The 125478-nt window shown below is 53.6% G+C and overlaps 44 protein-coding genes and 2 non-coding genes across 46 annotated transcripts in view; 21 read left to right on the top strand and 25 right to left on the bottom strand.

Annotated features, from left to right (window-relative positions):
- The window catches only part of BDW47DRAFT_109802 (uncharacterized protein), a 410-nt gene extending 194 nt beyond the window's left edge, over positions 1–216 (top strand). The window contains exon 1 of the mRNA XM_024813559.1: positions 1–216. This exon is cut by the window's left edge and continues 194 nt beyond it. Coding sequence (XP_024669795.1) covers positions 1–212 — 212 coding nt within the window. The 3' untranslated portion in view covers positions 213–216.
- A 2972-nt stretch (positions 217–3188) lies between these two features.
- Positions 3189–6370, bottom strand: BDW47DRAFT_59237 (uncharacterized protein). The gene is made up of 3 exons (XM_024819382.1): positions 5763–6370; positions 3452–5699; positions 3189–3370 (listed from the first exon to the last, which is right to left on the bottom strand). Exons 1-3 carry the CDS (start codon positions 6305–6307, stop codon positions 3332–3334), a joined length of 2832 nt encoding a protein of 943 aa, XP_024669794.1. The 5' UTR covers positions 6308–6370; the 3' UTR covers positions 3189–3331.
- A 1193-nt stretch (positions 6371–7563) lies between these two features.
- BDW47DRAFT_127829 (transmembrane amino acid transporter protein-domain-containing protein) lies at positions 7564–11277 on the top strand (the record flags this gene model as incomplete). Its single annotated transcript, XM_024816771.1, has 7 exons — positions 7564–7615; positions 7668–7906; positions 7983–8638; positions 9664–9746; positions 9801–10155; positions 10211–10439; positions 10492–11277. 7 exons carry the CDS (start codon positions 7564–7566, stop codon positions 11275–11277), a joined length of 2400 nt encoding a protein of 799 aa, XP_024669793.1.
- Positions 11278–12082: 805 nt separating this feature from the next.
- BDW47DRAFT_109796 (Bax inhibitor-1 family protein) lies at positions 12083–13238 on the bottom strand. Its single transcript, XM_024813558.1, has 3 exons — positions 13012–13238; positions 12866–12936; positions 12083–12742 (listed from the first exon to the last, which is right to left on the bottom strand). Exons 1-3 carry the CDS (start codon positions 13162–13164, stop codon positions 12148–12150), a joined length of 819 nt encoding a protein of 272 aa, XP_024669792.1. The 5' UTR covers positions 13165–13238; the 3' UTR covers positions 12083–12147.
- Positions 13239–14909: 1671 nt separating this feature from the next.
- Positions 14910–16455, bottom strand: BDW47DRAFT_59184 (SPX domain-containing protein). Its single transcript, XM_024819381.1, has one exon. It carries the CDS (start codon positions 16363–16365, stop codon positions 14959–14961), a length of 1407 nt encoding a protein of 468 aa, XP_024669791.1. The 5' UTR covers positions 16366–16455; the 3' UTR covers positions 14910–14958.
- A 1146-nt stretch (positions 16456–17601) lies between these two features.
- On the bottom strand, positions 17602–18218 carry BDW47DRAFT_109792 (uncharacterized protein). Its single transcript, XM_024813557.1, has one exon. It carries the CDS (start codon positions 18083–18085, stop codon positions 17882–17884), a length of 204 nt encoding a protein of 67 aa, XP_024669790.1. The 5' UTR covers positions 18086–18218; the 3' UTR covers positions 17602–17881.
- Positions 18219–20093: 1875 nt separating this feature from the next.
- BDW47DRAFT_109789 (uncharacterized protein) lies at positions 20094–21025 on the top strand. The gene has a single exon (XM_024813555.1). The coding sequence runs from the start codon at positions 20392–20394 to the stop codon at positions 20905–20907; it is 516 nt and encodes a 171-aa protein (XP_024669789.1). The 5' UTR covers positions 20094–20391; the 3' UTR covers positions 20908–21025.
- Positions 21026–21080: 55 nt separating this feature from the next.
- BDW47DRAFT_133272 (uncharacterized protein) lies at positions 21081–23152 on the bottom strand (the record flags this gene model as incomplete). Its single annotated transcript, XM_024817799.1, has 3 exons — positions 21081–22475; positions 22580–22715; positions 22777–23152. 3 exons carry the CDS (start codon positions 23150–23152, stop codon positions 21086–21088), a joined length of 1902 nt encoding a protein of 633 aa, XP_024669788.1. The 3' UTR covers positions 21081–21085.
- Positions 23153–23402: 250 nt separating this feature from the next.
- BDW47DRAFT_109786 (serine/threonine-protein phosphatase 2B catalytic subunit) lies at positions 23403–26124 on the bottom strand. Its single transcript, XM_024813554.1, has 5 exons — positions 25500–26124; positions 25094–25425; positions 24765–25022; positions 23790–24694; positions 23403–23734 (listed from the first exon to the last, which is right to left on the bottom strand). Exons 1-5 carry the CDS (start codon positions 25615–25617, stop codon positions 23680–23682), a joined length of 1668 nt encoding a protein of 555 aa, XP_024669787.1. The 5' UTR covers positions 25618–26124; the 3' UTR covers positions 23403–23679.
- Positions 26125–26554: 430 nt separating this feature from the next.
- On the top strand, positions 26555–27709 carry BDW47DRAFT_109785 (uncharacterized protein). The gene is made up of 2 exons (XM_024813553.1): positions 26555–26588; positions 26638–27709. The coding sequence occupies exons 1-2, from the start codon at positions 26573–26575 to the stop codon at positions 27177–27179; spliced, it is 558 nt and encodes a 185-aa protein (XP_024669786.1). The 5' UTR covers positions 26555–26572; the 3' UTR covers positions 27180–27709.
- A 267-nt stretch (positions 27710–27976) lies between these two features.
- Positions 27977–29003, top strand: BDW47DRAFT_127822 (Voldacs domain-containing protein; the record flags this gene model as incomplete). Its single annotated transcript, XM_024816770.1, has 2 exons — positions 27977–28254; positions 28325–29003. The coding sequence occupies 2 exons, from the start codon at positions 27977–27979 to the stop codon at positions 29001–29003; spliced, it is 957 nt and encodes a 318-aa protein (XP_024669785.1).
- A 468-nt stretch (positions 29004–29471) lies between these two features.
- On the bottom strand, positions 29472–32140 carry BDW47DRAFT_133270 (uncharacterized protein). The gene has a single exon (XM_024817798.1). The coding sequence runs from the start codon at positions 32126–32128 to the stop codon at positions 29504–29506; it is 2625 nt and encodes an 874-aa protein (XP_024669784.1). The 5' UTR covers positions 32129–32140; the 3' UTR covers positions 29472–29503.
- A 2840-nt stretch (positions 32141–34980) lies between these two features.
- On the bottom strand, positions 34981–35052 carry BDW47DRAFT_t111. The gene has a single exon. It is a non-coding gene; the product is annotated as a tRNA-Met (tRNA).
- A 1544-nt stretch (positions 35053–36596) lies between these two features.
- BDW47DRAFT_109779 (putative clock controled protein (Ccg-8)) lies at positions 36597–38614 on the top strand. The gene is made up of 2 exons (XM_024813552.1): positions 36597–37067; positions 37144–38614. The coding sequence occupies exons 1-2, from the start codon at positions 36746–36748 to the stop codon at positions 38331–38333; spliced, it is 1512 nt and encodes a 503-aa protein (XP_024669783.1). The 5' UTR covers positions 36597–36745; the 3' UTR covers positions 38334–38614.
- Positions 38615–39357: 743 nt separating this feature from the next.
- BDW47DRAFT_t112 lies at positions 39358–39429 on the top strand. The gene has a single exon. It is a non-coding gene; the product is annotated as a tRNA-Met (tRNA).
- A 243-nt stretch (positions 39430–39672) lies between these two features.
- On the bottom strand, positions 39673–43593 carry BDW47DRAFT_127819 (RNA dependent RNA polymerase; the record flags this gene model as incomplete). Its single annotated transcript, XM_024816769.1, has 1 exon — positions 39673–43593. The coding sequence occupies one exon, from the start codon at positions 43591–43593 to the stop codon at positions 39673–39675; it is 3921 nt and encodes a 1306-aa protein (XP_024669782.1).
- Positions 43594–44390: 797 nt separating this feature from the next.
- BDW47DRAFT_127818 (putative amino acid permease) lies at positions 44391–46297 on the bottom strand (the record flags this gene model as incomplete). Its single annotated transcript, XM_024816768.1, has 3 exons — positions 44391–45708; positions 46037–46094; positions 46150–46297. 3 exons carry the CDS (start codon positions 46295–46297, stop codon positions 44391–44393), a joined length of 1524 nt encoding a protein of 507 aa, XP_024669781.1.
- Positions 46298–46493: 196 nt separating this feature from the next.
- On the bottom strand, positions 46494–48344 carry BDW47DRAFT_59070 (aromatic alcohol reductase). Its single transcript, XM_024819380.1, has 4 exons — positions 48121–48344; positions 47762–48046; positions 47364–47690; positions 46494–47299 (listed from the first exon to the last, which is right to left on the bottom strand). Exons 1-4 carry the CDS (start codon positions 48205–48207, stop codon positions 46919–46921), a joined length of 1080 nt encoding a protein of 359 aa, XP_024669780.1. The 5' UTR covers positions 48208–48344; the 3' UTR covers positions 46494–46918.
- Positions 48345–51093: 2749 nt separating this feature from the next.
- BDW47DRAFT_109769 (uncharacterized protein) lies at positions 51094–51839 on the top strand. The gene has a single exon (XM_024813551.1). It carries the CDS (start codon positions 51389–51391, stop codon positions 51623–51625), a length of 237 nt encoding a protein of 78 aa, XP_024669779.1. The 5' UTR covers positions 51094–51388; the 3' UTR covers positions 51626–51839.
- A 79-nt stretch (positions 51840–51918) lies between these two features.
- BDW47DRAFT_59061 (putative ABC transporter) lies at positions 51919–56830 on the top strand. Its single transcript, XM_024819379.1, has 3 exons — positions 51919–52519; positions 52575–56599; positions 56651–56830. The coding sequence occupies exons 1-3, from the start codon at positions 52141–52143 to the stop codon at positions 56678–56680; spliced, it is 4434 nt and encodes a 1477-aa protein (XP_024669778.1). The 5' UTR covers positions 51919–52140; the 3' UTR covers positions 56681–56830.
- A 1024-nt stretch (positions 56831–57854) lies between these two features.
- BDW47DRAFT_119258 (putative MFS allantoate transporter) lies at positions 57855–59915 on the top strand (the record flags this gene model as incomplete). Its single annotated transcript, XM_024815331.1, has 9 exons — positions 57855–58236; positions 58284–58314; positions 58376–58642; positions 58695–58912; positions 58961–59049; positions 59109–59349; positions 59415–59508; positions 59592–59789; positions 59897–59915. 9 exons carry the CDS (start codon positions 57855–57857, stop codon positions 59913–59915), a joined length of 1539 nt encoding a protein of 512 aa, XP_024669777.1.
- Positions 59916–60208: 293 nt separating this feature from the next.
- Positions 60209–65133, bottom strand: BDW47DRAFT_127814 (putative ABC transporter; the record flags this gene model as incomplete). The annotated part of the gene is made up of 3 exons (XM_024816767.1): positions 60209–64414; positions 64463–64949; positions 65009–65133. 3 exons carry the CDS (start codon positions 65131–65133, stop codon positions 60209–60211), a joined length of 4818 nt encoding a protein of 1605 aa, XP_024669776.1.
- Positions 65134–65736: 603 nt separating this feature from the next.
- BDW47DRAFT_109761 (mitochondrial 54S ribosomal protein bL19m) lies at positions 65737–67048 on the bottom strand. Its single transcript, XM_024813550.1, has 3 exons — positions 66719–67048; positions 66275–66656; positions 65737–66190 (listed from the first exon to the last, which is right to left on the bottom strand). Exons 1-3 carry the CDS (start codon positions 66912–66914, stop codon positions 66079–66081), a joined length of 690 nt encoding a protein of 229 aa, XP_024669775.1. The 5' UTR covers positions 66915–67048; the 3' UTR covers positions 65737–66078.
- On the top strand, positions 67022–68496 carry BDW47DRAFT_59051 (uncharacterized protein). The gene is made up of 2 exons (XM_024819378.1): positions 67022–67350; positions 67418–68496. The coding sequence occupies exons 1-2, from the start codon at positions 67257–67259 to the stop codon at positions 68398–68400; spliced, it is 1077 nt and encodes a 358-aa protein (XP_024669774.1). The 5' UTR covers positions 67022–67256; the 3' UTR covers positions 68401–68496.
- A 22-nt stretch (positions 68497–68518) lies between these two features.
- Positions 68519–70780, bottom strand: BDW47DRAFT_109758 (uncharacterized protein). Its single transcript, XM_024813549.1, has 4 exons — positions 70073–70780; positions 69627–70015; positions 68900–69565; positions 68519–68839 (listed from the first exon to the last, which is right to left on the bottom strand). The coding sequence occupies exons 1-4, from the start codon at positions 70611–70613 to the stop codon at positions 68744–68746; spliced, it is 1692 nt and encodes a 563-aa protein (XP_024669773.1). The 5' UTR covers positions 70614–70780; the 3' UTR covers positions 68519–68743.
- A 104-nt stretch (positions 70781–70884) lies between these two features.
- Positions 70885–72302, top strand: BDW47DRAFT_109757 (nuclear pore complex component-domain-containing protein). The gene is made up of 3 exons (XM_024813548.1): positions 70885–71152; positions 71213–71501; positions 71563–72302. Exons 2-3 carry the CDS (start codon positions 71281–71283, stop codon positions 72146–72148), a joined length of 807 nt encoding a protein of 268 aa, XP_024669772.1. The 5' UTR covers positions 70885–71152; positions 71213–71280; the 3' UTR covers positions 72149–72302.
- Positions 72303–72486: 184 nt separating this feature from the next.
- On the top strand, positions 72487–75791 carry BDW47DRAFT_109756 (Hid1 family protein). Its single transcript, XM_024813547.1, has 8 exons — positions 72487–72735; positions 72800–73421; positions 73487–73584; positions 73640–73882; positions 73935–74288; positions 74343–74586; positions 74641–75149; positions 75206–75791. Exons 1-8 carry the CDS (start codon positions 72640–72642, stop codon positions 75716–75718), a joined length of 2679 nt encoding a protein of 892 aa, XP_024669771.1. The 5' UTR covers positions 72487–72639; the 3' UTR covers positions 75719–75791.
- Positions 75792–75876: 85 nt separating this feature from the next.
- BDW47DRAFT_109754 (putative ceramide glucosyltransferase) lies at positions 75877–77963 on the top strand. Its single transcript, XM_024813546.1, has 2 exons — positions 75877–76292; positions 76379–77963. The coding sequence occupies exons 1-2, from the start codon at positions 76147–76149 to the stop codon at positions 77865–77867; spliced, it is 1635 nt and encodes a 544-aa protein (XP_024669770.1). The 5' UTR covers positions 75877–76146; the 3' UTR covers positions 77868–77963.
- A 32-nt stretch (positions 77964–77995) lies between these two features.
- Positions 77996–79195, bottom strand: BDW47DRAFT_109753 (ankyrin repeat domain-containing protein). Its single transcript, XM_024813545.1, has 3 exons — positions 79161–79195; positions 78656–78957; positions 77996–78546 (listed from the first exon to the last, which is right to left on the bottom strand). The coding sequence occupies exons 2-3, from the start codon at positions 78864–78866 to the stop codon at positions 78098–78100; spliced, it is 660 nt and encodes a 219-aa protein (XP_024669769.1). The 5' UTR covers positions 78867–78957; positions 79161–79195; the 3' UTR covers positions 77996–78097.
- Positions 79196–79407: 212 nt separating this feature from the next.
- BDW47DRAFT_58993 (WW domain-containing protein) lies at positions 79408–80660 on the bottom strand. The gene has a single exon (XM_024819375.1). The coding sequence runs from the start codon at positions 80435–80437 to the stop codon at positions 79490–79492; it is 948 nt and encodes a 315-aa protein (XP_024669768.1). The 5' UTR covers positions 80438–80660; the 3' UTR covers positions 79408–79489.
- A 2474-nt stretch (positions 80661–83134) lies between these two features.
- Positions 83135–84084, top strand: BDW47DRAFT_109750 (hydrophobin family protein). Its single transcript, XM_024813544.1, has 2 exons — positions 83135–83672; positions 83728–84084. Exons 1-2 carry the CDS (start codon positions 83327–83329, stop codon positions 83871–83873), a joined length of 492 nt encoding a protein of 163 aa, XP_024669767.1. The 5' UTR covers positions 83135–83326; the 3' UTR covers positions 83874–84084.
- A 310-nt stretch (positions 84085–84394) lies between these two features.
- Positions 84395–85648, bottom strand: BDW47DRAFT_127805 (uncharacterized protein; the record flags this gene model as incomplete). The annotated part of the gene is made up of 1 exon (XM_024816766.1): positions 84395–85648. The coding sequence occupies one exon, from the start codon at positions 85646–85648 to the stop codon at positions 84395–84397; it is 1254 nt and encodes a 417-aa protein (XP_024669766.1).
- Positions 85649–86464: 816 nt separating this feature from the next.
- BDW47DRAFT_109747 (NAD(P)H-dependent flavin oxidoreductase) lies at positions 86465–87945 on the bottom strand. The gene is made up of 4 exons (XM_024813543.1): positions 87622–87945; positions 87479–87561; positions 86675–87403; positions 86465–86607 (listed from the first exon to the last, which is right to left on the bottom strand). The coding sequence occupies exons 1-4, from the start codon at positions 87662–87664 to the stop codon at positions 86470–86472; spliced, it is 993 nt and encodes a 330-aa protein (XP_024669765.1). The 5' UTR covers positions 87665–87945; the 3' UTR covers positions 86465–86469.
- BDW47DRAFT_58981 (uncharacterized protein) lies at positions 87665–88149 on the bottom strand. Its single transcript, XM_024819374.1, has one exon. The coding sequence runs from the start codon at positions 88054–88056 to the stop codon at positions 87748–87750; it is 309 nt and encodes a 102-aa protein (XP_024669764.1). The 5' UTR covers positions 88057–88149; the 3' UTR covers positions 87665–87747.
- On the bottom strand, positions 88044–90955 carry BDW47DRAFT_109746 (cysteine--tRNA ligase). The gene is made up of 3 exons (XM_024813542.1): positions 90601–90955; positions 90419–90544; positions 88044–90358 (listed from the first exon to the last, which is right to left on the bottom strand). The coding sequence occupies exons 1-3, from the start codon at positions 90886–90888 to the stop codon at positions 88244–88246; spliced, it is 2529 nt and encodes an 842-aa protein (XP_024669763.1). The 5' UTR covers positions 90889–90955; the 3' UTR covers positions 88044–88243.
- A 349-nt stretch (positions 90956–91304) lies between these two features.
- trm61 (tRNA 1-methyladenosine methyltransferase subunit GCD14) lies at positions 91305–92873 on the top strand (the record flags this gene model as incomplete). The annotated part of the gene is made up of 2 exons (XM_024815330.1): positions 91305–91523; positions 91671–92873. The coding sequence occupies 2 exons, from the start codon at positions 91305–91307 to the stop codon at positions 92871–92873; spliced, it is 1422 nt and encodes a 473-aa protein (XP_024669762.1).
- Positions 92874–93000: 127 nt separating this feature from the next.
- On the bottom strand, positions 93001–96236 carry BDW47DRAFT_133264 (UBA/TS-N domain protein). The gene is made up of 2 exons (XM_024817797.1): positions 93367–96236; positions 93001–93303 (listed from the first exon to the last, which is right to left on the bottom strand). The coding sequence occupies exons 1-2, from the start codon at positions 96019–96021 to the stop codon at positions 93202–93204; spliced, it is 2757 nt and encodes a 918-aa protein (XP_024669761.1). The 5' UTR covers positions 96022–96236; the 3' UTR covers positions 93001–93201.
- Positions 96237–99199: 2963 nt separating this feature from the next.
- On the top strand, positions 99200–101615 carry BDW47DRAFT_109738 (URC4/urg3 family protein). Its single transcript, XM_024813541.1, has 4 exons — positions 99200–99855; positions 99928–100417; positions 100498–101090; positions 101153–101615. Exons 1-4 carry the CDS (start codon positions 99517–99519, stop codon positions 101234–101236), a joined length of 1506 nt encoding a protein of 501 aa, XP_024669760.1. The 5' UTR covers positions 99200–99516; the 3' UTR covers positions 101237–101615.
- A 172-nt stretch (positions 101616–101787) lies between these two features.
- BDW47DRAFT_109733 (Rag GTPase GTR1) lies at positions 101788–103667 on the top strand. The gene is made up of 2 exons (XM_024813540.1): positions 101788–102177; positions 102282–103667. The coding sequence occupies exons 1-2, from the start codon at positions 101984–101986 to the stop codon at positions 103108–103110; spliced, it is 1023 nt and encodes a 340-aa protein (XP_024669759.1). The 5' UTR covers positions 101788–101983; the 3' UTR covers positions 103111–103667.
- Positions 103668–104326: 659 nt separating this feature from the next.
- On the bottom strand, positions 104327–106394 carry BDW47DRAFT_109732 (AP-1 complex subunit mu). The gene is made up of 6 exons (XM_024813539.1): positions 106133–106394; positions 105942–106070; positions 105557–105786; positions 105014–105503; positions 104587–104961; positions 104327–104515 (listed from the first exon to the last, which is right to left on the bottom strand). Exons 1-6 carry the CDS (start codon positions 106169–106171, stop codon positions 104435–104437), a joined length of 1344 nt encoding a protein of 447 aa, XP_024669758.1. The 5' UTR covers positions 106172–106394; the 3' UTR covers positions 104327–104434.
- Positions 106395–106983: 589 nt separating this feature from the next.
- On the bottom strand, positions 106984–108221 carry BDW47DRAFT_109729 (mitochondrial 54S ribosomal protein mL57). The gene is made up of 3 exons (XM_024813538.1): positions 107755–108221; positions 107423–107655; positions 106984–107344 (listed from the first exon to the last, which is right to left on the bottom strand). Exons 1-3 carry the CDS (start codon positions 108143–108145, stop codon positions 107189–107191), a joined length of 780 nt encoding a protein of 259 aa, XP_024669757.1. The 5' UTR covers positions 108146–108221; the 3' UTR covers positions 106984–107188.
- A 2950-nt stretch (positions 108222–111171) lies between these two features.
- BDW47DRAFT_109725 (succinate dehydrogenase cytochrome b560 subunit) lies at positions 111172–112371 on the bottom strand. Its single transcript, XM_024813537.1, has 3 exons — positions 112262–112371; positions 112114–112204; positions 111172–111941 (listed from the first exon to the last, which is right to left on the bottom strand). Exons 1-3 carry the CDS (start codon positions 112299–112301, stop codon positions 111503–111505), a joined length of 570 nt encoding a protein of 189 aa, XP_024669756.1. The 5' UTR covers positions 112302–112371; the 3' UTR covers positions 111172–111502.
- A 1757-nt stretch (positions 112372–114128) lies between these two features.
- On the top strand, positions 114129–116330 carry BDW47DRAFT_109724 (cation diffusion facilitator family transporter). The gene is made up of 2 exons (XM_024813536.1): positions 114129–115309; positions 115382–116330. Exons 1-2 carry the CDS (start codon positions 114442–114444, stop codon positions 116026–116028), a joined length of 1515 nt encoding a protein of 504 aa, XP_024669755.1. The 5' UTR covers positions 114129–114441; the 3' UTR covers positions 116029–116330.
- A 392-nt stretch (positions 116331–116722) lies between these two features.
- On the top strand, positions 116723–118876 carry BDW47DRAFT_109723 (xylulokinase). The gene is made up of 2 exons (XM_024813535.1): positions 116723–117464; positions 117537–118876. The coding sequence occupies exons 1-2, from the start codon at positions 116967–116969 to the stop codon at positions 118755–118757; spliced, it is 1719 nt and encodes a 572-aa protein (XP_024669754.1). The 5' UTR covers positions 116723–116966; the 3' UTR covers positions 118758–118876.
- Positions 118877–119178: 302 nt separating this feature from the next.
- Positions 119179–123270, top strand: BDW47DRAFT_109722 (Ran GTPase-binding protein LOS1). Its single transcript, XM_024813534.1, has 5 exons — positions 119179–119357; positions 119575–121147; positions 121205–122230; positions 122290–122744; positions 122803–123270. Exons 1-5 carry the CDS (start codon positions 119346–119348, stop codon positions 122827–122829), a joined length of 3093 nt encoding a protein of 1030 aa, XP_024669753.1. The 5' UTR covers positions 119179–119345; the 3' UTR covers positions 122830–123270.
- Positions 123271–124242: 972 nt separating this feature from the next.
- Positions 124243–125450, bottom strand: BDW47DRAFT_127791 (SEC14 family lipid-binding protein; the record flags this gene model as incomplete). The annotated part of the gene is made up of 4 exons (XM_024816765.1): positions 124243–124734; positions 124793–125170; positions 125247–125388; positions 125446–125450. The coding sequence occupies 4 exons, from the start codon at positions 125448–125450 to the stop codon at positions 124243–124245; spliced, it is 1017 nt and encodes a 338-aa protein (XP_024669752.1).
- Positions 125451–125478: the final 28 nt, after the last annotated feature.

The raw sequence follows: 125478 nt of genomic DNA, 5'->3' as shown, positions 1-125478 counted from the left end.
CCGCGGATTTGGCTGAAGCTGCAGCCAAAGCTGATGACCACGACATCCATGGTGATATCAATGTCGGCCCTCAATATGACTATGACCACAATTTCGATGTTGATGTTGATGTTGATATCAATGGAACCGACAACGACGAGAAGTACGAAGACCAACTCGAAGGCGGAATTCGAGAACAACTCGAAGCTGCAGCCTCAGCTGGAACCTATTAAATATGTGAGTTTGCAGCTTTCGCATCTTGAACGCTTTTGTCTTGCAGATTGAGAATCATCTGACCACTTTGTCAGATGCATGGTAGCCTGCATATTGACAAGACCTTTCTGTCAAACCTCTAGTGATGGAAACTAGCAGAGGAAGTCACCGTGTTAGACATGGGGATTTCTTGTAGTTATTGGTCTACGGTCTTGAGTTATCTTCCTGTCCCTCGTTTATCTCTGTTTTGGTGTTTGTATGCTAGTTGTGCAATATAGCTTGCATGATCAGAGTCTGCCTTACTATTAAGTATCGTCTGTGAGACTACGCTGCATTCAATGTCCCACTTAGATTCATGTTACTAGTGAAGCTTTTCTGCAGTTCTGGTGATCTTTTAGTTCTCCGTAGACACCTAACTAGGAAGTCCCTGGCAGGATTGTATACGTAGTTTTCTCTTGCAGAAGAGCCGGTGCAGATATGACTATCTAATTGCCCAGCACTCCACATCATAGCCAGTAGTGATTGTTCAATGAAAATATGAAACGTGAGAAAGTAGACAAAGGATATCACCCAACTCATAAAGTAACAAACAGTCACTACAATCACCTATCCACTAGTTTCAACAAATGATTATAAACATACTTTCATCTCCAGCTTATAACCCAAGTCTTCTCCCCTCCCTCATCCACCAACCTACCTCTGCTCCACGGTGTGGCCAACTATCCAACATACGTACCATCCCCCATATAAAAATCATCATCGCCAGACCTCGAAATCTAAAGCAGTTGATCGAAACCAAAATCTACTATCCTTCTTATATATATCTTTACGGTTTCGCCGGCTCAGCTAGATCTCTTATTGATATATCAAAGTCTAGCTATTCAAGCCGATCACATAAAGATCAAAAGGCCAGACAGCGCATGTACTGTGTTACTGCTGTGTTCGACACCGTTGAATATAAAGATGAAGCCGAAAGAGAAGGCTCCGAAAGATGAGCTTCCAAATATCTGGCAAGCCTGACCCCCTTGGCGTCCATTCCTTTGGAGAAAAGACCGAAATACGAGTGGTCTTTTGGACTATTACGGCAGTGCCACGCTTGGCCTTCATTTTCCAAAAAGAAAAGATGCTTAAGACAACATCCGTTACCAATAAGCCAGTGTGGCTTGTCTATATCGGATATACGAGTTCGCAAGTCCAGCTGGTCCGCTCTACCGCAGACATGATCAATCTTGGAGCAAAACAGGAAGCCGGCGAGTTTTATAATTGCTAGTCAATTGTGACCATGGATTGGGACAATGCCTCGAGGACACAGATTGGAAAGTCGACACGAAGAAGGTGGTTCAGGAACCCGTAGTTCCCCCCAGGACCCAACTGACCTGCTGTTCGATTATTGTGCTATACTTGTCTTCTGATGCCGTTTCGCTCCAACAGCTCGACAAGTGGTCCTCCGAGCCGGAATTCATTCTGTCTGTCGTGATGAAGATAGGGCTACTTACGAACCCCAAAACGTCATAATATCATTGATGGCACAGTTAGATACTCCGTCTTCTATTGCGTTATCGCCTGTGTGGGAAAAGAGTCGTTAGGATGTTATCGAAGATGTCTACACCTACCCCAAAACATAACTGATATCGCTTCTGCTCATGGTGCTTATCAACGACAAAACACACAGCATTTGCTTGCGTTCAGACTACTCAAAAGCAATTTTTGCTCCTGCGTAGTTTGGAGCCCGCTCCAATTTACACCAATATATCGACGATATACAAGGCACGACGGAAGCAGGGTCGATCAGCGTAATGAGCGCGAGGACTACATGAGCCTAGAAAGGCAAGTGGCTGCGTGTGATTCACTCAAAGAATAAAGCTTTCTCAGTCCATCCTATGGACTTCTCTATTGATAGTATGCGACATCCTAAATCTCCGAAGGATATCCTACCTCTCAGAATTGAGATAAGGGACATATTGAACCTTCACATATTATTCAGCTTGACTAACTCCCTGGTTCAACAGACAAGCGGGGCTGGAATACTACTTCTAAAAGACCCCGGTAGTCTTGTTTTCTCGCTCTGGAGCCTCATGGTCGACTTTCACTTGCACAAGAGGCTAAACGACTACAAGTCGACGTTCGAGTCCGTATGTGATACGATACGCAACGCGTGTCGCTCGCAGCTAATGCCTTGGTGGTCCAGTGCACTCCAATCCACCAGGAACCCAATTTCGGAACAGACACATGTCGCGGACACTCATATTGGTATACTTGGCCTCGATAGACCGGAACAGGGGTACATAATGCTCCCAATTCTGCGTCGATCCTTGAGTACTTCGTGCACTTCCAATTACGTCCGTTTCCCACTGGAAAGCTAGCGGCGAATACAGCAGGGCAAACAGCAGGAAGAACGGCAATAAAACGAACCTACTCATATCTCCCCTGAGAAGGACCTGTTGGATATCGTGTACGAAATGGAACCATTGTCACCGACACAAGAGAAAACGAGTAACCCACCGCATGGTGGTAATAAACACGATGTGTTTATTCTCTGGCAATATCAGGTTAGATGGAAGACGAAATATGCGTGTGCTGTGTCAGCCTGGCTGTGCCCAGCAGAACAACGGCAGCGACATTGCTGCCCTCGCCTTGTCAGGATTATATTTATATTATATTCCCGCGTGCCCTTTTGGATAACACGAGAAATCCCCCCTGAATTTCGCTGAAACCAGGAAGGCCAAGGAAATGTTCAATGCGGACAACTGTCTGCTGGATAATGTGGAAGGCTCTGCTGGTCTTGTTCTTTCGTAGCTAATACACTTAGCCTACCTGGCAATGCATTGAGGGGATGGAATCATGCACTGAGCTTATGGTATGGTTCAAGGAAGTGGTTTGGGAGTACCCAAGACATGGAGAAAACGACAATACAAATACCTTATCTGTTTTGGCCCATAAGACCAGTCAACTGCCTACTTCATGGCTTTTGCAACTGAGTACAGAAGAAAGAACAAAGATAATCAAATCTCATTCAATACAATAAATACATGGGTAGAAAAAGGGCAACCGTGAGGCTAACTATCATATTATACTTCTTTTCAAGCGTATTCCACTCCCAACTCCAATAAATTTCTTCCTCGTGTCTGCGTTTGGAAGTCTAAGAATTCCAGATCGTATTGACTTGTTTCCGGCGGACCTGGAGAGACATATCAGTTAGCAATTGGCATTCGTCTACACTAAGGGTATATGGATGATAGAAGGAAATGTGAAAACGTACCATTGGTGCCAAAAAGACCACTCCCACGCCCAATGCCACAACAGTCGCCAACAGCTGCAGCTTCGAGAATCCCTTGCCCAGAATGTCGAATGCTTGGCTGGGCGTCGCGCGCGTGCCGAAGATGTCCCACCCAAAGGCGAAGACCAGGCTCGTGCTTTCAAGCAGCGTCGGGCTGGAAAGGATGTTGCTGATGCCGATGACGTCCCGCACGTGCGAAAGGTACCACTTGCCGTCAAACTCGAGATACGGGCTGTACCGCATCAGGCCCTCTTCAGCCTCATTTGCTGTCGGGTCGCGGTCCACAGGCCGGCGGGGATCCAGGAACGGGCGAGGGATGCCGACCAGGGAGTTGGTGGAGGGGAGGTAGCAGAGAAGTTGGCGGATTGTGATTCCCTGGCGGGTCTCGGTAACCCCCATGTGGGAGATCGGTTCGGGAATGACGAAGGCCTGGGAGATGACGTGCGGAAGGGGAAGAAGGTCGTGGATGCTGGAGAAGTTGGCTGCGGAGCCGAGGGACCCGCGGTCGTTGGGGATCGGGGATTCGTAGAGCTCGGAGATCACGAGCTGGTAGCCCATGGCATCGGAGGGGTGGACGGGGTGGGCCAAGAAGGAGTAGGCGAACCAGTTCTCAGAGATGGTGGAGGCGATGGGCTGGGTGGTATCAACGCCTTCTTGGGTAGTGGTGTAAAGAAGGTTTCCGGAGACGGCGTCGAGGAGGTAAAAGGTGGCGGAACTATCCCCGACGGCAGTCACGAGAACCAGGTTGGGGTTCAAGTACTTGTAGAGGACCGATCGATTACCCAGGACCTTGCCGATGGACGCCACCGGGTCGTGGGAGGGACGTGCAACGGCGCGCACGATCTTTTGCCCGGGGGCCGGGGCGAACTCCCAGACAGGCACCTTGTTGTTCGAGGCGACCCATCCGAGGACGCGACCATCGTCACTCGAAGTGACAAAGAACCCAGGTCCGCTCAATGGTTCCAGGGGAGCGCCCTTTTCGTTGATACCAATCGTGGACGGAGTGTCATCATTGCTGACAACAGCAACGGAGCGGATTTTGGTCGTAGCGGAGGTACGCTTGACAATGCCACCAGAAGTGACATTGAAAGTCACCGAGCTGCCATCGTCAGGGTAGACAGTAGCATAGCCTGGCTGGGTGATGATCGCTTTCACGTTCCACGTCTCTCCTTGCGAGGCCTTCACGCTCCAAGATACGGCTCCGTGGTTGCCAGTGTCAAGGGCATAGACCCGTCCATTTCGCGTAGCAACGACCACAGTCTTGGAGACCCCAAAGCCATCAAGGTTGGAAATCTCATCACTCAGAATACTGGTGAGGATTCGTTTGGGGAGTTCCTTCAGCCACTCTGGTAGGTGCTCGAGGTCTTTCACATGTCGCTTGACGCGGTGCAGGTAAGCACCGTAGATACTTTCATGGCCTTCGACCTGGAGTTGATGGGCCAGTTCCTCCTGCGTGTCTGCCTCGGCCCAGCTCGCAGCCTGAGCACCAGCCAAAGCTTCGTATCTGGTCCACTCGTTCTGTCCATTTCGGATTAGCTGCCAGTCCCCAGACTCCAGAACAGCAGCCGATCGGACAGCTACAGACTCGCCCTTGGCAACGACCTCGGCGACAGCGTGCAAAAAGCGCCCCTGCGGAGGGGTTTGAAGGGGCCACCTTCCAAGGATGCCGTGAGAAGCGGACGAAACCACGGTAAGTTCTGCTTCGGTGATGCGGGTAAAGAAAACGTTGGCGTCCTTGTTGCTAGTTGCGAAAGCTGACCATCCCTGCACGCGGGGTAGGCTGTAAGCCTTGCTGACAGCTTCGGTCTTCAGATCAACATGGTAGACATCGGCCCAAGAGCTCGACTCGGTTTGGTAGTGAACCAGGAAATGCGGTAGCGAGTTGAGCTGGTGGGGGGCGTGAACGACGATGGAGCGGATCTCCTGGCCGCTGGTGTTTTCGATGTTGACTGAGCTGACCTTCTTGGACCCAATCACATTGACTTTGAGCGTCTTCTGCGATTTGTCTGCCCAGACGATCAACGGGGAAGCAGTGTTTGCGCCCACGAAGAGGATGGACTCGGGACCGGACACGTCGCTTTCCGAGTTCAGGGTCACCTGGCGAGTTTGTCGGCCGGTCACGGGGTCCAGCGAGGTGACTTTCACTTTAGTACCCTTGAGAAGGCCCGACTGGAGCGAAATGTAGAAGACCTCGGTGGAAGAGGACGACACTTGAAAGGGAGTTTCACCACTAAATCCAACCAGTTGACAGTCAGCCTAGGTCCTATCTCCACTCAATAATTGAGACACCAACCTCTCATCCCTGTATTCCCACTTAACATCTCCGGACTCGCCATCCACTCGTCTCACAACACCGGTCTTGCCCGCGAACAGAGCAACCGTGTCTTTGCTAGATGGGGCCGCATGAGGGTCCGCCAGGTGGAGCAACTCCAAGTCCACCAGCGACTCGTCCACGAACCAGTTTTCCCAGACCAATTTACCATCCAGAGCACTCCAAGATGACACATAGTCACCCACAGCGCTCACAATGGAGCTGACCCCATCCGAGGCCCGCAAGAGGCCGGGCCCATGATCGGGTTGCGACGATCGCGAAACGTTCTGCCTCCAGAGCGGCGATCCATCTCTGGGATTGATCGCACCGACGAGGGAGTCTTCCGACAGAGTGTAAAGTAAGGAAGCGTTTGAGGATGACGGGGGTCTAAGGAAGAAGGTCGACTCGGCGGTGGGGACACCTAAGAGGGCGTGGTGGAAATCGACATGGTTGACCTCATCCGGGTAGATGGCGACCGTGAAGGGAACGCAGGAGGCGAGCCAAAGAAGCGTCGCCTGGAGCCGCATTATTATGACCTCGGGTGGAAACTGGTCATTTGAGGATGCGGGGGGATTGGCGGAGAAAGCAAGGATGGGGAAGAATGGAGAGAGATCCAACTGTTGTGATGTCGAGCTGGAGGGCGGCAGTATACTGGCACTACTGGAGGCGGTGATACCGATGATGCACCGGATTGGTTGACACGGAGTAGCTTATATGCAAACACCTCAGCTTGAGGTTCTATATTCGTCTCCTCTTGGCTACAACTCATCCAGCAGCCTGTTTATTGAGAATCTATCCTCAAGTTCGACTTTGGGTGTTTGTGGTGCCAACTGCCACCTGTCACGACCATAATGGCCCATGTCGATTACAAAAGCCAGGACCTGATGTGACACTATCCTTCTTGTAGCTGTGACTAATGCCTAGTATGAGAAGATAAAGGTACCATAAGCTAAAGCAGGTCTTCTGCATGGCTCCAATAACAGCTGTTCCCCTTCAAGCCGTGTGTGACACATGTCGTTGGTTGCATTAGACAACAACAAGATGAGAATCCTGGCGATGACGATGGCTCTGACTGGTCCTCACTGCCAATGCAGTGATACGAAAATACACCAGAGGAAGGAATCTCTGGGATCTGGAGGTACAGGAGGTGCATCTCATCTGCATACAACCAATGAATTGAAAGTGAATCGGCCTGGACGCCCATAGATCGCACGTCCGCCGATCGATGGCTGTCTTGGCGACGAACAGAATTGTTGGCAATGGTGACACCAGATCGTGGACCGCATCATTTTCGTCAGATTGTCAACAATGCTGCCAGCTACGAGACCAATCGTGTCTCCTAGTGGGCAAGCTGTCTTGGTGTGGGGGTTCCACAGATCAAACTTTGGTTCGATTGGCACCGTACGCGCTTCTCTGGTTCGTGGTTTACTCGACCGGGATTACCCCAATGAATCATCGTCAATGCTGCGATACCATCAATGTTTTACGACACGTGTAAAAGCCATTAAAAACGTTATCAGGAGCAAGAACATAGAATTGGCTGGACTGTACTACTCTACAAATCGAAGGATATACGTTTCCACATCGTCGTAACCTCCAACCCCGCTCCAGTGACCCCCACGGACTCCCTCAATATTGATTGGGTGTGCAGCCCCAGTTGGCACATCAATGGAGAATGAGGGGCTCGAAGCTCCTCGTGAGGGGATATAAACCCGTGGATCTGTCAAAGATTGAGAACACAACTTTCCTCTAGACCTCTACCAAACCGAAGCTCTCAGCCAGCATGTCCTTTTCCGTCCAGGGACGAACTGCTATCGTGACTGGGGCAGGCTCTGGTGCGTATATACCGACTAGAACATCCATGCGAACCATCACTAAGTTACGTAGGTATCAACCTGAGCTTCGCCAAACTCCTCTTGGAAAAAGGGTGCAACGTCCTGATCGCTGACCTGGCACTTCGGCCTGAGGCGCAGGCGGTTGTTGATACTTATAACAAGAGCCCTCGGGCGGTCTTCCAAAAAACCGATGTCACCGATTGGAAGCAGCTGGAGAGATCGTTTGAAGTGGCGGAGAAAGAGTTTGGGGAAATTGACATTGTATGCCCCGGGGCTGGGGTCTATGAACCGGTATGTCTTTTTCCACTGCCTCGTGGTCAAATGAACGTCTGTTCCCTGCTGTTGACACAATCTGACGCCGTGACAGCACTGGAGCAACTTCTGGCGTCCCCCTGGCACAGCGGACAGCCGCGATCCGCCCGACGGGGGCCGATATGCTTTGGTGGATATCAACTTGACGCACCCAATCCGTGTGACCCAGCTCGCTATCGCCCACTTTCTTCGCCATCGCGCTAGCCAGCGACCCAGGCACATTCTCCACATCTCCAGTATCGCTGGTCAGAGCCCTGCCTTGGGCACTCCGATCTACGTAGCTACCAAACACGCCATCAGTGGCCTGGTCCGGTCGCTCGCCCAGCTGGACACGGCAGTTGGGATCCGCGTGACTGCGGTGGCACCAGGTGTGATCAAGACTCCTCTGTGGACGGACCATCCCGAAAAGCTTAAGATGGTGGACCCGGCCGCCGATGAGTGGGTAACTTCCGAGGAGGTCGCCGAGGTCATGCTGGCCTTAATCCAACAAGACCAGGTCAGCGAGATCATTGGCGACACCAAGGGCCAAGGGCCACAATTTCCCGTCAGCGGAGGAACCACTCTAGAGGTTTCAAAGAAGGTGCGACCGGTCACCGCGTACAATGACCCGGGGCCCCACGGCCGAGCAGGAAATACTGCATCAGACAAAGGAAAGCTGGATGACGAGGTTTTCGGACTGCTGTCTAACCCAAGATGGGGGGATTCGAAACTGTGAGGTTACGACCATGATGATCATGTCTTGCGTGATATTGTAAATCTCGAGGAATATAGATTGAACACTGCATTGCAAGCTCAAGTTTCCTGCGGGGTTCCAGTATATTTTCCGGTTTAAAAATATCTCCCAATATTAGAATCTCCTGTCGTAGTGAAAGTGATGACACTTTAGAACAGCATCAAGGGGAAGGAGCTCTTGGCCTCATCTCCACCGTTCTTGGAGTCTCCAGCGCGACGCGACGCAGTGGATCATGACGGGAAGGAACCCGGCACACGCATGGAAAAGGTTATGACCAATCCAGCCCGAATGCGCCAATGGGTCGATCTCAGGAGTAACCAGGAAATCCCCGGTTCTCCCGGCCTTTGGGTGCAGTTGCGACTGCGTTATTGGCATCTAAGATTTCCAGAGGTTCCATCGGAACACGGTTCGCCACAGCGTCTATTGTCTTCCCCAGGAATTCGCATGATTCCTGGACCTTTCACATTTTGTTGTTCAGTTACATTCCAGTAAACTGAAGAGATGCGACAGAAGATGAATTGAGTGGACGAAAACAACGGTGGATTTGCACCGTTCGAAACGGACAGAAGTACAGGATTCTTAGTTAAGCCCGTGACCGCCTTTGTTTGCTGGTCATTCTTATCATCTCCTCTCTCCCCTCTCCCCTTCTTCCCTTCTCCTCTCTCTCTTTTTTATTTTATTTCCATATTTCTTCGGGATCGTCTCTTTCCCACCCCATTCGACCCCCCTTCCTCTCACCGAGTAGCTCGTGTGGCTATTATGCCGAATGCCTTCGTCGCGTTCTCGATGATAAGGTAGCCCAACTTTTCTGCCTTCGTGGTCAAACACCCTTATCGGCGTCTTTTACTCCGCACATTTAAATCATGTTGGATGACGAAACAACTGTCGGCGTTGGTCCGGTCAGTGCCTCGCGACATGCTTCACGAAGGTAAATTATGCGTCGTGGATAGAAACCCCCTCTTCTGATCGAGTGGTGGCTGACGGAAGCAACCGTGGTCTCTAGAAATGGAGTACGAGGGAAACGTGATGCCGGGTTTCACGGCCAGGCCAGCTTTCTTAGCTGTGTGATTAATCTGGTCAACACGAGTAAGTGTTTGAGTGATGGTCAAGTTGGTAGATGATTCCCTAATCGTGTCCTAGTCGTTGGCGCCGGTGTTCTTGCCATGCCCCTTGCCATGTCGCATATGGGAATCGTCCTCGGCGTTGTGGTGGTCTTGTGGTCGGCGACAACAGCAGGGTTCGGACTATATCTCCAGTCGCGGTGTGCGCGGTACCTGGAGCGAGGGACCGCCTCGTTCTTCGCCCTCTCACAGATCACGTACCCGAATGCCGCTGTCATTTTCGACGCTGCGATCGCCATCAAATGCTTCGGCGTTGGCGTCAGCTACCTCATCATCATCGGAGACCTGATGCCCGGTGTGGTCCAAGGATTCATTGGAGGGGAACCGGAATATGATTTCTTGCTGGACCGGCATTTCTGGGTAACCGCTTTTATGTACGTGCTTGGAGGCTGCATGTTGGACGTCGGGTTTATACTGATAGTGTCGCAGGCTGGTTGTCATCCCCCTCTCGTATCTTCGGCGATTGGACTCCCTCAAGTACACGAGCATTGCGGCTTTGGTCTCGATGGCATACCTGGTGGTTTTGGTGGTTTATAACTTCGTGGCGGGAGATATGGTGGCCGGTCGAGGCCCGATTCGTGTGATCCACTGGGCTGGCCCGGTTCCCATGTTGAGCAGTCTCCCGGTCATTGTTTTTGCGTTTACATGCCATCAGAATGTAGGATCTCCGGTCTTCGGTTGTCAGTTTGATTTTTCTAACGTTTGAGCAGATGTTTTCAATCTTGAACGAAATCGAGAACAACAGCCACTTCAGAACAACCGGCGTGGTTCTCACCAGTATCGGAAGTTCTGCTGCGACATACATTCTGGTCGCGATCACCGGTTATCTCACGTTTGGCAACAACGTTGGCGGCAACATCGTGGGGATGTATCCACCAGGCGTATGGGCCACGATCGGACGTGCGGCCATTGTCATTCTCGTCATGTTCTCCTATCCCCTGCAGTGCCACCCCTGTCGAGCCTCGGTCGACGCCGTCTCGCGCTGGCGACCGAAGTCTACGAATAGCAACGATAACTCCACCAACCGACACCCGCTCCTGGGGGCCAAGAGCAACCGACCGGTTGAGCCGATGAGCGACCTCCGGTTCTCAGTGATCACCACCTCCATCCTTATCCTCAGCTACATTGTCGCCATGACCGTCTCATCGCTGGAAGCAGTGCTTGCCTACGTTGGTAGCACAGGAAGCACGAGCATCAGTTTCATCCTCCCGGGACTGTTCTACTACAAGATCTCGTCCCCCGACTCCCTCCACCACCAGCGTCTGATGAAAGAAGACGACGAAGCGGCAGAAACCATGGTCTCCGACGACGACCTCAGCGACGACGACTTCGAGAGCGCTCAGGTCCCACTCACGGACGGCGGTTTCTTCGGCCGCAACTCCCGCCACTGGCGCCGGGGCTTACTGCGGAAACTGAGTCTAGCGCTCGTGGTGTACGGGGTAGTTGTCATGGTCGTGTGTCTGGTTACGAACTCGCTCTTTATCGCGTCACATTGATGGTTTAAAATTAGACCTTGACGGTATCCTTCATCTACAATGTGTTATCACGAACTATTATCAGAGCCAGATCGAAAGTAGCAGATACATAGCTTAGCGCCTCGGGGGTGACGACTCGATCCTTGGCCTTTATTTCTCCTCTCCCTTTTTTTTTTCTTTTTTTTTTTTTTTTTATCCTCTCTGTTTTAACAATCTACAGTCTATTTATTCATTCAGAGCAAGCAAAACGCATTGGGCTATGCAGATTCAGGTTCAGGTTACGTTATATTCAAGTCCAATACCACTATACCATTGCGTTACGTACACAAGGCGTTTAAACGGGAGGGAAGAGGGTCTGTTTTTGTTTTATTGAGATCATCAAGCCAAGCAATATTATAGCAATCCATTACGTTCAAATTAGTATTCCTACTTGACTTATTACTTAAGAATTATTATGCGTCCGTTCTAGGGTTGAGATTATTATTGGTTACTGTCTAGCGTGCTCGCTACCTTTTCAAGTATTATATTGTTTCATAGTCGGTTGCTGCTGGCTATAGGTTATATAGTATTGAACTTGCAGGATTAGATAGCTAGTCAAGGTACGGAGTGGATTCGTCCTGTGAGACGGAATGGAATTGAGAAACGGTACATGGATAGTGCTTGTGAAGAAAAGGGTCAGTGAACAGAACAGAGGAGAGGATTAGTTTTTCAGTAAATTTGATAGTGGAATGAGCAAATCGATAGAAACAAACTCATACAGATCCCATAGAATAAGATAGGGAGTAATCAATCAATCAATCGCAATCTGGGGACGATGGATGGATGGATGGATGGATGGATGGATGGATGGGGGTAAAAGTCCAGACTGGTTCTGCTGGCGATGGTGGCAAACTAGTTATTGCTCTGGTTATTCAGAATCCTCAGAATAGCCAAGAACAAATTGAGAATATCCAGGTAAAGCGCGATCGAAGCAGCAATCTCCTCCTCAACATGATAATGGCGCATGATCATCTGCGTATCAACAAGGATATAACCACAGAAGATGATCGCAATCAGTCCACTATAAACCAGCTGCACAGTTCCGCTAGCGGGGAAAAACATGGCCACGAATCCGAACAGGATCGCGAACCACAGCGCCCCAAACAGATAAGGCATCCAGTTGGTGAAGTCGTAGCGCGTCTGGCACGCGAAGAGCGTCAGCGCGACGAACATGCCGAGCGTGAGGACGAGCGCCTGCACGACGATGCGCGCGTCGTAGAAGGAGACCGCCACGCTGATGGAGTAGGCTTCGAGGATGGTGAAGCCGGAGAGGAAGAGCAGGTTCGCCGGGTAGCTTTTGCGCTTCCAGTAGGTGACGAGCATCATGCCGAGGGCGCCGAAGACGGAGACGATCATGAGCCAGAAGTTGGACTGAATCCAGGAGCGATAGGTGTCGCTGAAGAAGGAGATGGAGCTCATGAAGGTCGTGAGGAGGAGTTGCATTGTTCTGGGGGAGTTAGTTTCTTTCTTTTTTTCTTTTGTTCTTTTCTTTTCTCTTTTCTTCTACCCCGGTAGAGAAACGGTAGATGCATTTATACCGGACCTAGCGGAGGATGGGATGGAGACATACAGAATTGCATAAACCTTCCGCACGAACTGCATCCGAACGGGCAGCGTGCCCTCCGCAACCATTCCCCCAAACTAGACGCAAGTCAGTCAAGTCGCCTTATCACCCTGCACACACATCACAGCAGCACACCCCCATAGAAAACCGACCTTAAAATCATCCGGAACATTATCATCCTCGCTGCGCGGGGCCGGCTCATGACCAACGTCGGTTGCCTGATAAGACGGCGGCGGCTGAGTGTAGTGGTCGTCCTCGAAGGAGTCCCGCTGGGGAGCCGCCTCGTATCTGGTGTTCGCAGCCATGTTGCTACGTGTTAAAGCTGATCGTCGTTAATCCGAGAGGTTCTCGAGATGGAAGAGATGCATGAAGGGTTGATCGGTGGTGAGACGGGGTGATAAGCAAGAGAGGGAGGCGCCTGGGGCAGGTGACGTCGGATAAGGTCACGTGGTGGTTCTTGTCTTGGCCTTAAGGCAGATTTCCATCTCTTTTGTCAACCTTGTGAGGCCGACTACTTCGGAAGCACTTCTTCGGTATAGCAATGCCTACAGTGGCTACCACGATTCATCCATTATAATTAAACCCATTGATCAATTCTCTGCACCGGGTCATGGTCATGGTCATGTCTAAATCTAGATAGTGTCTAAATGATTAGTAACTGCTACTATGTACTGAGAAGATATTGCTACGGTAAATCATCAAGTAGCCGTCCAACGTCCATCACCCCACCTCCGCATTTCGAAAAGGGAGCTCTTCGGCGATCGCACGGTCAGTGTCTATGAATGCTCCCGATACAATTGAGCCGTCATCATCGTCACTCGTATCGTCAGGCGTATCCGCCGCTTCAACCCCAGCCGCAACGGCAGGGGACGCGGCGCCGGCCGGATTTCTCCGCTGGAAATCCTGCGTGTGTGCGTAGGTGATCAAACTGCCCACGCGGGAGATGTTGCGCGCGCGCATTGACGCACCGGGGGTGGGCGGGGCGCCCTGCTCCGGATCGGCAGGAGAGACGACCACCGCGGGGGGTTGCTCCTCCAGCTGCATATCTCCGGAGAGGAAGTTCGGCGGAGCGTGCGCGGACGGAATTTTATATGGAAGGGGTACGTCGCGCGACGCACGGAACAGGAGGACGTTGGAGCAGTGCTCATTCTCCACCCGGAAGATCGTCCAGATGCCCCTGCGGCAGACTTCGGAGAACGATACGACAAAACTGAGGACCGCGGAATGCTGGACGTCGTGTGCAAATATGGCGTAGAATATCCAGTTGAACCGGACGACCACATCAAGGGCCATGGCCGCATAGTAGACCCACACCTTCCGGAATGCGAGCGCCTCGCGCAGAAGGGGGTGCTTGGCGTACGGGTTTCCCAGGCTCCAATCCATGGCGAGGTCCCAAACGGAGACGTATACCGCGTTTAGCAGGGCGAATGTGATGAATGGGGCCTCGAACCGGGATACTCGGTCAATACGATACATGCTCAAGGTCGCGTAGTAGAGGATGCCAAACATGTACTTTCCAAAATTGAGCAGGTGTGGGAAGATATTCCTCGTGTCGGCATATCGACGCAGGCACTGTAGGGCTCTCAGGATGGATGGGACGGTTGTAAAGAATCCCAGGAGCCGGGACTCGGACGAATTGCACTGCAGGGAATTCGTCCAATGGTGTGCGTAGAGACAGAAGAAAAGCTCAATATTCTGCTCACAGTCAGCCAGCCGGCCGTCACGACCTTGCCAGGTATACTCACCCCCATACTATAGGTCTGAGAACAGTACATGTCCCCGAGGAAGAAATCCCGAAACTCCACCGGATAGAATCCGGCGAGAAGGAGACGCCACTGGGTCTGGTCAGCATTGCCTGATATACGGAGAATATAACACGTACGTTGGAGTAGGCCCACCACTTCCGGCTTCGGTGATACAGCACACGCGCGGGCAGAAACAGAATGCATACTGTCAGTCCCACCAGGATCACTGGCCAGTAAATATAACAGTCGTTGTGTGACAAGAAATTGAGCCACATGATGAGGCCCAGGAGGAACATGAAAAACGATGGGAGCTAGCACGAGTCAGAAAGCATCAGGAAGAGGAACTGCAGTGGGTCATACTTCTGTCAATTGTCGCCAATCCAAGGCATATCGCGCGTCATATTCGAATATAAAGACATAGTTGATTTTCGATCTCGTCCAGACCAGACAGTCTAGACAAAACAACAAGAAATGAAAGACGATAAGGAAATAGCCACCATAGATCTGGAGGAGATAACTGGTATGCATTTTGATGGTAGCATCCGAACCATTGAAGTGCTGGCCGGCGTAGATCAAACCCTGGATCCCAAACAGCACGCCGGCCATCAGGAGAAGGCCGGAGCGGAAGGTGTTGGGCGAGTAGTCAGATGTCTTCTTGACTGTGCGCCGCAACTTGGAGGCGGCAATCTTTCGGTTCCCGCGTTCAAAGTAGCGGGCGTAGAGATCCTCCGTGGCCGTCAGAAGATTCTCCGTCACTTCACTCTGCACGAACCACGCCTTGTTGACCTTCTCGGACATGTAGCGCATGGTGGGGCGAGCGTCGACGACCTTGTCGTACTTCTTGTTGATTTTCCGGAAGGCCGTCCGATTGAGGTAGGCATATCCCTTGAGCAACTCCACGCCCCGGTAGTATTCTTGCAGAGCGTGTTTCAGCTTGCGTTTGGCCGAGCGGTAGGACACCTCGGTGTTGGGCGATTCTACTGGCACTCGGCGGTTGAAGTCGCTGCGGTTCATGGCACCCTCCGCGTCTCGGGGCGGGAAGGCCGCCGGGTTGGCCAGGCCCGCGAGCGCCTTGGAGTTCTTCCCGATCCGACGACCTGTGAAGGCGCCCTTGATGCGCTGACCGCCCAAGTGACCGAACCCCGTCGGTTGGGGTTTGTCATCGCCTTGCGGTTGAGCCTGGGCCTTGCCCAGGACCTCCTGGATGCGCTGGTCCCGCATGATGTGCAGTTGCTTCCGAAGGACGGCCAGACGCGCCGTGGATTCTTCCTCCTTGAGCTGGTAGAACGACTCGATCTTGCCGAGTTCGCCATCCAGAAAGGCCATGAATTCATCCTGCCGCCGCTCATACTCCCCCATCGAACCGCCTGCTTGTGCCCGCTTCTCCGGCGATTCCCAATCCGGGTGGGTGAAGACTCGCTTCAAAAGTTGGGATGTTCTGGTGGTCGACGGGCCCGGGTTCCCTTTCTCCGTTGGGTTCGTGGCAGTGCGTCTGAGGGAGGGACTTGGCCCGGTTGTCCCCGCCGGGATGGTCCTGGTGCTACCGTGTCGCGACACGGAGGGGGAGGGAATTCGCGGGGACGCATTGTGGGGGCCGTGTCCTTTGGGGGAAAGTTGGTGGTCGTGGGAGTCAACGGCCGGGTCGATGGCCGGGTCCGGGAGCTCGAACGAAGCTACATCCGACGACGGAACGTGCTGGGGCGGCGTTGCTAGGATGCTGCCGTATGTCCCTGGGATGGCCGAGAATCGCGATCCGGGCATACGCAACGGGTGGCGCTCGGTCCGCCGTCCTGGCGTGGAGACGCGGCCGGTGCTCCGGGCGGGCGTCGCCGCCGGGTTGTATGCCGGATCGGTAGCCTCCCATTCTTTGGCGGCTTGAGACGGGGTTGACGAAGGGTGAGAACGGGCCGTCGGGTCGTTGCCATACGACGGTGTCGCATCATGGGGCAGGGAAGGGTGGCTGGAGCTCCGATTGGCTTTTTGCAGGGCTCGCGCGATGGCTTTGAGTTTCTTTTTCCCCGTCTGTACCAGATGTCACCGTTAATGTGCGACCATGACGGCGGGGATCACGTTCGGTGCCTCGATGGCTTCCCTCGCACCCACCTTGTAGTCCATATACTTCGCCCGCCATTCCGGAACGAGTTCCTGGTCCAATTCCCTTTTCGCAGAAAGGAAAAGTTAGACACGATGCGAAGCAATGAGATCGGATCTTGCGTGCGTAACCTACTTGGCAAATTTCATGCTGGACGGGGCGTGACGTGGGCAGGCATGACAAAAGGGGAAGACAATCGTCCCTGGCAGAAAACTCGTGAAGAGCTGCGAGCCAATTTAAACCAGCGTCGGTTAGTCCACCCGAGGCTCAGCTGAAACGAAGAATTTAATTTTTTGTTTTTTTATTTTTATTTTTTAACCCTGTCGCGATTGCGCTGTAAGGCTGATTCGGGGGGGACAGGTCGTAGTGACACTGGTGTTTGTCTGCGCTGCAGGATCCCCACAGCAAAGATAGGAGAAAAAAAAAAAAAAAACAAGATGGATTGGAGGGGGAAGTGGAAGATGAGGTGTCATAAAAGAAGAAGAAACGAAAGAGACAGTCAAGAAAAGAAAAGACAGGAAGAAAAATAGTGGTCAAGAATCCGAGCCAAAAGGATCACGCCAAATGACGGTCTATCAAAAACTTTCAATGCGGCGATGACGATAAAGAACAGGGTTGTCGGTGCCTCAGGACGGAGAGGAAAGACAAACCAATCATGTCACGGGAATCCAGACCAACAGGGCCTCTGATAGGCCTCGTTGGACACACGTGCATTTTTTTTATTTTCATGAGTATGTTACTCTAGCTTACTTTATTTAGTTTGGTTTTATTTGTTGTATTTATTTAATCTATTTTCTATAATTTGATTATCATCCTTATTTGTAGAATGGAACTGTGGGGTCCCAACAAGTGGATCGAGATTTCTTCTCTCCAGTCCGGGTTTCTTTCCGAACCCATCATCCTCAGGCAGCCAGAGCATGTGATTGCTTGTCTATCAAAATCAAAGTGGCGATGAAGTCGTCCACCGTCCTTTCTGACCCCGGTCAACGGATTTCTCCGATTGACGTCCAGAAGCGGATGATCCGACTATCTCTTTCTGGATTAAACATCCACATAATTGCCAGCTAGGGGTGGAGATGGTTTATCCCCAGGAATTCTCCCAGAAAACCTTACGTCCCAGAAGTGGAGGTCCGAGGAGAAGGACATCTTCCCTCTCCCGTATTCTTCCATTCCAGACAGTCGTCATCACATCAAAAAGCGCCAGCTAATCACAGTGGAGGAAACCATCCCCCCAAATACCAAGTCACCGCTTGCAATCAGCACAGCCATCGTGAGGATTGGAACGCAGAGGATGGTACTGGTCAGCGTAGAGGTGTGGTTCGCATAATGCTCGTCATACATGTCGTAGACATTCTTCTTGGCGTGGTGTTGCGCGACACTCCCATCCATCCCTTCTGTCTTGGCTGGCTTCTCAATCCCACCGAGGAAGGAGTCCGACAGGAGACTCCTTGGCGACGGCGTGGCTGACTGGCTTGCCTGCCCGACAACGTGGCCAACGTGACTCGGTCATGTAACCCTAAAAAAAAGGAACGAAGGGGGGTAGGGGTGGGCCCGGTGGGCGTTGTGTACGCATGTATTTACTCCTTGCGCTTGGAGGGTCAGTCCTCGGAAGGGCCTCATACCTCGAATGAGGCTGCACCAATGGAGCTGGTGAAGCTTGCTCTTGTGTGTCTCTTGTCATACACCTGGTGAGCATTATCAAACTCTCCTGTTGGGATGTGTCAGACCGTGGATTCCCAACGGATGGACAGCTCAAGATTGTTGGAGTTGGTCAGCGGGGACTGCACAGGAGGCAACTCAAGTCTTATCCCAGCTCCAAGTCAAACGTATGAGTATGGAACGGTATATGGAACATGCAGAATGGATAATCGAGTGATGATTCTGACTGAGGCAAACAGGGCGCCTTATTATATGATCTCAGATATCCGTCTCAGTCTCAGTCTCAATCCAGGTTCTAGTTCGAAACCGTTCTTCTACTCTAGTTGACAACTGCACCATGCACCAGTTTGCTGCTTATACTGTTAGAATGGCCTCGGCGGGATCCTCATTCAACAGCCATCCGCTGTCGCCTCAACAACCATTGCATCTATTGCAAGAGGTATACGCACAACGTTACTCAAACAACCTACGAAACCAGCAAGACCCTCAAAACGGCAACGAGGCAATTCGCTATAGAATTAACATTCGGCCTTGACCAACCCCCCTTACATCATCTCCAGCGGGGAGCGCCATACAGGCGCCACATCGCGGGTGGAGAGACTGTGCGTAGTACACCGACACAGGCGGGCACAGCGACGAGGTAATCACATCTACATATCGCATCTCAAACATCACTCAGTCTGTCTCAGTATAATTTTCCCCTAGCTGTGGACCCGACCCGTCTAGTCCCAGCTAAGCTTCCCCTTCCAAGGCTTGTCCTCGCCCTATGGCCGATCGTCGGGGTCGAGGCAGTGGTGGAATCGTCGTCGCAGGTTGCCTTCGAACTCGAGAGTCGGGACCACCCTGTGGCAAAGCGGGTGGGCCAAATGTACGGTACCTGGGAAGGTCTGTGAGACGAAGTGATATAGCATTGCGGCTCCCAATTCGATAGTAAGCCGATGTGGCCACAGCTTGCTGGCGCGGATTTATCTGGCGCCCTTACATAAGATAGGTCACCAATGTCATAGCTTGCTGCATATTACCCACTAACTATAGATACGGGCATATACTATAGATAGGGGCATTGATACTGAGTCGGGGATGAGTAAAGATGGATTATCGTCGAGCAGACTAGCTCAACATCGGACTACATGTGTTGTATCTCTATCTGTAACCGACGTACAACTCCACCTGCATACAGATCCCAACCATCCAGATGGCCACGACCATCGCTACGAGATAAGCTATGTAACCTAAGAAAACACAGCAAAAGCAAACCCAAACGCTTCGAATCTAAAACCTGATTTCATCCCAAGCTCACTCACCGATCAACATGCCGAGTCCGCTTTAGCGAGGTAGTGTGTCACATTGATGGCACTGGACTGCAGTGCAGACACTGCATACACGAGACTTTACTATATTCGGCGAGTTTTATCTCGCATACACTTGTGCTTGTTGCTTGCTCGGTTGCTGGAAATAGTTTGGAGGTATCATATTGATATATATCAGATCTTGGCTGAAGTATAGTAGATGTGGAATACATACAGTACAATATATGGCGGCTAAGATAGGAAAGGAAACCTTACGTCATATCAGAACACGGGTATGGAATTATTTTCAATTCACCACCACAACTACCAACCTCATTCTGATCACTATTGCACACCACGCCGACTCTCTACCTACTCTACTCTCTCTACACAACATCCAAACACCACCAAACAATACCAATACAACCAAAAATGCCACCGACCCGCCCCCCCACCCCTACCGACTTCCCCCCAAACCTAACTCTAACCCTCACCCCTCCACCACCCCCATCAACACCACCACCCACCTCAGCCACCACACCACCATCAAGACCACCAACAAACATCCTCCTCCTCCTCCACGGCCTAGGCGACACCCTCCCGCCCCTAACCTCCCTCGCGCAAGCCCTCCACCTCCCCGAAACAACAATCCTCACCCTCCAAGCCCCCACACACCTCCCCCTCGACCTCCCCGGCTACCACTGGGGCGACGACATCTCATTCGACTCGTCGACCGGCGCGCTGGACATGGATGCAGGGTTTGAGCGCAGTAAGCGGCTTATCAACGATACCATCATCCGCGATACTCTCGTTGGAAAATGTGGGTATGCGCTGCGCGAGATATCGCTCTTTGGGTTGGGTCAGGGCGGGATGTTGGCTTTGTTAGCTGCTAGGGAGTTAGACTTACCCTCCGCCTCCGCCGGGGGTAGTTCTGGTGGCGGTGGTCGTAGTGGAAATAGCACTCTAGGCGGGATAATCTCCATCGGCGCGCCCTTCCCGCTCTCAAGCGCGGGGAATTCAAAGCAAGGCAGCAAGAACCGCACGCCGGTATTACTCGTCGCGGGGCGGGATTCGCCGGCTGTGAGCGATGGGGCAGTGAGGAGGACGCAGGCGGAGTTTGAGTTTGTGGAGGTGCATCGGTATGCGAGGAGGGGGGATGGGATGCCGAGGAGTAGGGAGGAGATGGGTCCCGTGATGGGGTTTTTGGCGAGGATATTGAGGAGTTGGGCGGGGGTTCCGGCGGGGAGTGTTGAGGTTTCTTGATCTATACTCGTGTGGATGTGTATGTAGATATGTATGTATATAGGTGCCTGGTTACGCTGTACTATACGCTTACTGTGAGGATAGATAGGAGGAATAATGAATGATGAGATCAGGTAAGTATTGTTGTTGTACAATGAAGCTACTAGTATGAACCTACATGAAAGTGGTCGGGTCTAATCTACTGCACCCCCTCCAACGCTTTTCTCGTCCGCGAGAGCGTCTCGCGCGCTTCTCGCTCAGAGACCTCCCCCTCGCGACGTCCCCCCTCGCGCACCACCGTACCCAAGTGCTCTTCCGTGGCTAGAAGCGCCGTGCGGCCCTCCTCGCGCACTTCGTCTTCCCAGAACTCTCGCGCCGCTCCCCATTGTTTTTGCTGTCGGCGGAGCGAGTATGCCAGACCCACGGCCGCTATGCTGCCGCTCTCGTAGAAGGAGGCTGTCGGGATGGACAGGTAGGCGAGGGCGGAGAGTGCGGACGCCAGTGTGGTGGTTGACATGCTGAAGAGGACGAGACGCTGGGCGAGCGCTTGTAGAGATGGTACTGTCGTCTCTAGGAGGCGCGTGCGACTGCGGGTGATTTGCGTAGGCCAGGGACTGATCTCTGGGGTGGTTGTCGGAGGATCTGTCGCCGCGGCGTCAGATGTAGCCAATATTTGTTCTTCAGATGGCTGCGGCATCTCCGGCAGATTGTCAAGACCAGCCTGCTGGAATTTGCCCGCCGTCCAGATCACCTCCTTCTCCGCCCGACGCAGGTACTTCCTCTCCAGGATCTCCGACGTGATCATACCCACGTCGTCAACCCGCCAGAAGAGCTTCCACCACGCGAGGCCCCTCCACCGCTTACTCGCGAAGCCCTCTTCCAGAGCGCTGCGCAGCTCCGAGTGACCCCGTTCGGCCCACGTCGTCAGCTCGCGGCCCATGCTCGCGCGGACGGCATCGGATACCGATTCCGCCTCCAGCTCCTGCGCGTTTCGCAGCTCTTTAGCGGCCACGCCGGCCTCGGCGGCGTCGAGCAAAGCCGTGATCAACGTCCGCAGCGACGGATCAAGGTGGCCGGTCTGCGTCCGCAGTGCCGACACCCAGTCCACGACGGGCTGCACCCCGCTGCTGTTCCACCCGCGCTCGTACAGCGTGGCGTTCTGCACGGATTCGCGGAACTTGGCCAGGGCGTCGCTCGCCTGGTCGACGTCCACGAAGGCGACGCGGTCGCTGTGCTTCTGCGAAGCGTTGATCGGCAGCTCAATGGCCCCGTAGACCGACTCCGCCTCGCTTTGCAGGTCCGAGCGTGCGAGCAGTCCGCTGTACGCGAGTAACCCGTCCATCCCGCTGCCGCACACGATGGTCCGGTGGACGGGGTACCGGACGAAGTTGTGTTGGCCCGAGTGCGACGTCTGGATCGTCACGGTCGGAACGAGGAAGGTGTCTGCGCTGAATTGGGAGTGGGCCGATTTCGTCTCGGCGCCCACAGTCGACACCAGGATCTCGAGATTGCCTCTTTTCAAAATGGGGGAGGGCACTGTGATCGTCGGGAGGAGGTTATTCGGGATTGACTCGAACGTGTCGCCATAGCTAGTCACAAGCACATTCATGTTAGCGAGCTTTCTTTTCTTTCTTCCCCTTCCTTTCCTTTTCCCATGTTTCCATATCACCACCGTCAAAACAAAATCACTCACCGAATCAGCAACCCCTGCGTCAAATCACCATCCGTAGCATCCAAAACATCCTCCCATCCCTCCCGCTCGCCCAACGGATCCGCCAACAGCAAACGAACAAGTTTGCGCGCAGCCACAGCATCATTCAACCCCAAAACTATCCCAAAGTCAGCCCACACATCCATCCAAAAAAGAGACGATTCAAAGGCAAACCCCACCAGCAACTCTAATCAACGGAGTTTCCGTCTCCAGCCCCCGAAGTGCAAGCTGCAGCCGACTGATATTGACCTGCTCCGGCGCAACGTCATTGAGTTTGCTCAGCCCGCCGTACAGTTCGCGCAGGCGCGGCGGGACATGTCTCGCTCCGTGGACAACGGATGATGCCGTTACCGGGCGAGGAGCAGCGGCGGCTGTCGACGGCGGGGTCCAGGTGGATGAGAGGCGGGCGGTGGTCGCCGCCCCTTGGGTGCGGATGCGGCGCGTGGGGAGGCTGCGTCGGTGGATGGCGCACGATGGGCAGTAGAAGTCGGTGGCGGTGGTGTCTCCTGCACGCGACAGGCTCTTGGAGAGCGAGCCGCGTATTTTTGGAGGCATTGGCTGTGAATTGGAGGGGGTGGTGAGGGGGTGGGAAGAGGAGGGTTATTTGGTGATAGGCTGGCCGAGCAGCGGATGAGGTTTACCGTTTGGGGGGATTCGGTCTTGGCGGGACTGATCGGGTGGGTGAAGTATGTATGTACGGTCACCATCAACAAGAACAATCATATCAAACTGACTATTCTGTGTGTTCTGTAGTCCTTTTGAAAATTAAATGGTCTATTTTCTACGCTTGAAATTGAAACCATGCTCAACGCTGGCAAGTCATAATTTATCGGTTCATCATCTCATACGCAAGACGTCACAGACGCCTTGGGCTCCGTGCAGACGGGAGTCCCCCGTTGCATCGCCAGTAAGTACATACAGGAGTCGCTCGTCCTTTGATAACAAGGTCAAGGACCCAGGTCGGGGTCCCCGTGGCGAATGAACCCCTCTCTACACCCGTCTATACAATTATGGAGCCAATTCTCCATGATATTAAGATGTCTGCATTGAACGCTCATCCAACAAACTGTGCGTGTTCATGCTCACGATTCGTCGGCTGCGTCCCGCTGTCGCCGAGTTTTATTCGAACCCGCCGACCTAGCATGCGTTAGACTTTTGTCCTTGGGGGAAGTTAAGATAGATAAGAACTCACATGCTAATCCGTCGCGCCACCGTCTCCAGCCCCGCGTCATTATCCGCTTCGTGGTGAGCACGCTCCAGGGCCACCCGTCGGTCCTCTTCGCTCTTCCGGAGGACCTCCTCCTGGGTCGGAGGCAGACGCTCATTCTGCAAGTCCACCTGGCGCGCATCCTCGAAGTTGTTGATCGCCTGCTTGATCCCTTCGGCGCCCAGCATCAGAGTACCCGCCGGGAGACGGCCGCCCGCCGCGGTCTTGAGTTCGGTGACCTTCTCCGATTCCTCGCGCAACACCTGGAAGACGCGGGACAGTCGCCCGATGGCCAGGATCTTGTTCTTGATGGCGCGACGCTTGAACTCGCTGCTCTCGACATCCATCGGCATGGTCGGAGAGAAGGTCGGTTCCGTCGCGGAGGTCGGGGTCTCGTCCTCGAGCTCTTCCTTGGAGCAGGTGTTGAGGATGGCGATGAGCATGTCGGTGATCTTCTCACCCACGAAGGGGAGGGACCACGTGAAGACGTCCATGAAGTTGGGCAGCCAGTACGGGTGCGGCGTGCAGTTGAACTGGCGGATGTTCATCACGTTGTTCTCGTATTTGAGGACGGCGGCCTTGTTGTTGTACACGTCCAGGTAGTTGGGAGCGCTGAAGATCGTCATCACGCTGGGGAAGCCGGTCGTCCGGGTCTTGCGGTACATGCGGTAGCCGGCATCCTGCGCTTCGTGGGCTCGGATGATGGAGAGTAGGTTGTTCTTCTCCAGGAACGCGCAGGCGGCCGGGTAGGAGAAGAAATAGGAGCATCCGCGAACGCTGTTGTGGATGAAATAGTCGCCGGTCTTCTCCTGGCCAAACTCCTCCAGCGGATCGGCCCACAAGATGTCGCACATGAGACCGTGGGTGGGGGGCTCGCGGAACCGATCAATCTACAAACGTCAGCACATCACGAACAAAAATCTTAAGAGGTGAAAACCACGCAGAAATGCAATGACGTACCGCCTTGATATCCTCCAGGGTGTGCATCTCCGGGCTGAGACCGCCGTGGATGCAGAGAAACTGCTTGTTCATGACGGCGGCGAGGGGCAGCGAGCAGAAGGATTCGATACACGCCTCGTAGACGCGCTCGCTGTATTTGTGCTTGCACTCGAGTTTGAAGGTAAAGTAGTCGGTCAAGTGGCGACACTCGTGGTTGCCGCGCAGAAGCCACAGCGTATTGGGGTACCAGATCTTCAGGGACCAGAGATAGAGAACGCACTGGAGGGGGACGGTTAGCGATCGCGCGAACAAACCAATCCTCCAGGGAGATGGAGCTGGTTATGACGGACCTCAATGCTGAAATACCCTCTATCCACGTAGTCACCCAGGAACAAGTATCGGGTCTCGGACGGATCGCCGCCGACCTCGAAGAGCTTCATCAAATCATAATATTGGCCGTGCACGTCACCGCAGACGGTGATGGGGGCGTCCATCTCCAGCAGGTTGGGTTCGGACCGCAGCAACTGCGAGCCGGCCTGTATGATCCATAGCGCCTGGTCCTCGGTCAGACGGCCTTCGCGATAGAAATGCTGCTTGAGAAACTGGAGGTTCGGTTTGGACGGGTCGTCAGGAGACCAAAATAAGTCGTCGGGCGGGGTGTTGAGCGCGGGCGCTTGCACTTCTGCTCGGGGTTTAGCAACGATGGGGGAAAGAAAAACAGATCACATCGAAGATCTGTATTGGACTGAGCTATACCTTTAACGACTCGTTCCGTGGTGGACACCTGGGTGCCATCTTCCATGGTATGTAAGGTGAAGTCGATCTCCGGGACCGGGGGCTTCTCCGTCACCGCTCGCACGATCGATCGATCCATCTTGGGCAACGAAATGAGGGGGAAGGGGGAGAGCGGGGGGGGAGGGAGGAGGACCGAAGAGGTTTGGGGGAAGAAAAGAGAAAAAGGAGACGAAAATCGACCAATCCACCTGGAGATGGAATCGGCAAAGGAAGAGACGAAAAGGGGAAGAGGAAAGAAAGGAATTGCGCAGAGACCAGTCGACTTGTTTGTTTGGAGGTGGGGTTAAGCGCGGCGGGACTTTTAAGTTTAGTGTACTTGATAGGTAACCAGAGACCAGGAGACTCTAGGTCGAGTAAGGCTGAGAGAGGAGGGGAAGTCACTGTCGAAGAGGGGATCGATGAATCTATACCAGAAATATTGGAGGGGTCTACTGGTAGAGGAAAAAGGAGGGGAAAGAAGAGGGAGGCAAATGGGAGAGGGGATGAGGACAGGTACGATCACGAAGAGTATGAACGAACTGATCCACAGAAAGTAAGAGAGGAGGAAGATCAATAAGATGAAGTCAAGAGAAGAGAGAGAGAGAGAGAGAGAGAGAGAGAGAGGAAGAGAAGAAGAAACAGGATGAGAAGAGAAGAGAGAAGAGAAGAGAAGTTGGCTGATACGAACAATACTTGATGGTTCGTTGGCCGATCAGCTGAAGAGCTGAAATGAACCACGAACCATTGATTGATAACTATGATGTATCTTCTATTTTATATGGATTAAGGATGTATATCATTATAGACATTTTATATATATCTATAATATAATATATAGCGGAATTTAATCAAGTTATAAAACTTATTCAATATAAACCAAACGATATAATGGTCAAGTATATCATTATAAATTATAAAATACGGTATTTCAATTACCAGAATCTGGAGAAGCCGTGGGTTCCCCTCAGGCATCTCTCTTACTTACTCTTCACTTTCCTACTCTTCTCTCTCCCTCTCTCTCCAGTCAACACCCCAGTCAACAACTAGTGTTCACCATGTATGAATCCTACCGTATGTCTCCATCCCAATCGAAGCTTTCCCTTCCATACTAACAATCCAGGTCCTCATCCCCTCCTCGCCCAGGTCCCCTTGACCGTCTCCCCATTCATTAACCTCCCCACCTCCGTCACCCTCCCCTATACCTACAAATCCGTTCCCTCCACCCTACCTCCCTCCGTCACGGTAGATCCCAACAACCCAGATGCCACCCCCCGCTACATCATCTCCTCCAGCGGCGAGCACGCCGCGTCTCCCGAGGAGATCCTAGCCTCATGCCAATCCCTCAAGCAACACCTGAACAAGATGCGCTCCGACGCCGACCAGGCCATCCGTGCGTGGGAAGAATCCATCACCCAGCGGGAGCTGGCGGAGAAGCGTCGTCTGGCGCCTGGTTGGCTGGACCGGGAGGAAAAGCTGCTTCGACCGACGAATGCGCCCACCGGGCCCTCGTCGCAATCGCATCCCGACCAGCCTAGTCTGCTCGATAGTAGCGACGTGGCTGACTCTGGGGCCTCCCGTTTGCCGTCGATGAAGCCACGTGATGAGGGGGAGGAGCTGGATCGGGCGTTTGGGGGTTTGGGTCTGAAATCGGGTGGTGGATGATTCCATCTGGAGGACAGTACTACTGTCCGATAAGAGCATCTGTTCTCTTTCCGGGAAACGGCCGTGGAATTGTGTTACCGCAAGATCATATGCCGTCTGCACGAGCCATCTCTTGCGGGATTCCCATCGCTACGGTGGAGTCTCTACCTTCGTGCGTGGCTGAACATGCGAGGCTAGATTCTCTCTTGCTTGCAAAAACCAATGGTCTGACATCGATGGGCCGGCTGTTTGAACCATCACGCTACGCCTCTTTCGCCACTTCGAACACTGAGCCGGTGGCGTCCAAGAGCACGTCCTGCGGGGTCGAATAGTACCGTTCGTACCCCCCAATGGCTCGAAGCTCGACTAAGTCGACGACATTCCTATGGTCGCGAGTCTCTTCTATCGCAAGCCCATCTTGTAAATGGGACATGCTACGAACGTGGGCACATCGATCGCCCTCAAACTATGCGAAGACTCCCAGCAGTAGCGGGGTCCGCGGGGTCGACAGAATAGTCAACATAGAAACTTAATGGATATGAAAATACCAATCTCTAAGGTCAAATAAATCGCATAAACCTAGTATTTAAAATACCCATATGAAACACATTATAGTACAGCACCACTCATCATAAACGAGAAGACATAAACGAGCCCCACGGCCCGAGCTCCAGTTCCAAACCCAGCTCCGCCGCAGCTCCAAAGTTCCGCAAAACCCAACCATCTTCCTCACCACCACCTCTACCACCACAGCCATTCCATTTGAACTGCCAACCCAATCCGAATTTAAAAAGAAACAAATATAGAGAAGAAGAAAAATGGAATCCCTCCACACACCCCCCGAAACCTCCTCCTTCGTCCTCCTCGCCGATCACCAAGCGCGCACGCCCTCCTCCTTCCACTCCGGCCCGCCAGTCCTCCACTACCACAGCAAATCATGCAAGCTCGTCGTTCAGGACTCTGATCTGGCAGCTTCTCCTGCGCTGGGTGCTCTTCGCGGTCAGGCCGCAGCCGGCGCAGCAGGAGTGAATGGGTCCACCTCCGAAGGCGAAAACCAGCTGGTGATCGAGGGAGTGGACGTGTGGGTTACGTCCGAGTGAGTCCCTTCACCTCTTTTTCACCTTACCCTCTATGGATTATATCAAGCTAATCCTAATACGCTGCAGTAAATTCCTCCTGTACAACCCTACGCCCGCCGTCTCCGCCGGCGTCGCCATTCCCTACCCGTCCATCTCGCTACACGCCATCCAGCGCCTGCGCCTGCCCACAGACTCAGAATCCGAAGTCCAGGGCCTGTACATGCAGATCGCGATGCCCCCATCGCAGCAAGCCGTCGACGACGAGGAGGAGTGCATCACCATGACAGTCGTTCCGTCCACTCCCACGCCCACACCTACCCCATCCACCACGGAAGAAACGCCCAGCACCTCCGAAGAACAAGAACCCGAGTCCCCCATTCAAAAACTCTACGCCGCCGTATCCGCCTGCTCAAACCTGCACCCGGACCCCGTCGAACCAGGCGACGAAGAGGACGACGACGAAGACGAATACGACGAGGGTCTACTGTCAACGGGCCTCGTCTCAGCGGGCAACGCGCAAGGCGGCATGCCGCCTCCGATGGACGGCAGCTCGGGGTGGATTACGGCGGAGAACATGCATGAGTTTTTCGATGAGGAGGGGAATTGGATTGCGGGGGGTGAGGAGCCTTCTTTGCCTTTGGGGCCTGGGGCTGGGTCGGTGAGGCAGAGGGGGGAGGGAGGGGAGGATGAAGAGATGGGGGATGTTGGTGGGGAGCGCGGGGAGGATGAGGGTGGGGAGGAGACGAAGTGGAGGAGGACGGATTAGTTTTCTTGCTTTTGTTGGGGGTTTTTCTACGTTGGGTATGTGTGTGTGCTATGGTATGGTATGAGTATAAAAATGATAAATCCATCCTGGTGGGTGAGGTAATTGAATGATATGGTCAAAACGTGAATGAGATTAAATGTAGCAACAATTATCCCCGCATTAATATAAGATGTGTAGATTGTAGGTGCAGAAAGCAAAAGAAGAAAAGAAGAATAAGAAGGACAAAACACACACTTCAAAGATAGTATAAACCCTATATTTAAGACCACGCATTTCACAGCGCAAGTGGATATCAAAATCGAACATTCCCGCAAAAGAACGCCCAAAGAACACAGCCAGAGAATACACCTCAAACGAAAAAAATTGAACAACAAAGGGCCAGCCAAAATAAGAAAAACAAACCTATCACCAACGCCATCCATACTCCCCCGATTGAACCAAAAACTCCCCTACAATCACATATCAAAACAACGCATGCACCAGCCAAACCAACCCCCCAATCACTCCTTCAAAAACCCATCCCCGTCATACAAACTCCCAGGCGTAGCCGCCCCAATCCCCAATCCAATCGCCTTCTTCGTCGGGGTCGTGAAACTCTGCCGTGAGGAGGGCCGGCGCGGCTTGCGCTGCTGGCTGGCGCTGGCGCTGGCGCGGCTCTTGGTGCGTTCGGGGGGTCGTCGCGGAGAGGTATCTGGGAGTTCGACGGGTTCGTCGGTGTGGAAGGGGTTTGTTGGGGGTTTTCGCGCGGGGCTTTTGCTGTCTTCCCAGATTGGGACGATGATGTTGTTGTTGTTGTTATTGTTGTTGTTGGGTTTGGTGTTCGGGCTGGAGGTTATCTTGGGGATATCGAGCTGTAGCTGCTGGGACGACGACTGTTTCTTGGAGGTTTGGGTGGATTTTTCAGAATAATCAGTTGGTTCGCTGGTGCTGCGCTCGTGGAGTGATGTCGGGGACGGCGCGTTGCTTCTAGTGCGCTGGAGTGAGCCGGTCGATATCCGCAACTGCTCTCTTCTCGTGGTATGGCTGCGCGAGGATTGCGCAGGCGAGCTGGCTGCTATTCCTGTGGGCTGGGTGCTCGTGCTATCCCCGAGTGGACCTGACGAGCGACTTCTGTTGCGTTGCGTCGGTGACTTTGCCGGCTGGCTGCGCGGCCCTTTGACGATCGAGCGCCGGGAGCCCCTAGATCCGAGAGGGTTTTCAGGCGCGGTTGGCGAGACATTCGAGTTGGTGATCATCCATGCTGAGGCGCTCTTGTCTGGGGAGGGCGTCTGCGGTAGATGTGTGACTTCGGTGGTCGGCAGCATGGTGGTCTGGATTTCTGGTAGGATCTTCTCTTTTTCTACGGGGATTGCCATGGTTATATCGATTGTGCTGTCCGTTGAAGGTCCGTTCTTGTGTTTCCTCGTCCGTCCGGGGCTACTGGTATTTCCAGCGGCTTGTTGCCCTTTTGGAGTGTCGCTGCTTTTGCGACCCGTGGAGGAGACGGTAGAGCTGAGCGCGAGATTGGGCGTGGTAAGCTCGGGGACCTCTGGCCGGCTCATATCAAGCTCCTCTCCATCCTCCGGTTCCTCTACCATGGGGGAGAAGCCCGGCCCGCCAAAGGTGATGGGGGGGTGGATAGAGATGCGCACGCAGTTCTGTCGACGATGGCCTTTCCGTGGGCCGCTGCCCCCTTTGAGAGCGGAGGGAAGCGGCGGCCTGAGATGGCCGTAGGAGGCCGGCACAACGCCTTCCGGGAGCAAGATATTGTCTAGCTTCCTAGAATTGCCGTACGCGGTGTATCCACCGCCATAGAAAGGGTCTACATCTCTTGGGGGCCCCCCATACACGGGATGTCTTTGCAGCTGGCTGAAATGTGGCACCAAGGCCGCGTTCTGGCCCACTGCGTTCAGCGGAGGGATGCGGTTGAAATCCATGAGCGGCACCAGCGAGGCGTCTCTTTTGGGGTGGGAATTGGCCGAAAGGGACTCACTTCGGCGCGGGGGCGGACTGATTCGGTCCATCGACTGGGATGGGCTATGTGCGGTCAAGCTGCGGCGTGGCGAGGTGCGGTCCGGTTCGAGTTTGCGACCCTCTTTGGTCGGGGAGATCGCAGGAAAGAAAAATTGAGGAGGACCTGCAGTCTGCGCAAGTAAGTTCCTTCGTTCGTATTCCGTGCGCCCAACGTCATTGGCGCTGTATGGTGCAAATGTAGGACACGGGGGCAGATGCGGAGACGTGAAGTCACTTTCCATGGCGGCGTAGTTCTGTCGACTCTCATCCAAGATGGAGCTGTCGGCTGTGTCCAGACTCAAAGAGGAAAAGCACATCGAATCGTTCTTCGACAGCCGGAAGCGATTTGGCGGATAGGCACACGGAGGCGGAGGCACTGGATGCTCTGGCATGGCTCCAGCCGTCTGGGCAGTGATGCTGCCTCCCCGTACTCGGCCTGTCGCTTCATGGCTCACTTCGATCAGCGGGAAAAGGCCGTTGGGGCGTTCATGCTGACGGAGTAACGGAAACACGCTTGATGTCGGATAGGTGATAGTGGGATCGGGGTTCGCCATGCTTCCGTCATCGTTTCTCTCGGGAGTCTGCCGGGGAGTCGTCTCGGTGGGCAGTTCCAGGGCACCATCTACTGCCGAGATCGGAATTGGTTCCTTCAAGGGTGAAACTGGGGAAAATTGGGAGAGCCTCTCATTGGACTCTGTTAATGGCGCCAAAGAGCTCCCTTGGCGCGGTCGGGTGAGACTCCTGGATGGCCGCAGGGTCTTGGACCATGAAAAAGAGCGGCGCAAATCGCGAGCTTTCTCTGCCAGGTTGGATGAGCTGTCCGATTCATGGCGGGACTGGTATAAGCTTTCCTGCGACGCCAGCAGCCCCCATTCCGACGGTCTTCCGTATGGTAGCTGCCCGTATTGTCTGAGCGCGCTGCCCTCTTCGCGTGAGATTTCCGTTAATATTTCCTCGTTGAATGGCAGAGAATGACCGTGAAGACCACTATAGCCATGACCTGCTCGGGTGACCGCGAGGGAGAGGCGTTCCTGGCGGATTCTAATCCAAACGATGGTGCCAACGACCGCGATTACAATAACCACGACCCCGCAGGCGACGGCGACGGCAACGACAGTAGTCAACGGCAGCATGGCTTCGACTGAGTGATGCCTTTCGAAGCGGTCTGTTTTTCACGCGACGTGGAGAAAGTTGGAGGCAGTCGACCCATCCACGGGGTTCTATCGTCCTTCCACTCCCTAGGGGCTTTCGATCGGCTCGAGCTTGGACGCGATGGTGATTCTGTAAGTCTCCGATGCAAGGCTAGCAATCGCAGCTCACGACTATGGAATCGCTAAGAATAGCGAAAAACGAACAGAAGCATCATGGGACAAAGGAGGGCGACGCCTTTCAGGAAAGGGGCGCCTTCGTTTGTTATGGAAGGGCCCGATGGGGTAGAGGAATGCGCACACATTGCTCTCGAAGACGCGAGGAATGTCGCATCGATCATCACCTCCCGACGAAGCAGAGAAGTGGGCGAAAATCCAGCATGGGAGTTTAATTCCGGCCACAGCCAATGTAGAATCAGAGATGGCACGGTCCTCCAACATTTCGTCGCATTGAAGGGATGCGATGAGCTGTCGACTTATCATTTGACTATCCAGTGGTGTGTCTCAATTTCTTGGGCACGATCATTCGATATCTTACAGTCATCTGGATCACTGGTATCATGTTGCTCCCATCAATTCTAATCCTCAAGTGTGTACTTGAACAATAATCCGTGTGGGTTCAATTCTTCAAGGAAGAGGCCCACGGAAGAGGGTGTTGTGGACGGAACGCGAGTGAGCATTCCAACTCCCAACGTGGGATGGTATCTACCAGATGGAGCCCCAGCATTCTTGATGATGTCGAGGGTGAAAACCACGAAGGGTGAGGAGGGTGAAAGAAAGAGAAGATGAAGATGGTGGAGTAAAATAGGGAATAGAGGATATTTGGGGATGACCCTTGGTGCCTGAGGTTGCCATATCATCATCCTACTCCACCAGGTAGAGAGTCAATATGTCTAATTCACTATGTAGATTTCAGAAACAATCGATGGATTTTTTTAATTTTATGGTATATTTGTACACTAATATTATACAGATATCTACATTTCTTCACGGCAGGTGTGGTATGCACAGTCTCCTAGCAGCCTACAGCAGCCCCAACATATACTGTAGAGTAACGGTGCTGCCGGAATGTGGCGTCTTCTAACCCAGCCATGGCCGCCAGGAAGACGTGTGGACCCAATGTGGCTTTCTTCTTATTTGGGATCTAGATATCTTGAGACACTACTAACTACGAATTGATATAAATACAACTGCATGAGTTTCCTTGGTATAGTAACACCAAGCCCTATATATATCCCCAATGGTTGGCATATACACCCCACCTAGAACCAGAATAAGCCGAATCGTTTTGACTGAATAAATTCCTATTTTACATAAGAATCAGACGAGTCGATGTACCCACGACTATCCGCATACACCAACAGCCTCCAAATCAATTCTCATCGAAATAACCAGCAGTAGTACATACCGAGGATACATACTACTACTTCCCGAGCAAGCATCTCACACATCAAACCAGACCCCAAACCAGTCAATCAATCCCTCTCTTCCTATTACAGCACTCAGTCATACAATCAACTAGCGTTGATAGCCAGGAACAAAAGCCAGTACTAACCATCCACGTCTCAACCCAGCCCACCCCATACTCAACAGCCCTATCCAACCACGCACGCAGCCCGCGACCCCCCACAACACGGATGCGCAGCTCTTGCTCCCAAGACGGCGTCGCTGGTGAGGGTGGCTCTAGCCCGGAGTCATCCAGAAGGCCGGTGTCGGGATGGAAGTATCTTGACATTGAGTGTGCGCTTGTGGGGGGTGCTTCGATTCTGTTAGGTGTAATGTAAGTAGGCGTATTTACGTTGTGCTGTGCTGGGTTGGAATGGAAGGACTTGACCCACGACTGCTCTGGGCTTGAATCGTGCGTGTCTTCGCGGATGTAAGTGTATCGGGGTTCTGGTTGACTAAAAATGCGTAGTTGGGAAATAAAGCGCGAGATGGTGGAATGGTGCAGACAGAGCATGAAGAGGAGGGATAGGAGGATGCAGGTCGTTGGGAATAGCCATATCATGGTTTCGTTGGATATCATTTCGACTTCTTGTGGCTTCCGTTCCTTGGATTCTGTGGGGATTGGAGAATTTGCTGTAGATGGTTTGGTTCTGGGAGTTGCAGGTTCATGGTGTGTCAAGGTGTCTGCAATCACTGTACCTGGGAGTGACACGTTTAATGTGCTGCGCAGAAGGCAACTTGTATTCTACATGTGTATTACTTGGAGAAGTAGTCGAGATAAGCTTAGCGATATATTGCTCAGTTCGCACCATCTGGAGAATCAATTCTTCACCAAATTAAGTATTCTTCTCGCTAAAGGCACAGACAGCCCACTGTGCTCTTAGCATTGCAACAACATGTTAACAAGATTGTAATGACCGTGAATCAGCTGTGTGGCAATGGATTGACTCGACTCATGCAGTGAAGGTATCAACGATTCGACCACTAATCTGCGAATTGATACGCTTGTTCTAGGACGCCGGATATTCCATAAGGCTGAGATGTAATTCATGAATGTCTTGGAGATGCCTAGAGTCAATTTTCAAGTCGATCATTGAGAGATGGTGAATACAGGTGTTAAGGTTTGGGTTCCCTATATTAAACAGCGGACACTATAATATCAACGCGATATAGACTGGTTTATAGGTTCGATCAGTCTAATATAAGAGGTCAGTAGACCAGTGATCGGCAGGCGACATTCAGTTCAGCCACTCACCATCATTATACACTACACACTACCTAAGTTTTCAGGTACCTAGGTACTGATGTGAATATTTTATATCCAGGTGTTGGACACAAAGATCAACTCTGCCAGGAAACAAAGAAATGAGGCAAAAAAAGAAAAAGAAGAATAGCATGTCCTGGTTTCGATCCAGGGTCCTCCGGGTTATGAGCCCGGCGCTCTTCCCCTGAGCTAACATGCTATGATTGGTGAAAGTTCTTTCTGTGTTGTGCTTTATAAGGCAGCCCAACTGTGTATGCTCTTTGCTGGGGTGAGTTCCACAATGCAACAGTTGGGTCGGATGGTAAGCAAACTTCAAGCAGACTGACATCTGCAACCTTACCATCGAGTGCCGAACATGCTACCGACACTGCCCTGTCGATACAACCTCCAACGTGAGACAGTCAAAACCCTAGTCATCTGATGATCATGGGATGGCAACTACATATTAAGACATGACAAGAGGGGCAACCGAGGCTCGAGGTTGTTGGGAACGGTCTACCGGTTTGAAGCCATTGCTGGCTGCATAGCCGGTCACCCACGGGTATGAGTGCATCGACCGGGAAATTGACGGCGATTACCACCTCACCATTCTATCAATTGACATTTCACATCTTAGCCTGTGATCCGACAGGGCCAGCGATCGATCACCTTCCGAAAGGGGGATAATCTAGAATAAGTTCCCTCCATTGAACCACTCACTGTTGGATTGTACTAAGGTCAAGTACGAGATGGTGACGCAGCGTCACATGTCAGGGTCGCCCAAAGAGGTATAATGTACCCGTGTTTCATTGGTCCTAGCTTCTCTCCTAGTCCGGCCATGAATCAATGGATCAATTCCAGAGTCTCCATCATGGATTGAAGAGATGGAGGGATGGAGAGGATGAATGGACCAACGGGAAATTATCAGGAGGGATGGATTTCTTCATGTCCCACAAAGGTCTCCTCCTTACAATCAATAGTTTGGACCTGCCCTTATTCCTATCTGGGGCCTACCTCCTATCGACATACCCGGCCTCTAGTACGGAATACTGAGTCTGTCCTCCCGTCTATCAGATAGGAATTCGGACCTGGGAACTCCGTCCATCCGACAGTACACTACCTACAACTTACTAGTTACTACCGTACCTACAGGTCAGCAATTACCGAGCATGTGAAGACGGCTCAGACCATTATCAGATGAAGAAGCACATGTGTTCTGTTCAGGATCTTCCCAGGATCAATCACATTCAACCGGTATGATTGGAAGACCGGTGGCGTCTTGGAACCTTGGGCGGGGGAATACCATCCATCTGTCAGAGATTCGATCTGACCGGCTAGAGACTCGGCGCGAGGGACAGGCTCAATTCCTATTAATAATGAGAAATGAGGCATGAGTAGTGGTGAGGTGGATTAAAAGAAGGTCGGCCCATAGTTTCCCTCAACAACTTTCTCCTAACAGTAAGGTATCAGTTTCAACTTTCTTGGCTGGGTTGAAATTTTCCAGCTTAATCTGTGGTTTGTTACCTGATTTATTACATCAGGCATCCTTTTCACATGCGAAAGGATGCCGTCCCATTCATGACAGTACCGTACCGTATCTCCACTGTACGGTCTCATCCCGATCAATAGAACAATGTAATATCTAAGCACCTTTCCCGATCGAGAGCTCATACGGTATCCGTACGGTCAGACCGTAAAGGTCGGCGCTAAACTGCCGCGATCGTCCGTCTCTCTCTGTCCTTTCTCCAATACACCAACTACTACCGCTGTTCATCACAACTTACGGTTGAACTGACTCGTCTCCATCTATCCTCCTTGGGGCGACAATTACTTACTATCTCTCTCTATCTCACGGTCTGAACTTTCATCTATCTTCCCACTAGTGGCCCTCTCGGGTCAGAGGTCTGTCGGTCATGGACCACTTCAAACGTCCAGACGGCATCTCTGCCCCGAACGCCTCCAATCCCACCACGATCGTCCCACGCGCCACTGGCCCTCTCCCTTCATACCCTACTTCTACTTCTACACTCTCCTCCGCCTCGTCGATCGCTCCTGCGATCCCCGCTTTCCCTTTGACTTCTTCTTCTTCTTCTTCTTCTTCCCTTCATCATGCCCCTGCCCCAATGATGGAGATTGATAAACACTCCCTGGCGGAAGATCGTTCTCGTCGAGCTACCAGTGTCCTCTCCATGGATGACCTTGAAGCTGCCCAAGCTTTAGAGGGCCTTCGTTCCGGTATCATTCCTCATCCCTGATCTTTTATCTCTTCGGATAGGAAATTTTGGGAGCTCCCTTCTAATGCGTCGTCTAGACTACGGTCACTCCCGTACCCCCTCCCACACTCAATCCCTCAGTCCCGAATCTCAACCCCAATCCGAACCCCTCATCTCCCTCTTGACCTCCACCCATCCCCTGATCTCCTCCGCCATTCACGGTTCCGTTTCCGCGTACACCACCTCCAAGTCGTACTCCCCCCGTTTCAAGTCGAGCGCCGAGTTCATCGAGCGCAACATCGGCTCTCCCGTCGCCAACACCGTAGGCTCCGTCGGCCGGAAGACCGGAGTTGAGAGCGGTCTTCGCTGGGCCCTCCAGCGCAAACCCTCGGAGCGCGATTCGAAGCGGTCAAAACGTCGCAAGGTGGGCGGCGAGAACCACCCGACTACGGATCCGGACGTGGAGAAGGGTCCCGACGACGCGTTGGACGAGCCGCTCCGCAGCCCGTCCGAGATGTCCACGGCAGAGACCCTCCCACCGTACGATGACCTGAGATCCCCCAATTATGAGGAGATCGGCCGGGACCATCCCTCCCAGCGGAATCCGACCTGGCAGAGCCGACTGGTGATCTCCACGTCGGGACTGGGGGTTGCGATGAGCGAGGAGTCGCTGCGCAGCCTGCAGTACTGCCTGACGTGGCTGCGATGGGCTAACGGACGACTGGGGAAGGCCATCCAAGCGCTGCAGGCGGCTCTGAAGGAGTGGGACGCGGTGCGGCAGGAGAGCGGCGACGGCCAGAACCATACCCTGTTGACCCAGCGCATCCAGGCCGTCAAGGCCGATGTCCTACAGACCTTGAAACAGGTCGTGGAGATTGTGTCCAAGTACGCCGGTGGCGCCCTCCCCGACAATGCGCGCAACCTGGTCCGTCGACACCTGACCTCCCTGCCCCATCGCTTCCAGGTGGCGTCGAACTCCCACCCACCGCCCGACTCCATGGAGGCCTCGTCCGACGACACCCTCGGGGCGCACCGCATCCTCGTCTTGGCCCAGGAGGGTCTCGACATGATGGGTCAGGTCAGCGGCGTCGTCAACGACACGCTGGTCAGCGCGGAGCACTGGTGCGATCGTCTGGGCCGGAGACGCCCGGACACGAAGACCCCGGACACCGTGGAACAGCCTGCCTCGAATGGGACATTCCCGGCCGATGTGAAGCCGCCGATCACCGAGCCGCAGATCTCTGAGCCACAGGATCTCCCGATGACGGGGACGGATGAGAAGGTTTAGCCTTATCTATGGGCTACGACGGCATTCAGTCGCTTGCGTCGCAATCATTTCGGAGTACAGAGTTGTTCCTCGTTCGACATATTCACCCTACCCCCCTCCCCTCCCCCCCTCCCATACCCCCACTCCCTTGTTATTCCCTACCCTTGATGATTTTTACAGCCTGATTGATATCCGCATGTATATGGGACAGGAAGACCGGAAGGCGTTTCCTTTGGCTTATGATGATTGATTAATTTGATACCTCGTTTGATGACAGCAGACCCACTACCTCTGAATGTCACTGATTCCGTTTCGGTTGTTTCTGCTTCTGGTGCACTATGTAGGACTGTACATGAATGAAAAGTTCTGTGCCAGTATCTTTATTCCTGAGTTGTATATGTGTTCGTGTATGTGTAGATCGTGTTGACTTTTACGAGGAAAGAACATTCAAATCCTGGTTGATCTGTATGACTTGGATGACTACCTAGTCGATCTCTCAGCAATCCGACTATTGGGGCTAAGACCGAACAGGACCACAGTGGTGTATATTCCGTATGCTGAAGATCTAGACTACCAAAAGTAGTTATATATTGTTGGCCTTCCCGAAAACAGGCATACTTCCAAGTAGTAAACCAACACCAACACCGATAGATCAGACATAACCCATGGCGAAGAAAGTAGATGGATTGGGGGTTCTTTTGTTACTGCAGGTGTGTGGTTATCTGTGGCTGTTGTGACTTTAAGTCTATTATTTAGCGACAGGTACTAACTATACTGTACTTAGGTACGCTGTATAGGCATATACTACCCCGTATATATCATACATTGAAAATACACCATGACAGAGTGATTGTGATTAAGCCAAAATTAACCCCTTGCATAATTCAATAAAAACCCAAAACAAATAATATCCAACAAACCAACAACATAACAACAGTCAAGGATAGATAAAGGAAAGAAAATACATCAAGACAGCTAGTTTGGGTATTGCTCCAAATGGTACTAGCCCATATGGCACAACAGTCGGAAGTCTTTCACCAATCACAGCATGTTAGCTCAGGGGAAGAGCGCCGGGCTCATAACCCGGAGGACCCTGGATCGAAACCAGGACATGCTATTCTTTTTTTCTTTCTTTTTATACTTTCCATATATCTATCTCGTGCTTTTTTTTCTTTGTTTATCTAATGACTGTATTTGGATAAATATATACTGTTCAATTTTACACGAACTGAATAAGATCTGATCTGGTATTCAAATCGTGTCCACATGTAAGTAAGTAGCATATCACCAACGCCATACACCTCATCATATCATCCTATCCTAACCAAAGCCCCCATCCAACCCACCCAAAACCAAGAGATCACTCAACAGACACCCCATCATCAGGATCATAATCATGTTCATATTCCCGACTACCACCCCCACCCAAAACCCAATCCTGAATAGCCTCCACCCCATCAAACTCCTCCTCTCCCTCCCCTCCCACCCCACCCCACCCATCCTCCCCATCCACCAAATCAACCACATCCGACGCAACAGCCCTAGCAACAGCCCTCCGACTCACCCGATAACAACCCAAAACATCATGCACGACCGCCCTGCTACCCCCCACGCCAGGCCCCGCAGCAGCAGCCTTAACCCGACACAGCTCTTCCCCGAACGCGTGGATCACGAATGCCGAGAACGGGTGTTTCGTGTAGGTTAGCGAGGCGAGGAACTCGAGCCAGATTTCGGGTCGGTGCTGCCAGATGTGAAGTAGGGGGTGTCGCTGCTTGCTTGAGCTGTCGGAATCACCCGGAGGCGGAATGTCCCTTGCTTTCTCGGCGGCCTGCCACGCGAGTTCTGAGTTTGAGAACGATCCGTCGTCTTTGCTGCCAAACGAGCGGGCCCATTGGCCGAACAGCACGTTTGTCTCGCGCTCGGCGCGGTCCATTTCAGCTTGTAGGTGAGGATCCTTGCTATCTTTGAGAGCTGCTTTAGCGTCTCGCCACGGCCGCGTGAGGTCCTCGTCGCGGTCCGAGCGACTACCGCTGTCGTTGAGAGTCTTCTCGAGTTGAGTCAGGAGATGATGGCGTTCTTTGCTGGCTACTACGAACTTGAGGTAATCTATGATGTTGGTTACTTTGTAGGTCCTGGACGAGTCCTTGTAAGCCGGGGCGGCACGCCGGCCGTTGGGATTAATAGTCTTGCGGTAAGTCTGCCACGCGTCTTCAGTGAGCTGCACGCCGGCCTTGCGGCCGTCGACGAGGTGGCCGAGCAGACAGGCGAGTTCGATAGCGGCGGGGTCGTCGATTGATTTATCGTAGGCGATGATCTCGTGCTCGACTGTGCAGCGGCCGAGCTGGGACATGGTCAGGTTGAATGTGAATGCGCTCTGCAGAAATTCGTCGCTTGTGGGGATTTTCGTCATGGACACGGAGTGGTCTATGAGGCCGTAGTGCTCAGCGCGGTATTCTGTTGGGAGAGGGGAGTTGGTAAAGTGCTGCACGATGTTCTGGTCCCAGCAGATCCACGGCGTGTCGCCGTCGTAGTCCCCACCGGAGAGCATGTGCGCGAGGGAGGTGGAGCCTTTGGTTGGGAACACGATCACGTCCTTGAAGTGTCGGAGCTGTAGGTGCCAGACGGCGCGACGGCGCTGGATGTCAGATGGGAGGTGGGCGGGGAGACGGCCGACGAGGACGTCGATGCCGTCGAGGAGGTTATCTTCGAATTGGCCGGCTGGGTCGGTCCACTGCGTTGACAGGCCGAAGTGGACTTCGTCTTCGTTGAGCACGCCGTACGGGTCTGCGATGCAGAAGGCGTACGTCGACAGCGGGACCTGGATGTGCAGGTCGTCGACGTAGCGGTCTAGCACCTCGCGGAGGCAATTTCGGACACGCCTACGCAGCGGGAAGAAGCTGCGCGGGCGGAACCCTGCTTCTGTGAGGCGGATGATGCACTCGGTGTTGTTGGAGGCCCACTGGTCGAGCCGGCGGGTGTCGGAGGTATCTGCGGCGGCGGGGCGGAGTTTCTGGACGAGAGCGCGGCAGCGGAGCGGACAGTCGGTTTGGAAGACGTCTTCGAAGTCGCGGTAGAGGGACTGGATGCCTGCGCGGGTGATCTCGCCGATGTATTTCCTGACGGGCCCGCCGTGCTCGAGGATGGCGAGGAGTTGCGTGTTTAGTGCGACTGGGTGGAGGGGCTTGGACCATTTGACGACTTCGAAGGTTAGCTTCTCGTCGTCGATGGGGCCGTGCCACTCGCGCGGGTGCGGCCCGATCTTCAGCTGTGAGTCGGAGATCTGGATCCAGATGTCGTCGGGTCCTGCGGCGACGTGCGACGCATGCTTGTCGACCATCCAGAGCCCCTTGGCGCCTGCTATCCGCCCCTGGAAGCTGCTGGGAATGCTGCCTGTGATGCCTAGCGAGTCACAGACCCGCTGCGCGAGGGCGCGCGACATGAGCGCACAGCCGTCGTTCATGACGGGGTGGTCGGGGATATCTCGCAGGTAGAATACCTGCTGCGGGGTTAGGGTGACAGTCGCGAACGTCTTAGACAGCCCGAGATGCAGCCGCTGGAACAGCTTGCAGTTGGTCTGGTTCTTGTTCGCCTCGCGCGGCATGTGCCAGTCGAGGAGCGCGTCCAGGCTCATCAGCGTGCGGTGCTCGCTCTTCTGCCGGACCGGAGGCAGGGTCATTGACAAGGAGTTGCTGGCGTTGAAATCAACCCCGTCGATAGCGAAAAAGTCGACCCTGAACCGCGGCTCGCTCGACGCGCGCTTGTTCTTGGATCTAACCTCCTCCACGAAGAACGGCTTCCACGTGCGTCCCGCGCACCGGTGCGCGTGCTGCGTCAGCCACAGCGCCACCGTTTCGCGCAGCAGCGCCGGCTGCGATGGCATCTTCAGGTGAGCCGGGGGCCGGGACGGCGCGGGGAGCATGACGCTGAGAAAGCGGTCGGACCCAAAGCGGCGGTGGAAGCGACAGGTGCGCTCTGTCTTCAGCGGCCGCAGGTTTAGCTTGAGGATCCCCGGTTCGGACTTGTCACACCAAGTCATTTCCCCCGATAGGACGACCACCTCGGAGTGCCTGGCTGTCTGGAAGGACCCCGTCGCGGCGTCCCAGGCTTTGGCGTGCGGTTTCTCGGGAAGAGGTTTCCCGTGCCGCTGGTCGTGGTTCTTGATCCAATCCCAGAACTGGTCGCGCGCCTTGGGCGAGATGCTGCTGCCGGCTAGCATTTGGTCCAGTGGGATGTCCCACGCCCGCCCGATTCTCTCCACCTCGTACCGGTACCGCAGTGGGACTGTTCCTGGGAAGGGCTGGCCCCATGAGAAACGTCCGTTGGCGTGGCCCATTGAAAAAGGTCCGTTGGCGAGTAATTCCGCCATGATCTCCCCGTCGCGCGAGTAGCGCGGCTCCGGGACTTCGACCGTCGACGACCCGAAGGACATCATGTGCTCTTGGCTGAGCATGTGGTCCGCCACGGAGTCCTCATACTGGGTCTCGGTCTCGAAACAGGGCGCCGTGATGTCCGTGACGGTCGAATTGAACGAGGTATTCAGCTGGTCGCGCGGATTGGAGAAAAACGACGGGGGGTCGGTGGTCATCGTCGTCGAGAAACTGTGGTCCAGATTTTGGACAGACGGCGCCGCATCATACCGGCAGTCCTTCTCCTTCATCGACGCCGTCAGCTTATCAAAAAACCGCGAGACCGGCCGGGGTTCCTCCGCGATGCGGGCCACCTTGGAGACATAGACAGGGCCGCCCGTGATCGCATCCTCCTCCGGTTCCCCCGTCTTATCCACCAGCATCGGCGACCCTGCAGGGAGCTTAACAGGCGAACTAGGCGCCGTATGGAACTCATCCTCCTCGTCAGAGATACGCCGCTTCAAGGACTTCGACGGCGACACAGACGGCGGGGGCAGCAGCGGGGGTGGCGGGGGTTCCTCAATGGTCTCCAAGCACGAGAACGAAAACGACGCCGACGACCTTCGGAGGTAGGACTCATCATCGATCAGCTTGAGCAGATACTCAAGACGGTCATCACGCCGGTGCTGAACACGAGCCCAGTCATCGAAGCTGTTGATGATCTTGTACAAGTCGACGTTGCGATCAAAATAGAGGCGCTGCATGCCGCGGTAGATGCGCCATTTGAGGGAGCCATCGCCTCGGCCGACGCCGCCGCCTGCGGACGGCGAGTAAAAGTGCGGATTGGGGATGTCGAGGTCGAAGTGTATGTTGAGCTCGTCGATTAAATGGGATAGCTGTTGGCCGCTCCGGAGGGGAGTTCGGGGCTGGGACATTTTCTATGCCGGTGACGTAGCATCAGATAGCATCATCTAGCTGGTACAGTACGGGTCCACGGTAGATATGTAGATAGGATAGCTGTAGAATTATTAGTTTAACCCATCACGCACGATAAGAACCTCTGACCCAACACTCACCAAAGGTAAACCTAACCCATCCAAGAACAGTATACCTGTAGTATACCTGTAGAACCTTATACCACAGATAAAAACAGACAATCTCAACAAATCCACCAAGAAAGCGACCAAACCAAACCAAATCTCAAGTCAAAAAGTGAATGGAACAAAGCGAAATGGATTGAAGAGCGGAGGAGGGGTCGATCATCTGTTTGCTCCTACTGAGGTACTAAACTCCATCCATCATACTAAGGTACAGTGTGGGCGCCTCGGGCGGTGATCTATTGCTAGTGATTGGTCCGCATGCATGTTTGTTGGGGCCGTCACTGACATGGCTTGAACCGGGGTTCGACTTGGTGGGTTGGATTAATACGTAGGTACATACGTAGAGTACTTTAGCAAATTGCTGGAATTATGTCTATCTTTTTTTTAAAAGGTGTAATTTCGAGAGTAGTAGGAATGTTCGGAATTGGAGGGATGAGGTTGAATTAGGGCTTGAGTCCGTTGCCCTGGAAACATCCTATCTTCATCTATCTACACGAGGTATGGAGTTCGAGGGAGGAAGATGACCTATCGATACTGAGAATGGAGAGCGAGAGTAGAAGAATTGACTGATTCTCAGTGGGATATTGACTCGAAACAAACAAACGAAAACAAATAGGGGGGACAATATGAAACTATCCTTGAAACCTCGCTCGTGGCCAGGATCGTCGACTGGGCTTCTCGCCTTGGTGGATACGGGTACAGGAGACATCCTGAGCACACTGGACAATGACATCCTCAGAACCATCCGTCTCATCCTTAACCACCCCCAAATCCACATCCGACGGACTGACGCTCGCGCACCGGGTGAACCCCTTATACCCCACGATCAAACACACATACAGCGGGATAGCAAGGTACGAAGTGAGGAAAGCAATGTAATCGAACCGGCGGATTGAGGCCCCGGGGTCAACGATATCAAATGATCGGATGACAATAATCAGGACGCAGAAGGCCAGGGCGACCGCCGAACCGACTGCTCCCAGGGGCGCTTTGAAGGCAAGCGCCTTGTCGGGGACGCTTTGGGCCTTGCGCGCCCGCAGGAAGGCTAGATGCGTGACGAGGATGGAGATCCAGGCTAGGAGGCTGAACATGGTGCTCATGTTGACGAATTGGTCGAAAAAGGTTCGCGAATCGCCTGAGATATTTAGACAGGAGAGAGATGAAAGAACCGAGCACACTCCCAGGGCGACGATGGGGGTCCCGGTGAAGCCAGTCTGCGATAGAAGAGCCGGGGCGTGGTGGTCTATAGCGAGCCCGTGGAAGATTCGAGTGGCTACCCATAGCGCCTGGTTCGCAGATGACAGGACAAAGAGCAGTAGGCATGCATTGAGAAAATGTAGGAGCACGGCGGCGTGGGCGCCCTGCACGGCTACAACAAACACCGAGGCGGTCGTGACTTTATCCGTGGAGGTGATGGCCAAGTCGTCCAGATTGTACGGCACGAGCATCCCAAGCAGGATGATCCCAACGAGGTTCAAGACGAGGATTCGGTAGAAGGTAAGCTGGATTGCGCGGGCCGCAGCCCGTCGCGGGTTGTGACTGTGCAGGATGCTCACCCCGATGAGCTCGCTGCCACTATACGTGAAGGTCGCAGAGGGCATGGTCTTGCAGATAGCCCGAAGCCGTCCGATATGCGTCCGCTCTCCCGCAAAGGCGCCGTGATTTTTCCAGTATCTGAACCCCTTCCGGTCGTGGTCCGGGCCTCCGCCTAGGGCCAGGACCAGGGATAGTATCAGGAGTCCCAACACCACTACGATCTTGAACGTCGACAAGATGAACTCGTATTGACCGAAAAACCGACTTCCCCAGTAGTTGGCAACAATGATCACTGTGAGGAAGATAGCGATCCATATCCCCGGATTGAGTGTCTCCGCATCGACCCAGTAGGAAGCCACGAGCGCCGCTGCGGTCAGCCGATTCGGGGTGATAACGATGAACTTTAGCCAGTATCTAGGTCGCATGTTTGTTAGCAACGAGGATAGATGGGAGAAAGAGCCACATGCATCCAGCCGAGAGTGAAACCCAATGCAGGATCACAGCATCGCTGAGCATTCCCGGCGACTGTGGAGGAGACTGGAAACCATGAGGCCACCTCTCCCAGAGCGCACAAGACCAGGTAGACCAACATGCCAACAGTCGTATGCGAGATCAACAACGATGCCGGCTAGACAGATCAGGATGGGAGGAAGAGAAGACATTGGGGGGCTTACCCCAGCCCTACGAAACAGTCAATGGAACTCAGGGTAGCGGGGTGTGGGGGAAGCCCTAGCTACCTTACTTTGCAAGAGCGTTCCCGGCCCCTATCATCAAGCCGGTATTGATCGCACCACCGATTGCTGGAGTCGTAAGTTAATATGGTCCGTTGCAAGGGAAAATACGATTGGCACCGACCGATCATGGTGACTTGGAAAGGTCGTAGGTGGTTAAAGGAAACCACACCGTCTTCACTCTGACTGGGGGACGATACGGGGAACAGGCCACTGGTGCTCCCAAGTAGAGTCAGACCGGAGGAACCAGGGGTGGAAGTGCGATCTGCCATTTCGACGAATCTGATGGTCCGGAGAAGAACACGAGATCCTTTGTAGACCCCTTATAATTTGATATAACCCCGGGAGTAGTTGGTGGTGAGATCGCACGCCCGTTTCACCCGCGACATGGCAGGGACTCTGGATGTTGTTTCCTAGCGAAGAGCGATGACCCATGATTGCGACCATGCCGATCGAACAAGATCAACTGAAACCATCCACTCTCTACGTAGTAAAAAAACTAGTAAAATAAAACCGATGGGTATGTATTGTCCGTAGTGCCAGCCTATCACGGGGACCTGGAGAAATCCCCGTATCCGCACTGCTAGCAGGTGGAATGGGTATAGTATCCTGAATCAATCCCTGATTCCCCTTGATAATAGAATAAAGAAAGATAACAAAACGAGAACGCCCGTCTAATCCCCAGTGCATGAACGCGAATGGGAGAGTTAAAAAAAAGGATAAAAGGAAACAAGAAACAAGCAGTATGAACAGAACTAGAATAGAAAAGTGGTGTATCTCGTTCATGAGAAAACACAGTTTCCCTCCACGAACGAAAAAAAGAACCCCCAAAGCAAAAGATATCATCAAACTCGATCAAGACGCCGTGTGCCCGCCAGCGAACCCTGCGACATTTACCGCGTCATGTAGAGCGAATCGCTGGATTCAGTGCGGGGGAAGATGCGGGTGTACAGCGAGTCGGTGGACTCGGTGCGGGGGAACATTCGCTGGTGCGCCTTGGAGACGGTCCGATCGGTGTAGACGCCCTTGGCGGTGCCGCGGACCACGGTCTCGAGGTAATCGCGGAAGTCGACCGGTTGGAAATCGGGATAGAGCTCCTTCGAGGTCAGGTAGCCGAGATACTTGGCGTAGTCGGGACTGTTGTCGCCGCGGATGCCCCAGGAGAGCTGGTACTCGGCCAGGTATCGCGGAATGAACTTGACGGGATCGAAGGGATACGTCTCGCTGGATTGTCTGGCGGTCAGGACCCGGGTGTAGACGGATTCCTCGGAGATCTAGTGAGTCGAAAGGTTAGAAACTTGTGGTTCGATGGATAAAACCACTAAAAGGGAGCCATACGTAGTTGCGGGTGACCTTCTCTTCACTGAGCTCCTCCATCGTGGCATAAATCTCGTTCTGGGTGGTCAGGGTGTTGTAGGCGAAAACCATCTTGTTCAGGGTGCGGTCATCGGCGATGATCAAGGCGACGTAGCGTCCAATATCTCTCAAATCGGTGAGGGCGATCGGGGTATTGCCATTGCCGACGATCTCGTTGTTGGCCGACGTCATGGCGTAGTCGGCGCGGCCTGATTCCAGGCGGGGATAGGACAGCTGGTACCACCAACCAACATCGATGATGGTGTAGGGCAGGAAGAGCTGCTTGATATGATTGTAGACGGTTTCTTTCTATTAAAACTGTCAGCTTTTTTGTTCTTCCTTATAATTAGGATGATAGCAATAATGTGTATTGTACTCACCTCATCGCGCAGCCACATGATCCCACCAGGAGGCGCCACGGTGATGAAGCCACACGGAACGAACCGCTTCACCCCTGCCTTCTTGGCCGCCTTGGCCAGAGGAATTTGATCTTGCTGCTCAGCTGGGCCAACACAACTGATGACGACGTCAATGCCATTGAGAGCATCCACTAAAGAATCTTCAGAGCCCCTCAAGTCACAACGACGGATATGAGCGCCCCGCTCCTGGAGGGCCACAATGGCTGGTTTCTGCACCGATCGGGGACGAACGAGAGCAAAGAGTTCCTATAATAGACCATCACCGATTAGAATCCAGAAGGAGAAAAGAAAGACACGAAAAGAAAAGAAGAATGGCTTACAAAAGTTGGGTTTTCCAATAGACCCTTTGCGATCGAACCTCCCGTCTCCCCAGCGGCGCCAACCAGCAAAACCCTTGTTCGTGACATGATGACGACGGAGGGACGATAGAGAAGTGGGAGAGTTGAGATCGGTCGGAATTCGGATGAACGGTAGAGAAGTATGGAAGAGAAAGAAAAGGATAGAAGTAATCGCGTGGTCTTCCTTTGTATAGGCAAGACGACTCTGACTGATTAATTAGGTGGATTTTTCTAGTCCGAGACTTCTCTGCAACCAAGGCAGAATGCAGGATCCGTCGACGTTATAAAGGGCAGCGTGTCCCACAACAGGATTGGCCACAACCCACTTTGTCTCTTGTCCAGAAATGGTCGACAGGTGGGTGGGTCGATTGTGGATGTTAAGCTCCCAACGAGAGACGCCGGTGGCCAAGGGGAGTCCAAAGACAGGGAGGGGCCGCGATCTGATTCTCTCAAGGATGATTGTACTAATTCTCTTTTCTCTCTCTAACCTAATGGAATGATTCTTTATTTTATTGAGTATTTATTTTAACATCATCAGATCCATCAGTATCCGGTGACTGGTTCATATTTTCGTCGGATTTGAAGACGCTTTCCCCCGTACGGGCCGGTGGCCTCGGGAATCCAGCGCCAACTTGGGTTGTTACGTCATTTTCCCCCTACGGCTTCCCGGCCTGTTCCCTGTGACGATACAACGTTCCATGATCATCCATGACCATGATTATATCTCATGGGATGATGGAAGTCTTACCCTTGGACGTGGTTCTCAGACCACTACCACTGACCCATGATCATCCATCCTGATCGGAATCGTCTCTGTCTTGTTTTATCCAGGCGTTTGGAATTATACCTATGGTGGGATAGTGGGTTGGATTGGGCATCGTCTCACCTTTTCCATGTTTTGCCGCCTTTGCCTGGTTTATTATCATTCTTTTTTTCTCTCCCACCCCTTCACTTTTCTGTCTCCCTGTGTACTTACCGTGCATGATGCGGAGAACCTTGAGGTGTTCCCAGACTTCACCACTGCAACAACCCCTCCTCCCCCACGTCAAGAGATCAACCGATCTGCGTGGTGGGCATGAGACCTGCCTCAATTTCACCCTCTTGTTACTAACCTGTAGCCTTGGAACATGACGACACCGTCCTCGACAACCTCGGGTATTCGTTGTCATTGGTGCAAAACCCACCAGAAAATGGGGTAACGTCCGGTGCCCATGGTTGCATGCACTGCGCCTCTAATCCCTTTGGAGGGGAATGTAATGCCCCCGGACAAGAACTAATGCCCACACTGTCCGTATCCAGTGACATACAGGGAAGGGGAGAAAAAGAAAAGAGAGGACGGCACATCAATATGGCCTAACAGGCTAACACTCGACGCCTGATTGAATCGCATTCTTTCTCCCCGACGATCGGCAGGATCATCGAGATGGAAAGGCAACGGAGGCAGACCCCAACTGCTCGTGGACAAGTAATAATAATCACCAATAATAACAACGATAATAATACGGACTTCTATAATACGGGAGTCAAGATTCTTCCTTTCATCTGGTTCATGAGCGACTTAAGATCGATCACTACTCTCCATACACCAATCAATGCAGCAAGGGAGGAGTCGCCTTGCGGCTCTCACCCCGTATTCTGAAGTAGGTCGTTGTCAATCCGGGGTGAGGCTTGGGGCGGTCGATAAGCATTTCCATGTCGTTCCTGACATCGGGTGTTCAACCCACCCACCACTGAGATGTTGGTATTCTCGTGGGCTTGGATTCTTGTCGAAGTTAAAGTCGTGCGCCGTCTCCTTTGAACCCAGACCCCGCCAACTGGATTGGAGCAGAGCCAACGAATCAATCTGGCATGCTACTAGGTCGTCCGTATCCTGCAAACGGATCTCATGATCATTCCTGATTCCTGATCACACACGATACCTACCAGTCGCTGAACTTCTTCTATAATTCATACTCTGTAACAACCTAATCCCGCTACAGACCTTGCAAATGTCCGGCCCATAATTTGTTACTTTTGGGTGATGGAAAAAAAAAAAAAAATAGTATGGCCCCTCCCCCGGAGGGGATCCGTCCGAAGGCAGGTTCTCCGAACTAGCCGCACCGACAGTCTTGGCTCATCGAACTGATCATTTCGATTTCAGGGACTGCCCACCAATCGTCACTGGGCAAACAAATCAGGGTGGCCCAACCGCGATTAAGCCTACCCAAACCAGGACAATTCAACCTATAGAGGTGGTCCGCGGAGGTCGAGGACCATGGATGCATTTGATTGACTGGTCCCTACAAAGGCTGGTTCCCTTTGCTCCCTGGGGGAGAGTTCCAGGCACTCGACAGCCATGCGGGCATGTGAGACGAGACCACTCGTTCTGCACACCACCATTATTCGGAACTCGCCCACCCCCCTTCGGATATAATCTGCGGGTCTTCTCTCGAGCGCTCGGGTTGGCCCGGCCAATGGTAGGAATGTGCGCCCGCACTTTCAACCGACTAGCCTGGCATAGCGACAGGGCTGGCAGTTTGAAAATGCGACCTCGAGGATGAGACACCCATCCTCTTCCCAATCAAACCTAGAATAGTATTATATTCGAGGCAAATGCCGCAAAAGTCGGTGTAGCCGCGGTTTCTATGCCGCCATCGAGCCTCGGGTGACTTAGGGCCCCATTAAGAGAGGTTGAACAATGGCTTGGTCGATATCACCGGGCATCATTGTCAACTGTAGAACCTCGACAGAGTGATGGATAGTAATAAACGATGGTTATCTAACCTTCTTCAGACGAACGGTTCACATCGTAGTCAGTGGGCCTGAACTATTGGCGAAAGTAAAATTATCCGTGCCCAAACATGTTTAATATTCTTAGTCAATTCTACGGAGTACCAGGAGGATAGATGCGGATATAAATGCAGCTGGTGGTAGCGTACCTAGAATATAAATGAAAACCTTGCTCTACTCTAATGTCTTCAAGCAGTCAGATGTAGATGCCATGGCCATGTGACTTGGATGTGGCCGCCGTTTGAGCACTCCAGCCTGTCTATCCGATATTCATTTCCCGGCGTCCTCCGTACTCACTAAACATACAGCTCAACCGACGAGCGCAGTCGCTCAGAAACCGTCGTTGAAATGGCCATTCTTCTTCTTTGAACGCCTTGGCGCGCAGCTTTGCCCCCAATTCGATAAGAAAACCACTCCACCCCGTATTGGCGGGTGTTCCCGACCCTTTTTGCTCCTCATCTCCATCGCCCAGCCACTCGAGATGGTCTCCCCCATTCCATTATTAAGAGGGTTTCAACGGCATCTCATGTTGGGCAATGCGTCGTGCAGCCGTGGGGTCTGTGGTGTTTGTATGGCATCCGTGACTCATGTCCGGATCGGGACCCCGACTACCTCTCAACGTCACCCTCACCTATCGAGAAAGACAGGGAGGAAAGCTGGATTATTTTACCAATCTTGGCAATTCCGACCCGTCCTCTTCATGTTGAATGGCTGTTGAGCCTGGAAGAGTCACGGACAGACGTATGGCTCAATTGGCCTGTGTTTGAATGCAATGCTACCTGGTGCTCCGGGCGCTCGATTGATCACAGTTCGAGGAGAGCCCTCGAGACGAGATGTCTCGCCTAACGGGCCCGTGGCTTGAGCTAACCAGGGGGTAGGCAGGTATTCGAAGATGCTACTCGTAGATGCGGAATGTGGATGCCATCCTCGCGTGGCTAACCGGCTTCCCCTCCTGATCGCTGTGAATACCGAGTGCTTTTGTTTTTTACGTTTTCAATTTTTGTTTTTCATCTTCACTTCCATTTTTCATACATTCTTTTTCGTTCACTCATAGAGCGTCACTGGTGTTGTGCGGGTCTTAGTGAATGGATCTACTTCGCTAGCTTACCTGGTTTCTTTTGCTCGGGGATCCTTACTTCCTTTTGATTACGTCTGAAGCTACCTGCAGGGTCTTGTCTCTACCGCTTTATCGAGTGATTTATTTGCGCTGGATAAATTGGTAAAAAGAGATCCATGGATGAGAAGTTGGCGACCTCAGAAACCCGAAGCGGCTCCGACGTGGATACTCTGAGCACTGTAGACAACTCCGAACAGGGTCGAGAATGGAGCAAAAACGCCCATTCACAATCGGCGACGGCCCGTCAATATGGGGTCAACGTCGAGAGAGCGGAGCAGGAGTTTTCCGAGCTCAATAAACAACTGTCGAGCATCTCGCAGCGTGCCCATCGGCTCTCCCGACACACGTCCAGGGCGTCCAAAGCCATCGCAGACAACGAAGATGTCGAGAAATCGGCCACGTCCGCCGAGTCGGAGGAACCCTGGGATCTTGAAACTGCGCTCCATGGCGACCGAGCTGCCGAAATGGAGGCGGGCATCAAGGACAAGCACATCGGTAATGATAATGGTATGCGATACTGACAACTACCCAGCGCTAACTGTTCGGATAGGTGTCATATGGGATAACCTGAGTGTTCGTGGAATCGGTGGAGTCAAGACCTACATCAAAACGTTTCCCGATGCGATCGTCGACTTTCTCAATGTCCCAGGGCGCGTAATGGATCTTCTTGGACTGGGTAAGAAGGGCACAGAGGTCGAGATCTTGACGAAGTTCCGCGGATACCTGCAGCCCGGGGAGATGGTGCTTGTTTTGGGGCGTCCCGGATCGGGCTGCACTTCATTTCTCAAGGCCATCACGAACCAGCGGTTTGGTTTCACGGCTGTCGATGGCGAGGTTATGTACGGTCCTTTCGACGCGAAGACTTTTGGGAAACGGTTCCGTGGAGAGGCGGTCTACAACCAAGAGGACGATGTCCACGATCCAACGCTCACAGTCAAACAGACGCTGGGGTTTGCGCTGGATACGAAGACACCGGGGAAGAGGCCCCTTGGGGTTTCCAAGGCGGAGTTCAAAGATAGGGTGACTCGCATGCTGCTCAAGATGTTCAATATCGAACACACTGCCAACACGGTGGTGGGTAACCAATTCATCCGGGGGATCTCCGGCGGCGAGAAACGACGTGTCAGTATCGCAGAGATGATGATCACGTCGGCGACGGTGTTGGCCTGGGATAATAGTACGCGTGGCCTGGACGCCTCGACGGCTCTGGACTTTGCGAAGTCGCTCCGGATCATGACGAACATCTATAAGACCACCACTTTTGTGTCCCTGTACCAGGCGTCGGAGAACATCTACAGACAATTCGACAAAGTCCTTGTGATTGACAGTGGCCACCAGGTCTTCTTCGGTCCCACATCCGAGGCACGGCCTTACTTCGAGAACCTGGGGTTCAAAGAAAAGCCACGCCAGACCACGCCCGACTACTTGACAGGCTGCACAGACCCATTTGAGCGAGAGTACAAAGACGGCATCGACCTAAGCAGTGTCCCCTCAACTCCCAGCCAACTAGCCGAGGCATTCGACCAATCCGTGTACAGCCAGAAACTCGCAGAGGAAATGGACGAGTACCGGAAACAAGTCGAACATGAAAAGCACGTTTACGAGAACTTCGAAATTGCCAATCGGGAGGCGAAACGCAAATTCACCTCGAAATCGTCCGTCTACTCGATCCCGTTCCACTTGCAGATATGGGCCTTGATGCAGCGTCAGTTCTTGATCAAATGGCAGGATAAATTCGCCCTGATCGTCTCTTGGGTGACATCCGTTGGGGTGGCTATCGTGCTCGGAACGGTCTGGCTAAAGCAGCCACTGACCAGCGCCGGAGCCTTCACGCGAGGCGGTCTTCTGTTTACAAGTCTACTTTTCAACGGGTTCCAGGCGTTCTCGGAGCTAGCGTCGACGATGATGGGGCGCGCTCTGGTGAACAAACACAGCCAGTTCACGTTCTATCGACCGAGCGCGCTGTGGATTGCACAGATAGTGGTGGATGCTACATTCGCCATCGCCAGGATCGTCATCTTCAGCATCATCGTATACTTCATGTGCGGACTGACCCTTGACGCGGGGGCTTTCTTCATATTCATTCTGATCATCTTCCTTGGATACATCGACATGACGGTGTTTTTCCGGACGATTGGATGCCTGTGTCCCGGCTTCGACCACGCGATGAATTTTGTCTCCGTGCTCATCTCGCTGTTCGTCATCACTTCGGGATATCTCGTGCAGTGGTCGGCCGCGCAAGTCTGGCTGCGCTGGATCTACTTCATCAACCCCTTCGGGCTGGGCTTTACGGCACTGATGGTCAACGAATTCCGCGGCCTGGAAATGACCTGCACGCATGAGTCTCTAGTTCCCAGCGGTCCAGGATACGATGATATCGCTCACCAGGCTTGTACCCTCGCGGGTGGTGAGCCTGGCTCTGCCATTGTGCCGGGCGCGAGTTACATTGCCACTACCTTCAGCTACATGGAGGGAGACTTGTGGCGGAATTTTGGTATCATGATGGCTCTGATTGTCGGCTTTCTTGCTATGAACTTGTACTTTGGCGAGGTCATCCGATTTGATGCTGGTGGCAAAACTATCACGTTCTACCAGAAAGAAAACAAGCAGAGGAAAGACCTGAATGAGAGGTTGATGGAGAAAAAGGCCAATAGGCAGTCTAAGAAAGGTGGGGAAGTTGATACTGACATCGAAATTACGTCCAAGTCGGTCTTGACCTGGGAAGATGTCAATTACGATGTCCCCGTGCCATCGGGGACTCGCAGGCTTCTCCATTCGGTGTACGGCTACGTGCAGCCCGGAAAGCTGACGGCGCTTATGGGTGCATCGGGGGCAGGAAAGACAACGCTGTTGGATGTCCTCGCGGCCAGGAAGAATATTGGTGTGATCCACGGTGACATCCTGGTAGATGGCGTGCCCCCAGGTACGGCATTCCAGCGCGGAACGTCCTACGCCGAGCAACTTGATGTCCACGAATCCATGCAAACCGTCAGAGAAGCATTGCAGTTCTCCGCCGACCTCCGACAGCCCTACGAGACACCGCAGTCGGAGAAGCACGCCTACGTGGAAGAAATCATCTCGCTTCTCGAACTGGAAAGCCTCGCGGACGCCATCATCGGGACGCCAGAAACCGGACTGTCCGTCGAAGAGCGAAAGCGGGTGACCATTGGCGTTGAACTGGCGGCAAAGCCCGAGCTACTCCTCTTCTTGGACGAACCTACCTCGGGACTCGACAGCCAGTCTGCCTTCAACATTGTTCGATTCCTGCGGAAGCTCGCCGCTGCCGGACAAGCGATCCTCTGCACGATCCATCAGCCAAACTCGGCCCTCTTTGAGAACTTTGACCGCCTCCTACTGCTGCAGCGAGGGGGCGAATGCGTGTATTTTGGCGACATTGGCGAAGATTCGCGCACTCTGCTGGAGTACTTCCGTCGCCACGGCGCCGACTGTCCCGAGAACGCCAACCCCGCCGAATGGATGCTAGACGCCATCGGCGCCGGCCAAACGCGACAGATCGGGGACCGCGACTGGGGCGATGTATGGCGCACGTCCCCGGAGCTTGTCCAGGTCAAGAGAGAGATCGAGGAGATCAAAGCTAGCCGGACGCAAGCGACCCAGCGCCACGACGCTCCGCCGACCGGCGAGAAAGAATACGCGACGCCGCTGTGGCATCAGATCAAGGTCGTCTGCAAACGGACCAACATCGTCTTCTGGCGCTCGAGTAAATACGGCTTCACGCGTTTCTTCACGCACCTGGCAATCGCGCTCGTCACGGGGCTGGCCTTCCTGCAACTGGACGACTCGCGGGCCTCCCTGCAGTATCGGATCTTCGTGATCTTCAACGTGACAGTCATCCCGATCATCATCATCCAGCAGGTCGAGCCGCGCTACGAGATGTCCCGACTGATCTTCTACCGGGAGTCCGCCTCCAAGACATACAAAGAGTTCGCCTTTGCCCTGAGCATGGTGATAGCCGAAGTGCCCTACTGCATCCTCTGCTCCGTCATCTTCTTCCTCCCCCTCTACTACATCCCAGGCTTCCAATCCGCGACCGACCGCGCCGGCTACCAATTCTTCATGATTCTAATCACCGAGCTATTCGCCGTCACGCTAGGCCAAATGATCGCCGCCCTCGCGCCAAACGCCTTCATCGCCTCGCAGATCAACCCGCCCATCACCATCATCTTCAGTCTCTTCTGCGGCGTCATGGTCCCCAAGCCGTCGATGCCCGGCTTCTGGCGCGCCTGGCTGTACGAGCTGGATCCGTTCACGCGCGTCGTCAGCGGCATGGTGACGACGGAGCTGCACGATCGTCCCGTCGTCTGTCTCCCTAGCGAGTACAGCCGGTTCGAGGCGCCGTCGGATCTGACATGCGGGGAGTACATGCAACCGTTTTTTGAAAACGGGGGCGTGGGATACCTCGCCGATAATGCCACGCGGGCCTGTGAGTACTGCGCGACCAAGGTTGGCGATGAGTTCTATCGGGCTTTCGAGATGAACTTTGATGATCGATGGCGGGATTTGGGCATTTATCTCGCGTTTGTCGGGTCGAATCTGATTTTCTTGTTCCTGGCGGTAAGTTTTTTGTGCCTGACTGTTTGGTACTTCCAGCTGATGATATTTTAGGCGCGCTATTTGGTCTTCAATCGCCGGTAGACGGACGGCTTGGTATACTCCAAAGTGCGTTTCGTCAACTGGGAACCAGTTGGAGAGCTGTATATTGATTTAGGAGGAGAGTAAATACGAATATTTACATGCTTTGGCTTTTTGAACAAACCGCTCGATGTTACATATGGAGTAATGGGCAACCTGAAAAAAGTAGTTAGGATATGGGAATCTATAGCAATTCGGGATCTACACTCTCCAAGCAGTAGACTTAGCTAATAAACCAAGACAATACACTAGAAAGAACTAAGACAACAACAGACAGTGGAGACTGGACTGTTTACCCCAGATACCCCACACGGAGACACCGTGATCAGACGGTGTGATCAACCATCCAGACTCCACTCGACTCCTCCTTCTACTTCCCAACTCCGCACTTCTACCAGCGTCTAACCGACGGACTACTCCATGCAGACTAGTATTGATCCAGCAAGGAGGTATCTAGGATAGGATAACCGGCCTTCCTCCGACTCCCGTCTCTTCTGTCCACTCAACTCACACCACGCACTTCCAGCCCCTCCAGCATTTCCCTCGACCTCTCAAAGGACGGGACAGCACAAGATACTCCCCCGCCATGTATCCACGGCGTCCTTCCGACTTCCTTTGAATACAGCGTCCCCAATAAAGAGACAATAAAGTTCTGCACCCCCACGCCTTAGCAAGAAGTGGATCTTAAGCCCGTCCAATGCAATGCCCCGCAACTGACACCCTCAGATCTCATATGCCGGGCTTCGATCCGGGGTTGGAATTTGAGACCCGCGTGTGGGGGTGGGGGTGATACGAAGACTCGGCCCATTCCGCGGGATCGAGTCCACATTGTTGTTGCTGTGGTGGGGTGTGTTTATAATGGTTGGAGTAGGCGCTGTGTTCTGTAATTGGATTTGAGGCCGACTGACTGCTTGACTACCTACCTACCTACCTACCCAAGCTATCTATAAAAGACGGAGGAGCTGCTGTTCGTGTGCGTTTCGTTTACAGATTGACTTCGGCGCCAATTGAAACCATCGAATACAATAAGAGAAAGATAGACGAATCGACGATGGGTTCCAGATCCCGTCTAGAACCACCGTCTAGCTCCAAAGCTGCGATAGCAGAAGAGGAAGATGGCCCGACAGTCACACACAGCGAAGACAGTCCCAACCGTGCCGGGGGAAGCTGGAGGAAGATGCCCGAGAGGACAGACAAGGGCGCAGAGCGTGACACGGCCCTGGATTTGTTTAACGACCCCAACGAGCTGTACGAGCCTGTCGATCCGGCCGAGGCGCGACGGTTGCTGTGGAAGATTGATTTTATGATTCTGCCTTATTTGGCTGTTTGCTATGCTTTTTTTTATATTGATAAGGTTGGTGAGATCTTTCCCTTTGGTGCTTGGTTGGGACTGACTGGTTATTCTGCACAGACTACGCTCAGCTATGCGGCCATTTTCGGCATCGTCGAGGACCTCGATCTTCATGGCACACAGTATAGCTGGTTGAGCTCGATCTTCTATTTTGGGTTCCTTGCTTGGGCGTTTCCTACCAATTTTATGCTGCAGCGGTTTCCGATCGGTAGGCTGAGATGATCCGTTGGCGTCAACGTGTGCTGACGTGGGTAGGCAAATATCTCGGTATCAATATCTTTATGTGGTATGTGCCGCTGTTTAGGCGAGACATCTGAAGTTATGTTAAGGGAGCTGACACTCGTAAGGGGTGTTTTTCTCATGATCCAAGCCGCTTGCCATAACTTCACTACCCTTGCAGTTCTCCGTGCACTGGGCGGAGCTGCCGAAGCATGCGCCGATCCGGCCTTCATGCTCATTACAAGTATGTGGTATACGCGGCGTGAGCAGCCTGTGCGGATCGGTCTGTGGTATACAGCCAACGGATTAGGGATCGCTCTGGGTGGTCTGCTTGGGTACGGGATTGGTAACATCCGCGGTGCGCTTCCTTCGTGGAAGTACGAATTTATCATCATGTACGACCCCCTTTAGCTTCTCCTCAGGTTTTGATCTGACTGAATTTGAAAGCGGCGCTCTTTGCTCTATCTGGGGCATTGTCATGTTTATCTTTCTCCCAGACTCGCCTGTCTCGGCGCCTGGCCTCTCCCAGAGACAGCGTCGGATCGCCGTCGAAAGACTCAAGGAGAACCAGACCGGCGTGGAGAACAAGCACATCAAGCCTCGTCAGATCCTCGAAGCGTTTATGGACTACAAGCTCTACTTTTTCTTCGTCCTGGGAGCCGTGTGTGAGTTGCACTCTGCATATACGAAATGACAGCCAGCTGATTACCCAGGCAATATCCCCAACGGCGGCATCTCGAACTTCGGAACCATCATCATTCAAGGGTTTGGCTTCTCTACCCTGGTCACAACACTGATGCAGGTACGATTACCCTCTTCAGATACGACTTCACTTGGGTATAGCCTGACCTATAATTGCAGATCCCCTACGGCGTCATAATCGCATTGTCCATTCTCGCCTGCGTATATCTCAACGATCGCTTCGAGAACCGCCGTTGTCTCTTCATTCTGATCTTCCTGCTTCCCAACATCGCAGGCTCATTCGGACTCCGCTTCGTGCCAGTCCAGCAGAAAGTTGGCCGCTTGATCTGCTACTATCTGACAGGGCCGTACAACGCTGCATTTGTGCTTGTTCTCAGCATGCAAGTTGCCAACACAGCCGGTACTTCCTCCTGCTTTCCAGATACATACATACAGATACTGACCGGATGATCCGCAAAACCACAGGCCACACCAAAAAAGTCGTCACAAACGCAGTCCTCTTCCTAGGCTACTGCACCGGCAACATCGCCGGTCCATTCTTCTACAAAGATGACCAAAAGTCAGTCACCCAACCAACCCTATCAACACCCACCCACCCACTAACAATAACCTAACTAACCTCACCCTCAAACCAATTCGCAGACCCCTCTACGAACTAGGCATCTGGTCCATGATAGTCTCCCACCTAATAGAAGCCGTCCTAATTACCGTCCTCGGCTTCCTCCTCCGCTGGGAGAACCAGCGTCGAGACCGCATCCAGTCCCAGATGGAGGGCGGTCTTGATGGCAGAGATCTCGATTCTACTGCATTTTTGGATTTGACTGATAGGGAGAACTTGAAGTATTTATTCTTTTTCCTTCGCTCTTTCCTTCTTTCCTTTCCTTCTTTCCTTTCCTTCTTTCCTTCTTTTGATTTGACTGAGACGTGTGCTAATTTTCATGTCGCAGCTTTCGGTATATCTATTGATCATGGCTCTTTTTACATTGCTATATCATGCTCGTCTTATAGACACATAGGTCATCATACCTAGGACGGATCCTTGTGAATATAATCGTTGGACGTCGCAATTTTCTCTAGCAAGACTATTAGATTATACTAAGACTGAACGCATCTATATATCAAGTATATACGATATTAATCCCCTTTTCTAAATGAATATATACAGAGAATCCAAATTCCCAAATCCCCGGGACAAATTAAATAAATAAAGAAATAAAGAAAGAAAGCAGGAAAGAAGGGAAGGGAAAAAAAAAGCAAAATCATGTCGAACCCTCCTCCTTCACATGATGTTCCCCAACAATAGTCAAGAAGACCTGATCCAGCGTCGTCTGACTAACCGAATAATACTCCACGCCTAGAGCCGTCTTGTTCTCCTCTAGATGAGAGAACAACTTGCTGACGCTGCGGCTAGTGCTACTGTCATGCAGGGCACTCCCGATCTCGTCCACGGACGAATCCTCGGTGTCTCGTCTCTGGTGCTCCTCAAGAGAGGGAGGCGAAGAAGCAGGAACACTAAACCGCAACTGGCCATGATACGTCTTCTTCTCGACGACAGCACCAGGGAACGAAGCCGCCACCCAAGTTCGGATGCGCTCCATGTCGGACTCGGTTGTGTGTGGTGCGGCGCAGTGCACCATATGCACATGGTACATGTTTCCGTAGCGAGAGCGCAAGGCATCCGTCGTGCCGAGGGCGAGCATGCGTCGGGCCATGATGCCCGCGCGGTGCGCGAGCGCGTCCGCTTCTTCCATGGAGTGCGTGGTGAGGACGATTGAGCGGCCTGTCGCGATGGCCGCGAGGGTCTTCCACATGATGCGCTTGGAGGCGGCGTCCATGCCGGAGCTGGGCTCGTCGAGGAGGAGCACGGACGGATTGCCCATTAGGGCGATTCCCAGGGAGAGCTTGCGCTTGTTGCCGCCTGAGAGCTGGGTTGCCATGCGGTGGCAGAAGGGGAGGAGGCCTACGGCGCGCATAACTTCGTTGACGTTGTGGGTTGTGTTGTTGGGGGGGAGGCCGCGGATGCGCGCGTAGAAGGTTAGGTGCTCTTGGACGGTCATTTGGTCCATTGCGTCGAATTGGGGGCAGACGCCAAGGCGGGAGCGTGCGGAGGCGCGGTGTTTGAGGACCGAGATGTCGTCGACGAGGATTTCGCTGTTGTTGGAGCTGTTGCTGCGGGTGGGTTGGGTGTCGCCGCGGATGAGCGATATGGTTGTTGTTTTGCCAGCGCCGTTGGGGCCGAGTAGGGCGAAGACTTCGCTTTTGCCGACCCCGAAGCTGACGTCTTCGACTGCTGTGAGTTTCTTGAACTTTTTGTTTATGTTGAGGACGCGAAGGCCGTCTTCTGAAGAGGTTGCCACGCGGGAGGCTTCTGTCGCGATGTCTTTGTCGACCGGGCTCTTTTCTTCGAAATCCGTGGGCTTGAACTTGCTATGGAAGAGGGATGACAAGACAGGCCCGCCGTCGATCCAGAGAATTAGACCAAAGAGGACTAGGGATTGAACGATCAGGTAGAGGATGGGCCCGCCGTAGAGGGTGATCTCGCCAGGGTAAGAGGCGACTTCGTGACCCCGGCAGAGAATCGAGAAAGTATTGAGAGCGGTAAACATGGCGCGGAGGAGATTCCCTGCTGGAGATATGATCGCTATCGTGAAGTGGGCTACCTCGATGTAGTAGTCGACCTTCTCGGTGGGTGCATAGGTCAGGACAGACATGTATGCGATGAAGTAGATGAGGAAGAGAACGCATTGTCCACCGGCAGCAAAGGCAAAGGCTGCGAGCTGGGATTTCGAGAAGAGTGAAACCAGGTACGAGAGCAAGGTCGCGCACAGTCCATAGACGAAAAATACCACGAATAGATACCCTGGATGGTACCATACGTCTGATACGGCCCGGAATATGACGATCGCGAGGACGCTGGCCGCAAGCACAATACAGAAGTCGAAGACAAGGTACGCCAGCCAGAGTGACAAACTTCGTACCCCATTGCTGAAGTGCAGCGCTCTCACGTGTCTCAGACGTTCTATCGTAGGATAGAGAGCGAACAAGGCGGGGTACACGGACATCGCAAGACCAAAGTAGACGATCAATTGAAGTGTCTTCCCCATTCCAGGTTGCATGGGAATCTCGAAAGGCTGGTATTGCACGTTGATTGGGATACCGGTCAGGACACGATCAAAGAGATTTTGCACAACGGCCGCAAGTGGGAAGTCGCCGTTATCGGCTTCCCATGCCAAAGTGGCCGGAGAAGAGGAGTCTCCAAGGTAGAAGCCACCAGGAGTCACATTGGCATAGTTATTTTGGATATAGCTCGTGAACTCCGGATAAGTGTCAACCATATGGAAACGAGTTTTCAAATCGGGGCCTCCGTTCTTGGTCCCACTTGTGCTTTCGAGGGTCTTGACGAATTTTTCGAGCGCTGCAGTGGACACCACACTGGATGGGCCAAGCACAATTTGGAAGCCGTCCAGTGATGCTAAAGACTGGGTTTCTGGACCCTTAGAAGTACTCGCTCCAGAGCATCCCGTCTTCGTGGCTCCTTCGAGGAACAGAGTAACCAATCCCGCAGCTATGACGGGAATAAGCAGGGCAGCAATATAAGGGAGAGGGTTCCGCCGAAGAATGGTGATTCTTTTACGGAACAAGTACCACGCCTGGACGAGCATGCCGATGCGCTTTCCAGTGAGAAGCTGCAGTTCATTCTGGCCAACTTCTTCCTCCATGACCTCGGCAAATTTCGAGTGGACGTGGTCAGCTTCACTGGTGGCAGTTGTCGGGGCTTTGCTTAAGTCCACTTCTTCGGCGACCTTCAAGAAGACATCCTCTATTGTCGGGCCGCTGATGCGGTAGTCGGTCACACCGTTTTGCTCCAGCGTTGACACGAAAGAGGCGGCTTCTGCCGAGCTCTGGACAGTATAGAGCGTCTCGTCAAAATGAACCTCATGTGGGACATCTTTGAACTGTAGGCTGGGGGCCCCAGGGACATGGAGAACGTGGATACGATATCCGGAGCCGAGTCGATGCTTAAGCTCCACACTCGACCCGTCAGCCTTGAGAACACCCTTCGACAGAATAGCAATGTGATCAGCGAGAAGGTCAGCTTCATCCAGAAAATGGGTTGTCAGAAGAATGGTCCTAGAGCCCCTTTCCGCCAACAAAATGTCCCAGATTTTCCTGCGCGAGATTGGGTCAAGGCCAGATGATACTTCGTCCACACAACACACAGACGAACCACCAGTGAACATCATCGCCAGCTGAACCTTGCGTTTTTGACCACCAGAGAGTGTCACAGTGCGCGCATTCACCTTTTTGTCAAGGTCACAGTCACCAAGTAGCTTGGAGAGTTGTTCCTTGGAATCGGTTTTCCCCGTGGATTTAAGTCGGTTGAATATCTTCACGTGCTCGTTGACTGTGAGTGAATCCCAGAGAACATTCTTCTGGGGGCAGAGACCAAACCGGCCTCCTGACTCGCCGTAGCTGATGTCGATTTGCCCAGAGGAGATTGTCGTTAGACCAGCAATAGCATCCAGTGTAGTGGATTTTCCCGAACCATTAGCCCCGAGAAGGACCATGATCTCTCCTTTTGTCACATCCATTGTAAGACCGTTGACTGCCAGCACACTGCTTCGATTGCTTCCAAAGCGCGAAGCTATATTCCGGTAGAGCCATCCCGGCTGATATTCTTTGCTGAACGCGTTCAAACTGAGGGCGGCCGAGGTGTCAGAAGTCGTGGCCTGTCGGTTCTTTGAGGTCGTGCCATAGAGTATACGCTCTGCCACGGCTGCAAGCACAGGGTAAACGATAATTTGAATGACCAGAAGTATCCACAGAGCGATTCCAGGAAGGGTCCAAGGATTTTGGGGAGCCGCTTCGACAAGGTTCGTCGCCAAATTCTGCCGCTCCCAGCGAGCCATGAAAATGGAGAAGTAGACATAATTCATCGACGGGAAGAGGAGGCCTAGAATCCCAACCGTCCCACTGCTTTCGGTAGGGGCCATCTGGGCTACCACGCCCAGTAGTAAACAGACAATGACGAGGGTAATGCCACTCAGCTGTGCCTTTTTGAAGAACGATGCCCCAAAGATGGAGAAGGATGACAGCGCTAGACCAACGAGGATATGGTAGATTATGGTGATACCGGCGGAGGTTCTGCTATATACGCCATACTTCAGGATGCCGCCGGCAATGATCCAACCAGGACCGTAAACAATATCCAGGGCCAGGTGGGCAGCACAGAACCGGGCGGCTTGAGACTTCCACCGCGAGGTATTCGGCATCATGCAATCGATCAACTGACTCATGCCTAGTTCTCGCTCCATGGCGATCAAGCCTGTAAGCTGGTACGAGACACCAACGATACCGATGAAAATGGCGACTCCTATGATGTCGATGACAGCGCCCATATAGCGGGTTCTGATTTCGTCCTCGCGACCCTTCTGGGTCAAAGACGTAAACGGATATTCCATAATCTAAATCAATTAGCTGGGGCGAATTATACTGGAGTCGTGGAAGCAGACCTCGCTGGGAAGTGGGCGTCGGCCCGTGGACGAGTTGACCTGGGCTATGGCCCAGTCAATGGCGTGCTGGAACGGAAGAAGATAGATCTGTTGTTCATTGTCGAGCTTGTCGACTTCTATCCCCGCGCCCAGTGCCGCATCCATTCGGATCGAATAATTCCAGGCGCCATATGGACCTTCCGTGGGGGACGAATGGAATACGGCGGCGGCGACACATGTCGACACCCCCCGAAGCGACGAACGACACACCTCGCGCAGCTCATCCTCAGAGGTAAGAATATGCACTTGGTCGTGATTTTCTCTGGCAGGCTCCGCGACGCGATCGATTACTTGCTGGATTGGACCATCAACCAGTCCATTGTGGACGAATACCAGCTTGTCCCTTCCCTCACCGACGAGACCCAGTGCATCGGAGAATGATCGCAGAGGGGTCGGTTCGCCGATCCCGTATGTTGCCGGTTCGATGAACAGGTTTCGCGCGTACGATCTAAGCGCTGCATTAGAGAATTCGAGAAAGACAGGATTATCGAGAGCACCGCGACGAACATAAAAGCAATGAAGACTACCGGCAAGACCAAGGCCCGAATAACGGTCGTGAACAGCGGACGGACCAACACCACCAACAGATTCTTGACAGTCAATGTCCAGACCTGCCTGAGGAAGAGTTTCATCGTTGCCTGCCAGTCACCGGGAGCGACACTAGACGGTCTAGATGTTCATTCCTAGCTCTCAAAGGGCGACGGAAAAGGGGACGACGAGGAATAGATGTCGAACTCTGCGTCAACCAAGCATCACTCAGGCAGAGAATCAAAGAAAGTCGGTCCTGATACCTTCGAAGCGACTCGCAGCAGGCGTGGTGTACCCTGGAACGAGGCTGCGACTGAATCTGTAGCCCCTACTCCGTAAGAGACCAAGATCGTAGGAGTGGGTCTGCCCAGGAGCGTGGGAGGCAGTGCTAGGGCTGCTTCAAAGCAGAACAACAATCATGACAACGGGTGAATTAGCAGAACGAAGCGCCAGTCAATCGACCAATCGCTCCGAAGAGAATCTGATCCTAGTAGCATCGCCTCGGTCGACCAAGTAGCCGGCGTGCCTTGGAATTGGTTGGCGCCGAGACTTCATTTTTGCCTGGTGTATATTGATTAGCGTATTCTACCCCACTTAAAGTGATTGAGCCGATCTGGGGCCTGATTCGAGGATCAGAAGCAGAGCTACCGCTGTCGATTCAACCTGACTCGAACGTATCTTACAGCGTGGGTTGAATGAATGAGTTACGGAGCATCTCGTGAAGATGGAAGGCCAGAGATGAGATGGTCTTTTTACTTGAACTACTTGGAGCGATATAAAGAGTGATGGGGTGACTAAGACGGGGCATGTATTGATGCCTCGTCTGCAAGTACTCAACGGCCAACCCTTTGGCAAAGGGCAGTGGATGTATTAGGGTCATCAACCTGGCCCTTGTTGGAATGATTACGGTAGGCCCATTCAGAAGGATGCTTTGAATTGCTTTATACCCGAAGTCACCAGACAAACACCTAGACGTCAGGTTCAATATACACGTGCAAGTAATAATACAATCGCCAAATGCAAGAGTCGGTTTACATGGGAGTCCCCGTTCACCGTCTCTGTCCACGTCCCCCACGGCCCTTGATGCCCCGAAGGCCTTGCTTCTGTCGGAGATAGTTCGTGACGATGTTCTCGACGGTGCCCATGTCATGTCTAGGTTGTCTGGAAGAGAGAAACACAGAAAGGTTAGTCGACAAAATCCCAGTCCCCGTGCCTTTCGGGATAGTAAAACCAGCAAATACGCACCTCATGTAATACAACCTAGCACGTCTCTTCCTGTGCGCGGTTCTCTGGACGATCTCAACGCTCTCAACGTTGGGGCTGAGAGCCTTCACCCACATCTCGACTCCAACCCGACTGAGTTGATTCCGCAGCAAGAATGACGTGTCGTGCCCTCGCAACCGGATGCTCAGACACACTCCTGCGAATGGGTCTCCGTTCTTGAAGGTCACGCGCACGATGTCGCCAACCTTGACACTGCGCGGGTTCCGTCGGTAGTCAAAGAGCGCCTTGCGTTCACCGGTCGGATCAAGCGTTTCTAATTGCGATTGGTTCACGGCTCCCACGGCGTCTTTGCACGTAGTGGTCGCGGAGGCCGGCGGAGGGTAGACCTTGAGTTTCTTGCGGCCTGTCGCAAAGAGCGGATTAGTGAGGGTTTACCCAGGAGTACAAGGGGGAAACTCCACGCACTGTGAGGCTGCAAATGAGTGGGTATTTGCGACAGGAATGTCTTGGGCATCTTGGATGGGAAATCCAGAGGCTGTGACTTGGGCGTGTATGCGGTCGTGATCGATCGGCGACTGATCTGGGCGTGTTGAAGCGACTGGGGCTTCATCAACGACCTGAAGCAGCCCAGCTGCCGCAAGATCGGGGAGGGATTTGCCATGGCGGCAGATCAGACAATCGTTCGAGTAACAATTGTCGACTTGATAGGTGATAAAGAGAGGCCACACAGAGAGAGAGAGAGAGAGGGTGATAACGGTGATTAGAACGGGAAGAACTTGACGGACGGGCAGAATTCCCGCCAAGCCCCGAATTGCCCGATCGGGACAACCTCCATCGGATCTGAACTTTGACTCGCGACGGGAACTTTTCTGCTCCGCAAGACGAGTCCGTTTGCTCCAATCCACCAGAAAAGGCGTTCCATTTGTGCAATTGCCTGAGATCCCTTTCTCCCAGTGGAATCCCTTGTTGAGTTTTACTTCAAACACCCTTTCCTCCAACCAGAATGGCGCAGTGCGCCTTGAGGCTTTTCCGCGGCCAGGGTCCCAGTACTCTGCGTCCGTCCATCAGTGGCTTCATACAGAAGCGCACTCGTGCTAGTCAGTCTCCTCTCAATTCCTCAAATCCATCTTTCGCAACCGCGAGGCATTACTAACAAAGACGCAGCCATCCCGACCTTCACCCAGACCTCCTCCCCCGAACTGGACCAGGAACTTCACCGATTCCGCGAAGAACTCTTCATACCGTATGGCCTGCCCCAGGGCCCGCGGCGGATGATGTTCCGCCAAAAGTACGCCGACCGCCTCGACGAAGAGCAGATCACGGTGCCCCTCGAAGGCGAAGAGGAGGACTTCACCCTGCGACCCATGGACCCGCAAACGAGACCGTCGAACCAAGAAGCCGTCGCCGTGCTCCGGATGATGCAGACGAAGCAAGACTGGCGAAACCTGGCCCCCTTCCTACGAGGTCTTAAGATCGCAGGCCGGAAACTCAGCCCCGAGCGCCAGGAGTGGCTGGCGCGGAGAGCGGGCAACGCCGACGCCCTCGGCATCGTCCTCGACTGCGCCCGCCAGGCCGAGAAAACCGGCCTCTACCTCAACAACCCGCCTCTCGTGGAGCAGATCTTCCTCGTGCTGCACAAGAAGGCCCTGGCGGCGGAGTTCAAGGGGCCCGAGCTGGCGAAGGCCGCCGAGCTGGCGACGCAGTTCGTGTCGCTGATGGACAGCCCCGAACACCACCAGGCCAGCCCTCACCTGGACCCCAGGAAGAGGCCGCTGGTCAGCGCGGTGCTCCTCGAGCTGAACGCCGCCCGAGCGGTGGAGGAATACAACCGCCACGACCAGGACGGCCTGGTCCGTCTCTACGCGGAGCGCCTCTTCGGCACGTGGGCGTACGCCCAGTTCAGCAAGCCCGAGTACAAGAACTGGTACGAGATCGACAGACTGCTTCAGCGCAACGTGGCCATCTACAACGCCATGAACCTCGCCCAGCAGGTGCAGGAAGTTGGGCGCACCAAGGACGTGGGCCGTCTCCTGAAGACGCGCTCGAACGACCTCAAAATGATCATCCAGAAGCAGAGGAGTCTTGCCCCGGCGGAGATTGAGCAAAAACCCACCCTGGGTTACGTACAGAGCCAAAGCATCGTCTGAAGAAAAAGTGGAGGGGGGGCTTAGATAGGATGATTTTTTTTGGCGTTTTGTGCCCTGCTTATGAATTGTACATTACCATCAATACTGCTCGGAGCTGTATCTTTAGTCGAGAATGGACGAGTTTTCCATGTCCTCTTCGTACAATCTGGATGGGTTGAACCAAAAGCTAGGTAAATATAGGCTTATTGGCCGTGTTGGGGAAACCGTGTAGTGCTAAAAACACTCGGAAAAGAAACGAGCAAATAACAGGGTACAAAATCAAGGTGCTAAATAAATGACCTAGATAAAAGCTACCGGATCCCAAAACAATCAGCAGGGTTGAAAGTCACTTAATCTGCCCAACCTAAGCAACCAATTCGAGAGTGTGGTCATCACGGATATGACCCCGGGCGGGAAGAGTGACCGTGCCGGAGATGACAGCAGGGCCAGACACGGTGATCTACCAAAAACCGTTAGCGAGCGCTTCCTAAAGACCGTGTGAAACAAGTCGAATGCTTACCTTTCCTTCGAACTTCTCGTCGCTGGGGATGTCAGTCAAGAGAACCTCGACACTACTCAATGGCGCACCAAAGTGGTTGGGGCCCAGGAAACGCCGATAGTCATAGATGTTGGTCTGAGAGATAGCACCCGCAACTCCCGGGCCAGTCAGGGCATATACCACGCGGGCGCCGGTGAAGATCCGCAGGTCCGTCAGCTGACCACAAGTCAGGCGGTCCTGGGGATCCGCATCGGCGCGGTGGGAGATGCACAGCAGACGGAGTTTGTCCAGGGACAGTTCGGCGGTTGGGCCGATGTTGGCGAGCTGGCTGAGCAGACCGTGCGATGGCATCACACCCGCTTCCAGGTTCCGCACCTGGAGCCAGCGAGCAATCGAGGAGATGACGCCGGAGTGGGGTTCCATGAATTTGTCATGATATTGGGACATGGTGCGGGACGAGGCGATGATCACGGTAGGAGACACCCCGACGGTAGCCAAAGCGAAGTCCACGCCCTCCCCGGCAACCGAGTTCAGGGCGACGGAGGCACCGGCGAAGATCGCTGCCATGATCTGGCACAGCGGGTATGAACGTGACATCGAGTCAATCGAGAGGACCAGGTCGTCAGAGTTGAAGCGTTGGTTTCGGGGCAGGGAATAGAGTAAACCAGCAATGGCGGCCACCAAGTTCTACATCCAAGTCAGCTGCGAACAGTCACAATGAACTCGACAGAGTGGGAGGGGACCCTACCTCTGGCTGGAACTCGATAAACTCGCCCACACCCGATGCAGACGGCCACACGGTGGTCACGGAAGGCGACGGGGAGCTAGAATCCCAGCTAGGAACTTCCAACCCAGCCAGATCCCTATTCTCGTCCACCAGGTCGTGCCAGACGGTCACATCCAAGCTACCCTTGACATCCGCGGGCACTTCATTCCAATCCATGTGTCGGCTTCCTATCTTTGCAACCCAAACGACCTGCGAGAGTTGCTTGTTATTCTTCGCGACCAAGGACAGATCGAGAGCGCCGGCCTCCGCGATCAACGTATCGGCCTGGGCTCGTTGCAACAGATTCGAGAGGTCTTGCGCTTTCAGGTTATGGGGAATGAGGACGACCTTGAAGCCATAGAATGCGCCCGCTGAAACAAGCTCGGTCAGCACGAATTGAACCTAGCCACACAACTCATAGCTCATACCGAAGACAGCTGCCAGCAGTTCCATCGAGTCGGTCAGACAAACCGCCATGGTTTTGGTCTTCGCCTCCTGCAAAAACCGCCCGATGACGTTGATTTCCTGCGTGACTTGGTCCAAAGAGTGCTCGATGGCCTTGCGCCCCAGCACGGTGTAGATCTTGCCCTGCTTGCCCGTGAGCTTGCCCTCATCGTCCAAAGCGCCGCGCACGGCCGCTCTCCAGACATCTCGGAGGTCGCCTTTCCTCCCAGTCGTCCACTTCGGAGCGCCGGGATCCTTCACGTTCAGTCCGGACCGCAAGGGGAAACCGTGGGGTGTCTCGAGACTCCGATATGGCGCTGATTCACCGGACCTGCGTACGGGAAACGCGGTCGACTGGCGCGCGAGAAGAAACGGATGGATATCGGGATCCTTAGAAGTGACGAAAGACCAGACGAGAAAGCTAACAATGCCACCGGCAATCAACGTGCTATAGATGTTCCAGTCGGCGAAGGCATCGGCAACCACCGCATCCAACGATTCCAACAGGGATTTATTCGAATCCATGATCGATGGCCGGGACTCTCGAGAAGAGTATCACCCTAAGAGCAAATAAGTGACCAGCAAAGCGAAGACAGATGGCCTTTTTTGTAATCTCCAGCCAGATGTTGTTTACAATGCGAGGGTCAAAAGCGGAGCTGGGCGGAAGCTCGGATTAATCTAGGTAGGTGTGGGGGGGGAAGGGCGGCTACGGAGAGTAGCAGGACCAGCTATTACATACTGTATCATTAGTACGAATTACATACTTACACTACAGTGGAAAACTTCGGCCGCGTCAAAGGCGCTTGTGCTCCCCGTTGCCCGGCGTTGCGCATCGATCATCATCTCCAAAACAAAATCATCATAACAATCTATCTATCACATCATCCTTCCCCACTCTGCTGGTCCCCTCTCTCCTCTCTTGAAGTTGAGGTATGGTCCAGTCTGGGTTTTTACCGTAAGGCGAATTTGGACACTCTTCCCCAAATGTGCTTGTGGTAAATCCTCGATTGAACCAATAAAGGTAAGTAAGGACAAGGTAAGTTCAGCTTCAACGTCCTATTCAAGTAAGTGGTCATTCAAATCGAATATCCGTGATGGCTTCTTTTGTGCTTACCTTTGAATAGCCCCTCTCCCCCCCTCTATCATATTTTCTTTCCTTTTCGTCGTCGCCCTTCGTCCTGGTCCCCGGTCAATGGCCTCTCTTCCATCCACCCCGAAAGCGGCCATTGCGCCCGCGCCCGCGCCCACGCCAGATGAATCCCGAACTCCTGGCAAGTGGCGCCATCCCCAGTTGAACGAGATCGTCCGGCGACAAAATGCGGAGACATTCGGAGACCGCAACCTCAAGAAGTTGTCGTGGAATACCGTCGCTCTGGTAGCGACGTGGATCTTCGGGGATACCTTTCGATCATAGTGAGTGGTGTGCGCAGCGACGTCGAGGTCGTGCGATGGGATCTAACTCGCATCGGTACAGCTCTTTACGGATTCAAAACCTCACCCGAATTTCCACCTACCCGGACTTCTCGCTGCTGATCTTGCAACTGATCTTTGCCGTGAACATCCTCCTCGCATTGTACCCTCTGTTCCGGCCCAAGGACAACTTTTCCGACATCCCTCTCACCCCTACGCAGCGCTCGCTTCTGGGCCTCCGCCCATCTACTAGCTCACCGTCGACGCCTGGAACCTCATTTGTGACTCCCCCCAAATATCGGCTTTCGGCATCGCGGACCGCTAGCCCCGCCAGCAGGACGGCATCGCCGTTATCCGCCAGCGCCAGCGCGTCGGGGCGTCGACTATCGTACAGCACGACCTTTTCCCCCTCAAGTAGCCCGTTGCTTCACAAGGTGGTTTCGAATGGGGGGCGAGAGGGAGGGCGACGACCCAGCTTTGGGTCGTCGTCTTCGTTCGGTCGGAGCTCATCCTTCACGGAGTCGACCATGTCGACCATGGGGCCTGCGACCCCATCCCCGGTCGGTGGAAAGCGGGTTAGCCTGGGATTGAGCAATAAGTGGCTTTACGAGCGGAGTAGACGGTTGTCAGCCAGCAACGGCAGTCTTTGATTGATTGATAAATGGAATGGATTGGTTTGGCGGGTGTTCTGGTTGCACTTATCAAGGGAAGACGATGTAAACTTGAGTGATTAGCCCGGAACTTATTTCCGAAAATCGTGGCTCTAAATTTTCCATAGCAATACTATACTTGAGCATTTTAAAATATTATCATTTTATACGTTATACCATATAAGCTGGAGTCCAATCGTGGCGGGGGGGGATTGTATTTATTTACCCTGATGGGGACCACTGGAAGATCGCCGAGTCTCCGCGGCCAAGGAACGATGGGTAGCTGTCAACTCGTTCCCTCATTCCTTTATTCTTTCTTTATTCAACCGGCCACGAAACAACCTCCCAACGCGACATCTGCTTATTCTCCCCTTCCTGGGTAGTTGTTCTCAGCAGGGGTTAAGCGTCAGCCTCAGGATACCTTTCCCTGTAGGCCTCTAACTGCACCTAGTTGGTTGTTCCGTCAATCCAATCCCGTTGGTGGCTTTACGATGGGGGCTTCGGAGTCCAAGTTGGTCTTCAAGCAGGGAATCTTCCGTCTCTCGGAGGAGAAAGATATCCCTCCAGATGATCCCTACTGGGCGAGAGTATGTTCCGAGTCGTGGATAATCTACGATGGAGTGCGATCCGTTGCTAACGGTTGCGATGTAGTTCTGGGAGCTCCCGGAGTCGACCGAGGATGTCTTCAGTTTATTTACCCCCGCAGACATACGGCGAACCCGTGATAACGCGACATCGAATTTCGAGACACTCTTGCTGTCGGTCACCTCACGCCTCACCGTCCTCAAGAATCATCCGTCCTTTCCAGACCCGGACCTAGCCCCCGACCGGGACGCGCTGAACTGCATCCGCATCCTCACCCGGATCCTTCCCTTCGTATACGAGGCCGACCACTTGGAGGGATGGGAGGAGCAATTCTTCTGGGCTCGTCGGAGGAAGAAGACCCGCGAGGCCCAGGTGGCGACGGAAGTGCTCTTTGACGAGGCGCAGGCTGGGGAACAGCGAGATGCGGTATCGCCTCGGGAGAGTGACTACGAGGAAGTGAAGCCTCTGGCGGAGGAGCTGATCGATACCTTATTAGATCTGCTGTTTTACACGGATTTCACGATTCCACCACTGCCTACGGCGGCGAGCAAAGTCTCGTTTTCCATCTGGCAAAGCGGGGTGGGGTGCAATACGTCTATGGGCTCGAGCAAAGAACTCGAAAACAACCGCTGTGAGATTCTAAGGTTACTGCTGACGCTGACCGGGCGGGCCATGTATATGCCTTCAAGTAAGCCGTCCCCTCTTTTCGATTGTGGTAAGCCGACTGGGTATCTCGAGCTAACAGCCTGGAAGATCTATTGCCGGTGCAGGGTGTTAAAGCCCTTACCTACATCACGACATGTTCGGACAAGCAGACTGTCTTGACACTTCTGTGCTCGTTGCTCAACACGGTAGGTTTTACAGAAGGTGATCTGTTTAAGGGCAGTGCTCACTCGTTCCGTGCAGGCTATCAAGTACAACCCCGCATCCTGGAAGGTTCCGTACGATCATGTCGTGTGGAAAGACCCCAAGCAGATCTTGGTTATCTACTGTCTGCAGCTGCTTCTCGTGCTGCTTCTGTATCCAGTCCCGGAGGACGGTCGTGGTTCTCCTCCGAAGAATTACTATCGGCACTACTTCGGACGGCTACATAGGCCGCAGGACTTCCAGTTTCTGGTCGACGGGATGACCCGAATCCTGAACCAACCCGTATGTTCAGTTTCTCTCGTGATCGCCTTCACCACTGACGTCTATCTTCCAGTTGCAAGCTACAAGCTCCTATCTTCCTGGTAGTCAGAGAACCGTCAAGTGGGCCCCCGAGATGCTGATGCTCTTCTGGGAGGCGTTGCAGTGCAACAAGCGCTTTAGGTCTTTTATCATCGACTCCAACCGCTCTCACGATTTTGTCATTCTCTGCATCTTCTACGCCATTGCGTACAAATCTGACCCCGCCAAACAAGGCGTGGTCCGGATGTGCATCTTCATTCTCCAGACCATGAGCGTGGACCCTAATTTCGGGCAAAGCTTGAATCTGAAATTCGAGGCACAGGACACGCTCCCGCAAACCATTCGCATTCCCAACTTCCGAGGTTCTTATGCGGATTTCTTGATCATGGTCAGTTCCCCAGATGTTTGAAACGTTGAAACGGGCAAGAATTGACATTAGCAGTCCGTCCACACTTTGATCACGACCAGCAAAGGCACGCTCACTGCAGTCTATCCGGCGCTGTTGGCCATCGTGAACAACCTCGCCCCTTATGTGGAACACATGTCTCCAGCGGCATGCTCCAAGATCTTGCAGCTGTTCTCGTCCATGTCCGCGCCCAGTTTCTTGCTCGCAAACGACTCCAATCACAACCTCCTCACTTCCGTGCTGGAGTCGATCAATTCGATTCTAGAGCACAAGTTTACGAGTTCGTCCAATGCCCGATGTTTTCTTCAAGGTCCCTGCTGACAGTATCTTAAAGAAAACCCGTTCCTCGTCTATGCCATCCTGAAGTATCGGAAACGCTTTGAGGCCGTGCGGTCGTTCACACTGGAGAGCGGACAGCAGGAGATCGAACGACAGAACGAGAGAAGAAAGGACGAGAGCGGATCCAGTGACTTTGTCGCCAGTCCGGTTCTCTCCGCCGCTGAGGAGGATCCTCACACATCGTCGGGTACGCGATCTCCGCTGGGCCGCATCCCGGAAGAACATACGCCTTTTGCCATTGGAGACGAGTCCGATGATGAGCAGGGCGAGCCCAAAACACCGGTGCACACATCGCCGTCTGTGCAAAGCTCGCGACGGCCATCAGCGGCGTCGACTATCGACGAGAGTGTACCGCTACAACTACGAGGCATGTCGGAAAAGGCACGGGGAAAGATGCCGGCCGGGCAGCCGTCCTTTTCCCGACAGAACAGTATGACCAGCCAGACCAGCGTGTCGGCGATCTTCCCAACGTCTCCGAATGGCTTCACGCCTACCACGGCATGGGTGAGTGATCACAGTGCCTCCCTCACCTGCGTCTGCAGGCCACTAACATAATCCAGCTCGAATCCTGGCTTCCCGAGCTTCCCCTGCATACCATACTCACCATCATCTCGGCGATCACACCGCACGTGCCGGAATCGGCTTTCCAGAGCGCCTCCACCCCGGAGGCGCGCACTCTCATCACCAACCTTCCGTCCTTCACGGAAGATCCCGCCATTCGCATCATCATAGCCGAGCCTTCGCCTGTGCGCGTGCACACCTTTGAGTGGTCAGCCCTCTCGATGGGCTGGTACGAGTCTCTTCTCTGGGGGTTCATCTTCTCCAGCGAGATGGTCGTGGGCACGGCGTCGGGTGCTACCCCGGGGACTGTGGGGGTCTGGAATGGAACGGGGATCAAGCTGTTCAAGGTCCAGGAGGCAGCAGCCCAGGGGCCGACGCTCCTTGCGCCCAAGGGAGCGGTGGACGCGGTTGGGAGCAACCTTGTACAGCGGATTGGCAACCTCAGTCTCCGGCGCACGAGTACACAAGAATCTCAAAACAACTCGCGACCGTCCTCTATACGGGAAGTCTAGGAATCGAGAGCACGAGGTCGTTGATCGGAGAGTTTCTTGTACTGATTGTGCTTGTTCCCATGATACCTGAGAGGCGTTTATTTTTCACACATTTTCTTTCATTTGATTTATTTACCTATTTACTACTACTATTTTTGCCAAGCCAAAGGAATCAATCTGTGGATACAAACCGTCAAATGGGGCAAGTCAATCGTAGAGAACAGATATAGATTCCGGCATAAGTTGGTCACTGCGGTGTGTGGAGCCCGACTAATTGGTAAGCGGCTTCCTTGTCGATCTTTCTTCTCTCCAACATCCGTCGCGACTTCATCTCACTTCCTCCCCCGTTCGTCTGTTCTCCCACCCCGCAAAACGGCCAATTGGTGGTGCTCCTCGTGTTTGAGTAGAATGCTCCGCTAGATGATTATTTCTCCCACCGCCGTTCGCCTATGCTAAGCCTTCAACCACGCGCAGAGCCCTTCAATCTTGGACCGACCAGCTATGGCGGATCCGCGTGGTCGATTGGGGTGGCTTGGGTCTGTTTGATCTGGTATACCGCGGTCAATCTCGTTTGTGTCGTGGGCTACTCTCAAATGTATATTACCTCGGACTTTTCTTCGCCCTCTTCCCATGTTTCAGACCCGTTTGTGTCGCGTGATCCTAACAATGTCTTCGCTCCAGATGGCGCTATTTCCTACAACGGCCGCGACAATCGCACTCGGCAGCCTCCGCCGACGCCCCCCACGTCACCGTCATCCGACCCGTCAAAGGCCTCGAACCGCACCTGTATGAGTGTCTGGCGTCGACCTTCCGCCAGGATTACCCGTCCGACCGGTTGACCGTCTGCTTTTGCATCTCATCCCGACAGGATCCGGGCTATCCGACGCTAGAGCGGCTTGTCGCGGATTTCCCGCACGCCGGCGCACGATTATACGTCGAGGAGGATGATCCACTGCTGCAACCGGGCAACGAGCACGTATACCAGCTGGGCCCGAACCCCAAGATCCGCAATATGAGTCGGGCCTATCGGGAAGGAGAGGGAGACATCGTTTGGATTATCGATTGCAACGTCTGGATCGGCCCGGGTGTCTGCGGGCGTATGGTGGATCGACTGTGTGGGTTTGGGTCGCCGTCAGAAAAGAAGAAAAAGTACAAATTCGTCCATCACTTGCCGTTGGTTGTGGATGTGACCGATGAGCCTGGTGTGGCTGGGGAGCAGGAGGCTCTTTTGGACGCGTGTCGAGCGCGCGGGGACACCTCGGCTGTTGCCGAGAATGCCGGCGTTATGGAAATGGGAGGGGGTCGACTGGAGGAGTTGTTCATGTCGTCCGCGCACGCCAAAATGTATACGGCGATCAACACGGTGCTCATCGCGCCGTGCATCGTCGGGAAATCGAACATGTTCCGCCGTTCGCACCTCGACTACTTGACGGCACCAGCGTCAAAGGACGACAGCGATGGGCCGCCCCGCAACGCGGGAATCGACTACTTCTCGGACAACATCTGCGAGGACCACCTGATCGGCGATCTGCTGTGGAAGAAGCAGGTGCGGGAGGAGAAGAAAGAGCACGGTGGAGAAAAGCTGGGCAAGCACGCGATGGTCTTCGGGGACCTCGCGTTCCAGCCCGTCGCCAACATGAGCGTGCCGGCGTACGTCGCCAGACGGGTGCGCTGGCTGCGGGTGCGCAAGTTCACCGTGCTGCTCGCGACGCTGGTCGAGCCCGGGACGGAGTCCTTCCTGTGCTCATGCTATGGAGCATGGGGCATCACGACGGCGCTGGCCCCGTGGCTGTTGGAGAACGGATACGCATGGGCGGCATCCCTGTCAACATGGACGGCGTTCTTCGCGCTCTTCTGGACCAACATGCTCGTGTGGATCCTAGTCGACTGGACACTATACATCAAGTTACACTCGGCGAAGACGGTAGAGCTGAGCGAGGACACGCCGCCCTTCGCGCGGCCGCCGCCGTCCGGGCGGACACGGCGGTCGTTCGGAACGTGGTTTGCGGCATGGCTGGGGCGAGAGTTGCTGGCGCTCCCGGTCTGGATGTGGGCTGTATACGGCGGCGTCACGGTGAGGTGGCGGGATCGACAATTCCGGGTCGGTCTGGACGCGAAGGTCCGCGAGATGGACCCGAAGACGACTAGTAGTAAAGCGAGGCGGGATTAGACTTACAGGTACATATACACACATACATATACATATACAAACAGGATGGTGGGAGGGTGGACACAGTATAGAATAGAAGATATGCGTGATGTGAAATGACAGCCCAGTTAGCTTTGAGCAAGAATGAATGAAAGAGATGAAGGAAGAAGAACTTTTATCTATGCAAGCCATCAAGTCATGTAAATATAAGGTAACAAAGAAAAAGAAATAGCAAAGAAAGAAAAAAACAATCACTCCTCCATCTTGTCCCCAGCAGACGGCCCTTCACCAGCATTATTACCACTCTTATCCTTACCCCCATCAACCCCACTCTCCAACTCCGCCGCCTTCTCCGAACTCAACAACCACTCGACGACCTCCCTCGCCTTGGTCATAGGTCTCGCAGGAGCTGACTCGCCCGCTTCAGCTTCAACTTCCGCCTCAGCCTCAGCACCATCCTTCTGCTCATCCTTCTCCTCCTCCGCAGACCAATCCGCCCGCTCCGCCAAAAACACAGCGTCTAGCCCCGCATCATTCGTAGCAGCGAGGTCAGCACCAGCCTCCACAAGCGCCTTCACACACTCAAGGTGCGTGTTCAGAGCGGCCCAGTGAAGCGGCGTGTTCCCGGAGTGGTTGCGGTGGTTGAGGAGGGTTTTGCGGGCTGGTTCGTCGAGGGATTGGAGGAGGAAGGAGAGGATTTCTATACACATGAATCATATACAGTCAGTTTCTGTCCATCAATTACAGGTGTATATCACCCCTCTCGTAAAAGAGGAATAAAGAGGGAGAAGGGGGGGGGGGAAGAATACCAATATTCCCATTCGCGGCAGGAAAATGCAGCAGACAGCAGCCGGTGCCGCCCTCTTCTTGGGGCTCGGCGTCGATGGCGGAGGCGATGATTTGGCTGGTGGGGAGGTTGAGTTGCGTGGAGAGCGTGGAGAGGTCTGTTTGGAGGGCGGGGAGGTCGCCGATGCGGGCGTCGTAGATGAGGTCGTCTGTTGAGTCTGCGGGGAGGGACATTTTCTTTTTCTTTCTTCTTCTTCTTTCTTTCGTTTTTGACTTTGAGATCGGGCTTTGTGAGGGTGATTGGTGTATATGTAGAAATTAGGTACTATGGTTTGAGTGTTAAGTTAGTTTTGGGTGTGCTTGGTATGGTTTGCGCCTGTAGATAGGTAGGTTGATAGAGTAGGAATGTGAAGATATTCCCCGCGGAAGAAGCCCCTCATTGCTCTCATGGGGGACATCTCAACGGGTGGTGGTCAATTCTGCTTCACGTCCCGCCCGAAATCAAGAAATAATGCAGACAGTACTTACAGTCTGTGATTCTACAGCAAGATGCTGGTTTGGTCTTCTGGTTTGTTGGTGGTGAGAAGTTCGTTCCGCGCGAACTTTTTTCGATGCGGGCGGTCACCTGACCGGTGGATCAACTCCTCTGTATACCCCGTAGGTAGTGTATACAGGTAAATTAAGAAGAGATCCTCTTCATATCCCCTTCATGTCGGCTAGAACAGACTGAATATAGACATCTTGATATTGATAGATAATACAATCATCCCCACTTCTAAACCCATGCAACCCAGTTATATATTACGGTACAGCGCCGAGAGACAAGAAACAGCAATAAAGAAGAAAAGGTATCATGATCAATCCCGTAACCAAGCTCGTCGCTTCTCCTCCTTCTTTTCCTTCCGCTTCTCCTTAAACATCTTCAGCTCCTTCCGACTCAACTTCTTGGCACTCCGCTCCGCACGCAGACTCCGCCCATCGTGCGAGTTGGCCGCCGCATCGACATCAAAGTACGCGCCCATCTGCCGCCGCGACTTATTCTCATCATTGTGCCGCTCCGGGTTCTGCTCCGCCGTCTGCCACCGCCCCGTAAACCGGTTGAACGTCCCGAGCGCCGCATAGTCTGCCCCGCCCGCAGCAGCTGCTGCTGCAGCGGCAGCGGCGGCCTGCGCATCCTGGCCGGGTTGCTCGTACTGCTGCGCGTACGGCGCCGTCGGGTCGTAGTCGCCGTGGATGGCGGGGTTGTAGCCTCCCAGCACGGCAGCGGGAGCGGGCGCAGGCGGGGACGCAGCAGCAGCAGCAGCAACAGGGCCGTCGCCTGGGGCGGAGGTGGTGGGGTCCGGCACGCGCGGGTTGTCCCACTGCGAGGCGCCTGAGAAGCGGTTGTAGAAGTAGAAGGCTTGCGCGGAGGGTTCCCAGACGGGTTCCCAGCCGTCGTCTTCGCGGGAGGGGGGGTTCTCGGTCGGGAGGGGCGGGGGGAGCTCTTCGTCGGGGAGTGGAGGTGCTTCTTGTTGTTCTTCTTGTTTTTCCTCTTCCTTTTTCGTTGTGTTCTCTGGTTGAGGGTGAGATTCTGTGCTTGAGTTTCTGCTGTCGGTTTGTTGAGATTCTGTCACTTCTCCGTCTTCTTCTTCTTCTTCTTCTTCTTCCTCTCCCTCTTCTTCACTTTGCTCTTTTTCCTCTTGACCCCCTGTTTCCTCTTCTTTTTCTTCCCTCTCTTCCACCTCCCCGTGCGATGTCTTGGTCTCGGCCGGGTTCTCCGCGGCCTCACCCAGCGAGTCTGTGTCTTGGGGAGGCGGTGGGGCCATCGTGATTAGCACTGCTTCTTTTTTTATAGGCTATATTCTTTCTTGTTTTTCTTGTTTGTCTGTTTGTCTTGCTTCTTCGGTTGTTCTGTCTTTTGCAGCTTGACTTGGGGAGTTGAATGGAGGTGAGAGATGCCGATCTCGACGAATAATTCCGGTCCGAGTTCCCTCATTGCTGTGTATAAGGGTGTTAGTAAGCATATGCGGTCATAAGAGGAAGCTATCCTATTCGGGTTAGATCAGTAGTCGATCTATATCGGGTATTCGCGGTTTTCATCTCGGACTCGAGAATATCGAGTATGTATAGACATTTACTGCAGGGTTGCAAAGTTGATGGAAGGATGGATATGTTCCCCATTTATTCAAGATATTAGTTTTGTATGACGTAAGTTAATTTGAGTAGAGGCGTCTCATTGTAGTATAGTGCTAAAGTTAGACAATCGAGGCCTTTCTACGGAGTAGTTCAGCAACACATTATATATTTCTACACTTGAAACGGTTAACCACAACATCGATCATAGTAATACAAGATTACGACTTGATATAGAATGTTATTGTTAGTCTGAGTATCTAGGATCTCTATAACGTCTATACATTTCTACAAATTTACCTTAGTTTAGCCAGAGTAGGTAGACTGGTCTAAAGAACATGCGTTTATTGATTTTATACTATGTTGGATATGAAGACCCTACCACTCGCCAATTGGAGTTTTTGGTCGAATGGTCAAGTTAAGACATGATGGCATATCATAGCAAGCTGACTTAGTATTTTTTCAATTATAATACTACGTATAATATGGTCGTGAGATTTCCTACAAGAGAAAACAAAGTTCCTTAATCAATAATCATTCAGTCCGAATCCAGACAAAATCCTACTGCCTGGACATTATTGTCAGAAAGAAAATCCAACCGGTCTCATAATGTACAGAATACAATTGATTCTATCTCTCATTAAGTATGTAACGCGTGATAATCCTATCGAGTGTCCCAAAAGATCCAAAAAGCCAGTCCCATGATCCCGCTAGCCCTAATTCCTCTCCAGCTTCACTTCATCCCAACTTCATCCGAACCAAGCAGAAACCGAGCAAAAACCGAGGAGAAACCGGGGAGAAATCAAGCAGAAACAGCAGAAACAATAGAAACAGCACTAACAAAACAAACAAGCATTACCAAAAGATCAATCCGTCACTCAACCAACCAAACAAGCCAATGATACACGGAAGAACCTGCCCCCAAACCTCCCCAATCAAACCACCCCCAATTCAAGTCATATCAAATCAAGCCCTGCGCACGAGCATGCCAGTGCATGATCTGGACTCGTGTCGACCAGCCGCCTCCACAGAACAGGGACAGGGACAGCCGGGATCTGCACACCCCTGCGACTGCCCGGAATCCAGCCGATCAAGGGATGGCTGTCGATCGGGTGTGTCTCCCCAGGTAACGCAACGGGGGATGGGGATGGGGATCGGGCGGAAGACGAGGTCGGGGAATGTAATTAATGTTGTGTGCTGGGTGGAACAAGGGCTGGATATGTACTGCCCAACGTGAAGATGCTGTCTCGAAGGATCATGTGTCTACGTATTCACTGAAGAGATGTCGATGCAGGTGGGCGGGCGGATGTATGATGCATGAGTTACTGCATCTGGTGAAGGTTCATCCTCGACTTTTACAGCGCTGTGGATAGAAAAATTCAATAAAAAACAGAACAAAGTAAAAGATATGCCAACGTTACAGGAACAACCTCCCACTGACCCACAAGCAAGCAACGAAAGCGGAAGCCAGCCATATCGATGACGACCGCAACACAACCAGAAAGACAAGAGTCATAAAATAAAATAAAGATGAACAAGATCAAAATCGCAAACGGAAGTCATGAATCCCCCTGTACTCGGAAATTAACCCTCAACTAGTGAGTTCTATCCCTTACCGCGCAATGCCTGACTCCACTAGGCCTCGTGCAGAGACCGTCGGTTCGTCCCTGGTTCAAGTGGCCCTCCAGGTTTCTCTTCGGCCCCTTGCAGGCTGGGTATGTCCTGCAACCTTGAATGCTTGTTGTTCCTGTGCCTGTGTTTGTGCCCGTGCCTGTGCCTGGTGACAGCTGCATCCTGCACGAGCGAGTCCATAGAACAGCTGCGAGATCAATGCACGATCAAGTTGACGATGATGATCCACGTAACGACCGTAGTCGGATCCTGTCAGCAGTAACTACCCACCTACCTACCTAACTTCGTCCCTCCCTAAACCATGGGCAGGACTGTCCGCCCCCAGTCGAAATCGGGACCGCAAGACTGATGGAATGTAACGGGGGATCCACCCGGAAAGCGAGGGTATGAAACAGAGGGCAGAACATGACGGCGCAAAACATCTTCGGCATGCCCGACATGGATCCTGTGGCCAGGGGCTCCGTCAATCAGGGCAGAGAACGCCGGTCGTCCATACCAGACCCGGGGACGAACCCATGGATCAAGGATCAGGGGACAGAAACGAGGATGGTGAAGATTCCAGGGGCGCTGATCCTTGCATGGTTGCATTCCGGCCAGACACGCGCATCTATAGTGAGAGAGAAAGGTGAGTGGGAAAGAGAGACAGAGAGGTGAGCCACACCACAGGGTGAGAGGGGGCAAAACAAGGTAGCAAATGTAGGGAGCATGACTGGATCTGGGTGGAAAAAAAAATCAACAATAAGAGGATCTAGGAGGGAGGGAAGCCTCCACCGTCATCTATATAAGGACGTTCCAACATCGTAGAAGAGCTCTCTTTTTTCTTCTCTCCATCCTCACAACCACTCTCTTTCAAGCCTTTCTCTTTCTCTTCTCAGACCAGTTTCTGTTTTATACTTTTCTCCTTCATACATATAAAAAAAAAGGACAAAAATCCAAACCACACCATCACAATGAAGTTCAGCATCGCCTCTGGTATCGCTCTCCTCGCCGCCACTGCGGCCGCCCTTCCCCAGCCCAAGGATATCGCCGACGACATCCAAAATGGCAACGGCATCGGCAACAAGGGCAACTCCCAGGTCCGTTTCCCGGTGCCCGACGACTTGACCGTCGAGCAGGCCTCCGCCAAGTGCGGTGACAAGGCCCAGCTGTCCTGCTGCAACAAGGCCACCTACACTGGCGACTCCACCAAGGTCAACGACGGTCTGCTCTCCGGTGCTCTGTCTGAGCTGCTCGGTGCCGGTTCTGGCTCCGAGGGTCTGGGTCTCTTCAACCAGTGCTCCAAGCTCCCTCTCCAGAGTATGTTCCCCCTTCCTGTGTCCATTCTGTCTCCACAGACACTAATCAATATTAGTCCCCGTCATCGCTATTGGTCTGCAGGACGCGCTCAACCAGAAGTGCAAGCAGAACATCGCCTGTTGCCAGGACTCGCCCGCCGACGCCTCGGAGAGTCTGGTCGGCCTCGCCCTGCCCTGCGTTGCCCTCGGCTCCATCCTCTAAACGCATTCAACATGATTCCCACGGCGGGATTGGTCCCGTCGTGGGCGATCGGGCGATGGCTCTTGGTCAATTGTGTACTTTTACATTCTTGTACTGCCTGGCACGCTCGCTGTGGTACGTTGGGAAAGTGAGTGAGGATGTTGCATTCGTTTAGGTTTAATTAGATCATCTTTGTTTATTGGTCTTGATTTAATTTATGTATTTGATTGAATTGCTCTGGTGGTTCGTAATTTGTAGCTCCCTGTAGACTGTCTCTTCGCTGTCTTTTCTATCGCTTTTTGACAGTCATTCGAATCACAATTAGGGTTGCCGTTGCACCTGATCTCCAGATATTGCCGCCATAACAGTTCCGACTTTACACTTTCCGATAGCTACTTCCTTGAGGGAGGAAAATAAAATCTTATATCAAATGGTAATACAGTCATTAATAAATTATAATATATTACAATCCAAAGATAACCCACGACAAACCCACGCGGCCAAACAGCGACATCCAACGAATCAACCCCCCAAACGCCCATCTACCGAAAAAGAGTCTTCTCTGTGCCTTCATTCTCCTCCAGTCTACTCTCGCTCTCTGCTCGCCGCGAATGCCACCGCAGCGGCTTGGGCTGATCAAACACCTCTGCGGCTCTCCTTCGGTGCTTTTTCTCTTTCCTGCTTTCTCCTTTTTTCTCACCGTCTCTCAATTCCTCGGGTACCTCACCACTACTGCTACTACCAATGGTATCAGTGGCAGAGACAGGAGCAGTAGCAGCAGTGGAACCACGCACAAACCCCCCCTTCGAAGAAGTCCAAGCAGGAAGCATGATCGACGAACTCGACGAAGCAAACGACACCTCCGTCTCGGAATCTGATCCCATCATCGTCCCCTCAGAAGACGATCCCGCCGACGACGCCGAAGGGATCGTCACCCCCCGCCGTAGCGGCGACTTCGCAGGCACACCGGGACTACCACCCCTCCCTAAACCCGGGTGCAGCCGTCTCGGCGCAGTGGCAGCAGCGGCGGCAGCAGCTTGAGCAGTCGTCTGCAGCAGGGTGACGATCTCGATGAGGGAGCGTCGGCTGCTGAGGCGGAAGAGGGAGCTCGCTCGTTTGGGAGACCACTCTTCGTCTGTGGTGATGGGGTCGCTTGATAGCGGGTCGGGGGTGTATCTGCTGCTTTTGCTGCTGGGCCTGGGCCTAGGTCTGGGACTGGGAGTGCTGACAGGTGGGAGGGGCAGGGGCTTATTCTGGAGGGCGTTTTTGCTGTGTGGTGTTGCTGGGGTTGTGGCTGGGGGCGGAGGGGGTGTCTTTTCGGGGGTGGTGGGCTCGCTTTCTTCGGGGATGTCTTCTATTTTGCTGCGTGGGGGGTTGCGATCTTCTGTTGTGCTGGAGTTCTCTGTTGTTGTTGTTGTCGTCATCATCGTCTTGGTGTCGCTATCGCCGCTCTTGTCGTCGCCATCGTTGTCCTTCTCGGTAGAAGAACAGGGGAGATCATCCCCCTCACTCTCCACAATCCGAATCGACGCCGTCGCCTGCGAAGGCGACCTCTTGACCAACTTCCTCGGCTTGTCCTTCTCATCCTCATGTGGACTGGGTCCGTTCTGGCCCTCCCCGTCCTTATCATTATCAGCCGCCTTCTTCTCAGCAGTCAAGTCCATCGACCACGCTGTCAGACGCTGCCGACAACGACATCTGGATCTCGACCTCGGCTCCGCGGACGATGTCGCAGAGATGGATTTGGATTTGGCTCTGCGTTGGATGCAGGATGTTATGGGGTCGAGGATGCCCATTCTCTCTCTTCTTTGTTGATTCGTCTCTATGGGAATGAAGGTATGGATTAACGGATGAATGAATGAATGATGAATGATGAATGTGAACTGTAATTCAATATGCAGATGTAAAGGCGAGGTTAGGCTATATTTATGTCTTCCTGACAGTATGTATGCACGTACACACGTCGCGCCAGCAACGTGGTGATTAACGGATGATTATGATGATGATGATGAGATGCGGAGATTAATATTATCACGACCAGGAGATAACGATGATGATGCATGCACGAGTCAATAGTTGACGCAATGTGTAGATGACTTGAGATGAGGTGTGCACGTGCGTAGATTATTGATCGGATCTATTCAAGGATTAAGTTGAAAGTCAAGTTGGTTGTGGATATGATTGTACTAAGTATAGACAGACAGGCAAACAGATAGACCTACACATAGACAAACCTGCAACACCATCTCAACCATCCAGAGTAAACGGTTACGCCGTCGTCAAGACACTCGTTTCAACCTGCTACCTCGTCCACACCGTCAAACCGACCTAACCAAGAAGCATGCAAGGAGAAACCTGCAAGGAACGAGACGCCTTTCGCCTCCGCCTCGAGACGATAAAGGCAGGCGGTGGTTATCACAATTTACAGAGCAAGGGGTCTGCATATCTAGTCCGTCGTGAACGTGAACGTTGCTTGGCTGGACGGATGGTCTGCTGCCTTTGCCTTGATGCAAGGAGGATGGATGGTGGTATTCTCGTGATCAACTGAGGTACTATGAAAGTTATATTGTCTGTACTATATGGAAGTTTATATTGTCTGATCGGTGTATCGACTAATTTACAGCTTGCTCTGCGTCGAGAACAGCGACTGGCTGCGTTGAATGGCCGCCTGGGCCTCCGTATCAATGCGCTTCAGCAACTGTCCACATGTCGGGATGTCGTGGATAAGACCGATCACCTGGCCGGCAGTCCACACCTAGAACACGGTTAGTATCATACCGCAAAAACAGAGACCTGAGAAAGAAAGCAAGAGGGAGAAATACCCCGTAATCAACATCACCGTTGAGGAAAACCTCACGACCACGCTTCCCGCTCACAAACGGCGCAATATCCGAAAACTCGCCGCTCTTGCTCTCGCGCTCTACCTTGAGCGCATCCTGCGTCACCTTATTGGCAAACAGACGGGTGGTGTTCTTCCAGCGACGGAGCACCAGCGCCGTCTTATTCTCATCGGACGCAACGATCGCCTCCTTGACCTTCTGGTGGATAGGTGCCTCAACGGTACACATGAACCGCGTACCCATGTTGATACCCTCAGCGCCCAGCGCCAACGCAGCGGCCAGACCCTGGCCGTCGGCAAACCCACCGGAGGCAATGAACGGGATCTTGAGCTCCTGGCGCGCGCGGCTGAGCAGGATGAAGTTGGTGATGTCGTGCTCGCCGACGTGGCCGGCGCACTCGAACCCGTCGATCGACAGGAAGTCGACGCCCAGCTTGACGGCCGACTTGGCGTGGCGGATGGTGGTGCACTTGTGCAGGATGATCGTGTTGGCCTTCTTCAGCTGCGTGATCACGGGGCCCGGGTTGTTGCCGGCCGTCTCGACGATCTTGACGCCCTCGTCGATGATGACTTGCGCGTAGGCGGCGTAGTCGGGAGGCACCAGAGCCGGGAGAAGAGTCAGGTTCACGCCGAAGGGGTTCTTGGTCATCGCGCGGCAGCGACGGATTTCTTTGCGGAGATCTTCGGGCGTCGGTTGGGTGAGGGCCGTTAACTGTTTATTTCATTCTCCGTCAGAGGCTTCTTCGACCGGGGACTCCGTATTTGCTACGCAAACGGTCAGACGTACGATACCGAGACCACCGGCATTACTGACGGCAGCCGCCAGCTCAGCGAATCCCACCCATTGCATCCCACCCTGGACGACGGGCACTGCAGACACGACTCGTTAGCAACCATCTGATCCACGCGACTCGGACTCAGCGTTCTTACCGGCGATGCCCAGCTTCCGGGTCAAAGCAGTGTTGAAAGGCATGATGAAGTCACAAAACACAACCACAGTAGTATCGTGTATGGTCTAGCAACAGAACAGCGTGAGGCGGACCAGATAAATAGAAATCAATGAATGGATCCCAGCGAACCGCGGGTGGAGCAGATGGGGTTGCCGAGGTTGGGCGACCGAGGGCGAGGGGGGCGGATCGGTCTGATTAGTCTGTTGAGCCTAGTCCCTGAATGCGGGGAACGACGCAACGCGGATATTGGATGGAGAGAAGAGACCGAGATGATAGACAAATAGAAAGGAGGCAGAAATAGAACGAAAGAAAGAAATAAAGAAAAAAGAAGAAGAAGAAGAAGAAGAAGAGAGAAAAGGAGGGAAAATGATAATGTGATCAGAATGGATGCCTGGAACGCCAGTCCGACATGCATGTGATCCGGCCACTTTCAGATGCGTCAACAGTCAATACGTGTCGAGAATATTAGTATAATCAACTGTATCCTAGGATAGTCTACATATAACCAGAATAGAGTAGGATGGTAATAGCTATGTAGCAGGATGATCTCCTGGATATCGATATGAAATCAAAACGCCTCGAATGCACCTTCTACACCCCATTCAACCCGACTGGGCCGCCAGCCACGCCTCATGGAGCTTCTTCTGGCGCTCCCAGTCCTTCCGGAGCTTCTTAGCCCGACTCTTGGTCACCTCCTCGCCGGCAGCATCCTTGACCGGCAGACCCTCGTCGTCCCACGCGCTGTACTCGTTCGTCCGGAACATCTCCAGGTGGCTCAGCTTGCCCTTCTCGAGCCGCTGCAGCGCCTCCTGCTCCTGCTTGGCCTTCTGCTGCTGTTTCTGATGCTCGCGCTGCGCCTTGTCCCGCCGCGCCTGCAGTAGCTCCTGTGTCACCGGTCGCACCAGTGCGGGGAGGTTGTCGCGGTCCTCGAGGTACACGCCCAGGTCGAACAGGTCGATGTCGCGCACCCGGTCGCACAGCGCTAGTACTTGCTTGCTGAGCCCGTCCGACTCCGGCAGTGACGTCAGCTTGCCGCGGAAGTCGCTCAGGACCGTTGCGTACGGCTGGGCCGCGGCGTCGGCCACCTCCGCACTCGGTTCGGTCGGCTCTGCGACGATCTCCGCGATCGTCGCGGGCGTCACGCCGTCAGCTCCCCGTGCTGCCTGTCGCAGCGAGTCGCGCATCGCTGACAGCGGGTAGAGGTAAGGCTTGGCGTCCTCGGGGACGTCGATCCCCGACCAGCCGATCGTGGTGCTGTCGGGGCTGGCGGCACCGTTGAGTCCGAACGTGTTGACCATCGATGTCACCCAGCGGGCGATCGCCTCGACGTCCTCCGGTTTGACGGTCGCCTTGTCGGCGCTGTTGTACTTGGAGATCAGCTCCGAGATGGCGGCCATGGCGGCCGGCGTGTTGAACGAGTCGCAGAGGTGTTCGTGGACGGCGGCCTGGGCGGCTGCCAGCGCCGGGGCCAGCGACGTGTCCGTGTTGGCGGTGGCGCGGAAGGCGGAAGGGTCGTTCATCTTGATGAAGAAGTTGGTGACCTTCTCCTCCCACGAGCTGCCGGCGCTGACCAGGTCGTCCGTGATCTCGACGCCGTCCTTCCACCCGCCCAGGAGGAAGACGACGCGCAGGCTGCGCGGCGTCCACTGCTTCTGGTCGAGCGCCTCGCGCACCGTCGTGAAGTTCTTGAGGCTCTTGCTCATCTTGGATCCCTGGATGCTCAGGTGGCCCATGTGCAGGAAGTAGTTGACCCACTGGTCCGTCGGCTTGCCCGCCCAGTACGCCTCACTCTGCGCCAGCTCGTTGTCGTGATGCGGGAAGCACAGGTCCACGCCGCCGGAGTGGATGTCCATCTGGCGGCCCAGACGCGCCGACGCCATGGCCGAGCACTCAATGTGCCAGCCGGGGCGGCCGCGGCCCCAGCTGCTGGCCCAGCTGGGCTCGCCGGGCTTGGAGGACTTCCAGAGCGCAAAGTCCGACGCTGACCGCTTCTCCGTCGTCTTCTTGGCCAGCGAGCCCTCGCCCTCGGCCAGCAGCTTGTTGTCGGACCGGCTCCAGGGCTCCAGGCGGGCGTAGGGGTGGCCCGCGGCCTCGAACGCGTTGATGTCAAAGTAGACCGAGCCGTCCTCGGTCACGTAGCCAAACCCGTTCTGCACGATTTTCTCCACGAACTCGGCGATCTCGGCGCCGTACTCGGTCACGCGCGTCAGCTCGTCCGGGTCCAGCACGTTCAGGTCTCGCATGTCCGCTAAGAACCGCTCCTCGTACTTCTTGGTGAGTTTGGTGAAGATGCTGTGGTCATCGGCGTCGATCGACGCCCCCTTCAGGGCATCGAGGTAGGGCAGCAGAACATCTTGCGCCTCCGTGTAGAACCGCTCGGGGAACCCCGTGGGCAGAGCCGTCGCGCCCACGCGCTCGGCCTCCGCGATCACCGCCGCACCGGACGCAACGGTCTTGATGTGCATCTTGGTCTTGGCTTCGTCATCGCCGGCCTTCTCGTTACCGGGGAGGGGGCCTCCATTGAGCACGACGGCGTACGTCTTCTCCACTTCAGCGGCGTACTGCGCGGGCGGGAGGTCGGGGCTCAGCAAGGGGAGGTTCTTCTTCACGTAGGCACTGTAGGCGTTCTTGGCGACGTCTAGGACTTCCGCATCGACATGAGGGTGGGTAGACGCGAAATCGTTGAACAGGTGTTGCTGTCGGGCGCGAAGAATGATCTAGTGACTCATATTAGCGACCTGTTGGGGTTGAGAAGGGTCGTTCGCGAATCCACCAACCTTATCATCGACATCCGTGATGTTCATAACAAACTTGACGTCGAACTTGAAGTAGTCGCGCATGATGCGGCGAATGATATCCGTGCTAACATAGTTGCGAGCGTGTCCCAGATGCGCATCGTCATACTGAGTCACAACACTGTCAGTACGGACCAGGCTGGACAATATGCAGCGGCACCTACCACCGTCGGCCCGCAGGCGTACCAGGAGACCTGCTTGGCCTCTGGATCGCGCGGAATGAAGGGATTCTTCGACTTGGTCAACGTATTGTAGACCTTCAGAGGAGGCAGACGTGATTCAGCGCCGGGGTGGAGGTCCGGTTGCCGCCATGGCGGCTGCTGGCGCGCGGTGGCCATGGATCGCGAGGACAGGCGGAGGAGTGGTGAACGGAAAGACGGAATGAACGGCAGTGGACGGAGGGCGAGACGAGCGGAGGAGGCAGAAAGGAAGAGAGAGAGGGAGAGGGGCATGGAGAGGAAGAAGAAAGAGGGAGAAGATGATGCTGGCGCTGATTGAAGAACGAGGGGCAGTTCAAGGCATATTTCCGAGGATGACCAATGATAATGCGATCTAATACGAATTATACAGTTGTCTGCCTGGGAGCCTGTTGGAGGCCTGACTGCCTGAGTCACCGGCGCATTTCCTGACGGCCAATCAGATTCGAGACGAGAAAATACAGCCCCGAGCCCTGAGCCCTGAGCCCTAATGCCGATCTTCACCAAAAAGGGAGCATCAGATCTCCCGCCAAGATGCTTGATTGATAGATTCTCCGTCGCAAATCCGCATAGAAAAAAGCTGGCGACTCAAGACCGATCTCTCCACAAGCAAGCACGACAACGAACAGGCCAAAGATCAACACGCCAACAGGTCCACCAGACCACCCACCATGCCCTCCCCCTTCCTCACCCCAGGCGACCAAGCGCCCCTCGACTCCCTCGCCCTCCTCCACCTCCGCCGCGACCAAACCGTCCCGACCATCCTGCGCGCGCACGACGACGAAGGCCTAGGCTACAACGAAGGCAAAGTAGTCAACACGCGGTTCGGCTCCTTCCCGCACAGCACCCTCTACCACAAACCATGGGGTTCCCAAATCGTCGCCTCAAAAGTCGACACGGGATCGCGCGGCCGGCGCAACCTGAAGCGCAAGGCCCCCGCCGCCGACAACGACGCCGACTCCACCCCGACCCCGACCGCCACCATCAATGAAGACGACGCCGAAGAAGATCCCCCCGCCTGCAAACAACAGCAGCAGCAGAAACCCAAAGCCGCCGTCGCAGCCTCCAGCGGCTTCCTCCACCTCCTGTACCCGACCCCCGAGCTCTGGACCGCCTCCCTCCCGCACCGCACCCAAGTCGTCTACACCCCGGATTACAGCTACATCCTGCACAGACTGTGCGTGCGCCCAGGGAGCAGCGTGATCGAAGCCGGCGCAGGTAGCGGATCCTTCACGCACGCCGCCGTCCGCGCCGTCTTCAACGGCTATCCCTCCGAACAACAGCCCGAACCCCAACAACAGCCTTCGAAAAAGCGCAAGCACGGCAAAGTGCACAGCTTCGAGTTCCACGCGCAACGCGCCTCTAAAGTCCGCGAAGAGATCTCCGAGCACGGCCTGGACGGCCTGGTCGAAGTCACGCACCGAGACGTCTACGAGGACGGATTCCTCCTCAACAGGGACGCTTCCACCGATACGGACGATGTATCAACCTCCCCCAAAGCCAACGCCGTCTTCCTCGACCTTCCCGCCCCCTGGCTCGCCCTCCGCCACCTAACCCGCGAATGCCGGCAACAGGAAACAGCATCAGAGACAAAGACCGACAAAGGAGGAATCCAATCCGCCCTCGACCCTACCACCCCCGTCTACATCTGCACCTTCTCCCCCTGCCTCGAGCAGTCCGAGCGCACCATCAGCGCAATGCGCCAGCTCGGCTGGCTGCAGATCGAGATGGTCGAGGTCAATCACCGACGGATAGAGGTCAAGCGGGAGAAGTACGGGTTGGAGTTTGAGGGGGCGCGCGGGGCGGTGGTGTTTCCGCGGACTGTCGACGAGGCTGTTGCTAAGACGCGGACGATTGAGGAGCGCACGAGGCGGTTTAGGGAGGTTATGAAGGATAGGGATGCGAGAGGGGACCAGCACCCTGTGGGTGGGTTGATGCGCGAGCGCGAGGCGCTGGAGGGGGTCGAGCAAGGGAAGGTTGAAGGGGGGGGGGAAGAGGATGGGGAGGAGAACGTCCCCGGTTATAAACAAGGTCGACTCATCCACCGCACCGAGCCCGATCTGAAGACGCATACGTCGTGGCTGGTGTTCGCTGTGCTGCCGCGTGATTGGACGGAGGAGGATGAGAAGCGGTGTCGGGAGAAGTGGCCTGCTCAGAGGGTGATTGAGGAGGTGAAGCCTAAGGGGAAGAAGCAGTTGAAGAGGGAGGAGCGGGAGAGGAAGGAGATGGAGAAGCAGTAGTTAGCTTTATTTCATTCATAATTTGCTGTTGGTTTTTACGTTGTATAGATGGTAGATAATCTTGTATTATATATTTATCAGCTTATTTATTGAGGAACTATACGTAGGTTAATGTATGGTATGGGTATGATGGTCAAATGTTCTTCTATGTTTTCAAGTAGAATGGTCAAGTCAAGTAAGTCAAGTCTATGTACAAGAAGCATGTAGTATAAATGCAGGCACACAACATTTGCCAAAGACGGTATAAAAAGAGAAATAAAAGTAAACGTGAAAAGAAGTGAAAATAAAGGAGAAGTAAAAAAATGAGGAGGATAAGTGAAGAAGAAAGTTAAAGATTATTCTCCTTCTTGAACTTATCCCACGCTTCGTTCAACGTCCCAAAGACGGCCCCTGCGATCATACGTTGCTCGGTCGTGGCATCTGTGGGGAGCTGTTTTGAATTAGCTTTGCACATAACATAGTTACGGGTTTGATAAAAGTGGGAAGAACCAACCTTATCAGGATGCACCTTGGAAATCCCCTTCATGTACTGAATCTTGACCTTATTCGGCATGATCAACTCCGACATGTTGACCTTCTTCCACCCGGCTTCAGGCCACAACACTGTGTCGAGACTGCCCAGGAGTGCTCGCAGATTGTCCTGCTTTCCGCCCTTCCACGTAGTCAGACGAGCGTCTACGCTCTCGGTTAGAGCGAACTTCTCCTCGTCGGCGCGGTCCGCCGCTTGGTTGGCTTTGCGGAGGCGACTGACGGCGGCGGAATCGTAGCCGGCATGTGGAGACCGTCCACCACCACCTTGCAGGTCGGCGAGCGCGGACCTCTTCGGGGCCGGCGCAGGCGGTCGTCGAGCGGCTGCTGCTGGCGTCGCGGGCTTTGAGGCAGGCTTGCTGATCCCCGCGGCGGTCTCGCATCGGTTGCGGCCTTGGATGCTGGTGCTGCCGCCGTGGCCGTTCTCCACGGCTTGTCGCCAGGCCTGGGCCGCGTCGGCCCACCGCTCCAGTTGCTCTAGGGCTTCGGCCTTGCGCATCAGGGCCTTGCCGAAGAAGTCCTTCATTGGCTTACCGGGCTCGCCGTTGGCCAGGTCGATGGTCTCGCCGTCGCCTTTGGATGGCCCGATCAGTTGTAGGATCGCGTCTGCGTCACCGATGGCTACCTTGGGTTCACCGATCTTCAGCGCCGTCATGGCGCGGTTACTGCGGACGATGATGGTGATCGGGTGCTGGTCGGGGAGCGGTCCGAGAGCGGACGTGAACGCCTCGTGCGCCGCCGCGTAGTCGCCCCGTTTGTATGCCTGTGCGGCCCGTTCTCGCTCGCGGTGGGTGGACGACAGCGCAGATGGGGAGACCGTGGGGATGGTCCGCGGGGGCGCTTTGGGCTTGGGCCGCGCGGGGAGCGCTGTGGAAGGCGTGGAGGTTCGGGAAGACGGAGTGGGCGCGGGCGACGGCGACGGGCGCCGACGGCTAGGAGCCGGCGGGGCGGGGGATTCGAACAGATCAACATTCTGCGCGGGAGCAGGCGAGGGCGCGGTCGGCCGCTTTCTGCGAGCCGGACTGACGTATGCTTGCGCCGACTGCTCCTCGACCGCGAGTTTGGAGGCGCGCGACCGGGAATCCCTCATTTCGATCCCCGCCTGCTGTCGCAGGAACGCCGGCTGCGGGGACCGTCTCTCGCCCGCTGAAGGGGGTTGGGGCCGGACGTCGCGACTGTGCGTGCGCGACGAAGGCTCATCCGTGGGCCGTCTGGAGGGCCGTGCCGGACGGGGGTCCGAACCAGTCTCCAGCAGAAGGGCCTCGTTAGTGAATTCTGCAGGCTTCGCCCGCTCCTGGCGAGCCGGCCGCTGAGTCTCGCCCGGGAAAGGTTCCTCGTGAGCGGAGGCATCCTTCAGCCACTTGGGCTGGCTAGGATCATGGTCTACGTTCAACTCATTCACCACCTTCTGCACCTTCTTGTTTGTGGTCTTCCAGAAAGAATTCGCGGCCTTGAGGAAATTATTCCCAAATGCCGCTGCGGCTTGAGAAGGGTCCCTATCGACTCCCGAAGGAGACATGCTGTCGGGACGGCTTCGCGGCGCACGAGAGCGCTCCTCCTGCATCCAGGAAGGGACATCGCGGTCCGGACCCCGGCTCCGCTCCCGACTGCGGCTCGTGTCCCCAATGGCCGGGCTGTTCCGAGACTTCTGGCGCGCCTCTTCATGGGCCTGCGTGAGGAGCAAGCCCACGGCCGCCTGTACGTCCTTCCCTGACGACGTCATCCGCAGAGCTTGGCTGGACTTGTCTGCCGGGAATCCCATGTCCACCAACTCTGCCACCGCCCGATCTACTCCGTTAGAGGGCTTCGGGGGCGGGGTCGGTCCCTCGCGCTCTGGTGGGCCCGGTGAGGGCCTCGGAGAAGGCCGAGCGGGTTGAGGGGGGGGCTCGCGGGGGAATTCCGATACCGGTTTGTTCAACAGACCGAGGAAATCATCATCCTCGGTCTGCGCCGGTTGCGGAGAAGGAGTCTGCTTCGGTTTCAGTTGGTTGAGTCCGAACGGATCATCGTCATCCATAAACGTCATTCCATTGCCCTGGCCCGCAGCGCTCGTGGTGTTGGAAGGTGTCTGAAAGGATGGCTTCGCCCCAACCTGCGGCGACGGAGTAGGACTGGGGATGGGAAAATTGGTCGAAGCGTCCACGGGGGCGGACGCATCGAACGCAGCCAGGATATCGTCTTCATCGGGGGAGGTGGGCTTCTGCGGTGGCGGGGCGACCGCAGGCGAGGCGGTCCTGCTACTGGGGGCCTTCTCCAAGGTGTCCCAGAACTGGTTATTCTGCCCTCCATACTGCGATTCGTAACGAGACCTGTTCTCTGCGTCCTTCCGGGCCCTTTCCTCCTGGAGCTTCTTCTGCTGCTCGACAAGCGACAGGTTCTTGTTGGGGTTGGAGGACCCGAAGGACACGAGACCGGCGAAACTGTCCTTGCCTGGGGTGGCGGGTTTGGATTGTGCATTGGACGAGACCCCCGACGAGGCCGAAATGGGCGTGGACCGGCCGGAGTTGTCGTTGTGTCGAATGGGTGGGACGAGGTAGTTGGAGCCGGAGCTCATCGGCGGGGGTTTGCGGGCGTCATTGGAGGAGTTGGGGGACCAACTCAGACCGTTGAGGTCGTCCATTGTGATTTACGATGGGATAGCGAAAGGTGAGAGAAGAGAGTCTGGCGAAGATTGAATTAGGATGGAGGTCGTGGGATACCATGAGGATGTAACAGCGGATGCCATGATCTGGTCACATCACCCACCGTCGGAGCGATGTGTTTTGGATCAGAATGAAGGGGGGGAGGGAGGTGAGAGATTTAAAGGCAGCACGTACACCATTGGCAGATCAAATAATGAGCAAGCCGTCCGGTTCAAGCCATCTTGAGATCAGGACGCGAGGGAATCGGAGGTGAAGCGTGGGGAAGGGGATGAAGATGGGCGGACTCAGGCCGCGACCGTCATTGTGGCTCTGTGGCGGTGCATTTCGGCGAATGTGGCTGGTGTGACGGGAACGTGATGCCCCACGTGACTAGGCATGTTGCTCCACGATGTGTCACAATTGTGCAGGTGACAAAGCAGTTCTATTGTACAAGAGCAGGGTTTGACGGAGTAATATTCCTCGACCCACCATGACTCCCATCCAGAGTCCCACGGCCATTACTCTCGTTTGATCGGTAATCCACACGATGACCGTCCGTACTTTGTACACCACTCAATACACCCATCCCACCTGACCGTTAACTGATTACGGTGTCCTACCCACCCAGAGTGGAGTGGAGGCAGAGGGGTACAGACTACAGAGCAGTGCTCGTCAACAAAGGACATGCCAATGTTTATTGTCTACGGACACTGGACGGAAAGAACCGGTAGTTTCGCGGCCAACCTACTGCCGGTCATGAAATCGAGTGCGTAAGACGATTGACAATCCCCGAGGAGGAATTCAGGGAAGTCTCAAATCCTAATATCCTACCAAGGTTGTTGTGCGCCGTACGACGGACCAAACTCCCTTGGCTTAACCCACAAACCTAGGCGCGCGCGCTCTGGGCATGGGGGTGGTCGCTAGCTAAAACTTTATCGGCTGGCATTACGGATGCAGGTTTGGAATCTAGTGGGGGGAGAGGGGAGGAGTTGGTTTTCCATACGGCACCAGAGGACGACGGTCCGTATTTCGGCTCTGGGAGGGTTCAAAACCTGCGAGTCATCGGAGTGATTATTGGATTGTGGGAGACTGGAGCAGCGAGGTAAAAAGTGGACCACGGCAGTATTCTTCCAGTTCCAGGCCCAGCCATCCGAGGGAAGAAATGGCCGTCTTTAGCTCGATACGTTGCCATACTTACGATTGGATGACACGGAGAGATGATTCTAAGCGAGTATTGAGGGAGCGGATCGGCGCAAATCAACGAATCTCACACGGGATCCATAACATGCTCGGCCCAGAAGGACAAGGGAAGAGAAGACTCGGTTGTCAGATTTCCAGCCGCTGCTCATTCTTGCCTCCGAGTTGCCCGACTGTAGCAGTGCAGCTTGAGAAGGAACTCAAAGGGAGGTCATTAGGTAAATTGGTAATGGCTGTACGTCGACCCACATTATCCCGACATTGCACGGCCCCGAACCAGAAAGGGAGCTGGGATGGTTGATGGTTCAACTTGGACCAACTCTTCCTTGTTATTTTTATCTTATTATCCATATTGATTACTATGATGGTGATTACTGATTACTATGGGGAAGGTGAAACAGACTAACTCTGCTGCAGGGCGCTTCCCAACCCAGGTTCACTGCAATCAAGCCGCAACAGACTAGTCAACTTGTCCACTGACACTGACACTGACAGGTTTCTTATCTGTCGGGGAGGCCGATTCCGGACAGGGATTTGTGCCGTCGTGTCCTTGGAGAGGGGGGGGAATCATATGGATCACATGCAGGCGAGGCAATGAGGATTTCTTTGTCCTGCAGCCAAAAAGAGTTTGAAAAAAAGGTAGCAGTGACCCTGTCCAGACGGACTGTCTGGCCAGACCGGCAGAATCATGTCTCCCGTAGAAGTGGGGGTTCGGTTGAAGAGGCAAACCTTCTTGAACCAGAAGGAAGGGGGAAAGAGGGGCAGAAGGTATAAATTCCAGACAAAGACCTCCACAGGAAGTTAGCCGGCGAGTGGGTCTGGGCAATTCCGGTGGCTTCGTCCTTCATAATCATTGCGTCTACTCTGCACGGAGTAGACTGACAATGTGCTGGATAGGGCCGCTCATCCGGCGGATCAAATACTACATCGTCCATCGGACAGGGTATTATCCTAGGTATATAGAAAGAGAGGTGGGACCGTTTTCCAAGGCGACGAGGCGGAATAAACCGAAGTACACTGGAAGGAATTGGGCAATCAGGAAGAGCTAGAGTCAAACTCGGTATTGACCCGCCAGCAGTGGGGTAAAGGATTACTATGATCTAGTGTAGACATTATGGTATAGTATCTATATAATATGCATGATATAGTCGGGAGGATTGATAATAGGGATATTAGGGTAATCCTGATACTAGAATACCGGTAATGATACCAGATTGATGACCCGCACAGTCCACCCCTTTTCTTCTATTAAATTCAGGTCCATCAAGCTTCAGTGGGCCGTGCTTTGCTTCTCTCTTCTCTTCTCTTATATACTCTCTCTTCTTCTTCCTCTGCTCTGTTCTGCTTCTCTAATCTATACTCCCGTCAATTCAGCTTGTTCATATCCCATATGATAATGTCAGAACAATTCTCGGAAATAGCAGAAATATCAGAATTACCAGACAAGATGCATACCCAGTCCCAACTGAGAATCGAATCGACTCTCGTCCAAGCTCTGCTCCACCTCCCGAAATCCGAGAGGGTCAACTAGTGGCGTCCATCATCCCAGCAAGACAGAACATTCCCAGGAACTAGTGGTTTTTTGGGTCTGTCTCCTGAATTCTTGATCCGTGAGATGTACTCTGGAGGTTCATCTGTATGTCCATTCATCTTCTCTTGATACTATATCTACATACATCGATATTCTATTATGGATCATAGATCGCATTATGTAGAATCCTATTCAAACCGCTAGACGGATGAAAATACAGATCGAACGGTGGAAATACAAACCGAATAAGCATCAATGGAAGAATTTAAAATAAATACCGCGCTTTTTGGGTTTTCGTTTTGGGTTTTTTTTTCCTTTTTTTTCTCTTGATTTTTCCTTTTCTCTTATTTTATTTATTATCTTTATTTATTTATTTATTTTCTTTACATTTTTTCTTCCTTTCCCTTCTTTCCTTTCTTTTCTTCCTCTCATTCATCCGCAGATCATCATCTTTTTTTTTTTTCTTATGTAGTGACTCCCCCTTCTTGGTCTTAACCAGGGACATCATCGGTCTCGTGCTTGCTTTCTCTCTGGCATCGCTACTCCTACTTCTCCCCCTCCCCAGTTCCCCTCGTCTCCTCCTTCATCACCTTCCCCCTCTCCTCGCGCACGATCCTTGCGACAACCTTCGGTCTTGCTGCGAACACGATCTGAGATCCCGCCGATTACCGACGAACCCTTCCAACGGTCCGTTCGTTCGACCAATACGGAAATTCATTCTACGGATCCCTTCCCCCCTCCCCCCCCCCCCTCAATCCCATTCGCCATGGGTATCTTCAAGCGGAAGGACTCCAAAATCTCGGTCCATAGTGACACCGATGAGCAAGAGTCATACACTTCCATCAATAGTGCTCGCAACTCCAGTGCCTCTCTGAAGTCCCCCGGTTATAAAGGCAGTTCCATGCCTTCCTCCATCCCCGAACTGTCCATCACGAAACCGCCCGATCCCGCCCTCGACCCGGCTGCATACTTGCGCAGCATCCATGCCGTCCGCGAACGCTCCAATCTCGTCCTCGCCAGGGCCAAAAGGAATCAATTACGCCATTTCGAGGTCGATATGTCCAAATTCTCCTCCACCGCGTCCTATATCGTCTCCATCATCAAGGTGAGTTTCTGGTCGCATCCTGTGTAACCCCGAGGCAGCGCCCTAACGCCCGTGATTTTCCCGTCCGGATAGAGAGACTATGCGCCCGACTATGAGTCGATCCCCCCGCACGGCCGCTGGCAACACTTTGATGTGGGCGGTCGCCCCCGCATCAACCAACTCCTGCAGTCGTGGCCCAGCTCCATCGATGCGCAGGAACGCACCCGCCGCCTGATCGACCTCTTTGTCGTCTCCGTCCTCCTGGATGCTGGTGCTGGCACCACGTGGTCCTACAAGTCTAAGGAATCCGGCAAGATCTTTTCGCGCAGCGAGGGTTTGGCCGTCGCCACGTTGGAGATGTTCAAGTCGGGTTTGTTCAGCAGCGACCCTACCGAACCCTGTCAGGTGGATGGCGCCGGTCTGAAGAAGATCACAGTCGACGTGCTCGCCAAGGGAATGCAGCACTCGGAAGGGAACCAGCTCGCGGGCATCGAGGGCCGCGCTGGCCTTCTCATCCGACTCTCGGAGGCGTTGAACAACCAGGACTTTTTCGGGGTGGATGCGCGACCAGGGAACATGCTGGGTAAGCTTTCCCCCTCCCCCCCTCCCGCGATGGGAATGCACGGCGCGACGCGAGAAGTTGTGGGCTAATTTGATCGACAGACTATCTCCTGTGTCACCCATCCACGTTAGCTTCGTCTGTGCCCATCGTTCCTATCACCACCTTGTGGACCGTCCTTATGGACGGGCTCACCCCCATCTGGCCCCCGTCTCGAACCCAGGTGGATGGCCTCTCGATCGGAGACGCCTGGCCGTGTTCGACCTTGCCTCCCTCGCCGCCCGCGCAACCGTGGGAGAACATTGTACCGTTTCACAAGCTCACCCAATGGCTGTGCTACTCCATTATGGTCCCGATGTCCCGATTGATGAAGATCCACTTCGCGGGCAGTGAGCTGCTTACGGGGCTACCCGAGTATCGTAACGGCGGCCTCCTGATTGACATGGGGCTGTTAACCCTCAGGGACGAGGACCTCGAGCGAGGGGTTGCTGCGTACAAGCAGAATGCCCAGATTCGGGGGCAGCCCAGCGTGGAGGTGGTACCCTTCTTCTCGGCCGACGACGACGTGGTAGTCGAATGGCGCGCGGTCACGGTCGGGTTTTTGGACGACCTGTTGGACGAAGTGAACTCGCAGCTGGGTCTGAGAGGGGAGGATCAATTGACCCTGGCCCAGATGCTGGAGGCCGGATCATGGAAGGTACGCTCTCACCCTGGGTCGCAATTCACTCACTCCATACATGATTCTAACGATTGCAATAGGGTGGCCGTGAAATCGCCGAAGTCTCCCGACCAAACACGAAAGAACCACCGATCATGATCCGTTCCGACGGGACGGTGTTCTAATGGCTCTTTCGTATCTCCTTTGTCCTGTTTGATTCTTTCGATACCTTTGCCGCCTATGGGCGTGATGACTCTAATGACCCGATGTTGACGTGCCGTATATTTCTGTACTTGTTGTTTACTATACTTTTGTCCTTGGGCCTGATTTCGGAGTACCCATATCTTCTTTCTTTTTGATTTTCTTCTCTGTTTATTTCCCCTTCTTTCTTTCCCACTATTGATATAGTTGGATCTGTTCTTGGTATATAATTTCTTGTGTATGGGCCGGGATAAAAGCAATGATGAATGGGATTTGTATGGGAGGACTGACTGGCGCAAAACATGTATACCTAATCCATACTTTCGAGTACCTTCTAAGTCTGGCACATTTCCTAGAGCAATAACCCGGATCATGACGTATTGCTTGAGCCCCGCCAAGATCAGGACTGCAGGTCACGTCATGTGATAGTCCCCGGATCATCTGTTGGGCCGGACTACATGACCGGAAGACCGAAAGTCATCTCATCTCTCTCTCTCTCTCTCTCTCTCTCCTCTCCACATTTCCCGACACATGCCGCCTACCAACTTCAGTTCCTTCCATTGGTCTATCCCATTCTGCATGTCTTGCTCTTCAATGGGAGTCAGTGTCCGGTCCTGACTCGAATCCCCTCCATCGGATCGCTTTCATTTGGAATCCCTTCCGTGCCCGCACTTTGCGGGGTATAGCCTCCACTCCGGCTCCCTCTGACCTCGGGAGAGGGACCCTGCATCATGGATGTGCGAAAGAAGAAGAGAAAGGTTCTCCTGATGGGGAAGAGCGGCTCGGGGAAGTCGTCCATGCGGTCAATTATCTTCAGCAACTACGTCGCCAAGGATGTGCGGCGCTTGGGTGCCACCATTGATGTGGAGCACAGTCATGTCAAATTCATGGGGAACCTCACTCTCAACCTCTGGGATTGCGGTGGGTGAGTTTGTAGTCGTCTCCTATTTTCCTCCAGCCACTTGTTCATCCAGAGGGAACGTCCCCAATTGATGGACCATGAACTGACCCCCCCTCGTCACCCACCAGACAAGATGCCTTCATGGAGACCTATCTGGCGTCGCAGCGCGGCAACATCTTCTCGGACGTCGCCGTTATGATCTACGTCTTTGATATCGAATCCCGCGAGGTGGAGCGTGATCTAGACACCTACAACGCCATCATCACGGCGCTGAAGGAATTCAGCCCCAACGCCTACGTCTTCTGTCTGGTGCACAAGCTGGACCTGATCCAGGCGGAGCACCGCCAGCGCATCTACGAGGAACGCTCGGCATTGATCCGCAGCCGCTCGGAACACTTCGCCATCGACACTTTCGGCAGCAGCATCTGGGACCAGTCGCTGTACAAGGCATGGGCCGGCATCGTCCACCGCCTGATTCCCAACCTGGCAGTCATCGAGCGCTTCCTGCAAGCCTTTGCCAAGCGCATCGGCGCCGAGGAGGTCATCTTATTTGAGCGCTCCACCTTCCTGACCGTCACGTCGGTCTCGTCCGAAGTCGGGGACCTGAACCCCATCTACGACCGGCACGAACGGCTGTCCAATATCATGAAGGCGTTCAAGCACTGCGCCGCGCGCAACACCCACACCCCGCCGGCCTCCGCCGGCTTCGTCGTCATGCACACCAAGACTCCGCAGTTCAACGTCTTCCTGGGCCGCTTCACCGACAACACCTATATATTCCTGGTCGTGCCGCCCGGCGAGGCCGCCTACAACTGCGCGGTGCTGAACACCATGCTCGCGCGGGAGGGCTTCTCCAAGGCGGCGGCTATGGGACACGGCGATGGGTTTCCGCTTCCGGCTCCAGACACGCCTGATGGGGACGTGTCTACGAGTAATTCTGACTCTACTCGAGGGTAGCATCAACATCTCCCACCTGGTGCTATCACAACTAGAGAGATGTACGGCGTCCCGACATATCCCCACGCTCAAGTCACACCTCTTTCCAAACATTCGACTCGTGTCATATTATGACCCAACTACACCCAGTCTAATATTTCTCTTACTTTCTCCCTTTCCTTCCATTCAAATTATCGATTCCACCCGAGTCCACATTGGATACGAAAACAAACAAGCAAGCAAGCAAGCAATGACGGCGTTCCGGGACAAAAACTTCACCCTCTATCTTCTTCACTTTCCTTTTCTTCATTTCATCTTTCCTATTTCCCTTTTACAGATCTATCTCATATTATTTCTGGTGTTGTTTGTGACATGATACCCAAGCATGACATGTCTGTGTTCCTCCTGATTGGTTCGTTTGAATTGAAGTCTTTCTCTTCCTGGAGTTAGTTAGTTGTCCCGAGTCAGGTATCTTGACTTGTCACTTCCGCCTATCGCTGTCTGGTTTGCTGGCTGCACTGTGCAGCCAGCAACCTCAAAGATGGTGAAATAGATAATGAACAACCAAGCAAATAAATACATAAATAAAAATAGACATGCCCCTAAATCATATCATGTATATATTGATTACAACCATCTGTTTCGTAAGGTAAGTAAGTAGAGTAGAACTATAGAGAGCAGACCATTTTATCAGACTCAATTCCCATAAAACCATGGACAAAGACAACAACCCTAGTACATCTATGTATATACTCCTAGCACATGCTTAAACTTGATACTACTAAACCCCTCCTTAACCTCGAGAAAAAACAAACTCTACTGCTAGGCTAGTGAACAAACCCTAGCATAGCCACATAGATCAGGTAAGGTAAAATGAATAAACATATAGATAGCTGGACAGACTCCACAAGTATCTATATCATTATCAACAATGAGTCAGAACACTTTGCTAGAGCTTCGAAAACACATAGCTCTTGGTGTATTGATTGTGTTAGCTGGTGTTATTAGTTGGTGGATATTGACAGGAGATGTGATCAATTCACCAAGTAGTCAGTCCATGGTGGTTTATGGCTTTTTTTTTTTTTTTTTGTTTACCTAGATAGAGTAGAATATCAAATGGTTGCTCTGTAATCTCAATTATCTGTCTTGTCAATAGTAGGGAAGTAATGGGGTGTATTATAATTATAGCTATCATGATAATGACGACGACAACGATACACAGCCAGCGCCTAGACGACATGCATGTGCGGTTATAGCTGGCCAGCCTACGGCATCCATAAGAAGCAATAATCTATTGAACTAGCCATATTCAGATAAAGTAAAATAAAACGCTGTATAAATAATATCATTGTACATCGGGCATCCGGACGGCAATGTCCCCCGATTGCGTAATGTATCGGACCCAAGGGAGAGAGGGGTATTGTAGCTGTGAACGTTAGCTTGTGTTGCGGTCATGGGAGGAAGAAGAAAAGAAGGGAGAAAAAGAGAGAAAGATACCTTCGGCTCCGTGATCTTCAAGTACCGGACCTGAATCCCACTGGTGGTAAAATACGGAATCTCGAACTTGACGTTGATGGGTCTCTTGGCCTTGCCCATGGCCCCCGCCCCGCCCATACTCCCGCCGAACCCGCCCGTCATGCCGCCGCCTACCTCGTCGTCGCCCTTGACGGAGGGAAGGCCCAGCTCTGCGCGCATCAGGAACTCCTTGCCGCCGCCGAACTGCTTGATCTTCCACACGATGGCCGACTGTTCCGGGGCGTACTGCACTGTGCCGATGTTGGTGCGGAAGCGGGGGGAGTCGGCGTCCTCCGGGACGGGGACGATGATCTCGACGTTGTTGGCCGTGCTGCGGCGTTTGAATTGAGCTTTGGCCTTTTCATTCGTTAGTTACGTTGTGAGAGTAAGTGGGGTAAGGGGGTAGTACCTTAAGCATATATTCAATACGCGACCCCGAGTGCGACTCCACCAGACACTCGACCCAGATCAGCGGCTTGACCTGCGTGTTGAGCCGGTAGCTCATGAGCTCGAATTCTCCGTCCGGCGGGATGAAGCTGATGGTGCGGTCGTTCTCGAACCGCGACAGCCGCACGCACTGGTGGAACTTGACGTCCTCCATCTCGACGGCCTTGCCGCGCGTCGCCCGCCCCGTCGTCTCGAACATCGCCTTGTCGTTCAGCCCCAGCCGCAGCTCGGGCATCCCGCTGAGGTAGCACTTCATCTTGACCGCGCCGAGGATCTCCGAGCGCAGCACGTTGCCCGACGCGGACACCAGCAGGTTGAGCGACTCCACCACGTCCAGGAAGACCTCGTTCTTGCGGTAGCGGATGCCCTCGCTGCGCCAGGAGACGGCATTGGTGACGGCGATCGGGGGACGGGCTTGGATTTCCAGCTTGTGGGATTCCTGTGTGATATATCTGGGACGGTCAGTTCCTTTGCCTCCAGGGCAATGGGGTTGGATGTGGCGCACTCCTGTAAGATCTTGCTCTCCGTTGTCTGCGGATACCCAAAATCCATCATCTCGTCGAGCAATTCATAGATAACGACAAAGTTGTCGCGGATACTCTCCTCCTCCAGCACCTTGAAGTATTCGGTGAAGACCTCGACGAGCTTGTGGAGGAAGAGCAGGATTTCGGTGGCATTGGTGTTTTTCTTGGTCAGCGCGAGGATGTAGAGGTTGCTGTGGCGGATATATAGGTACTGCACACGTCAGTCAGCTAAACCCTCCAGCGTTTCGTTTAGAAAAGGTCGGGCTGGAATATAGGAGACACAGGTTGCGGGGAACGAAGGCGGGGAGCGAGACGGGACGGCCAGAACACGCAACACGCAACACGGGACAGCTCGGAAAAACATACGTTGATTCCTTCGTGGGAAAAGCAGGGCGGCACGGCGGAGCTCTCTTCTTCGGCGTCGCTGAGGAGGATAGGGAATTTCTCGACGGCGGACATGGGAATGTCTCCGCGATAGTTTCGGGCTAAAAGGGTCTGGATCCCCGACGGTCAGTACGGAGAGGGGGGCCAAGTCCTGCTTCGAGGGGTTGACACACCTTGCCCTTGAGGTCGAGGAAGAAGAGGGCCGAGGCCATGGTGGAGGATTGAGGAGAGGATAGATGCAAAGGCTGAGAAGATATGACGATCGAGGATCAAATCGGCCGGGTCGAGTCGAATTGAACGGGGGATTAAACGCAGCGGGAGGCCAGCGAAACCACTAGCGACATGCTGCGATAGGGGCACTGGGCACGTGCATTAGAAGGGTGTCGATGTGTAGATGGAGGAGCAAACCCACAAGTCAGGGGAAGATAGGAGATGCGAGTCCGGGGGACGGCAAATGGGGAGTCGCGAGAAGAAGAAGAAGAGGAGGAGGAGAGAAGTGAGGTTGTTGGAACGAGCTGGATCATCCCCGACTCGATTAATTTCCTGTTCTTTCTTAGATCACTTTATGATCCCTTTTTATGGCGATTATGTAACTATCCGTGCATAGCGGACGGGATGATCTAATCATGCATAAACCATGTACAATGTGTATCCTGCTGACTCACCAGTGTCAATCGCACTAACCCCATCCAGCCTAGCGCACATTCCAGGCCCATATCTTCTCGAATTTTTTTCGCTTCGGCCTTTTCCTTCTTTCTTCTTCAACGCTCCCAATAGACAGTTCAAGTCAGCATAAATTACTTTGCGTGATTTCCGGACACCATCAGGCATTCTGTCGGTGGTATCCGGTCTTTCATTGCTGAATTGCGATACAGTGGTGCGGAGACTACGATCGTTTTCTGAACGAGGGTTCCATAAGAGCTGGCCGAGTATTTTACGGTTATTCGGGCGGCGTCAGAGGAACCGGACATCTCTTGCATACCTTTTTTATTTTATTTTGAAATTCTCGTATAGGCAGAATATCATTCAATGATCTTTCCAATTCAAATCCACATGTATATCACAGGTTGTATAGTAGTACAGTACACAAAAAAGGACAAGAGAAGAAACAGTATCCTGGGGATGTTGGCAGTCCCCAGCCAATCCCGATCCATAGTCAATCGGGTAGAGGTAAAGATAGAAATGAGAATAACGCCTGAAATGCTCCCTGTACACCCTCCCTAGCGCTCTCAAGCCGTAGTCTTGAAGCCCAACGGCGCCAGTATCCGCTCCTGAGCCACCTGGTTGGCCGCATGGCCGCCCTTCTCCAGCGAAATGGCACCGATCACCGCGTACATCGTGTGGGTGAGGACCAGGTCAAGCCCGGAGGTGGTCAGATTTTGGGGCTGACGAGAATATATGTTAGCCACGTAAAGTCACAGGCGGGACGTAGCATATCCCTCTGGGATCAAGGCAAAACTTACCTTTCTCGGGCTCCACCGCAGAACCTTCTGCAACTCGTACTTCTGCGCCAGTTCCGCCATCTGCGTCTTGCTGATCAAGAAGTCCTTCATACCCTGAGACAGGTTGTTCAGGCCATCAAGAGCCGGGTGCGTGAAAGGCTCACGGCCGTGAGCATCGGGGGTCGCAGCATTCGCGGCGGTGCTGGGGCTCTGCACGAGCGCCAGCGAAGCCTGCAGCTGAACAATTCGCTTCCCTATAAGATCAAATACGCCTCGTTAGCGTGTGTCCCAATTGACCGACTCGGTTCGACCCAGAGTCAAACTAGGATCAGATCAGGTGAGATCAGACTTACCCAAGAAAGCCAACCGATCATTGAAACCTCTCCGGCCCTGATCGAAACTCTTATGCGTCACCGCCAGCCACTTCACCTCGTCGGACAAGACCTTGTCGCCGTCCTTGCCGAGCATGCGCAGGTAGAACTCGTCCAAGGCCTTGGGGTCGGAGTTGACAGGATATTCTTGTCGCCGCGAGTCGAACCGCAAGCTGAAGGGGGCCTTCGCGCGCGGCGGCGTGTATGACCAGCGGGGCTTGTTCGCGTAGTCGACTGGGGAGGACGCCTCCTGCTCGGTCGAGTATGCACGCCGGGAGAGAAGAGCGGACGACGAGACGACGGGGGCGGCGAGGGTGCGACAGGCCGAGCAGGAGACGGTCCTGGCCGCTCGCGTGGATAGCATTGATGCCATTGTGTGGATCGAGAAAAAAGAGACCGACTGGGAGGGTGCGAGAGGGTCGTTGGGGGGAGTTCACGCTGAGAGAGCGAGGGAGCGATTGGAATTCCGTTCGGGATGGATCATTGGGAAGATTTCGGAGGTGCGACGCTAGTCTCGTTTGGGTTGGATTTGTAGACACCTCAGGTATCAATATCCAATGCTCTCGGACAGATATTCAAGGCCATTCATCTTTTAGACAATATCATCTTCCAGGTAACTCTGTAGAAAGACATGAGGCGGAGATAGTACGCTATTATTTTACTCTCCAAGGCTCCACTTTGCAGTCGTCCAGTCTTGAAAACTACATTTACCCTCTTCCATGTCAACCACCCCGTCCTTGCCATACCCTGAGGTACTGACGGACTGGCTTCCTACATCCGTTTGTAATGGTCCGATTAGGGATATAATCTGGTCTTTACTTGACCGCTTCATCCAGTCCCACCGGGTCAATTTGTGTGTGTTTTGTAGATAATGGGGAACATGATTGCTAAAACTTTAGAGGCCATTGAATCTCCAAACCAACATGTTGCAGCGGTCTCCAGCCGTATCCATCTCTAGTCTTCTTCTGAACAACACCAGCATCAGCATCGTCTTGCCTATAGGTCATGCTATGAGCTGTGACGAAGACAGGCACATCACAGAAACGCGGCCTTGCACCATCTCGATCCGTACCACGACAACAACGAGTATATTTTGAAACCCATCGTGGCTAATTTCTTCCCCCCACGGCGATATGAGGTGGGACAAGCCTAACCCCCAGTTTTACTCACCACCTTAGACAATAAACACCTGCAGCAGCCCACCGGATAAGCCTCGGCAGATAGCATCAGAACCAGCGGTAAGTAAGTAAACAGCCGTTTGCAGAAAATCTCCCGGCACGATACAGTATGCATGGTCCACGGTAGCACCGCTGTTCCGGTTACCCAGGCCATTGCGGGTGCCGATAAACGGCTTTAGAATGGTCGGGGATGGAGACGGGTAGTTTTTGGGCCAACTACAAGAAGCACCCCGAGGGCTTCGGGGGTTTCGTCGTGGAGTTCAACGTCCGCCTGTGGCGGCTGCTGAAGCCAATGCTTGTCGCTGCGGTTAGAAAGACCGTGCTTTGTATATAGATTAGAGTGGTGCGTTGATCTCATTGAATTGTCCCCCCGATTGTTTAAGTGAATCGATGGCTCACACGCCGCTAATACTGCTAGCCGGGATACCTGCTAGAGCTCTCCCGGCCTCTGGCGCAAGCCCTAACGCCGCCCTATCAATTGAGGTGGGATTTGCGCGACCAGGTGGTGTTGAGGCCTCCACGTGTTGGTTGTTTGGTAAATGATATCCACTGGAATGGAGCGGTGCAGGGCTCATCTGGGGCCGATGTGTTTGCTTCTTAGACCGCAATTTCGGAACTGATTGATCGGGGCCCCAGCTTTGCGAAATTCTGTTAGTGAAGGACGTCGGACAAAGAGACAAAAAGGAAAGAGGAACGAGAGAAGAGATAAGATATGAGTCTTAATATCGCAGGAAGATACGGCAAAAGGGATCAAGGGTAAAAAACCGATCCCTCTGTCCGTAACAATGCCTTTGTATACTCCACTTAGTAGCCAATCGGAGGGCTCTTCGTTTTCTCGAACTGCGAAGACCCTGTTTGCGTTGGAACACCGCTCCACGAGCTCCCGTGAGGAACTCGACTGGTCCACACAGCGGATGCAAAGCAAAACGCCCCGGGCTCCAGGAAGCAAGCAATGAAACCGAGTTCAGAGCGTTGTGACGGGAGGGAAAAGAACGGATGTCGGAAACAAACTAGAAGAGATATTCCCCTAGCAATTACCACGAGAGTTCAGAAGAGGAAAGAGAAGGAAGAGACGAAAATAAGAACTGCGAATCTTCTCGGGCTATGAATACGACGCAAGGAAACCGCATGTTGGCACCGCAAGTAGGCTACCGGCGGAATGGCTGCAGGAATCCGGGGAGCTCATCCACCCGAGACCGAGGGTATCACAAGGCCCGTTGCTGCAAGGTTGAGAAGACTAGGATGATGGCCGGGGAACTGGGCTGTGGCGGAACAAATGCAAAGACGTTGGGGACGTCCACGCTCTCCATCCCCCAGTCAGTGCTAAGTTTAGGACCTGGAGAGCAGGTTCAAGCGATAGCACCGGTTTGCGCACCCCGATTTTCTGAGTTATACGTCCAATTTCTCATCGGGCCCTTGCAGGGTAGAGCGATCAGTCCTCCTCCGCCGGAGTCTAATCGCTTATAGTAATAGCCATCTGAAGGTCGTAATGGCCTTTTCCACGCGGCCCTTTCCCGTGCCGTCGGATGGTTGCTGGGTTGCTGGGTTGGCGGTGTATAGAGGCTGGAGCATTTAAACAGCGCAGTCGAGCCAATCTGTCTGGCAAGAAACCTAAATCTTGCTTTGCCAGGATCAGTATCTTCCCACTGTCATAAGGAAGAACACAACATCTGTCACCCTCTTGACACCTGACCCTCACTACCTCCCACAACGTCCACCATCTTGTGTATCCCTCGCTTCCATCCAATCCCGACCCATCAAATCCGCACGCTTCGTGCTCTGGAAACATGGGGCCCGTCGTCGATCCTCTGCTTATTCGAAACCCTACCCGGACAGCCTTACAGAACAGATTCCAGGGGCGGGAAAATATCGGCGTAATAGTGTTCTCCGTGCAAGACCCGCCGTCTCCCCGTCCGTTCCCACCGAACCCTCCTCCAAGTCCCGCTTGACTTTGCATCGATCTGGAACCCCTGGAAGGGTTTACCCGGAGTGAACCATAGGTGGAAATTGGTATGTTGGAGCAGGTCGCACGTTTGGGCCAAGTCTTGAGTTCGCCAACGTTCCAGTGCTGACCCCTGTCACAGAGCACAGATAAGCAAATTAATGACCGCCGGTATTTCAACTTGAAACCGGAGGAGAACGATTGGACACCATAATAGACGGGTTACAAAGATGCATTGGCATGTTTTCGGTGATTGGCTTTAGACAGTTAGAAGAATGAGGAGAGACAGAGTCGCGAGCGGTGAGACCGTGTAATTGCATTAGCTGATAATCAACCATCAAAAGAACCCAGAGCCAACGTGCTTTCCCGCTATCTATAAAAGCATCGAAGCACTTTCTTCCTACCATAAAACAGTCAGCACCGGATGACTACCCGGCTGTTTCCATCCTGGGTTGTTTAAAAAACCACAACGAATACCGGACGTGGAAAATTTAAAGATCAGCCTTGATTGACACTGGTAAAATATACTGCACGAAGAACAATTTTATAAGAACAACACTAGGAAAGGGGTAAAAGAAAGAACACCACTCGAAGGTATGACACATGAAACTTAATACAGAAGCGCAAGGGAAAGGGCAGTGATTGTGCTCAGGCCCACCACAGTCCAGCCCGACTTGATGACCTGCTGGTTAGTGATACCAATGCAGAGATCCCAGATCAAGTGACGGACGCCGTTCATGCAGTGGTAGGTGAAAGGGAGAGCAGCGACAGTCTTCAGGATAACCTTGGCAGCGAGGGGGAGGGCGCCGAAGGCAGCGGCCATGGAGGCCGACTCCAGGTGCCAGCCCAGCAGGGGAGAGGCGAGGTAAGCCGTGGCGAAAAGGTACAGAGGGCCGGACATGACGAGACCGGTGATACGGTGGATAGAACTGCCGATCCAGGTGATCTGGGGCTTGTAGATGCTCAGGTGGGGGGAAACCGGACGGTTCAGGCGCTGCTGGGCGAGGATCTTGGTGGGGTCTTGGTTGTTCGTGGTCGACGCGGTGAATCTGTCAATATCGATCAGTATACTCTTGGCATGAAGTTGAGAACGTTGTGTCTCTTGTCCCGTCGCTGATGGGAGGTCTCGCATGACGTCGATTATCCCTGTCGCAATGCGACCGATTGCACCGACCAGACCGTCGCATTGGCACAAGAGACTCGGAAATCATCATCACCCACCTCGTCTGGACATTCCTTCCCATCGCAATGGTGGCCGGGGAGGCAGCATTCATCGCCGCCCACCGCATAGCGTAGGGCTGCTGGACGGCGACTGGATCACGAATTAGTTTGAGACCCCCGAATTGCACGCGGACAAGAAAGAACATACGCCGTCGCAGGGACTGTTGAGCGACCTTCTGGGAAAGCATGATGAAGATAGATATGACACCTGAGTCGAGAGTGGAGCAGCAGCAGGCAAGGAGAATACCGTTGTCGTCGTCAACGAGAAAGTCCAAAAGGCGCCTCGAACTCCCGATCTGTGTCGGAATCGCGGGTCGGACTACCTCGGGTTGCGCTGTGGTCACGTGGATTCGGCATTATTGTCGCAGCGCAGCCAATCAGCGGCTGCGCATTACCATGTCGGAGAATTCTTCTTCCCACACTCACCGCCCTCGTCACGGGATTGCCCTATATAACATTTTCGACCGCTGTTTTTCTTCCTGTTTTTTTTCTTCCTTCTCTACGGGTCTCCGCCCACGTCGGCCACCATCACTGGGATGAGGTCGACGTGCTAAGCATCTCTCACTGATTTCGGCATTCTGTCGCGATCGCCGAGAGGCATGAGAACCCCAGAGGGACTCCCGTCGTTAATCGCCCATTCTTCTCTCGTCAATGAGACGTAAAGGGTTTCATATCAGGGTCACATCGCCTATATACTATACTTTATGTTGGCATTTCCGTAGATCAGTAGGATGGGTTGAAATGGTCACGTAGAACTGGACCATCATATTTTCGTCGAGTACGGAGCAAAGCCGATCAGTTTTGGGGTCTGCTCGCAACGGGCAGGTTCGTGGGTCTACCCGACGGGTCCGCCAACTGGCAATTCGAGCCCTGGGAAATCACTGCCCTATCATCCTGATGCTTGTGTGCAGTGACTCCAGTCCTAGCAAAGTTGCTGGTGTGTTCTCAAACAGTAACATTATCAAGCTACGTCTCATGCTCCCTACTTCGCGGTGTGGAAGATATACCATGATCTAAAAGATGCCTCCGGCGGATAGGCTTATTAGCTCGTTTCATAAGAACAATCCATACCCTCCTTCTAATCGGTTTCTTGTTTGCAAGTCGTGCTCCATAGTATTGTTGCGTCTTTCCATTTTTCTTGGTCACTTGGAGTATGAGTCCATCATATTTGCATCCTACCTTGTAGAACACGGCAACTGTCTTCATTCTATATCTACCGAAGATTTCTATATTATAATGACTGCTTTGTGAATGTTTCAAATACTCAGACAGTGAAAAAGGACAAGAAATTAATATTTTATCCTTTGTCACTGCTTTCGTACATTGATAGGTACATAACCTTTTGTAGGTTGTCTAGTAGATCAAAGAGAAGCCTGTCACTTTACACATTCTGCCCGATCACACGAAAGTACCCAAGAACCAAGTGCCTACTCAACAGATTGGGCTGGACGTTCTCCGCCAGAGAAGCATCGTCGACTACGACACCATGGACGAGGATGGTAAGTAATCTACATACAAACCGTCGGACGTATAAAGACAAGCCGAGTATATTCACCAGTCTCCAGGGGTTAAAATAGGTGGACCATTTAATGGCTGTACCTCCAACCATCAGGATAGAACCACCAGGATGGATAAGGTGTTGACCGTCTCGCATTAGCCCAAACAATCGTATACGCCGAGCTCTCCAAGCGCCGGATTCAGACTGAGCTACCCTAAGACCCATTTGTCAATTCCATGGTTGTTGACGTTGATGGTGTCTGACGAGGACAAGAAGAAAGTCTGAATTCCTTAAGTAAACCCATCGACCAAATATAAATAAATTCTTTCAACCATCACTATACGTTGCATATGGTCAAAACGAAGGCATCAAGTTAGGGCTAACCAGTGACGTCGGAGCCGAAGCTCAGCGCATGTCGGGATCATGACTTGCCGGGTTGGATAGGGCGGTCTTGGTATGATAATTCGTCATCTTCCTCTCTCTTTCCTGACTTCTTGCTCTTTCAACCACCTCCCCTCCTCCACCAACGTCCTCAATTGGTGTATTCAACAAAGACAGATGCACTGTGATCACAGTGTATTCAACGGCCAAGAAGAACAGAGTGTCCTCAGCTCGTGAATCATCAGTATTCGGTGCTGATTGAACAGCCTATTGATTGTTCTCATTACTATTATTATCCAAGGGCTAAGCGTTATTTTCTGACGGGACCCCAGACTTGGCCTAGTGTTTATTTTTATTTATTTTTTCATTGGATTATCACTCGTTCAATTTGGTCTTTGTTACGACTATTGATCGACCTGTGCGTGCGCCTTGCGGCACTCCGGTCTGAGATGCCGCTGACGCAGCGCCTGCGGTGCAGGGCGCATTTGTTCGATTCGTATTCCTTCCGGTCATCCTCCCTCCGCCCCTCCACCTGGCGAGAAGCTCGATCTGGTATTGCTCTTCTTCCTCGTGTTCGTTTGTCCTCAACTCCACTTCGTGTTTTGCGGACATCCTCGACAACGCTGTCCCGTGCCGGCTATTATAAGAAGTCCGGTTCCCTCCCTGTCTCCCTTTCCTCCGCCTCCCCCCGCCTGCTTCCGCCCCCTGCTTGCATCACATCCACCACCACCACCACCACCCCCGTCACCCTCCCTGCCATGGTCGAGCAAACCAGAGGCCACGGTGGCCACCATCACCATCACCATCACCACCATGGCAGCAATGTCTACCTTACCTCCTCGAACACCCACGACGCGGGCGTCCGGATCACGCGGATTGGTCTCGTGGCCAACCTGGCCATGGCCATTGGCAAGTTTATTGGAGGATACATGTTTCACTCGCAGGCCCTGGTGGCCGACGCCTACCATGCGTTGACCGATCTGGTGTCGGATTTTCTGACGTTGGGCACGGTCGCCTGGTCGCTCAAACCCCCGAGTGAACGCTTTCCGAGTGGCTACGGGAAAATTGAGAGCATTGGCGCGCTGGGCGTGAGCGGCCTGTTGCTGTGCGGAGGTGTCTTTATGGGGTTGAGTTCCGGCCAGGTGCTGCTCAGTCAGTTCTATCCCCAAGCCGCGGAGACAATGGCGCATCTGGGAGTCCTCGGTCACGTCCATTCGCATTCGCATAGCCACGGGATCGACGCGTCGGGTCCTAGCATCCACGCGGCCTGGCTCGCGGCTGGGTCCATCGTGGTGAAAGAATGGTTGTATCATGCTAGTATGTCTCACTCCCGTCTCCTTGATCTGTCCCCCGTCAGCAACGCATGCTAATACGTTCATGGTTCTCTAGCTATGAAAGTCGCGACCGAACGCAAGTCCTCAGTCTTGGCCTCCAACGCCGTTCACCACCGAATCGATTCGTTGACGAGTATCGTTGCCCTCTGCACCATTGCCGGCACCTACGTCTTCCGGGATGCCTCGTGGCTGGATCCCGTGGGCGGGCTTTTAATTTCGCTGATGGTCATCAAGGCGGGATGGGGTAACACTACGGCGTCGCTCCTCGAGCTGGCGGATACCACGGTGGATGACGAGATCAAGACCTCGGTGCAGAAGGCTGCCGCCAAGGTGATCGGGAAGATGCGCGAGGGCGACGCGATTCAGGTCCGCGCCGTCCAGGGGATGAAGTCCGGGCAGAACTACCTGATGGACATGGAACTGGGGGTGCCCGGCACATGGCCTATTGCGCGGTCGCGCGAGATCGAGGAGAGCGTGCGGTCGGCGATCGGAGTGGCCGTGCGAGGTGTGAAGCGCGTCAAGATCCGCTTTGTGCCCATTGAGCACGAAGAACCCACCTTCTCCGAGGAGTTCATCTCGACGGAGGATGTCTCCGAGCGCACCCCGGAATCGGACGAGGGCGCCATTGATGCGCAATTCGAGGGGCACACTCATGACCATGACCATGACCACACCCACGACTCTACCCGCAAGCGACGTTGATTTTTCGTTATAGTGGCATGAGTTCGTGTCGATTGTACATTTCTTTTGCATTCGGACCTCGAATTGACGGGTCATAAGATACCCCCAGGGCTGAATTGGTGAGCCGAAGAAGTCCGGTTGGAATAGACTCGGATTGGAGAAAATACTAGATGGCAATCGACTCATGATAGACCGACATGATCACATACCGACATAGTTGGTCATCTGTCTTGTCAATAGATCGTATACACCACGATATACATGCTAAATATTATACCCACGAGTCCAGACATCTAATGAGTTAAGGTATAGACTAGACAAACCATGCCGATGCTCAACATTCGATGATACCATTGCTGTTCTAGAGCTAGACCGGTAAATAGGCATATTAACCGGTTAAATGCGCGGCAGTGCCAGTGGGGGATCCACTTAGTATCCAGATTCCACTGCCCACTTCGGTTGATATCATATGTGGCAATGGTCAGAACTTAGAAGCTTCCATCGTGTTAGCTCATCCCTGGGGGTGTTTTCACTGTGGCGCCGTCTTCCGGTGGGAAGGAGGGCGAGATGCGATCGTCTTGGACTGGGTAAATAACCGGTACATCAGAGCGGACGATCATTATAGTGCTGTGTGGTATATGGAGGAAGATAAATTGTCTAACTTTCCTCGTGGAACTTTATCCACGGCCTCACACTTTCTTTTTCTTTCCTCTTTCTCCCTCTCTCTCTCTCTCTCTCTCTCTCTCTCTCTCTCTCTCTCTTACATCGTAATACATTCCATGTATCTCACTTCCTCTTAATACATCCACATATCAACCCCATCTTATCAACAAATACCCGCACAACGACGTCATCACCGCAACATCCCCCACCATCCCACCCCGTCCGCTATCCCACCCTCACCTTTCCTCCTTCAATCCACCTCTAAATCAACATAATACACATATTTTCCGGCCAATATGACTTCCGGCCCATTATACATCGGGTTCGACCTCTCGACCCAACAACTCAAAGGCCTAGTCGTCAACTCGGACCTCAAAGTTGTCTACGTCTCCAAATTCGACTTCGACGCTGACTCGCGCAACTTCCCCATCAAAAAGGGCGTCCTCGTCAATGAAGCCGAGCACGAGGTTGTCGCTCCAGTCGCCATGTGGCTGCAGGCCCTAGATGGCGTTCTCGAAGGCCTGCGCGACCAGGGCCTCGACTTCTCCCGCGTCATGGGCGTCAGCGGCGCCGGCCAGCAGCATGGGAGTGTCTACTGGGGGGAGAATGCTGAGATCGTGCTGAAGAGTCTCGACGCGGGCAAGTCGCTTGAGGAGCAGCTCAGTGGGGCCTTTTCGCACCCGTATAGTCCCAATTGGCAGGATTCGAGTACCCAGCGTGAGTGTGATGAGTTTGATGCCTGTCTGGGGGGCCCAGAGGAGTTGGCCCGTGTGACGGGGAGTAAGGCGCATCATGTGAGTTTCCTGCTTTTACTACCTTGTTTTTGACGAGTAAGGTGATCATGGTGATACTAACCACATCGATAGAGATTCACCGGTCCCCAGATTTTGCGCTTCCAGAAAAAGCACCCCGACACCTACAAGAAGACCCTCCGCATCTCTCTGGTGTCCTCGTTTCTGGCGTCGCTCTTCCTGGGTCGGATTGCACCGTTTGACATCTCTGACGTCTGTGGCATGAACCTGTGGAACATCAAGAAGGGCGACTTCGACCAGCGGCTGCTGCAGCTGTGCGCGGGCAGCTTCGGGGTGGACGACCTGAAGCGCAAGCTTGGCCCCGTCCCCGAGGACGGCGGATTCCACCTTGGAACGGTCGACCGGTACTTCCTGGAGCGGTACGGCTTCAATCCGAGCTGCACGGTCATCCCGTCGACGGGCGACAACCCGGCGACTATCCTCGCCCTGCCGCTGCGGCCGTCCGACGCGATGGTCTCGCTGGGCACATCGACGACCTTCCTGATGTCCACGCCCAGCTACCAGCCCGACCCGGCCACGCACTTCTTCAACCACCCCACCACCGCGGGACTCTACATGTTCATGCTCTGCTACAAAAATGGCGGCCTAGCCCGCGAGCAAATCCGCGACGCCATCAACGCGAAACTGGGCCCCAACGACAGTGACCCGTGGGCGCACTTCGACCGCATCGCGCTGCAGACCCCCGCCCTGGGCCAGAAGGACCCGGCCTCCGACCCCATGAAGATGGGCCTGTTCTTCCCCCGCCCGGAGATCGTGCCGAACCTGCCCGCCTGCCAACGGCGCTTCACCTACCAGCCCCAGGACGGCCGTCTGCACGAGACGGCAGACGGATGGGATCGGCCGGCCGACGAAGCGCGCGCCATCGTCGAGAGCCAGCTCCTGTCACTCCGGCTGCGGTCGCGCGAGCTGACAACCAGCCCCGGCTCGGGGATGCCGGCCCAACCCCGCCGGGTGTACCTCGTGGGCGGCGGGTCCAAGAACAAGGCAATCGCCAAGCTGGCGGGCGAGCTGCTGGGCGGCAGCGAGGGGGTGTACAAGCTGGAGATCGGGGACAACGCGTGTGCCCTGGGAGCGGCCTACAAGGCGGTTTGGGGCATCGAGCGCACGCCGGGTCAGACGTTCGAGGACCTGATCGGGAAGCGATGGCACGAGGAGGAGTTCATCGAGAAGATCGCGGACGGATACCAGCCGCGGTTGTTTGCGCAGTACGGTCAGGCGGTAGAGGGATTCGCGAAGATGGAGCATCAGGCGGTGGAGGAGGCGAAAAACCAATGAATTTCTCTTTGTTTAAAATCATATATATATATATATATATATATATATATAGATAGATATACTCTACGATATATAATAGTTGATCGGCATGATGTCAGGCATGGATGCGCTGTCCTGGGAGACAGTTGGATCGGTGCCTGAAACGGCGGGCAGCCAACCGCCCGGTCGGGAAAGAATCATAAAAAACCCAAGTTTGGAACACCAGTTGATCTTTTCAACGCACAACAATCGCTTTATAGAAATGCTTTGTTTGATAGTCTAGATTCTCATTCTCTTTCCTATTTGACTCCCTTTTTATTCTATTTTGATTAGATATTTCTATCCCATTTACCCGAGAAACTGGATCGGGCCCAGACTGGTTAGACCGGGATTTATTATCATCGGTCTCGTATTATCATTTTATTCCTGATTATCATCCAGCATAATTCTTATTCCATCATCCCACCTTTCTTTCTCTTTCTCCTCCGACTCACTCTTTCTCCTTCCATCTCTCTCCTTCTCTCTCTCTCTCCTCTCCTCTCTCCCTCTATCTCTCTGTCCTTTTTGAGTCCCGTCCCCTAGAAGACTCTGAAGGCAGGCTGGTCGAAGATGGAAGAACAGGTATGTTTATTCTTTCTCTTTCGTCGATGTGCTCTGGTCTTGTTCGGTCAAATTATGGGGAGAAAAAAATCCCCCCCACCCCCCGTCTCCGTCTCCCCTCGTGCCCCTCTATGCCCCTCCACTCCATTGATGTTTGATTTTCTTATGGATCATGGAGAAAGAAGGGGGAAATGAAGAGACAAGAAACAATTGGTTAAATACTAATTCCCCCCGTCAGGTAGCAAGCGCCATCGAGATCGCCTCCAACCCTGCTTCAGACCATGCCCTGAAAACCCAGGCCTTCGACTACCTCTATCAACTTCGCTCCGATCCCTCCGGTTGGCAGGTCTGCCTTACCCTCTTCACCAAAACCCCGAAACACTCCGAGATTGTTCGTCATGCCGCGTTGGAAGTGGTCAACAGTGCGGCCCAGGCCGGTCTGATCGACCCGCAGGCTTTGGGCTACGTCCGGGACGGCCTGATGACCTACCTACGCCAGAGCTTCGGCCCCGAGAATGCCACCCCCGACGGCCCCGCCATTCAAAATAAGATCGCCCAGACCATCACCTTCCTCTTCTCTGCTCTCTACGCGAGTGGGTGGGAGTCCTTCTTCGACGACCTCTTGACCCTGACCTACTCGAGCCCCGCCAGCACCTCCCGAGACAACCCCCGCGGCATTGTCTTCTACCTCCGGGTCGTCCACGCCATCCACGACGAGATCGGTGATGTCCTCCTTTCCCGCTCGCGCTCCGAGCAGGACCGCGCCAACTCGCTCAAGGACCTGATCCGCGTCCGGGACATGCAGAAGATTGCCAGCTCGTGGCAGGAGATTCTCTCGAGCTGGAGCGAGGTCGATGACCAGATTGTCGAGATGTCCCTCAAGGCAGTGGGCAGCTGGGTCAGCTGGATCGACATCGGCCTCGTCGTCAACCAGACCATGCTGGACCTGCTCTTCCGCCAGCTGAGCCGCGCCCAGAAGCCAGAGCTGCGCTCCGGCGAGGAGAAGGTCCGCGACGCTGCCGTCGACGTCTTCACCGAGATCATCGGCAAGAAGATGAAGGCCGAGGACAAGGTCGACATGATCATCTTCCTCAACCTCGACTCCATCGTCGCCCAGCTCTCCGCGAGCCCGCCGCTCTACGAGAACCGCTTCACTTTCAAGTACGACACCGACCTGGCCGAGACCGTCGCCAAGCTGGTCAACATCACCGTCATCGACGTGGTGCGCGCTCTGGAGCAGGACCACACGGCGCCCGACTACCGCGATAAGGCCAACGGCCTCCTCCAGGCCTTCCTGCCCCACATCCTCCGCTACTTCTCCGACGAATACGACGAGGTCTGCTCGACCGTCATCCCCTCGGTCAGCGACCTGCTCTCCTACCTGCGCAAGGTTGCCAAGTCCAACCCGGCCGCCGCCGCCCAGCACTCTTCCATCCTCCTGCCCATCCTCAAGGCCGTCATCGCCAAGATGCGCTACGACGACACCTCGTCCTGGGGTGACGACGACGAACAGACCGACGAGGCCGAATTCCAAGAGCTCCGCAAACGCCTGGGCGTGCTGCAGCAGATCGTCGCCACCGTCGACGAGCCGCTGTACATTGGAGCTGTGTCCGAGGTGGTGGCCACCACCTTCGAGAACATGCGTCAGTCGGGGGGACAGCTCGACTGGCGCGATCTAGACCTCGCCCTACACGAAATGTTCCTGTTCGGCGACATCGCCGTCAAGGGCGGCAGCCTGTATGTCAAGGGCGTCCCGCACAACCCGGCGGCGGAACGATTGACCGAGATGATGATGCGCATGGTCGAATCTGGTATTTTCCCTCAAGAAGAGAGTAAATTCTTCCCGTTACTAACATCTACGTGTTCAGATATCCGGTCATTCACACATCCCGCCACCCAGCTGCAGTACATGGAAATCTGCGTGCGCTACAGCTCCTTCTTCCAGCAAAACGTCAACCTCATCCCCGGCGTGCTCGAGAGTTTCCTCCAACTGGTCCACCACCCCGTGCAGAAAGTGAGGACCCGATCGTGGTATCTCTTCCAACGGTTGATGAAGCAGCTGCGTTCCCAGATCGGCAACCTGGCCCAGACCGTGGTCGAGGCCCTGGGGGATCTGCTGGTGATCCGGGCGGAGGTGTCCGCCGACGGCGATGACGGCGACGAGATGTCCTCGGAGGACCACGAAGGATCGGCCGACGCCGTCTTCAATAGCCAGCTGTATCTGTTCGAGGCGGTGGGCATCATCTGCTCGACGCCGGCCGTGACGGCCGACAAGCAGGTGCTCTACGCCCAGTCGGTGCTTACCCCGATCTACAACGACATCCAGAATCATCTTGGCGCAGCCAAGGCCGCCGACGAGCGCGCCCTGTTGCAGGTGCACCACGACATCATGGCGCTGGGGACGCTGGCCCGCGGATTCTCAGACTGGATGCCGGGCGTCAGCTCTCCCAGCCAGCTGCCCGCCCCGGAGGTATCCGAGGTGTTCGGCCAGTCCTCGGAGGCGGTTCTGGTCGCGCTGGAATCTCTCAAGTCATCCTTCAACGTGCGAACGGCAGCGCGGTTTGCCTTCTCGCGACTGATTGGCGTGCTGGGATCCCGCATCCTGCCCCAGCTGCCGCGGTGGATCGACGGACTGCTGACGCAGACGTCGTCTCGGGACGAGATGGCTCTCTTCCTGCGACTGCTGGACCAGGTGATCTTTGGGTTCAAGGGCGAGATCTACGAGATTTTGGATACGCTGTTGACGCCGTTCTTGCAGCGGGTGTTCTCGGGGATCGCCGACCCGCCGAGCGGGACGGATGATGAGATTCATTTGGCTGAGCTGAAGCGGGAGTACTTGAACTTTTTGTTGGCGGTGTTGAATAATGATCTTGGGTCGGTCATTATTAGTGCCCGTATGTTCCCCTCCCAGCTCATATCCTTGCTCCCTTTTTTCTCTGGCTAACCAGTGCAGGAAACCAACCCATGTTCGACACCGTCATCACGACGATTGAACACTTCGCCAAGGACGTCGACGACTTCACGACGGCCAAGATGGCCTTTTCGGTACTGTCCAAGATGGGCAGCTCATGGGGCGGCCCGGACGTAGTGCCGGACGCATCGAACGGGGCAGCCCCGCAGCAAGAGGCCCTGACGGGCTTCAAGCAGTTCATGTTCACCCACATGTCCCCGCTTTGCTGGGCACTGCCCACCACGCCGTCCTTCAACTCCAAGGATGCGCAGGCGAAGCAGGTCCTCGCAGAGGCCGGCGGCCTGCAACGAACGATCTACAGCAAGACGGGGATGGAGTATGTTGAGTATCTGCGGACGGAGGAACTGCCCAAGATCGGTATGGGAGGAGAGCTTGTAGACGAGTTTACGGGGGCATTGATGCGGTTGGATGTGAGGGGGTTCCGACAGTTCTTTCCGGTGTGTTCCCTCCCTTCTCCCCCCTTCTCTCTCTATATTCATACTAACAGCAAGACAGTCCTTTATCCAGCGATTGAGCGCATGATTCTCCTTTCTTCCTACCTGTCACGTTTTTTCTTTCTCTACTTTCTCTCATATTATACCATTTTCTTTCTTTCCCTACTTTCCCTCTTTTTCCTCTTCCTTCCACTCGATCTCATGTTTCACTTGCTCTTAGATTCCCCCACGGTTTGGTTTGATGAGTGATGGATGCTGTGATCTTTGATTAAATTATCTATTGTTTTTTATTACTTGTTGTGTTCTCTTATTACTTGTTTCGCCATTAAATGCTGAACGGAAAATAAAAAGATACAGAAAGAAGAAAGGGAAAAAAGGTATATAGTTTGGATGGAGAAGAGAAATGGACGGATGGGGTGCATTTGCATGAAAACAGGCGTTTACAGTCTCCAAAAAAAAAAGAAAGAAAGAAAGAAGAAGAAAGAAAGATATATGCTTGCACTTGATGAGGGTACTGACTAACTTAAAGGATCTAATTCAATTCAGATTCAGATTCAGGATGAATGGATGATAGATGGTTTTATAGTATACTATATCAATTACTTACCTTATTTGGTTTGAGCTTTTACTTGGTTCTATATCTATCTATCCATCTCACTCTCCACGCCATATAATCAATGAGTTCTAAACTAGTTTTCAAATTCCATAATAATGCTACATTCAAAGACTCACTTCTATGTAAGCAGGAGAAATATCCCATGACCTCTTAAGTTGGGCTTAGCAACTTTCACCCCAGGTGTACACACTTAATATATCAAGAATGAGTGATATCTGTCTTGAAAGTTCAAATTGAGCAGGCTTTCCCTATTGATATCTCGGCAGCCCCCACTCTTCTCTACCTCCAGGTTTGCTTCCCTGAAAGTATTCACGTCAGCATCCCACAGTTGTTTGAACGCTCCCCAGCGATGCGATTCTTCAAATCGTCATTGTCTCCTTATAGTAGAATTCAAACACAGTTTACTCCTGATACACACACTCTTAGTAGTAGTAGTAGTAGTAGTAGTACCCTGTCTCAGCCTGCCTAACCAACTGGCCGCCATGCAGAATTAAGTCTGTCCGGAGAAACCTGCAGCCTATGTGGGGAGTGACTGCCACAGTAGCCAAGAAACAGAAACATGTCAAATGAAGAAAATAAATAGAGTGTGTGGAACTAAAATTAAGAAGTTTGGATATTTTACAAAACGATGCGGAAATGACACTAGGCGAGATATTCCTGTACGTATGTATACACCAAGAACATGGGACTGTTAACACCTTTATTCAAAAAGAGAGGAACATAAGTCAAGAAGGGTCAAAGGGTAGAATGGACAAACACCCGAAATGAAAGAATGGTAATAATAATAAAGATATCTATAATTAAGTCTTGAAATCATGTATAAAAAAAGGGGGGATAACAAAGAATCGAAGTAGTAAGTGTGATCAAAGAAAGAAGGGAACAAAATCAAGCAGACACAGTCTGCGTCGGGGCCTCTGCTGTGACATCTCTAGTCGCTCCCTCCTCGACGGTGATGTTGAGTTTCTCGATCCCGGCGTCGATGTCTGACTTTTGCTCTGTGCTGGTTGTAGTATCCGAGACAGGAATCTTTGTATCTCTGCTCACGCCGTTAACCTTACCCAGGATATGAACACAATCATCCTCGAACAGAACGGGGCCCTTGATAACCTCCTGCCGAGCCGCGTCATCACCCGCAGGTGTTGCCAGAGCGTCGCCGACAAGCGCACGAGCATCCTCGTCCAAAGCAGGCATATCCCCCCATTTCCAGTCGAGGTCGCCGCCGTATTGCTTGGGGATGCTGGAGGGGTGCATAAATGCCGACAGGGTGGGTTTTACTTCTGCGGCGGACAGGATGAAGATCTTGGAGGTTGTGCCGGGGTCGAACCACCGTTTGATCCATCCCCAGACTGTGGGGAAGAAGGCTGGGGCGCCGATGATCTGGAAGGATGTTAGTCGGGTTTCAAAGAGGTTCAAGGTAAGGGTAGGGTGGACGTACGAAAATCCTATCCAACGTCTCCGGATAATGCGCTGTAGCAAGCACACTCGCATCCTGCATATGGCCCTTCAGATTCCAGAACTGCTTCAGTCCCACCCCGTTCACATCCACAATGTTCGTCGAGGCAACGACAGGAGTCTCCATGTTCGGGCGCGGAAGCCGCGAGCAAAGCGGCATGACGAAGTTGAGCAGGTTTTCATATAGGGCGAACAATCGCAGCAGACGCTGCGGCACCTTGGACGACTGGTGCGTGTCGGCCGTGGCGGATTCGTTCAGGGTGGAGGTGTATTTGGCCATGTTTTTGCTGTCGAGGTGCTTGATTTCGAAGACGTAGATGGGGATGCCGCGGCGGTCGCGGTGGCCGGTCCATTGGGGGTACTATTTCACGTAGTTAGTGATTGATTCCAGGATTTGGGTGACCGATCTGAACGAGCAGTCCAATGTGAAGACGTACCATCCTCCTCGCAGCATCATAAGAATCAACCTCAATATTCTCATACAACTCCTCAATCGCATTCTCCTTCCTCCAATCCTCCGTATCCTTAAACTGCGCCCAAGCACCAGCGACATCAAACTTGCGCGCGCGCAAAAAGCGCCTGCCCAAAAATTAGCACATTAGCCATAATCCATACCTCTTCTCTACTCCTCAACACATCATATCAAAAAAACAAGTAAAGAAAGAAAAA

This window comes from Aspergillus candidus, assembly GCF_002847045.1.
Source record: "Aspergillus candidus strain CBS 102.13 unplaced genomic scaffold BDW47scaffold_42, whole genome shotgun sequence".
NCBI lineage: Eukaryota > Fungi > Ascomycota > Eurotiomycetes > Eurotiales > Aspergillaceae > Aspergillus > Aspergillus candidus.
This window is presented reverse-complemented; position numbering and strand designations above follow the sequence as displayed.

Bases quoted from the DNA above. Each gene is read 5' to 3' on its own strand.
- BDW47DRAFT_59237 (XM_024819382.1), bottom strand. From the start codon at position 6,307: ATGCGGCTCCAGGCGACGCTTCTTTGGCTCGCCTCCTGCGTTCCCTTC. The intron at 5,700-5,762 runs GTTGGTGTCTCA...GGTTGGATTTAG, and splicing joins TGGGAATACAGGGATGAGAG to TGGTGAAACTCCCTTTCAAG. The intron at 3,371-3,451 runs GTACGTTTTCAC...ATGTCTCTCCAG, and splicing joins TGGTCTTTTTGGCACCAATG to GTCCGCCGGAAACAAGTCAA.
- BDW47DRAFT_109796 (XM_024813558.1), bottom strand. From the start codon at position 13,164: ATGGCTGCGAACACCAGATACGAGGCGGCTCCCCAGCGGGACTCCTTC. The intron at 12,937-13,011 runs GTCGGTTTTCTA...ACTTGCGTCTAG, and splicing joins ATGTTCCGGATGATTTTAAG to TTTGGGGGAATGGTTGCGGA. The intron at 12,743-12,865 runs GTATGTCTCCAT...TAACTCCCCCAG, and splicing joins CGGAAGGTTTATGCAATTCT to AACAATGCAACTCCTCCTCA.
- BDW47DRAFT_59184 (XM_024819381.1), bottom strand. From the start codon at position 16,365: ATGCCCGGATCGCGATTCTCGGCCATCCCAGGGACATACGGCAGCATC.
- BDW47DRAFT_109792 (XM_024813557.1), bottom strand. From the start codon at position 18,085: ATGGATGGGAGTGTCGCGCAACACCACGCCAAGAAGAATGTCTACGAC.
- BDW47DRAFT_109789 (XM_024813555.1), top strand. From the start codon at position 20,392: ATGGATGCAGGGTTTGAGCGCAGTAAGCGGCTTATCAACGATACCATC.
- BDW47DRAFT_109786 (XM_024813554.1), bottom strand. From the start codon at position 25,617: ATGGATCGATCGATCGTGCGAGCGGTGACGGAGAAGCCCCCGGTCCCG. The intron at 24,695-24,764 runs GTACGTCATTGC...TGACGTTTGTAG, and splicing joins CCCTGGAGGATATCAAGGCG to ATTGATCGGTTCCGCGAGCC. The intron at 23,735-23,789 runs GTGAGTTCTTAT...AACGCATGCTAG, and splicing joins GTGGCGCGACGGATTAGCAT to GTCGGCGGGTTCGAATAAAA.
- BDW47DRAFT_133270 (XM_024817798.1), bottom strand. From the start codon at position 32,128: ATGCTGCCGTTGACTACTGTCGTTGCCGTCGCCGTCGCCTGCGGGGTC.
- BDW47DRAFT_109779 (XM_024813552.1), top strand. From the start codon at position 36,746: ATGGACCACTTCAAACGTCCAGACGGCATCTCTGCCCCGAACGCCTCC. The intron at 37,068-37,143 runs GTATCATTCCTC...TGCGTCGTCTAG, and splicing joins TTTAGAGGGCCTTCGTTCCG to ACTACGGTCACTCCCGTACC.
- BDW47DRAFT_59070 (XM_024819380.1), bottom strand. From the start codon at position 48,207: ATGTCACGAACAAGGGTTTTGCTGGTTGGCGCCGCTGGGGAGACGGGA. The intron at 48,047-48,120 runs GTAAGCCATTCT...GGTCTATTATAG, and splicing joins TATTGGAAAACCCAACTTTT to GAACTCTTTGCTCTCGTTCG. The intron at 47,691-47,761 runs GTGAGTACAATA...CAGTTTTAATAG, and splicing joins TCATGTGGCTGCGCGATGAG to AAAGAAACCGTCTACAATCA.
- BDW47DRAFT_109769 (XM_024813551.1), top strand. From the start codon at position 51,389: ATGGTCTCCCCCATTCCATTATTAAGAGGGTTTCAACGGCATCTCATG.
- BDW47DRAFT_59061 (XM_024819379.1), top strand. From the start codon at position 52,141: ATGGATGAGAAGTTGGCGACCTCAGAAACCCGAAGCGGCTCCGACGTG. The intron at 52,520-52,574 runs GTAATGATAATG...CTGTTCGGATAG, and splicing joins CATCAAGGACAAGCACATCG to GTGTCATATGGGATAACCTG. The intron at 56,600-56,650 runs GTAAGTTTTTTG...ATGATATTTTAG, and splicing joins TGATTTTCTTGTTCCTGGCG to GCGCGCTATTTGGTCTTCAA.
- BDW47DRAFT_109761 (XM_024813550.1), bottom strand. From the start codon at position 66,914: ATGGCAAATCCCTCCCCGATCTTGCGGCAGCTGGGCTGCTTCAGGTCG. The intron at 66,657-66,718 runs GTGCGTGGAGTT...TCTTTGCGACAG, and splicing joins CACTCATTTGCAGCCTCACA to GCCGCAAGAAACTCAAGGTC. The intron at 66,191-66,274 runs GTGCGTATTTGC...TCTCTCTTCCAG, and splicing joins GCTAGGTTGTATTACATGAG to ACAACCTAGACATGACATGG.
- BDW47DRAFT_59051 (XM_024819378.1), top strand. From the start codon at position 67,257: ATGGCGCAGTGCGCCTTGAGGCTTTTCCGCGGCCAGGGTCCCAGTACT. The intron at 67,351-67,417 runs GTCAGTCTCCTC...ACAAAGACGCAG, and splicing joins ACAGAAGCGCACTCGTGCTA to CCATCCCGACCTTCACCCAG.
- BDW47DRAFT_109758 (XM_024813549.1), bottom strand. From the start codon at position 70,613: ATGGATTCGAATAAATCCCTGTTGGAATCGTTGGATGCGGTGGTTGCC. The intron at 70,016-70,072 runs GTATGAGCTATG...AGCTTGTTTCAG, and splicing joins ACTGCTGGCAGCTGTCTTCG to CGGGCGCATTCTATGGCTTC. The intron at 68,840-68,899 runs GTAAGCATTCGA...GGTTTTTGGTAG, and splicing joins ACGAGAAGTTCGAAGGAAAG to ATCACCGTGTCTGGCCCTGC.
- BDW47DRAFT_109757 (XM_024813548.1), top strand. From the start codon at position 71,281: ATGGCCTCTCTTCCATCCACCCCGAAAGCGGCCATTGCGCCCGCGCCC. The intron at 71,502-71,562 runs GTGAGTGGTGTG...GCATCGGTACAG, and splicing joins GGGGATACCTTTCGATCATA to CTCTTTACGGATTCAAAACC.
- BDW47DRAFT_109756 (XM_024813547.1), top strand. From the start codon at position 72,640: ATGGGGGCTTCGGAGTCCAAGTTGGTCTTCAAGCAGGGAATCTTCCGT. The intron at 73,585-73,639 runs GTAGGTTTTACA...CGTTCCGTGCAG, and splicing joins TGTGCTCGTTGCTCAACACG to GCTATCAAGTACAACCCCGC. The intron at 74,587-74,640 runs GTTCGTCCAATG...AGTATCTTAAAG, and splicing joins TCTAGAGCACAAGTTTACGA to AAAACCCGTTCCTCGTCTAT.
- BDW47DRAFT_109754 (XM_024813546.1), top strand. From the start codon at position 76,147: ATGCTAAGCCTTCAACCACGCGCAGAGCCCTTCAATCTTGGACCGACC. The intron at 76,293-76,378 runs GTATATTACCTC...TCTTCGCTCCAG, and splicing joins GTCGTGGGCTACTCTCAAAT to ATGGCGCTATTTCCTACAAC.
- BDW47DRAFT_109753 (XM_024813545.1), bottom strand. From the start codon at position 78,866: ATGTCCCTCCCCGCAGACTCAACAGACGACCTCATCTACGACGCCCGC. The intron at 78,547-78,655 runs GTATTCTTCCCC...TCATGTGTATAG, and splicing joins TGCCGCGAATGGGAATATTG to AAATCCTCTCCTTCCTCCTC.
- BDW47DRAFT_58993 (XM_024819375.1), bottom strand. From the start codon at position 80,437: ATGGCCCCACCGCCTCCCCAAGACACAGACTCGCTGGGTGAGGCCGCG.
- BDW47DRAFT_109750 (XM_024813544.1), top strand. From the start codon at position 83,327: ATGAAGTTCAGCATCGCCTCTGGTATCGCTCTCCTCGCCGCCACTGCG. The intron at 83,673-83,727 runs GTATGTTCCCCC...AATCAATATTAG, and splicing joins CTCCAAGCTCCCTCTCCAGA to TCCCCGTCATCGCTATTGGT.
- BDW47DRAFT_109747 (XM_024813543.1), bottom strand. From the start codon at position 87,664: ATGCCTTTCAACACTGCTTTGACCCGGAAGCTGGGCATCGCCG. The intron at 87,562-87,621 runs GTAAGAACGCTG...TCGTGTCTGCAG, and splicing joins CCGGAAGCTGGGCATCGCCG to TGCCCGTCGTCCAGGGTGGG. The intron at 87,404-87,478 runs GTACGTCTGACC...TGAAATAAACAG, and splicing joins ATGCCGGTGGTCTCGGTATC to TTAACGGCCCTCACCCAACC.
- BDW47DRAFT_58981 (XM_024819374.1), bottom strand. From the start codon at position 88,056: ATGCATGTCGGACTGGCGTTCCAGGCATCCATTCTGATCACATTATCA.
- BDW47DRAFT_109746 (XM_024813542.1), bottom strand. From the start codon at position 90,888: ATGCCCCTCTCCCTCTCTCTCTTCCTTTCTGCCTCCTCCGCTCGTCTC. The intron at 90,545-90,600 runs GTAGGTGCCGCT...GTTGTGACTCAG, and splicing joins ACGCCTGCGGGCCGACGGTG to TATGACGATGCGCATCTGGG. The intron at 90,359-90,418 runs GTTGGTGGATTC...ATGAGTCACTAG, and splicing joins TCACGGATGTCGATGATAAG to ATCATTCTTCGCGCCCGACA.
- BDW47DRAFT_133264 (XM_024817797.1), bottom strand. From the start codon at position 96,021: ATGGACGACCTCAACGGTCTGAGTTGGTCCCCCAACTCCTCCAATGAC. The intron at 93,304-93,366 runs GTTGGTTCTTCC...AATTCAAAACAG, and splicing joins CCAAGGTGCATCCTGATAAG to CTCCCCACAGATGCCACGAC.
- BDW47DRAFT_109738 (XM_024813541.1), top strand. From the start codon at position 99,517: ATGGGTATCTTCAAGCGGAAGGACTCCAAAATCTCGGTCCATAGTGAC. The intron at 99,856-99,927 runs GTGAGTTTCTGG...CCGTCCGGATAG, and splicing joins ATATCGTCTCCATCATCAAG to AGAGACTATGCGCCCGACTA. The intron at 101,091-101,152 runs GTACGCTCTCAC...CGATTGCAATAG, and splicing joins TGGAGGCCGGATCATGGAAG to GGTGGCCGTGAAATCGCCGA.
- BDW47DRAFT_109733 (XM_024813540.1), top strand. From the start codon at position 101,984: ATGGATGTGCGAAAGAAGAAGAGAAAGGTTCTCCTGATGGGGAAGAGC. The intron at 102,178-102,281 runs GTGAGTTTGTAG...GTCACCCACCAG, and splicing joins AACCTCTGGGATTGCGGTGG to ACAAGATGCCTTCATGGAGA.
- BDW47DRAFT_109732 (XM_024813539.1), bottom strand. From the start codon at position 106,171: ATGGCCTCGGCCCTCTTCTTCCTCGACCTCAAGGGCAAG. The intron at 106,071-106,132 runs GTGTGTCAACCC...TCGGGGATCCAG, and splicing joins TCCTCGACCTCAAGGGCAAG to ACCCTTTTAGCCCGAAACTA. The intron at 104,962-105,013 runs GTACTACCCCCT...ACGAATGAAAAG, and splicing joins GTATTGAATATATGCTTAAG to GCCAAAGCTCAATTCAAACG.
- BDW47DRAFT_109729 (XM_024813538.1), bottom strand. From the start codon at position 108,145: ATGGCATCAATGCTATCCACGCGAGCGGCCAGGACCGTCTCCTGCTCG. The intron at 107,656-107,754 runs GTAAGTCTGATC...TTGATCTTATAG, and splicing joins TGATCGGTTGGCTTTCTTGG to GGAAGCGAATTGTTCAGCTG. The intron at 107,345-107,422 runs GTAAGTTTTGCC...TATTCTCGTCAG, and splicing joins TGCGGTGGAGCCCGAGAAAG to CCCCAAAATCTGACCACCTC.
- BDW47DRAFT_109725 (XM_024813537.1), bottom strand. From the start codon at position 112,301: ATGCTTTCCCAGAAGGTCGCTCAACAGTCCCTGCGACGGC. The intron at 112,205-112,261 runs GTATGTTCTTTC...TTCGTGATCCAG, and splicing joins TCAACAGTCCCTGCGACGGC to TCGCCGTCCAGCAGCCCTAC. The intron at 111,942-112,113 runs GTGGGTGATGAT...CGATATTGACAG, and splicing joins GGAAGGAATGTCCAGACGAG to ATTCACCGCGTCGACCACGA.
- BDW47DRAFT_109724 (XM_024813536.1), top strand. From the start codon at position 114,442: ATGCCGCTGACGCAGCGCCTGCGGTGCAGGGCGCATTTGTTCGATTCG. The intron at 115,310-115,381 runs GTATGTCTCACT...ATGGTTCTCTAG, and splicing joins AGAATGGTTGTATCATGCTA to CTATGAAAGTCGCGACCGAA.
- BDW47DRAFT_109723 (XM_024813535.1), top strand. From the start codon at position 116,967: ATGACTTCCGGCCCATTATACATCGGGTTCGACCTCTCGACCCAACAA. The intron at 117,465-117,536 runs GTGAGTTTCCTG...CCACATCGATAG, and splicing joins CGGGGAGTAAGGCGCATCAT to AGATTCACCGGTCCCCAGAT.
- BDW47DRAFT_109722 (XM_024813534.1), top strand. The intron at 122,231-122,289 runs GTATGTTCCCCT...TAACCAGTGCAG, and splicing joins GTCGGTCATTATTAGTGCCC to GAAACCAACCCATGTTCGAC. The intron at 122,745-122,802 runs GTGTGTTCCCTC...ACAGCAAGACAG, and splicing joins GGTTCCGACAGTTCTTTCCG to TCCTTTATCCAGCGATTGAG.